Source organism: Eptesicus fuscus, chromosome 3, assembly GCF_027574615.1.
Source record: "Eptesicus fuscus isolate TK198812 chromosome 3, DD_ASM_mEF_20220401, whole genome shotgun sequence".
In the NCBI taxonomy this organism is placed as follows: domain Eukaryota; kingdom Metazoa; phylum Chordata; class Mammalia; order Chiroptera; family Vespertilionidae; genus Eptesicus; species Eptesicus fuscus.
The window spans coordinates 59,572,173-59,716,351 of record NC_072475.1 but is presented as its reverse complement, the minus strand read 5'-3'; the positions used below and the strand labels follow the sequence as shown (position 1 = coordinate 59,716,351).

General features: G+C 43.2%; 2 protein-coding genes and 1 long non-coding RNA gene across 3 annotated transcripts; 1 reads left to right on the top strand and 2 right to left on the bottom strand.

Annotated features, from left to right (window-relative positions):
- Window positions 1-13,964: 13,964 nt before the first annotated feature.
- LRRC58 (leucine rich repeat containing 58) lies at window positions 13,965-33,262 on the bottom strand. Its single transcript, XM_008146645.3, has 4 exons — window positions 32,646-33,262; window positions 25,627-25,755; window positions 24,450-24,727; window positions 13,965-19,815 (listed from the first exon to the last, which is right to left on the bottom strand). Exons 1-4 carry the CDS (start codon window positions 33,143-33,145, stop codon window positions 19,622-19,624), a joined length of 1,101 nt encoding a protein of 366 aa, XP_008144867.1. The 5' UTR covers window positions 33,146-33,262; the 3' UTR covers window positions 13,965-19,621.
- Window positions 33,263-54,398: 21,136 nt separating this feature from the next.
- On the bottom strand, window positions 54,399-112,258 carry FSTL1 (follistatin like 1). The gene is made up of 11 exons (XM_008146646.3): window positions 112,144-112,258; window positions 111,960-112,016; window positions 74,378-74,482; window positions 71,772-71,901; window positions 70,896-70,928; window positions 69,122-69,252; window positions 65,307-65,425; window positions 63,361-63,473; window positions 62,942-63,052; window positions 60,316-60,392; window positions 54,399-57,101 (listed from the first exon to the last, which is right to left on the bottom strand). Exons 1-11 carry the CDS (start codon window positions 112,144-112,146, stop codon window positions 57,057-57,059), a joined length of 924 nt encoding a protein of 307 aa, XP_008144868.2. The 5' UTR covers window positions 112,147-112,258; the 3' UTR covers window positions 54,399-57,056.
- LOC129148587 (uncharacterized) lies at window positions 72,514-82,517 on the top strand. Its single transcript, XR_008555579.1, has 2 exons — window positions 72,514-72,595; window positions 82,405-82,517. It is a non-coding gene; the product is annotated as an uncharacterized LOC129148587 (long non-coding RNA).
- Window positions 112,259-144,179: the final 31,921 nt, after the last annotated feature.

Sequence of the window (144,179 nt, the reverse complement as noted above, 5' to 3'; positions counted from 1 at the left end):
AAGCGCAGACAGATTTATTAGGTAGTGTGACCAGTTTTCTACCTGAGTAACCCAGGGTTTGACTTGCACAAAATCCTATACAAAACCCGGGCTGGATTCTTAGTGGATGACTCATGGACCCCATTCTATCAGAGCAGAAAAGGACATTGAGTATGCGCTCCTTTTACTTGAGGACATTGAGACCCAGGAGTGACAGATGCTAAGGGACTGAATTAGGAGTGTAATTCAGGTCTATGGGCATCTGGGATCAAGTACTGTTTTTCTAAAAAGGTGACACCAGACTATTTTAGTAATGGCTTGACTATCTTCATTCAATTTTTCTTCCTGTAATTTGCCCAACTGAGCCTCAGAATTGAAGGTCTGGTGTTTGGTCATGATTTTTTCCTGATACATTGCCAGATTGTGCTTGCTAACACACTATCTAGAATGTTTGCTAACACACTATCTAGAGTCTAGATAATAAAAGGTTAATATGCAAATTGACCGAACAGTGGGACAACCAGTTGCTATGACGTGCACTGACCACCAGGGGACAGATGCTCAATGCAGGAGCTTCCCCCTGGTGGTCAGTGCACTCCCACAAGGGGAGCACTGTTCAGCCAGAAGCCGGGCTCACAGTCTGGCAAGCACAGCAGCAGTGCTGGGAGCCTCTCCCTCCTCTGTGGTAGCACTAAGACCCCTTGGGGGGATGTCCGCCTGCTGGCTTAGGCCCGCTAAGGCGGACATCCCCCCAAGGAGTCCCGGACTGCTTGAGGGTGCAGGCTGGACTGAGGGACACCGCCCACACACACACACAGTGCACGAATGTTGTGCACTGGGCCTCTAGCATTTCTTATGTGAGATTAGGCTATAGTTTTCTGTTTTTGTACTACTATTTTTCACCAATTCGGTGATACCTAATTTTTCATGTTTCAGTATCTTTTCAATCATGATGCAGCTGACAATTGCTGTCAGCCAGGCCTGAGTAGCACTGTAGCTGTCGTAGCCTGTGCCTGTTAAACTTGTCTGAAACCTTCCACTGACACCTGCAGAAGAGCAAGGAAGCTATGGCATCAAAATTTACTGTGTGAATGTCAGCGGTTTGGATAAAAAAATAACACACCCCTACAGACAATAATAGACCCTGCTTTCAGGAAAAGCAGTATTCTTAATGCTTTTGTGGCATATGAATGCACAAGAGTAATAGAAGATAATCTTTTAAAATAAGCCTTTGCAGGAAGGAATGAAATATTGGCCAGTTTATGCCCTCAAGTTTTCGGGGTGTATCTAGTAGAGCTTGCTGTGGCCATGTACTGGCTGGTGGGATTCAAAGGACTGATGCTACAAGAACAGGAGTCAGAGGTGAATCTGATCTTTTATTGGTTGGGGATCCTGGCACAGGGAAATCTCAATTCCTCAAATATGCAGCAAAGATTACACCAAGATCTGTGCTCACCACAGGAATTGGATCTACTTGTGCAGGTATTTTACATGACAATTTCATTTAATGTCACTACAGAAACTAATACAATTATTATTTTCTTTTTTTAATTATTTTATCTTTAAAAAAATATATTTTATTGATTTTTACGGAGAGGAAGGGAGAGAGATAGTTAGAAACATCAATGAGAGAGAAACATTGATCAGCTGCCTCCTGCACACCCCCTCCTGGGGATGTACCCACAACCAAGGTACATGTCCTTGACCAGAATCGAACCTGGGACCCTTCAGTCTGCAGGCTGACGCTCTATCCACTGAGCCAAACCAGTTAGGGCAATTGTTTTTTTCTTATTAAAAAGTACCTACAATATGATAAATTTTCAAGCTAATTTCTGAGTTACTGCCAAAAATGGAAGGAAATAACATTTCTTTTGTAGCTCTTAAGAAAATATTTTAAAACTCCATCACTTATTTTCCAAAAACTTATTCTATATATCTTTTTGCATCTCAGTTTTGATGATGCTATTCACTTTTCTCATTATCTAGTGATTACCTTCATACATAGTTATGCATGAAAAAGTATCTATTACCTGGCATTGTTTGAGGACCCAGTGAGAACATTGAAATAAATTAAGTAGGAGGGTAATAAAAATAAAATCAATGGGGAAAAATATCCTTGGATAAGGATTAAAAAATAAAATAAAAATAAAGTAACATCAGAATTAACTAAAGATCAACTAACACTAGCTGTGAACCCAAGTCATCCTGAGATCTTTTCCCATGCAAGGTTTTTAAGTACCATTCCGAGTTTCTTATACATTGGTCTATTCCTATTTTTCTTATTTCAGGATCCATTTTTGAAAATTGTATTTTTACTAGGAAATCACCCATTTTCTTTAGAATTCTAATTTCTTGCTATATATTCCTCTATCCTTTTAATTTCTACTTGCAGGTTTCTACAGAATCCATAATTATTTTCACTTTTGCTCAGTTTTTTCTTAATCAAGCCAGATTTTATTAATCTTTTTCAAAGGAGGGCATATATTTATTTGTACTTTTTGCTTCTTTTCTATTACATTCATTTTAGCTTTCATCTTAATCTCCTCTTCCTAATTTCTTTCAGTTTGTTACTTTTTTCTAACTTCTCAAGGTTAAAAACTAACTTTATTTTTGACATTATCTTCGTTAGTAATGAAAACATTTAAGTTATATACTTCCTTCTGAGTACAGTTTCCTCTGTGAAATTTGGGTTTTGGTAAAAAGTGTGTTTTTTTTCCATTGCTTTATAGATATTTTATAATTTTGTTTTGGTTTCCTTCTGTTTATGGTTTATGGTCTCCTTTACATTATTTTTAACTTTATTGGATTAAGATAGGAGAATGTGGCTTTTACAATCTGTTAAGGTTTATTCTCAGTGGTCAAATATGACTGATTTTTGTAAATATTCTATGGGTACCAAAAAATGTTTTATTATTATTATTTGTTTGAGAGATATTAGATTCTACTAGTATACATAGCTATTACATCAGTTTATTTATTGTATCATTTAACTCCTATGTCATCCCATATTTGTTATATACCAGATTTGTCCTATTCTGAAATAAAATATTAGTCTTCCACTATAATTGCATTTTATCAAATTTTTTTTATACTTACAATCTTTGCCTTAATATTTAACTGTTACATTGTTTTGGTATATATACTTACACATTCTCAGTGTATAATTATCTATCTTGTTATATTTTATCTGTAGATCTTTGTCCTTATATTGATCTATTTACTCTAAGTTTTATCGCTCACTACCAATTCCTTCCTTCTTTATCATATCACACTCTCTATTATAGTTAAGCTGTTGTTGGGCTAGAGCCTCTTCTGAAGTATTTTCTTTAATCGAAAAACAAAGGTGTTAGTGTCTGACTTCTTACAAATCTGCAAGTATCTTGCTTTTCTCATGACAACTGAATAATGTCTCAGCTGGTCACAGAACTCTTGTGTAGCAGTCCTTTTCTATCAGAGTCTGAAAAGACCATATGCTTTCACTTATATGTGGAATCTAATGAACAAACAAAATAGAAACAAACTTGTAGATTCAGAGAACAAACTGATGGGTGCCAGATGGGAGGGGGGTTGGAGGACTGGGTGAAAAAGGTGAAGGGGTTAAGAAGTACAGATTGCCAGTTATAAAAACAATCACCGCGATGTAAAGTACAACATAGGGAATATAGTCAATATTGTAATGACTATGCATGGTGTCAGATGGATACTAGACTTATCAGGGTGATCACTCTGTTAGTTATATAAATGTCTAATCAATATGTAGTACACCTGCTGGATGTTGGGCGCGATTTAACGCCAGTGGTCTTGATCTGGCATCTAGAAGGGTTCAGGAATCTGGACAAAAGGGCTGTGTGTAGATTAAATAAGAGTCCAAGATGAAACATAATTTTGAAAGGCATTTGGGGGGGCAGAGGAGCTTGGCTGAAGAAACCAAGTTCTCCTTGTCTCAGGACCTCTTGCTTTTTATTTTTTTTATTTTTTTAAATATATTTTATTGATTTTTTACAGAGAGGAAGGAGAGGGATAGAGAGTTAGAAACATCGATGAGAGAGAAATATCGATCAGCTGCCTCTTGCACACTCCCTACTGGGGATGTGCCCGAAACCAAGATACATGCCCTTGACCGGAATTGAACCCGGGACCCTTGAGTCCGCAGGCTGATGCTCTATCCACTGAGCCAAACCAGTTAGGGCGGACCTCTTGATTTTTATTAACACAAATTGTCCTAAGGCATGGTGGAGATATACACTTCAAAGGGTAGGGTTTCATACAGAAGCATTGTCAGATTGGGGAATTGCCTGTGGCTGTTCAGGTGTTTGGCCAAACAAAGAAGAGGAATCTGCAGATCTCTCCAAGCTCCTGCTGGGTGGCCTCAGGCAGAGGCTAAATTAGCACCTCCTTGGAGGCAATAACATGTAGATTAAGATGCCCTGAGCTGTCTCGCAGCAAACAATCAATTTAATGCATCCTTTTCAGGTTTGAGGAAATGCCTTTAGCCATTCCAGCAGATGATAACATACGTGACTCAGCCCTTGTTGAATCCCCAAGTTCCATCAACCTTTTGATGAAACTCTTGCAATTATGACATGCTGGAACTGGCTTCTGGCATACACCTGAAATGAATGTACTATTGTATATCAACTGTAATTGAAAAACAAAAAGTCTGCAGTTGTTATTCTACTAACTTCTAGCTGCTGGTGATGCAGATAAGAGGTCTGATTCTGTTTGTTTGTTTGTTTGTTTGTTTTAATAAAAATGCAACTATTCGAGGAGAAACCAAGATGGCGGCATAGGTAAACACCTAAACTGATGCCTTGCACAACAATTACAAAACTATAACTAAAAGACAAAACGGACATCATCCAGAACCACAGGAAGGCTGGCTGAGTGGAAATTCTACAACTAGAAGGAAAGAGAAAAGCACACTGAGACTCACAGGAGCTACGGAAGGCAGAGGTATGGAGGCACGCACGCAGAGAGAGCTGGCAACTGAGTATGCGGTTGGCTTTCTCAATCAGGAGGGAGACAAAAGCTCCTGACTGTTCTGAACTCCAGTTCTGGGCAAGACTCTGGGGACCCAGACTCATACAGGGAGAAACTGGACTGTCTCGCAGAGGGCGAAACTCGAGGGCGGCTTTCTCTCAGAGGTGCTTGCAGCAATTACCAAGGGACACTGAGACCCAGGAGCCTCTTAGGGCAGGGATGACGGGAAGCCATTGCTGTTTGCTTCGCCCTGAGATCCCACCCCACGAAGCTACTGCTGTTAAACCCAAACAAAGAAGAGGAATCTGCAGATCTCTCTGTAGCTCCTGCTGGCTGGCCTCAAGCAGAGGCCAAATTAGCACTTCCTTGGAGATTCAAGAGCCAGTGTACCCAGGGGTCAGAGTGGGACCATCCAGATTACAACTCCTCAGATCCATAGGGACACACTCAGGGGGCAGACTCAGTGAGCACCAAAGCCCCACTGAAGCAAGTATTATCTCATAAGGGTGTCTCCAGCACAGAAGTTCTCCCAGTGTAGACACAGCTGATCCTCACAGCCAATTGGCCTGGAGGTCAATTCCTCCCAGTGATACCAACAACAATCAAGGCTTAACTACAACAAGACTGTGCACACAGCCCACAAAGGAGTGCACCAAGAGTGTCTACCTCAGGTAACTGGGGAGGCTGAGCCACTGGGCCCTATAGGACACCAAGTACACAAAACCACTCTATCAACTCAGGGAAGCAACCAAAATGCAAAGACAAAGAAACAGGTCACAAGTGAAAGAAACGGAAGAAAGCAAATGACTGGATATAGAGTTCAAAACCACAGATATAAGGTTTTTCAAGAATTTTCTAGAAAAGGTCGATAAATTTAGTGAGACCCTTGAGGATATGAAAAAGGACCAACTAGAAATTAAGCATACAGTGACTGAAATAAAATATATTATACAGAGATCCAACAGCAGACTAGAGGATCGCAAGAATCAAGTCAAAGATTTGAAATACAAAGAAGCAAAAACACCCAACCGGAAAAGCAAAAAGAAAAAAGAATCCAAAAATATGAAGATAGAGTGTAAGGAGCCTCTGGGACAACTTCAAGGGTACCAACATCCGAATTATGGGGGTGCCAGAAGAAGAGAGAGGGCAAGATACTGAAAACCTATTTGAAGAAATAATGACTGAAAACTTCCCCCACCTGGTGAAAGAAATAGACTTACAAGTCAGGAAGCACACAGAACCCCAAACAAAAGAAATCCAAAGAGGACCACACCAAGACACATCATAATTAAAATGCCAAGGTCAAAAGACAAAGAGAGAATCATAAAAGCAGCAAGAGAAAAACAGTTAGTTACCTAGCACCCATACGACTGTCAGCTGATTTCTCAACAGAAACTATGCAGGCCAGATGGAAGTGGCAAGAAATATTCAAAGTGATGAATAGCAAGAACCTACAACCAAGATTACCCAGCAAAGCTATCATTCAGAATTGAAGGTCAGATAAAGAGCTTCACAGATAAGAAAAAGCTAAAGGAGTTCATCACCACCAAACCAGGATTATATGAAATGCTGAAGGATATTCTTTAAGAAGAGGGAGAAGAAGAAAAAGGTAAAGATAAAAATTATGAACAACAAATACATATCTATCAACAAGTGAATCTAAAAATCAAGTGAATAAAAAGTCTGATGAACAGAATAAACTGGTGAATATAATAGAATCAGGGGCATAGAAAGGGAGTGGACTGACAACCCTCGGGGAAAAAGGAGTGTGGGGGGTTCAGGAAGAGATTGGACAAAAATCGTACACCTATGGATGAGGACAGTGGGGGAGGGTAAGGGCAGAGGGTGGGGTGGGAACCAGAACCGGGTGGAGGGGTGCTATGTGGGGGGAAAAGAGGAACAATTGTAATAATCTGAACAATAAAGATTTATTTATTAAAAAGAGAGAGAGAGAGAGAGAGAGAAATAAAAAGATTTAAAAAAATGCAACTATTCGCCTGGCTGGCATGGCTCAGTGGTTGAGCATAGACCTATGAACCAGGAGGTCACGATTCGATTCCCAGTCAGGGCACATGCATGGGTTGTAGGCTCAATCCCCAGTGTGGGGCATGCAGGAGGCAACCGATCAATGATTCTTTCTCATCACTGATGTTTCTATCTATCTCTCCCTCGCCCTTCCTCTCTGATATCAAGGGGAATACATTTTTTTTTTAAATGCAATTATTCTTTCCATATGGAAACCTATAAATTTATTTTTCCTTAGAGTCCAGGACTCTTAATATGGTATGCTAACCCTCTTGGATCTATCTTCAAGTATCTTGTCCTTTCTTTTTTTTAATTTTCATGATTTCAATAGCTTTGTATCTTCGCTGTGTGCTTTGAGATAGTTTCTCCATTTGATCTTCAAGCCCACTAATTTAGGTTTCAACCATGATCATTCTCTCTTTTTGTTCATGCACAGAAATTAAATTGGAAAATCTTTTTCCCCCTTCTTTTCCTTCCCTTGCTCCCTTTCTTCCATTCTTTTTTCTTAGCTCCAGAGGTCTTTCTGTTTTCCCTGCACTTTTATCTATTCTTGGCATATGTTTTATCTATTCTGATTGACCTTCCTTTCTGCTTCTGAGCCCATTTGGATATGTGATTTCCTTTGTTGACTCAGTGGGGCTTGTGGAGTATCCTAGAGGCAGTAGTCATAGACATGGTGGAAGACAAGATGATCTCTTCTTTGGGCTCATTGTATGAAGATAAGCTGTCCACAAGACTTCTTTTGAAGCAGGGAGAAAGATACCCTGCTCCCCGGTTTTTGTAGATTCTCTCAGCCTCAGAGGCAGGGAGAACACAACCCACCATTCAGTTCCTTTCTGTCTTCTTGGGACCAGAGAAACACCACATTCAAGGAGGGTTGAAATCAACCTTTATTCTTAGCTCCCACAAGTTCCCTGAAAGCCAAGTTTTCCCTGAGTTTTTTGGTTTGTTCTTGCCCAGGGCATTTCCAATAATGCTTTCTCTTGTAGTCTTTGGTAGGGGGATCCTGGCACCCTTTCTATTCTCTAGGTCGTGTACAGAGCCCACAGTCTCACTTTCTTTCTTTTTTTAAAAATATATATTTTATTGATTTTTTACAGAGAGGAAGAGAGGGAGAGAGAGTTAGAAACATCGATGAGAGAGAAACATCGATCAGCTGCCTCCTGCACACCCTCTACTGGGGATGTGCCTGCAACCAAGGTACATGACCTTGACCTGAATCAAACCTGGGACCTTTCAGTCCGCAGGCCGACACTCTAGCCACTGAGCCAAACCAGTTAGGGCCATAGTCTCACTTTCATTCATATACACATAGGCTTTAGCTCCCATTTGACAAAAGTTTGGAGTTGCTAGTTGGAGAGGAGGCAACTGAATTCAAATTGCCATCTTCAGTGTTGTAGTTCACAACTACCTTACTAAGCCCTTGGGAGGTATGACTGACTACCCCTTTGTCCTCCATATCTAATCCTGTGACCTACACATCATTATTATAGTGAAGACTAAGAAAAAGAAGGAAGGGCCCTAGCTGGTTTGGCTCAGTGGATAGAGCATCGGCCCCCAGACTGAAGGGTCCCAGGTTCGATTCTGGTCAAGGGCATATGCCCAGGTTGCAGGCTCCAGTGTGGGGTGTGCAGGAGGAAGCCGATCAATGATTCTCGCTCATCATTGATGTTTCTATCTTTCTCTTCCTCTCTGAAATCAATAAAAATATGTTAAAAAAAGAAAAGAAACAGAAGGAAGGGAAAGAAAAAGAGAAAGGAGGGTGAGGAGAGTAAGAGAATTAGGAAGAAAAGGAAGGAAAGCAGGACACCGGTGCCAACAATCTTCAGTGAAACAGCTGTCCTTTGAAGATTAGTTCTTAGTACCAAGGAATTTCCTTAAATCAGCATCTGCATCTAACATGACCTTCTCACTTTCCCAACTGCCTACTTTTACAAGGGTGTGCACCCATGGGGCCTGTATTTCTAGATCTGTTAGTATATGAATGGTTGCCTAATTTTGTTTTAGTGCTCATGATTGCACAAAGAAAAGAGATTAGATGCTGGCTACCTGGGGCTGAAGGACACATATAGAAAAACCAGCTCTATCCCCATTTGGCTCAGTGGATAGAGCGCCAGCCTGCAGACTGAAGGGTCCCAGGTTTGATTCTGGTCAAGGGTGCATGCCCTGGATGTGGGCTCGATCCCCGGTAGGGGGCGTGCAGGAGGCAGCCAATCAATGATTCTCTCTCATCATTGATGTTTCTATCTCTCTCTCTTTCTCCCTTCCTCTCTGAAATCAATAAAAATATATTTTTAAAAAAAGAAAAACCACCCTCACTAGGGCAATAGGCTCATTAATGATAAGCAGATCCTTCCAAATCTTGTTTTAAAATATATTTTTATTGATTTCAGAGATGAAGGGAGAGAGAAAAAGAGATAGAAACACCAATGATGAGAGAGAATCATTGGTCGGCTGCTTCCTGCATGCTCCACAGTGGGGATTGAGTCCGCAACCCGGGCATGTGCCCTGACTGGGAATCGAACCACAACCTCCTGGTTCATAGGTTGACACTCAACCACTGAACCATGCCGGTTGGAGAAATCCTTCCAAATATTAATTTGAGAAATGAGACCTCTGCTTTATGTCAGATCAGCTACTTGACCTTTGCTCTAAGATGGCTTTGGCACTATATTTCTCAAAGCAGAAAAAATCCATCCAATAACAGAGCCTAGCTCTGCCTGCAGTGTCACTTAGCAGCTCATTTATTCCTCTCTGGGCCACATGCTCAGGTGAGAGTGACAGGCACAGTCTGCTCTCTGTACTCAATGATCAGGCTTGAACCTTTGGGTGTGCATAAGTGTATACTTGCATGGGGTATCTGTGTGTATATATGTATGTGGGATTGCATAAGGATTTGGGCTTGTGTGAATGTAAATATTTGACCCAGTTCAAGTTCCTTTCCTTAATAGTACCCTGAAGAGATTATGTTGCCTGAGAGTTCATAAGGATAACCAAAAGTAAGTAAAAGAGTGAATCTTCTCTTTGGGAGAAATTTACAACAATTAACATGTACATACATGTATGTGGAAATGTACAAATAATGTGCATATATAACTGCACGGTGGTTCAGGTATCAATTGCCAATCTCCTCACTGGGGCATCCATGAAACACTCAGCCAAGAGTGGCTGGGAAGCATCTTGTCCTTCTTTCCTCCTCCTGGACACATCAACTCCTGTATCTATACCAGTCTGTCTGCTTATTCGTGATAAATTTGAAAGCCTCACTGTCAAGAATTCTCTTTTCTCAGCTTATCACATCTTGAATTCCACTTCTTATATTATTTGATTTGTGTCTCAACTGTATAGAGCTGTGACCATATTGTTCTCTCATTTTTCTCTTCCTAATAGGTGTGGCACAAACACAAGGTAGAAACTGTGACTCCCGTGTGTATTGACTTTTATAGTGGCATAAGTTTGGGGTTGGGAGAAAGGACAAAGTACTGAGAGGAAGGGAGCAGTAACACTTTGAAGCCAAAGGTACAAAAACCATATAATGGGTAATGCATACGTGCATGTGTGTGTGTGCACATGCACACACATGCACTCTCTTACTAGTGTCACTGTGCCTCTGCTAACATCAATAATCTAAAAGTTGCCTCCATATCCAATCTGTCTAGCAAAATCACAAGAACCTTAAGAACTATTCTCTCTAGTGGCAATTGGTAAATTTCAGAATTGCTAAAGAAGTGAAAAATCTTCTTTGACGTATTTGAAAATAGAATAGGCCTCACCAATGGTTGAGTTGTCCTGTTACATAAAGTGGTGTGGTAATGACTTCTCAAACCCTTGCTGCTAAATATTTGATTCTGAGATCACTTAGAACCAGAGAAAAATCCCAACAGCAGGCCAGGGTGAAAATGTAATTATAGTTACACCACAGCAAAAGTCACAGGCATCTAGTAATCATCTGAGTCATTCTTATTCATTGGTCAATTACACACATGCCTTTCTTTTATGAGACGCTGTCCTCAGCAGAAATAAAAAGCAGATTGTTTCAAAGCCGCCATTGACGTGTCATCCACTATAACAAACCCTGGGAAGGATGTAAAGGGTAGAATTTTAATTGCAGATTTAGGGGCAAAGTTCTCACTCTTCCACTAACTCCGCCCCTGGCTGCACGTGCGTTAGCTTTGGAGGAATGATTAAAACATCTAAACAGAGTCTGCAGGAAGCCACCCATTGTCTTCACTATCAGAGAAGTGTAAACAAGGATCCCTGAACCCTGGTGACCCTTGAACCCCTGGCAAGAGCCAGAGCTATGCACCGACTGTTTAGTGCAGACAATGGGGGCTCAAGCTATTTCCTGACCAAATAGTCTCAGAGTAAATCTTTCTAATATTTACTGATCTTTAAGACAGTCTGTCTGTTACCACAAGTACCTGCCTAAGAGCTAGATGTGTATCCAAAATTGAATAAAAGTTTGGCGAGGCCTGGGCACCAGGGAAGTCCTTCCCCTTAAGTTGGGCTTGCCCACCTGGCCCCCAATATTTCCAAATGATTATTTCTTGTCTCGTCTCTTTCATTTGCATATGGCCCCTTCTCCAGATCCCGAACCCTGAACCACGCTGGACGTGGGTCATTCACAAGAGTTGACTAAAAAGGGTGTGGTGAGTGATGCAAGAACTTAGAAATATTTTAGAGCTACAAAAATAGAAAGGAGTTTTAAGCACAGATAATTGTAGACTCTTAACATTAGGAAGAGCTTTGGAAGTCATTGTCAAGGTTACAAAGCTTAAAATTAACAATAAGGATAAAAATTTAAAATTGTAGAAGCGTTCTAGCTGTAACATAAGCTTACTTTCCCAGAAGTTAAACTTATTTCACATATCTTTAGTTTAGCTTTTAAAACATTTGACAGAGCCATCCTTTCATGAATATTTCTGGTCAAATTGATCTGTTTGCTGCTTTTGTGTTCCATGATTCAGCAGATACACTTAGTTGCAATTGGCTTCAATATGGACAATCAGCTTGAATATATCATCTTACATCCTCAAAACACTTTCAGTTCAGAAAAAAAGTGACTGACAGGGAGATCACAAAGAACATTGAATTAGCAATCAGTGCCTGGTCTAAAGTAGGCATTCAATTAAAAACATTATTTTTTAAGTAGATGAATGGATTCTAACCCTAGCTCTGTCACTATGTATCTCAGAGAACTTGGGCAAGTCGTTTCATCCATCACTTTGGGCCCATTTCCTTACCTGTTAAAACCTTAGTCCACTGACTTCAAGTTACTGAGACCTTCCTTAAAGAATTATCACCCTTGTTGGGCAACTGTAGGGGGGAGCTTCTACAATTACTGGTGCTGACTCCACTTCTAGAGATCAGGTTTCAATTGGTCTGGGGATGGGGCCCAGGCATTTGAATATTTTCGAAGTTCCCATGGTGATTCTATTGCAGTAGGGTTGAGAACAGTTGTCCAGAAGTAACCTTTCTAGTCTCTTTTTCCTCCCTGTGAAAGACTAATTCATCTGCTTAGGTGGCTAAAATCTGATCATTGCTCCAGGTTTCTCTATTGGGCAATGCTCCAGGGTTTAAGATTTGACTTCACTTCCATTGGATCTGTAGTGCATCCTGGTCAGCCTTGTGGAATGCTTATTTAGAGGTACACAGCCTCTGCAGGGGAGTCTGTGACTTGGTTGGTTACATTCAATTTAAGAAGATAAGCAGCTCAATTCTGAAATGATAAAGCTGATATTTAGATTCCTTTCTCTAGTCTGTCAATTTCTTAATCGATTTCAAATTCAGAGGAGGAAAGAGTATGATAAACTACACCAACAAACTACTAAATCTAGTCCTGCCTCAGTGTCATGAGGATTAAATAAGGTAGGTTTTTTAATGTGCTTTGAAACAGTATTAAGCCCCCAACTTCAAAAATTTTTAATACACTGAGATGTATGCAGACAGCATCACTTTGATGCCAGTTGACCTATTATATCGCAGTACCAATACTGTTCCTGATTTCCTGTAACAGGACAGGAGTAAAGAAAGGGGCATACTATCATGCAAACAGCATTGAAGTAGGAATCCAGAGGCTTGGATTTAAGATTCAGCCATGTGAAGTCTTGGACAAGTCTCCTTGGGCTTAAATTTTTTCATCTCACAAACGAGTGACTCAATTTCAGACCTTTAAAGTTTATTTTAGCTCTAACATTATAGGGAATGCTGGCAGTGACTGATGTGATGGGACACACCCAAGTCTCACATATCCCCTGGAAAGTGTGGCTTCCTACGGAATTAGACAAGGCATTAAAGAAAAACATGTTCTTCTGACACTTGTTCTAAAGAGAACATCCCCAACTGGACAGAGTAGAGCAGTTTTATCCTCAAGAAAGCAAGGAGATCAGTTACACCCAATGTTTTTCTCTCTTGTGCCCTCAAATTTCTGGGCCTATCTTCACTAAGAAGCCTTCCTATACACTAACCAGGGAAGTGTTGAGCTTTATCCACTTCAGCAAATTTAAAACATTAGCTGTTTTTTGCAAAGAGTATGTCTTTCCTACCTACTCTCTTTTACCTCAACTCATAATCAATCACAAAATAGTCTTTCAAATTTTGTAATCCAGAAAAATGTCAGGTTTCCATAGTCACTAAATTAATGGCACTAAAGAACAATACTAAATACTATAATATTAACGCTGTTCAGTTGGTACTACACTACTTTGTATTAAAATTGTTGGATTCTGGACTAAATGCAAGAAGGTACTGGCCTTAGTTAGCAAAAGGACCACATTTCTAATTAGAGCATGCATCCCTAAATCTGTTAAGACTGTGGAAGCAGAAGGAACTTGAGTAGAAAGAGATCTGGTATAATTCATCTTTTATCCCTTGCATCTAGCATAGAGTAAATGTTACTATACACTTAAGGTATGTATTCGTGTACTGAGACAATTCAATAAACAGATGACCAATGATATAGCAAGTAATCCAGGCAAATACCAACATTATAAGGATTTTAGTTTTTTAAAAAAATAAATGCTTGTCAATTAAAACTAAAATACAATTACTTTCCCAAAAGTATAGAATCAAATTCCAACAACACACTTTGATACAATACAGCAAAATGTTTGATATGGCAAATTCACACAGAGGGTTAGTTAATGTAAGATCACATTCTTTTGTGTGTCCTGGGGGAATAAAGGAGGTAAAGAATTTAAGTAGCTTAAAATATTCTCTTTAGAGCATTTACCATTACAAGGTAATATAGAAATTTGATGCAATAAACTGTATCTTGTTCTGAAAATAAATTGTAATTATTGAATCATGTTGCTAAATTACATTTATTATCATTCAGTTTTTAATATCTATATATACCTATATAGATATTCCTAATTCACAAGATTTCAAATACAGAAAATTTAAAAATCAGATAAAAAGTAATGTGACTAAAAGTACATGAATTTTCAACATCCTTTGTTTATACGTTAAAGTCCCAAACTTTATAAAAAGTTAAAATACTGATTATTTAAAATATTTCTCCCATTGTTTTTGTTTCTCACGAATACAAAGTGGGCTTAGAAATACACCACCAATTGTAGGCACACAGGTCTCTCCATCATTGCTGTAAAGTGATTGCTGAGTTTAATATTCCTTTCCAATAATACATCAATGTCAACCATTTAAGTTAGTGAAAAGATTCTCTTAAAACATCAGTTACAGACAGAAATACTAACCAATTTAGTAATGTTTTTATAGTACTAGCAATAGAGATGTCAATCATATCCTATTTTCTTCCCTGGAGATTTGGATTAAAACAATTTTATCCAATTTATTCTCAACCAAAGGAAGAAATAAGTTCTGTTGAATGCAATTTCTCCAGGAACCATTTTCTGGTATGACAATATATAAAAAACTTCCATTAAACTAAATACATTTTAATATTTACAGAATTGAATACTATCTCTTGTGATAAAGTGAGACAGAGCAATACTAGGTAAGTCTAGTAGCACCCAAATCAGTATTACCCTGAAAATGTTCAATAATGTGTAACATGTGTTATTAGTGAACGGTTATTTTCTACATCATTCTTGGCAAATATGGACCAAGGACAGAAAAAAAGAAAGAAGATATATACATGCAAAAATATTAAAACATATACCCCCTCACCTTCAATCTAGTAGTATAGATAAGCCACTCACAAAATATAGTAGGCCTCACAGCAATAATATCTCTACATATTATTAATATGAAGTTGGTTAGGAACTGCTATCACCCCTTAGTGGTAGCAGATAAATTTTCTTTATAAAATAATATAAAAGAGAACATACCTTTGCACTGATTTTATTTATGGCTTTGACCTCCTGAGAGGATGCATGCCTGGGATTACCTCTCCAGAAGCCCTAGACTCATAGACATTAGGCCCTGTTTAGCGAAAGGAATCCCTCAGGATCACAGTTTTTCTCCCTCAAGTCAAGTGCAAAGGGTGACAAGACTATCATAAACAACTTATTAAATGACATAGTTCCCCCCAAAATTTGGATGTAGACTGGAGGATTTAAGGCACATACTTTTCTGAGCTGAAGACACTGCTACCTTTAAAAAGATCATGACTAATGAAAAAGCAAAATTGGCTGCTATTAAATTCATCACATTAATGTTACAGAGTATAGTGTTTAATACAGACAGTGAAGGTCAAGTGCTTCTTTACTATACAGAGGAAAGCAGAATCATGTATTGCAGATCATGCTGCCTAAAAACCTATACAGTAGCTTTTACTGTTGTTGAACTCTCAGCTCACTCTTAAAAGCTCACTATTTTGAACTAAATGGGTAGTAATAGTTAAATTACTATATATACAATTAAATGTTTTGGATAAGAAGGGGGTCATTAAAAATTAGGTATTTCTAAATGCAGCTTAATTTTATATACTCATACTATAATTGACATAGGTTAGCCTACAAAAGGTCTTATTTAGAATAACTTTTTATGTAAAATGCTTTAAAAGATCAAACTTTATTTGCAGAAATTATCTGTTTTGTGGGTGTTTTTTCCATAGTCCAAAGGTAAACATTAACCAAGACTGTACCACAAATTCCAGGTTAATGAGGTATTACTCCCTTTGGAAAGAGCAAGGTTGGCTATAGGAAAATCTTATTACTTGCTGGCCCTTCAATATGGAGGGATGTGGGCAATATCCCAATAGCAGAAACTAAAGAAATCAATGAGAAAGGCTTTCAGATGGTAGTCTGGCAACTTAATTTTAAAACAATTCACTATTAAAGAACTTTCTTTGCTCAGGGATATCCCTGGTAACTTCTATTTCCCTGCCCTTTATTGCTTTAAAAGATTTCTTTCATTTCACACTCCAGCAATGAGCTTTTTCCCTCTCTTTCTTGTTTAAAACCGATATTCACAATGTTTGTGTGGAATTGGTCTGCAGTGTTATACTGCACTAGTGTGAACTGTCTTTAACTTTTATTTACATCAATACAAAAATTTCTCAAATTTGAGTTACAATTTACAATGCAAGTCTTTTCTTTCAAATTTCATAGCCTAAAGTTCCAGGTATCAAGAATTTTAGAATAAGAGACTCCTCTGGCACACATTTAGAAGTAAAATATGAACGGTAACCCCCAGACCTATTTCCCCTAGTCAAATACAGGGAATACTGACAACCCTGACTAGCTTGTCCTTAGGTCAGCCATTCTCTGGCACCATGAAAGCAAAATATAGTATTAGCTAATTTTCCTAGTTCCTAAAATCCTAAGACTATTTCACCTCTCAGTTTCATAACACTGAGAACTGGATTCTAAGGATAGAGACTACTAAGAATGATCAATGTATCCATTTCAATTTTAAATATTAGCACTGAAGAATTTCATTCCAAACACTTAAATGCTTTGGCTAAATAGTTTTATCCATGTAAGTTTTGGTCACTAAAATTGTCCAAGTAAGAGATAAACATACTTATTTCATTATGAAAATTAGTGCATATTCTATACATCTCAAAAGATACAGTTAAAGTTTATTAACTATAGTTTAAACACAAATATGTGACTTAACTAAAGAGATATAGGCTATCATTTTAAATACAGAGTGAGCTATATGATTCGGGAGCTGATTATCTGGTTTCTAGAATATCAAGTCCCTTATATCTCACCTTCTGGTTTAATTTCTAGTCACCGAGAAAGGGAAGGTAGGGGGAAAAAACAGAAGGAAAATCTTGGGAATTATTAGCAGCTCTTATAAAAGGTTAAAAGGTAAAAAGCTCTTGTAAAAGATGTTTTAAAAAGATAAAACAACTATAATGTAGATTTCAGTAAAAGTCACCAAAGACAGCTGGACACTGATCTTAGGTTTTCAAATGCACATATAGAGAACCACAGCGAACATTTTGTTGATAGTATGCTGTATACATCTACATTAGACAGCAAGAGCTAGAAACTGGTTCTGGTTAGACCTATTTACGCATCTGTAAAAGCTCAATCAGTGCATCTTCTTTCTGGGAAGCTGGAAAGAGGTATGTTAGGTTGAACACCATATTTACATACCTATCCATTTTTTTCTTTTAACAAAGATTAACTCTTAGAAGATTACCCAAGCTGTTGCTCAGGTGAAGCTGGTAATGAATTTGAAAGTAAAGTGAGGCATTTAAGCCAGAAAAATTTGGTCCTATTCATTTGAGGATGTTACTATGAATACATTATTTATTTTCTATGAAAATATTTTCTATATCTAAACTAAGTCACTTACAAAACATTTTGAGCTTGCCACTTAGGTACTACCTAAGTCATCTTTACTATTCATAAGTTTATAGTATATAACTTGCTGTGGTTCAAGTGGAGAAGTAAACAAGACTTATTACTTCCATTGTAAGATATAATCACCCATGTATACTTTGCTAGGCAGTAGAAATATACTAGATCATGTCCACAGACATAGAAAGTTTCTGAATCGAAAGGAAAAAACAATCTTACTACATTATAACAAGGGGAAGGGATTTACTTTATAGCAGCGTTTCACAACTGCAGTCATGAAACTTTCATGTTGTTTCATGAATTAACATATAATAAACAGACAAACCCTAAACTATCCTACAGTATATTTTCTTCTAAAGTAAAAAAAATACTACATGTGACAAAAACCTAATACATATACATATCATTACTGTAAAACAATCTACTTTAAGAAATGATGTGCCCATTCATGAATGCCAGCCAAGTCAGAAGGGAGGCCACCTCCTGTTTGCAATGCATTTCTGATCACTTCTGATCTGTGTATTACTGTATAGGTAACATTTACCAAACATGCTATTATAGATTAATGACCTAAGATTGCTAGTATGTGTTGTGTATCTTATTTTATAATACCAACTTGTTACTGAACTGTTACTCAATTTTTATTGCATATTAAGCTGATTAATAAAAATTTGATCATTTCTAATAGCAAGTAATCTGTAAAAGCATTTTTCTTCTATACTTTAAGTTTTATCTAATACTTTTCTATCAATATAAAAAATATTAAAAAAATATTCCATGGTTAAACTGGTTTTGACAATTTTTCTATTGTGTACAAACATGACTGCTGCCCAAATTTTATTTGGTTTGTTGTGATGTTTTTCTAGTGCCTTTTTAAAAATCTAGAGAAAGTTATAGTTCAGTACACACAGGCAATAGTCATAACTGTTAAAATTTTTAAGTCATTTTCCCACTCCTTTATGCAAGATATAAAGAAGCTTACGTAAATCTCTATTCTGTCCAAAGAAATCTGAGAGATTTTTTTCAATCAAAAACTGAATGATCAAGAGAGTGGCCTCCCATTAAGTGTAAAAGTGATTTGCGAGGGGTTTACTTCATGTTTAAGCATAAAATGAAGGTAAAGTGGTCATGAGCTCAGGTGTCAGGTATATAATTGTTTACCTAGTTCTGTTAAAGCATATTTCAGCATTCTGCATAGTATGGCAGGCTATAGGCTACTCTGGCATCATCTCTTGCATAAACTTCCAAATCCTAGCTAGGATTTAAGGCACTAGAATAGTCATTGCTGGATTACCTAAGGGTAATAATAATAATATAAAATAAAGGAGCAGAACTGAAGAGTTTTAAAATTCCACATAAGGTTATATCCCTTACTTTACCAGATAGTGGGTCAGAAAGGTTTAGGGTCTATGTAACCATCTGTGAGCTTATCTGAATAGCTCTGTAATTTAGACATATGGGCAATATATGAAAAGAGTGGTAATTCTATTATTGTATAGTGTTCAACCTAAACCCAAGGACAACTCTGGTAATAATTACAGCTTTGATCATTTCTGTCTTCATCTCAATTGTTAACACTGATGGTTTATTATAGCACTGCTCTTCAGAATGTCCTAGTCTGCTGTGGGAGTTATACAAAACTTGAGTGAAGATTACAAACAATCAGCCAAATACAAAACGGCTATTCAGAGTGAATTACATTTAAAAAATCCAAACATGAAAATGGACTCATTCCTGCTAAATGGGTAGATGATACATAAAATCTTTTATTTATATCACCTCTGACTCTTTCATGGACATTCAAGATGAAGATAATGTTTCTAGTGAACCTCAAAGTCTACTTCCTTTTCTAACAACCTTTTCTCAGTCTTTTAGTGTTTCACTCCACTCTGCACTCTTCAACCAAGAAGAACTTTCTGCATTCTGTGTGCAGCAACACTAGCTTCGTCCTCCGAGTCAGATTCGCTCTGGGATGTGGAACTGCAAGGTGAAGAGCATTCTGGTGAACACAAGTAGTGCATCAGGGGGAGGCGGTACTTCCCACAGAAGTCCACAAATTTTATCTGTCTGACACAGCAGTCAAAGTAGACTCCTGCAGAGAAGGAGGAGAAAGTATAAAGTAATCATTACAAAGCAAAGAATTACAGTTTCTTTTGCAACCATTTCTCCAGCATTCTGAAGCAATGTCATGTACAGTCTTCTGTTTTGAATTTTAAGCAGAACTAGTAGATGTTTCTATAGCTGTTTATAGCTATTTATAGTAATTTGGCTGCAAAGGGGCAGCCAGAGTTACCTAAAAGGGAGATGGTATTAAAAGGACACTGTTTATTAAGCTTGTTTTCTCTGGGTGATTTGGTAGGCAATGCCTGATAGTACTACCCTACTGTCAAGAAACTTAAAAAGCTCACAAAACTTCAAAATTTGCAAAAGGAGACAACTTTTGGTATCCTTGTTCTTATGTTTTGAGAAGCAAAATGAAAAACAAAATGATACCTTACATTTCCACAGGTTTTAAATCTACACACTTCAAAGCTATTTCATGAATAGTCTCACAAGGTTTTCACACAATTATATATTGTTAGGTAGACTGAAACCAGTACTTTTTAATCCTCATCTAAGAATATTTTTCCATTTATTTTTAGAGTGGAAGAGAGAGGGAAAAACAGAGCGAAACACCAAAATTTGTTGCCTCCTGCACGGGCCCTGACCAGGGCCCAGGCTGGGAAGGAGCATGCCCTTGACCAGAATCAAACCTGGGAGCCTTTGGTCCGCAGGCCAACACTCTATCCACGGAGGCAAACTGGCTAGGGTTATTTAGCTCTTTTGATTCCTAATTTTGATTTCACAGTGCTCTTGAACTGTGGCCCTTCAACTAAGTAAAAATACATTTAGAGCTGAGAGAAAAGCAGAGGTTGCTGTATCTCAGGGTTCTAGCCACTCCTTGAAGATACCGCACATGTCTAACCCAGGCTATCACAATGATTGCAGTAAAACTGGAACATCTAAAACTCTGGGTCAAATTGCCTCTCTAGAGAGGACTCTCAACCTCTATAGCTTACCTAAATCTCCTCTGGCACCAACAACTCTGTGTGTGCCACATAAAGAACCAAAATAACAAGATGTGGTCCAAACAAAGAAATAAATTTCTATTTATTTTTCCTTAACACTCACCCATTAACTTCCTAATTTTTTTTTTATCCTATAGTAAGTATAACTCATCCTATATAATAAAAGGCTAATATACAAATCGACCAAACAGTTGGAACAACCGGTTGCTATGACATGCACCAACCACCAGGGGGCAGACGATCAACGCAGGAGCTGCCCCCTGGTGGTCGGTGCACTTCCACAGATGGAGGGCCACTCAGTCAGAAGCCAGGCGCAGCGGTGGTGGCAGGAGGCTCTCCCGTCTCTGCGGCAGCGCTAAGGACCCCGAGGTGTCCTGGACTGCGAGAGGGCACAGGCCGGGCTGAGGGACCCCCTTCCTCCAGTGCACAACTGTTGTGCACCAAGCCTCTAGTAGTTTAATAAAGGAAATTCAAGGTATATTACTTTGAACAATTTAGGAAAGTAGATATATGCAATAAACTGGTCAATCAGTATTTACATACCCACAAAATATGTTAGCTTCCTAAGGAAGTAACAAAATAAAGCATTATAGATTTACCATGAGCTAAATAATACAATATTATCTTGTCATTCATAAGATCTCAGACTACACAGATAAAATGTCTCATAAAATATACAATTACTTTTGCTTAGAGTTCAATAACTAATGAGTCTGAGAGGGGAAAATGTCAATGGTTCATTTTATATATTATCTCAAATTTTAAACTAATAATTTAAAATGCATTTTTGTTAAGTAGCAAATCAGTATACTGAAGAAGTAATTCAGAAACAAGAGAAAAAGTGAATTCTTATAGAGGTCCATTTCCAGAAAAGGATAGATTTAAAGAAGAGATTAGATAGAGACTACTGAGTCTGAAGGCCTGGTGTGAATGTTGTCCCTTGTCATTGTTAAAGCCAACTTAGGAAAGAGAACCAGAGAAAAGCGTAAGCACTTCTAATTTGGCACAGCACAGCAATCTATATACTTCTACCAGGTGTACCAGCTAATAATGCGGATTTTGTAATCTAAGAAAACACGATAATTTCAAGAGAAACATCAAAGGTGCTTTATTCAAAGTAATGTCCATCGCTAGCTACACATTTCCTCATCTTTCAGGTAATTTGTGGATACCATCCCAATAGAACTTTTCTTGTTTTGAGGCAAACCATTCCACTACTTCATACATTTTGAAGTGCTTCTCAGAAAGTGTGTGTGCCATGGATTGGAACAAGTGATAATCTGAAGGAGCAAGGTCTGGTGAATACAGCGGGTGGGTTAATACTTCCCAGGCAAGATCTTTTAATGTGTCTTTAACTGGTTTTGAAGTGTGTGATGGTGCATCATCATGAAGCAAAATTACTTTGCTGTGTCTTCTGTCCCATTCTGGTTCTTTCAAGATCAAAGCGTGGTTCAAATTGATTATTTGTTGTCGGTAGTGGTCAGTATTAACAGTTGCACCTGGTTTTAGAAGCTCAGAATACACACCTTCCTGATCCCACCAAACACAGAGCATTATCTTATTTACAAAGCAATTTGCAGTCAATGTTGATGGTTGACCTGGATCAACCCATGATTTTGTGCATTTGGGATTCTCAAAATAAATCCACTTTTCATCGCGTCACAATCCGATGCAAAAAAGATTTTCTTTCGTGCCGTTGCAGCAACATTTTACTGATGACTTTTCGGTTTTCCATTTGTCTTTCATTCAGTTGATGTGGCACCCATTTTCCTTCCTTTAAAATCTTTCCCATTGCTTGTATATGATCAGAAATTGTTTGCTGAACAACGTTTAATCTTTCTGCAAGTTGTTTGTGAGTTTGACACACATCTTCATCCAATAATGCTTGTAATTGTTGGTCTTCAAACTTTTTCGGTTGACCTGGACGTTCTTTGTCTTTCACATAGAAACTATCACTTTGAAAGCGTTTAAACCAGCATTCACAAGTATCTTGAGATGGAGTATGTTCACCATAAGCTTCCCGAAGTATACGATAACTTTCAGCAGCACTTTTCTTCAAAATAAAGAATTAAAACTTCCCGCAAATGCTTTTTTTGGCATCAAATTTGACATTTTTAAGTGTAAAAATATCTATGATGGTAACACCTTCAGAAAATTTGACATATGAAGTTTTGAAGCTTGCTGTTAATACAACAAAATAGCACACATATCAAATCGCATATATATCGACATATGTGTAACTCCATCTATTGAAAAAAATCCGCATTAGTAACTGGTACACCTAGTAAGAGTGGCTAGAAAGGCCCGAATATTGTTCTTTTTGAACCAATAGTGTCTTTTTTTCTCTTGATATTCTTTGAGGAACTTAAATGATTTTCTCCTATTTAATAAACCTTATAATGGTTTCAAGACATGATGGGACTTCCTAGAAAAATCTCTGATCATAATTATATATCATTTCCTCAGCACCTATATTTATCCGACAACAGTAGAAACCTTTCTGTACCCCCAACAAATTGAATTTTTTAAGTAGTAGTCTTTTATGAGGGAGCCAAAATAAAATGACCTGGTATCAGTCACCAACTCCCACCCACACCCCCTGGCACTCCACACCCTTCATAAACTGCTCTCAATGAATCTTTTATAAACTGTTTTCTCTCATTATTCCCCTAATTGTACAACTGAGCCAAATTATTACTCATTCAACATTCTGCTCCCTACTGATGTTTTATCTCCAATTTTATTCTTTCCTTCTGAAAAGTTTCTTATCCTCAATCTTACCCTATCAAAATCCAACTCATACGTCAAGAATCATCTCATCTTTTCCAGATGTAGTTAAATGTACTCTCTTTCTCTTTTGATTTCCAATACTACATTGAATTCCTACTTCACTCTGCCTTACATTATAGCATTTGTTTCTCTCCATATACTCTAAACCAAAGAAATTTTGAACCATAGATTTAAAAGAATATAAAATTCCAAGGTACATTCTGAAATTGGCACACGTTCTGCCCATTCATATATCTTGGATCATACTCTATAAAGGTACCTGATACTCAGAATGGTGATTCTAAGTAGCTAAACATTTTAGAGATTCTTTCTAGGCAATTAGGATTGTTATGCTTCTTTTTAAAAATATATATATATTTTTATTATTGATTTCAGAGAGGAAGAGAGAGGGTGAGATAAAACATCAATGATGAGAGAGAATCACTGATCGGCTGCCTCTTGCACAACCCCTACTGAGGATCAAGCCCGCAACCCGGGCACGTGCCCTTGGCCGGAATGGAACCTGGGACCCTTAAGTCCGCAGACCAATGCTCTATCCACCGAATCAAACTGACTTGGGCTATTATGCTCCTTTTATGTTTCCTCTCATTGTACAAATCTTATGACAGTTCCAAAACAGGATAAGACTTTCTGGGTATTTTCCTTGTGTATGAATCATAAAGGACTATGAAAAGAATAGAAAGAAAGGAAAGAAAAGAATCAAATCCAGAGAGGGTCTTAGTTTCTGGTAAAAGGGTGAAAGGATGAGGGAAACAGAAACAGAGACTAATTGCCTTTCTCTGAAAGAAGACAGCTAATGAAAACACTGAGATCATCAATTTTAAAAATAGCTAAATGAATGGAAAACAAGGACACTAAATTAGCTTACCTCCACACTTTGGGTTTGGGCAATTGCTGGCTAAACTCAAGTATCTAAGAAGATTCCCAGGAAGATCACAGGGAGTGTAGGAAATATTTCGAATTTTAATAGTCCGAGCAGCTAATTCCAGGAGAGTTGGAGGATCATAGGTTAAATCTCTAACAAAACGAACAACCAACGGATTTCCTCGCAAACTCAATTCTTCCAAATGAATAAGGTTGAGGATCTCTCGAGGCAGGTATGTCAGCAAGTTATTGTGAAGACTGAGGGATCGAAGCGAATGCAACCTGGAATGAGTGCAGTACAAAAATCAATGACAGTAAGCAAGATAACTACCAAGAAAGTTAAGTTCTTCACTTAACCTGATTTCCCCATAAGAATGTGCGATTAAGATTAGGTCAATGGAAATAAAACTTAAAAGTGCTGAAACTAGATCAGAGTATAGATTTGTAAATGTCACGATGGGCTTTTGCCCATGGACTCTCAGACAGTACAGAATACTTAAGAGAATATTCTGATGTACTAGATGAAATATAAATGCTAGATTTAAACATTTTGGGGGGATGTTTTATCATCCAGATAACCAAAAAAGGGAAAGATTCTAAATGCAGCAGGAATCAAGACCCTCCACATTATCCATTAGGATAGGAATGCTTCATATCAAATATAAAATTAACAAACTCCCTTAAAAACCTAGGAAATCTCTGTCAAATGAACACTCTATTTTTTATTACAATATACAAATATCGTTAGAAATAAACCACAGCCTTTAAAAAAAGTAACATTAAAAATAAGCAACCCCATTCACAGCAAACATTAACGGTGATTCTCATGTAACATCTAGTTCTTTCTACCTATAAAACATGTGGGTGAATGCCAAAACAGTAATTCCTAAGCATGTATCTCTATCTATAATAAAAGCCTAATACGCTAATTAGACCGGACAGCCGAATGACCTTCCGGACATCCTTCCAGACAAAGCCACGGTGGCGGGGGCCGAGACAGAGGCAGTTAGGGGCGATGAGCAGTTAGGGCGATGAGGCAGGCAGGCTAGTGGTTAGGAGCCAGCGGTCCCGGATTGCGAGAGGGTGCAGGCCGGACTGAAGCACCCCATCCCCCACCCCCTGTGCATGAATTTCATGCACCAGGCCTCTAGTGTATACATAAACTGCTTGAAACTACTCACTGTGAAAGCTGAGGAGGTACACTTTGGATTCTGTTGTCACATAATACTAAGTAATTTAGAGAAGGCAGATTTGCTAATTCTGGCGGGATTTCTTTGATGAAGTTTCCTCCAAGATATAAACACTCTAAACTGCAAAGATAAACAAAAATAAAAAGTAAATAAACCAAAGCTAGATAAGATACTCCATTTCCTTTATTACAATGAACACATTTCATTTATTCATTCAGCAAGTTTTACTTAGGATCTGCTATATGCCACACAGTCTCTAGAGAAGTAATGCAATCTTCAGGGAACTTATAAGTAAGCAGACAAGACACACCAATATTAGGCAATATTATCAATACTACCTACTGGTTTTATTTTTGTTTGCATTTATTTCATTGAATCCCAGCTCTACCACTTACCAGTGCAAGAATTTGGGCCAGTTATTTAATCTTGTTATGCTCCAGTTTCTTCTTTAAAATGGAATAATGTTATTATATATCATGTTAAGTGCCTAGCCAACAAATATGAACTAGACATCTACCATGCACCATTCTAGGGAATTTAGTGAAAATAAGACAAATTACTTGACCTTAAGTAGCTTACATTCTAGTGAGAAAGACAATAAATCAATGAATTTGTATATATTTTGTCAGATAGCTTTAAGTACTCTAAAGAAAAAGGGAGGTAACCAGATGTTGATGAGAGTGATCTTCTAGAGAGGGGGGTCATAAAGGGTTTCCTGTAGGAGATGACATTTGAACAAAGATCTGAATGAAACGACTGAGTAGAAATCCCTGAGGTAGAAAAACGCTTGTGTTATAAAAGAAGAACACAGCCAGTGTGGGTAGATCAGGGAGCCAAAGGTGGGGCAGTGACAGTCACAGAGGTCAGAGAAGTAGTCTAGGAAGGGCAGATCAGGTCCTTCAGACCTCAGTAAGGACTCTGAATTGTATGAAGTTGTGCTCTTTACAAGAGCTATGCTTACAATAGAAATACCTCAATATATAAAAAGTGAAGGGATGTACAAAGCAAATCTCTACCATTTCACATCTGGACTACTACAATAGCTTCCAGTCGTGTGCTTCCATTCTTCCCATGACACCCCCTTCTCACTTCAGCACCTATTTTCCACACAACAGCCAAGTTATCCTTCTAGAGCAGCAATTTCCAACGGGTCTGCTACAAGAATTTTAGAAACATGCAAAACCTGACCATTTTGTCAGGGGCACTGACCTCTTTTCCCTTAGACTGTCAAATAAAAAAATGACAACAGCCAACACAACAGTTGCCATCCCGTGTGAATGAATCAAAATTATAACTTTTTTTTTGTCAGAGTGGCAAGAAATATATTTTTTGGTGTGCTGCAAAATTTTAGTAATTAGTTTATATATGCCATGAGATAAAAAAGGTTGAAACTCACTGTTTTTGAGTAGAATTCAAGTACATCCTTTAGAAATTCTTTCAGCAAGAGCCCACCTTAGTTTTTATCTTTGAGTCTTTAGTCTCTGACATTTTTATCTCCCTCCCTCCTTGTTAAGTAATAAATAGGTTGGCTGGGCATTAAATTCTAGGTTGATAGTGACTTTTATTAGCACTAGAAAGTTATTGCTCCAATATCTAATTTTAGCCAGTATTAGTATATTGCTCCTTTGTAGGTAATCTGGTGTTCTTTTTTAATTAGGAGCTTTTAGAATCTTTTTTATTTAACCTGATTGTTCTGAAGTTTTATCATGATCAGTTTGAAGTACTCTTTTTAATTGTGGGAAATTTTAAACCAGTATTATTTCAAACATTCCTTTCCTACATGCTCTCTATTCTCTTTCTAGAATTTCTAGTAAATAGCAGGGGAACTTCAGAATCAATTCTCCATGTTTCTTAACATTTCCTTCATACTTTTGTGCTACAAGCTATCTTTCAGCCTATTAAGTTCATAATTACATTTTTTCATTTCTAGGAGTTCTAACTAGGATTTTCATAACTGTCAATTTTTAAACTTCTTATTCTTGCTTCATTGATGAAGTTCCCTCCTTTACCTCTCTGACATTAGAAATCACGCTTATTGTAAAGTCTTTTGTAGGTAGCCTTATTACATGTATTTTCTAGGTTTAATTTCTTCCATTTGTTGAATTTCTTATCTTTACTTCATTATCTCGCCTTCCTTAATGTGTGGTGATTCAAAATTTTGTCATTTTAAAAACATATTAATGATACTCTTTTTCTATTTCTGACTGTGTAAATCTCTTAGATTTATAATGCTTAAAAACAAACAAGTTTAATTCCAATGTTATTTTTTTGTCTTTCAAATATTGTCTGTATCAAAAATCAATTGTCTGTATACAAGACTAAATTCTCCTACATGTAAATGTTGAAGCACTGGTTTAAAAACTTCCTAGGCAAGATTTTTTGGGCTTAACAAAAATGGTCTAAGTTAATTAATGTTCAGTTATTCAGAAATCTCTGTTTTTCAATGATTAGAGCGAAGAGAACAGAAAAATTAGAATCAGAATAGAATATTTGGATTGCCCCCCCCTCAAACAGAAACTACACTGGAAAAATAATTACTTTAATGAGAAAACTATCTGGGAAAAATATTTGCTAACTTGGAAGTTTTTTTTAATATAAAGGATTAAACAGTTAAATAACAACTTGCATTATAGTCTACTGAAGGAGAAAAGAAAATGAAAAAAGGGGAGAGTGAATGAGAGCAAATTTAAATATTGTCTTTTCAATTTAAGTCAGGAAGCTAGAAAAATTAGTGTCTGGTGTCAGTTACTACTCAATGACTTTTTCTCTCAATATTTTGGAGTGGGTTGGGAGGCATACAGACAAAGGGTGCCAAACCTTAGTAGTTACTGTGACTTGACAGAGAAGGATCTGGTGTTCTAAAATACAACCATGCCAATGATTTCAAGATTATATCAATTCTCTTTTGCAACTGATGGGTGTCATTAATCAGATTACACAATCAGCATATTAAATGTACACTTTGAGGCTTATTTCTCACTTTGAAACTCAAATAATTCCCAAAGTTCTAGGGACATGAAGCCTTTAAATTACTTGTAAAATTAAATTTCCAAAACACACTCTATTGTTTCCAAACCTACTTTTCTGTAAAAACGAAGGAAAACTATTGTTGAATTTAAAACAAAACTGTAGTATTTAAAAGTTCTTATGTTCGTCAGCATTGCACCTCTGTTGATCAGGCTTGGAACAATTCTATTTTTTCAGTGTTGGACAGATACAGAAGACAGGAAAATCATTCACAAAATTTATAGAATTCTTCCTTTCCTTTCTGTTGACCATTAACAGATCATCCTTAGATTTGTTTCTTGAAAAGTATCCCAGTTCTCCAATCCTTAGTAATACTGAAGCAGGTGGCTTTTCTCTATCAAAGGCCAATGACCCATTGAAAAAAATATAGTAGGGTCCGTTAGTGCCAATCAACTTTAACCACAGATATAAGTAGAAAATGCTTTTCTTCTCCATCCAAATAAAAGCGACATTACTAGTAAATATAACGAAAGTATACAATAGTTCTATAATTACTGTTAAAGGGAGATGAAATTACAGTGAACATGTTTATAGACAAAAAGGCAGAAAACAAAGTCAAAGAAAGAAAGAACCATATATGTATGGATAAAGGAAGTAATTTTCTTGAGATAGCATCCTCATATTGAATTATTTTCAAACACTATCACTGACTACAGGCTTTTAAAGTGCATTATATGTTCAAAAATAGAAGCACAAATGGAGGAATCATCCCTTGGCACTTGCCCCAAACTAAGGCAATAAAAGAAAGAAATCAGAGGGAAGAAGTTGAGAACCAGAGAAAAACTCAGTATGTGATTCTAAAGGGGAGAAAAACATTTTTATTTAAACTTTATCACTTCCTATTTATCATCTGGTCCAGTCGCTTCTTTTGTAAGATACCAATTAGCTTCAAAACACTCTAGGTCAGTGGTCGGCAAAGTCATTAGTCAACAGAGCCAAATATCAACAGTACAAGGATTGAAATTTCTTTTGAGAGCCAAATTTTTTAAACTTAAACTTTTTCTAACGCCACTTCTTCAAAATAGACTCGCCCAGGCCATGGTATTTTGTGGAAGAGTCACACTCAAGGGGCCAAAGAGCTGCATGTGGCTCGAGAGCCGCAGTTTGCCAACCACTGCTCTAATACAATGTCCTCCTTTCAAAATTCTGACCTTCAGTCCTTCTTGCCTCTGGGCTTTCACCTGTGCTGTTCCTTCTATTTGGACTGATCCCTCCCCACCCTCTTCTAGTTAATTCATACTCTTCCTTCAAAAATTCAATTCAAATATTATTTGCTCAGAAACCAAACTACATCAGGCAGGCCCCTCTGTTATTTCATTTCAAGACACTCTGTATGTCTTCACAGAACTTACAACAATTGTAATTAAATAATGAGGTTTAATGTCTCTTGTAGTATGTTAGCTCCATGAGGGCAGCAGGATCATGTTTACCACGGTACCCCCAGCACCTGACACATGGTAGGTACTAAATAAATACCCGTGATGAGATGGGTATGAAGACATATCTTGTCCAAACGCCTCATTTTACAGATTAGGAGGCTGTAGTGAGGATATATTAAGTGATTTGCCTAAGGCTGGGACATCAAGAGTCCTTATTCTCAGGCCAATGTTCTTTTCACTACATTTAGCTCTAAGGTCCCTCCCATCTCTAACATTCTGTTACCTCAGAAAATTCAAATAAAAGCTGTGAAAATATTTTCAGACGAAAGACACTTTTTTCCACTTTGGACAACCCACTTGTTCTTGCACTATTTCTTACTCTCCTGCACAGCACATTTAAGGGACTTTTGCTACCTGTGTCTCTACTTCTTCCGTGCATTTAATTCAATATACATTAACTGAATAATGAGGCAGACCTGAATCATCAGATCAACTGTCATGTACACAAGGCATTATAATCAACAGGATAAATGCAATGGTGGGATGAGTGAGGTACACAGGAAGTACAGTATAGATCATAAATTAGTTGTGGTCCATGAAGCAGTAAAGAAAACAAAGATATCACCCTCCCGATGGGTTTTGAAGGATGAATAGGAATTTACAGGCAACTTTTCAGGCAAAAGGAAAAGGATATGTACAGAGTTACTGCATTCATTCTATGCATATTTATTGTATGCCCATCGGTGCTGGTAAAATGCATGGCTCATTGAATTCCATAAGGAGTACAGTAGTTCCCTTTTATTTGCAGTTTTGTTTTCCACAGTTTCAGTTACCTGTGGTCAACTGTGGTCCAAAATTATTCAATGGAAAATTCCAGAAATAAACAATTCATAAGTTTTAAATTATGCACTGTTCTGACTAGTGTGATGAAATCTAGTATCATCCTGTTCTACCCGGCCTGGGTTGTGAATCATCCCTTTGTCCAGCATATACACGCTGTATACACTACTCACTCATCTGTCACTTAGTAGCCATCTCAGTTAATCAGATCAACTGTCACGGTATCACAGTGCTTACGCTCAAGGGACATTTACTTAATAAGGGCTCCAAAGAGCAAGAGCAGCGATGCTGGCAATTCTGGTATGTCAAAGAAAAGCTTTAGAGTACTTCCTTTAAGTAAAAAGGTGAAAGTTCTCTACTTAGAGGAAAGAAAAAAAATCGTATGCTGAGTTTGCTAAAATCTAAGGTAAGGATAAATCTTCTATCTGTGGAATTGTGAAGGAAACAGAAATTTGAGATAGTTTTTCTGTCCCATCTCAAAATGCGTTAAGTTATGACCAAGTGCTTAATTAATACGGAAAAGGCATTAAATCCGTGGGTGGAAGACGTGAGCAAAGACTACATTCACGTTTATCTCAAGTATGTAGTTATAGTTGTTCTATTTTATTATGTTACTGTTGTTCATCTCTTACTGTGCCTAATTTACAAGTTAAACTTTATCACAGATACGTGCATATTGAAAAATACATAGTATAAACAGGGCTAGGTACTATCTGAGGTTTCAAGTATCCACCAGGGACCTGAAAACACGGCCTCCTACAATGGGGGACCGTGGTATTGCTGTTACTCGAGAACAGGGAGCAGTAAATGTCCTAGAAAAGCAAGGTTCAGATCAGAGTACACGGGATGTCTGGCTAAAAGGCACAAACTTTGATCTATAGCAGCGATTTGCAACCGATGTACCGCCAGAATTTTAAAAACATGCAATACCTGACTATTTGGTCAGGGGCACTGACCTCTTTTCCCTTGTTGTCAAATAAAGTAACAGCCAACACAACAATAACCGCCTGGTGTGAATGCATCAAAATTACACGTATTTTTTCCTTGTCAGATCAGCAAAAAAAAAAAACCAATACATTTTTTGGTGTCCCGCAGAATTTTGGTCATTAGTTTATGTGTGCCAGGAGAAGAACAAGGTTGAAAACCGCTGATCCAGGGGTCCTCAAACTTTTTAAACGGGGGGCCAGTTCCCTGTCCCTCAGACCGTAGGAGGGCCGGACTATAGTTTAAAAAAAAAACTATGAACAAATTCCTATGCACACTGCATATATCTTATTTTGAAGTAAAAAAAAACAAAACGGCAACAACACCCGCATGTGGCCCGCGGGCCGTAGTTTAGGGACGCCTGCCGGCTGGTCTATAGACGGGGGATACCGCCAAGGACTACAAAGCAAGAAAGTGACAACACTTACATTTGTTTGAGTGGCTACCGTCTGACTCACTCCCTCAGATCCAAGAAAGAGAGAACAACTGCCTGGAAGATCTGCTCGGGGGAGATACAACCGACCAAAGGCGGCCACACTCGGCCTCACCAGGTTCGCTGAGCGGGCGGGGCAGTGCTCGCCGCGGTGCGTTCAAGGGACAGAGGCGGCTACGGGACCACGAAGCCGCGCCTAGAGCAGGCCCGGCGCCCGCGGACGCCGCTCCCGGCCCCGGCCCCGGCCCCGGCCCCGGCCCCGGCCCCGGCCCCGGCACCGGCCCCGGCCCCGGCCCCGGCCCCGGCCCCGGCCCCGGCCCCGGCCCCTCCGGCGGCGACCCGCTCACCTCCGCAAGTTCTCGATCTCGGCCGGGATGGTCTGCAGCTGGTTGCCCCCCAGGCTGAGGGTCTGCAGCGCGCGCAGCTCCAGCACCGAGGCGGGCACCTCCTGGAAGCAGTTCCCGCTGAGGTTGAGCACCTGGAGGCTGCGCGCGAGCGGCGACCGCGCCAGCCCCTTGGGCAGCGCGCCGGGCCCGCCGAGCCGGTTGTTCTTGGCCAGCAGCGTGCGCAGGCAGCGCAGCGCCAGCAGCTCGGGCCCCAGCGCCGTCAGCGCGTTGCCGCTCACGTCCAGCAGCTGGAGGTGCGGGAAGCCGCTGCCCAGGGCCCGCGGCAGCGACGCCAGACGGTTGTGCGGCAGCAGCAGCCGCAGCAGCGCCTCCCGCGCGCCGCGCCGCTCCTCGCCCCGCGACTCCAGCTCGGACTCCAGCGTCTCGGGGGACACGCTGAGGCGGGACAAGTTCAGCTCGGCCTCCCCGGCCGTGGTCACGGCCGCCCCGGCCTCCTCCATCCCGCCCGCCGCGGGGCGCGCGGCCCCCGGAAGCCGGAGAGCGCCGCGCGCGACCCCCCAGGCCCGGAGCTGCGCGGCCCCGGAACCTGAAACAAGAGCTTCCTCGGAAGAGGCGGGCCCGGACCTTAATCCCGCGCGTCCCCGCCTAGTCACGCGACCCGGGCGCCGGGGGCACGCCGCTCCGGGGCCGGGCTGCGTCTCACGTGGCACGCGGCGTGCGGGGGGCGGAGGCAGAGACCTGTGGGCTGCCACGTTGCTTTCTCCGCCGCCGGGCAGGGTTTGGTCAGCCGCCCTTTGTAAGGTCCCCAGAAACAGGACTGGGCAGGCAGGGTGAGGGGTGGGAGAAGGAAGAAGAGCCCTCCTGGAGGGGCCACTCCCACTTAGTCAAGAGAAAAAGGTCAAATTCTTTGGTAACTTAAAAATTTTGGAGTTCTGCTAGGTTAAATAATAAATAGTAAATATCTAGGTATTTTGAAATAACAGGATGCTGAAGCATGAATTAATCTGAGTTCCTTATTATAGAGAATCTAGAGGATGTATTTGCATCTGTTGATGAATAAGTCCTGTATTTTGTTTGAAGTATCTCTTTAAAATGTGAATGTATTGCTAATCTGAGGAATGTTAATTATTTACTCGTCAGCTAAAAATTAATGTTTCCAAGGGTTAAGAGTTCTAACTGGGAAGACATTACATGGCTTTGGTGTAATAGAAGGCATGAGGCATGGATATGCATTTTGAAGGAAAATGAAAGTGGGTTCTAACAGCGGAATGGAGTCATCTAGTAAATCCTATTTTCCTTAAACCAAGGACACTTAATAGTAAATGATTTGTATTTTTTTCTCTCTAACCAGAAGATAAACAGCTTATATCAACCTACTCAGGGAGACAGATAGCTTAGAGGAAATTGCCCAAACTATTGTTGCTCCAGGGCGCCAGCGTGGAGACTAAAAATTACCTTAGTGTTATTGTTATGGTATTAACTAGAGGCTCAGTGCACAAAATTTCTGCACTTGGGGGGGGGGGGAGTTCCCCTCAGCCCAGCCTGCACCCCTCTGGGGATGTCCGACTGACGGCTTAGGCCCAGTTGGACATCCTTAGCGCTCGCCAGCCATGAGCTGAGCTTGTGGCCAAGCGGTGCTCCCCCTGTGGGAGTGCACTGACCACCAGGGGGCAGCTCCCGTGTTGAGCATCTGCTCCCTGGTAGTCAGTGCACTTCATAGCGACCGGTCGTTCTGCCATTTGGTCGATTTGCATATTAGCCTTTTATTATATAGGATTGTTGACTGTTAACTATACTGTACCCACCTATGTAAAAGAAGCATGTATCTGTCATTTTACTTTTTATCCAATCCCAGAGGTTCCCTTCCACCCTTTGCTCTCTCCCGCTTCCTTAATCTATCACCGATGGATTTCATGTAACCCACTTACATCTCCTCCTTTGACTGTAATTTATAAAGTAAGGTGAAAACTGCCATTCTCTGGAACATTATCTCAATACCTTGAGATTCTGCTTCCCAGCAACTGTTGACAGTTTGGCTCAAATAAATTCACAAAAATTCTTTACAGGTTTGAATGTTTCTTACATTAACAGAGTTAAGATTACAAATCAGTGAAATTAAAGGGGAAAGATGGAAATAGTCTCAAAAGTAGAAAAGGAAGCTACCTGATAGAAAGTTTTGAAGAAATGTTTAAATGAATGAGAATCCCTTTATTGCTCATTATAATTACAGCCACCACATGGGTCACAATTAAGCAGCATCCCTAATACTACAGTGGCTTTGAGCCTATGCAGTCAGGCTGGAGAATTCTGAAAGAATTCTTTCACTCTGGGAGGTGAAAGAGGTGGTAGCTTGTGGACCTTCACAATGATGGGGTCTGTCTTGTGGTTTGCAGGAGGAAATACCAGAAAAGCAGTGGGGCCACTGGCGAGTGTGAACGGAAAAGGAGACAATGTAATGCATTATCTAGGGAAAGGGTTGGATTTCAAGGGTTTGGGGTAGTACATGGCATATTTGTCCACTTACCCAAACTGTAACTGGGCAATCAATGGGTCCATGCTGCCTGTCACTACTTGAGTCAATTAAGCAGAGACAGGGGTGAATCACATGTGAGCATTTATTCCAATACTGCCAGCAGTATGGGAGAGCAGCAGGTCATCCACAGAAATCTGCTCTGCACCCCACCACAAGCCAGCTGCTTCTATTGGGTAGAGGGACAAAGATTACATGGGGAAGTGGGCAAAGGGTATGCCAAATGGGCAGTTTACAGGTAATATGGGCTGGAGATTTGCAAAGGCCTGTGGGCGTCTTCAAAGGACTAGTGATATGCAAAGGGCTGGGGGGTCTTCAAAGGGCTAGCAGTTCTGGTTTCTGCAACAAGGTTGTTAAACTTTCAGCTCCCTGGTGAGGAGGATGGGTTGTAGTTCCAGGTGAGCTCCCAGCCAGGTTAGACTGTGCCTTCTTTAACAAAACAATCACAGTTAACAGAGCACGATTAATATTTCTTACAATTATAGCTGGTCCCCAATATTCTATTTCTGCCCCTATCAAAACTATACCATTCAGCAACTCATGGGTCAAACTGACGGTATTATAGGATAATGTAACATTCTCCTGACTAGAATGTTATTGAATAAAGAAGGGAGATCAAATGAAGGGCACTTTTTCCTTCAGCCACCTTGTGTAGGTTGCCTTGCAAATACTTTTTTTTTTTTTTTTTGGCCAAAAAAAAAAAAAATACAGCCATTAGAAATACCAAGTTTCATGGAGCATCTTGGTGAGCTTTTGCTGCAACACTTAGGTAATAACACTAACACCGAGCAGTCCCTAGGGACTGCCACACAACAGTCCCTTTGAAAAGATGCTTGACTCCACCTCAGTTGCTTCTCACCTGGCTGATCAGAGGGACCAGCTGTGATACAGGTAAGCTCTTTCAATAAAGAGTCCATTTATTTGGGAGAAATTGTTGGCCATGAATGTGAACTGAAAAGCCAAATGACTGATAATGTGACTGAAGTGTTTAGATATCCACCCCAACTGTATCCGGTCCCTTTACACTTACGTGTCTACATAGAGCTAGTTCATTGACTTCTCATGGTTTTCCTGTAAAATGAGACGAGAAGGGCATAAGCCCGGGAGGCAATACCAGGATGCATTACTAGAATTTTCTGTTTCAGCATAGTTGATACTCATCTTTAGTAGTGTATGAATTTATTTTTTTCTGTTTATTTTGTGTGTGTTTTTTCCTGTTAAGTAATAAAACTTTGTAAGAATATTGCACCAGATTCTATTTAATTTAGTTAATTCAATAAACACTTATTGGGTGCCTATGAAATGTTGAATACCATGATGGACATATGAAAGACAAAGAGGACCTTAGCCCTGCCCTTTGGGACATTACCGTCTAGTATGGATAATAAGATTTTGCATACAGAAACTATAAAGCTAAGTAGACCAGGTCATAAAAATATTTTTTAATATATTTTATTGATTTTTTACAGAGAGGAAGAGAGAGGGATAGAGAGTTAGAAACATCGATGAGAGAGAAACATCGATCAGCTGCCTCTTGCACACCCCCTACTGGGGATGTGCCCGCAACCAAGGTACATGCCCTTGACTGGAATCGAACCTGGGACCTTGAGTCCGCAGGCCGACGCTCTATCCACTGAGCCAAACTGGTTTCGGCCATAAAAATATTTTTAATGATGGAGAAATGCTTACAAAATAGTGTCATGAGGAAAATTAACCTGGACACTAAACAGTATATACAAATTGAGTTCTCCTAAAAAGATTGAAAGAGAATATTCCAAAATGACAACAGTTCTCTGGGGACAGACTTAAAAGTGATTATAATATTCTTCTTTATTCTTTTCTATTTTTTCAAACTTAATTTTTTAAAAATGAATCTGTGTTACTATGCATCCCCTTTGGAATAGCAACTATATCTCTACAACAATACTTTAAGGATAACATTGGATATGTATACAAAGATGTAAATACAAGATTATTTTTGAATCTCACTTTATAATATCTAGAAATAAAATACCTTCTAAAAACCCACCCAAGAAAATGAGATAGATCCATTATGGAACATATGAATGATGTAAGTCTAAATTTATTGACATAGAAAACATCCACCACCTATTGCTCAGTATGTGTAGTATGGTCTCATTTTTGTGGAGGGAGGGAGAAAGAAAATGTTTATGTAAGTGTACACATAGTAGAAACTCTGGAAGTACATACCTCAGAGCATTGGGCACCAAGGATGGGTTTGATGGGCATAGTCTTCCCTGGAAGTAGAAAATGAAAGGAGTACATGGTATATAGTATATCTATGAACAATAATAAAACCTATTAAAATCAGTCTGCTTATTACCATCTCCAGAAATTCTAAACAACAACAACAATGAAGATGGCATATAAGTCTCAGCTGCCTGAATTGTCAATGGGTCCCCTATTCTTATGAATGTACATATGTAATAAATTTGATTATTCCATCCTGTTAATCTGTGTCATGTCAATTTGATTACTAGATCAGCCAGAATAACTTAGAGTAGAAGGAGAATTATTTTTCCTTCCCCACACCTATTTTTATCCATTTGGGAAGGATCACTCCATAAGTTCCCAGATACACCTGTATATCTTCTAGTCATACCTCCTCCACTGTTGACTTTTCCCCAGCAATGCCGGGAAAGGCCCGTGACAGTTGGCTTGTGAAGTTGTCACTGACCTCTCAAATATCATCTCAGAGCAGACTCATCCTAATTAATTTAAATGTGACTCTCCTAGAGAAATAGCTTTGTATATTAGATAAATAGAATTCCAGGTTCAAACACATCTGCATAGGATCAGCCTGAGTGAACTTGACTCAGTGGACATCCCATAAGGAATGCTGAGGTGCTGGAAGTCTCTGCTAAGGGACTTAGCACCTTTGCTAAGGATGTATCTGGTGGGTGTGGAGTCTGCAGGAGGTGTCTGGGGGGCCTTCCTCAGATCTAGGGGAGGGGGGTGGAGCTGGGCTATGCTAACCCACACTCTTTTTTTGGCTGAGGCAAATTTTCTACCTTTCTTTGTGTTCCTTACAGAATGTCTTTCTTTTTGTTGACTGTCAACATACTTCTGCTTGTTTATGATGCCGCTGAGTTGCTTTTCAAAAACGACTTTGTGGATATTTCTAAGACAGCTTTGGAGATAGTGAAGAAAATAGTGATTTGGAGATTTTTTTTTTAAGCAAGTGATTTAATCTCTTTAAACATCAGTCTTTTCATTTGTTTTATGGTGAGAACAATGCTGTATTTGTTTCACGGGAAATAGTAAAGAACAGATGGGAAAATAGACACAAATTGTAAAGCATTATTGTTTACTCTAATTTCATTTTTTAATGAGAAATGTCTCCCACACCCCCAATTTGGTTTGTCCCTTTGAGGCCATATCTGGATAACTACACTTATTTACACCTATGATTTGAACTCCCCCAACTAAAAAAAAAAAAATTTAAAAAATCTAGATTTTCCCCTCATCCCTGCACTTCAGGTGACTCTGACATGTGCTGATTTATAGTATAGTATCACAGGATATTTGAAATGAAATCTGTCCTGAATAATCTGGATGGGCAGTTAACACAGGGTGTTTTTTGTTTTTTTTTATAACTCTACTCAATTCTTCAAAAATGTTGGGAAGCACAGTACATACATGTTGAAATATTAACATAATTCAGCTAACTCCAAGTATATATACAACAATTTCTTTTTAAGAAGCATGTATCCAAAATCTGCAATATAACTACTCTGAAAAGTGATGAAACACATTTAGAGTTTTCAGGCACATGCTATCTCTCAGGGACCTATAGCAGTCCTGCTGGTCTCTTAAAGCTAACAGCAGCTTGAAGGCAACCCGTCTCAGGCTCCAGAGATTTACTCAGGAGTTAGTGCAAGACCTGGTCCACCCAGGTTACTGTAACTGGGTACTGTGTGCGTGTGTGTGCGTGCGTGTGTGTGTGTGTGTGTGTGTGTGTGTGTGTGTGTGGAGGGGAGCAGCAGGTCAAAGTAAGATGATAATTCACTCATGGTCAGGAACAACCCAAACAAATAAATTAAAGGAATGGGTGTGTGTGTGGGTGAGAAAGAGAAAGGTATATTTGTTCTAATAATATCTTACATTTTATCACAACTTTTGACAGCTTAATACTATGTGCTAGGTACTATAGCAGGTGCTTCAGAAATAGTGTCTTTCTACAGTTTTTGAAGTGTTTTCCCATATTACTAGCTTTTTGTTGAGTTTTTACCTCAGCTTGTTAGGCCTTGGGAAGCTAAAGACACATGGTCTAGAAATAATACAGCCTACCCAGCATGGCTCAGTGGTTGAGCATCGACCTATGAACCAGAAGGTCACGATTTGATTCCCAGTCAGGGCACATGCCCGGGTTATGGGCTTGATCCCCAGTGTGGGGTGTGCAGGAGACAGCTGATCAATGATTCTCTCTCTTCATTGATATTTCTACCTCTCTCTCCCTCTCTCTTCCTCTCTGAAATCAGTAAAAATATATTTAAAAGAGAAGAAAGAATACAGATTGAGACAAACAGAAGAGTTATTCAGGCTCAAGTAGGACCATCTGCAGACACATCAGAAGTTAGCTTTTATATTACCGATTATATCACCAGTAGTTTGTATTCCATGATTTGCTGGCTAGAACCTTTGGATTCCTGAGTCTTGAATTAAGGACCCTTCACGAGTAAGCTACATGTTCTTATGAGAAAGATTGGGAAAAGGGGCAGCTTACTAAGGTATACATCCATTTGGTTCACTCCTCTGTCCATCTGAAAAATGACTAAGCCATGCCTCTAGGATCCCAAAGTATTTCATAACAACCTGGGGCAGGTGTTCTCATCCTAATCTACACTAATAAAAGAGAAAGATGCAAATTGACTGTACCTTTGTGATGCCCACCAGCCAATCAGGAGTGAGTATGCAAATTAACCCAACAAAGATGGCGGGTTAATTTGCATACACAGGCACCAAGTGGCCGGGGGTGGGACGCAGGCATTCCGCACTGCCCCAGCCACTCCGGGCCTCTGGGAAGTGTGGGAAGGCGGAAAGGCGGCTCTGGGCCAGAGCGAAGGCGGTGCCAGCAGCCAGGGGAAGGAAGGCCCATTCTTGCACAAATCTTCGTGCATCGGGCCTCTAGTTATATATAAGGAACCTATAACTCAAAGAGATTAATGACTTGCCCAATGTGAAATGACTTAGGCATTGGGGGAACTTAGAATTAGAACTTGAATTTACACATCTTTAGACTAAGATTTATTTATACCTATAATCTATTGCTTCTTGATTATAACCACATTAGACAAATAGCAGCAATTTGAGCAAGACTTGAACTGAAACATAGGCTCCCTCATCTTGAGCCTTCAAAGTCCGACTGGAATATACCATTGTACTCCTTTTTTTTTTTTTTTTTAAATGGCGGCCACAAAGAAGCCAATCTTTTATTTATTTATTTTTAAAATATATTTTATTGATTTTTTTACAGAGAGGAAGGGAGAGGGATAGAGAGTTAGAAACATCGATGAGAGAGAAACATCAATCAGCTGCCTCCTGCACACCCCCCACTGGGGATGTGCCCGCAACCAAGGTACATGCCCTTGACCGGAATTGAACCTGGGACCCTTGAGTCCACAGGCCGATGCTCTATCCACTGAGCCAAACTGGTTAGGGCTCCTTTTCTTTTTAAGCATACAAACATACAAAGATATATGGGGATAACCATATCACAAATTGAAGCAAAATGTCTAGCAGTAGGGATACGTTAAATGCATTCTATTTACTTCATAATTTCTCTTCTGTGTTTTTCAAGATATTTTTCTTTTTCAACCATGGTTGACATTCTGCATTAGCTTCAGATGCACAGCAAAGTGGCCAGAAATCATGCACTCTACAGAATGTTCCCCTGATGTCCCACGCACCCACCCGTCCCCATACTCAGTTATCATGACATTATTGACCATATTCCCCATGCTGCAATCCACATCTCTGTAACTACCAATTTGTACTGCTAATTCCTTCACCTTTTTCACCGAGTCCCCTAACCCCTGCCCCTCTGACAATTGTCAGCCTGTTCTCTGTTTCTATTTTGTTTGTTTATTTTGTTCTTTAGATTCCACATATAAGTGAAATCATATACCATTGAATTCTTGCATCTCCACTTTGCCCACTGCAGATCTTGGGCCTTCTCACCTCTATAATAACGTGATCTCTTTCTATAGGTTTTGTTTGTTCTATTTCTCTGGAGAATCCTAATATATCAGGTAACACTTATTAAGTGTTTTCAATGAGCTAGATTTGTTCTAAAAGCTTTTCCTGAATTAATTCATCTAATCTTTTTTCTAACACTGAGGTAGGAACTAAGGGAAGAGCATTCTGAACCTAGCATAATGTGGGGACAGACAAAACACACACATAGCAAATCTCACCTTCCATGCCCATCTTTGGGCTCATTCTTTCAGTCTTCCAATGATTTTGTAAATGCCAAATTTCCATACTAAATTTCTATCTGCTTGAAACAGTTACAGTGATTTCCTTTACCTGTTATTAAGTCCTACCTGATACAGTAGGCACTGGTCTTATTTTATTATTTTTTAATTTAAAAAAATTTTAAAGTAAATTAGAGAGAGAAACATCAATGTGACAGAGAAACATCCATTGATTGCCTCCAATACTCACCCTGACCAGGAATCAAACCTGCAACCTGGGTATGTGCACTGACTTGGAATCAAATCTGCAACCTGTGGTGTATGGAATGATGCTCCAACTAACTGAACCACGCCTGCCTGGGCAGTATTCTCTGGTCTTTATAAGTGCTTTATTAAGTTCATTGCTTCTTTAACCTTTTCAGTGATGTTACCCTCTTGTGCCATTTCTCCTTTGTGGAGGGCACAGAAAATCTTAAGTTTTCTTGGGAAAGTGAAGACATCCCAGAGGATTACGAGGTAAAAATTATAAAGAATATTTCCACTTCTTTGGGTACTATGATTTTCTTTTAAGTTTTTTCTAAGTTGGTTTACCAATTTCACAATAACACAGAGCAACTAGAGAACCAAAACTCTTTGTATGAGGGAAGATTCTTCATGGATCAGGCTGAAATTTCTGAGGGGACTCTATCACTTTTACTAAGAAATGTGGGTTTCATGGATGAAGCTATCTACAAGTGCTCAGCCATCACAGCATATGGAAGAATGGAAAGTACAATTAAGCCAATAGTAGAAGGTGAGGAAATTTATTGGATGAACTTGATTTCAAGTTCTATTGATAGGGATAAATTGTAAGTTTTATCTTTCACTAGTCTCACTTTTTCTCTTCTATTCAAATTATTATAGGCTCTTCTCATTCCTATAATGAGGGTCAGGTATTTAAACTCTCAGTTTATCTTAGCTAAAAATATTGCTCTGAACCAATGTTGCTGTATCTGTGCCTATCATTTTAATAAGCAAACAAAATATAGGCAAAGAAAAACACTGGTCTTATCCCAAACTCACCAAACAAATTTTAACACTGAAATACCAAAATGTTAAGTAACAGTACTCCTACATGAGTACTCAGATCTGATGTATGGTTCAGTGAGAAGAGCCCTGCATTGGGAATCAGGAGGCCCAAGTTCTAATTCTGGATAACTCCTTTAGTTTTTCTAGGCTTCATTTCTTCACTATTAAAATGTAGGAATGGACCGGACCAGCGATCTCCATAGTGCATCAGGGATCCTCACCTTTCTAGGGATTACTTGGAGATCTCACAGGGTCCTGGAGGGAGGCATATGGCAGAATTCCTCCAGGGTAGGAGCTGAAAGAGTGGGAAGGTGATGGCGAGAATTATTTGTTATCTTCTGTATTTCTCAGCAGAGCATATGAGGTCAGTGGAAAGTTCGAAATGAATTCCCCAAAAGGGGAAGATTCCAAAAATAAATCCGTACAGCAGTAGTACCTGAGACCCAGAGGGCAGGAGCATACATGTCTCCTGATTTTCTCTCACTGTGCCTGGATCAAAAATGTAACTACAGTGAACCTCAAGACATGTTGCCTACATAAAAGTTAATGTAAAGACTCAGGGCAAGATTTCTGCTAGCCTGATCCTCCTGGGGCTGAAATAATAGAGGAACTAATTGTTTTTGTTGTTGTTTTTTTTCAACCAGACTCTGAAATGCCCCAGGTGTATTTGATAGGATTGATGATGAGGACATGGCCATGTGCATCTCCAAGGGCTGGTACCTATTGCCCGATGTGACCTGGTTGGACTGGGCAGAGAGGGACTTGAGCAACCAGAGTACCGTGGAGGTCCTGGAGGAGCAGATGAATGGCCTCCACAGGGTGCTCTCCATCCTGAAATACCCTGTCAAGTTGAATGAGAAATATGTCTGCCCACATAACAGAGTCAGATGTGAACAACCAGCCCTTCAGAATCATCTGCAAGTACCCGAGTGAGTGAGTGAAAGCAGGTTGTATTTCACCATAGAGAAGTTATCAGTCATTGATATTTACTGAATGCCAAATGAATCAGGTACTTCTGGGCTCTTTGGAGATTTAAAGAAACATCAGGAACATAAGCTTGTAGCTTGGGGCAAGAGAAGGTGGTTAAGTGGAGTCTCTTTGGGTTTGAAAAGAGACCACACTTCAGGGACTGACAACGCTTATCCTGATGGATGTGGCAGTTACTATTGATGAGACGTCTGTTCCCCTGCTAAGGACATCAACTTTATGATGTGACAGGCCATTTATCAGCCTCTCACCACATGCCTGGCACGTTATATATTTCATTTTAAGTCCTTGCCTCCACCTTGCAAGGTAATTGTTATTGTTGTTTCCCTCCTTTATGAGGAATCCAAGAAGTTAAATAGACTAAGGACATAGCTAATAAGCACAAGAGTTAGGATTCAAACCCATTCTTTCTGAATCCAAACTTCATGCACCTTGTTTTCTTGTGCCACACAGCATTTATATACCTAAGACCACAGACTGCGTGAATGGATCTAAGTCTGGAGAAGGGGAGTCCCTGTGTGATAAGTACTCAGACCAGAAATGAAGTTGCTGCCTCATTCGTGAATCCTGGGCAGTCTTAATGTTACTATCTAGCTACATTCTGGGGACCTTCCAGCTCCTTGATAGAGTCCTTGAGAGAAAATTTAATGGATAATTTTGGGTGTGTCAGTTCTGTTACGTTCAAACTGTTTCCCGTCCCACGAGGAAGGATACAAGGACTTGAAAAAGTATGTAAGAAAAGGATCATGTATTTATTGAATATATATGGTACGTTAGCGTGGACCTAGTTACCTTCACATACCACATTTAACCCCACAGTGATCTCTGAGGTAGATATTATTACTTCATTTAGCAGTGAAGGAAACAGGGAGAGAAGGTAAAGTTCTAAAGACCACAGAGCTGAAAGTATTAGATCCTAGGATTGAACGCTGGCCTAAATGTTAACAAAGGCCTGTGTACTTTCCACAATGACATAGTTGACTCAGGGGCAATAAGTTCCTTGGTATAGCATCCAGAGCCTCAGGCAGTGTCATTGAGGTATGCTGCCACAGGGCCCCCCCTGCCTCTCCTTTCAGGAGGAAGGTGATGGTGATAATGAAACTTGCACCATAAGCCAATTCCTTCTACTTTCCCGTGCCCATGACTTAGATCCTTTCCAAGGGCTCCTTGGAGGGTTAGATCTGGCAGAGACTTTACCCATCATCTTCTACTAACCACAGCATGTAGGAGTGTAGGAGTGAGGAAACAAGTCCAGAGAGGTGAGATGGTGGTCCAAGGTTGTACAGACTCTACCTGAGAAGTTTGAAGGAAGTCTGACTTCATGCAAAGGTTGATTGGTCACCTTTCAGGTTTGGTAAATATGGGCGTGGCAGTTAATCAAGCATTCAAGACCCTTTTGAGATACTGGATCTGCCAGTAACTTGCTGTGAATATTTTACAACTGTTAAAATTATTCACTAAAATTTTTAATGACATAGGGAAAGGCTCACAACATAATGTTAAATTAAAAAAGCAAGGTGTAAGCTTGTATGTGTCATATGAGCCCAAGTTGTTTAACTGTATGCATATTAAAAAGATAGGGTGTATAATAATAATAACTATTATTATTAACGACAATCACTAGTTATATCTGCATAATTGGATTAATTTTCTTCTTCTTTTTACTTGTCTGCCTTATGCAACATTCTATAATGCATATGCATTATTTTTATAATCCAAGAGAGCTATACTTTAAAAATCTGTTTAAACACCTTTACGAAATATAATTCACATGCCATAAAATTCATCCATTTGAAGTGTGCAATTTAATTGTTTTAATATATTCACAGAGTTGTGCAATCATTATCACTCTCTAATTTTAGAACATATTTATTACCCCAAAAAGAAATCCCATATACATTAGCAGTCACTCCATTCAGTCCTAGGCAAACACTAATCTGCTTTCTGGACAATAGATTTGCCTATTTGGACCTTTTATATAAATGGAATAATACAATATGTGGTAATTGGCTTCTTTCACTCAGAATTATATTTTCAAGGTTCATGTTATAGCATGTATCAACACTTCATTTATTTTTATTGCTAAATAATACATTCCACTGTATGGATATACCACATTTTATCCATTCATCAGTTGATGGAAATTTGGATTATTTTCACTTTTTTGGCTAGACTGAATGATACTGCTCTGAATATTGGTGTATAAGTTTTTGTGTGGACATGTTTTCAGTTTTCTTAGGTATATACTTAGGAGGAGAATTGCTTGGTCATATGCTAATTCTAATTTTTTAAACTTTTGCGGAACTAACAGCTTGTTTTCCAACGTGGCTGTACCATTTTACTTTCCCACCAAGAGTGTGTGTGTTTCATTTCTCAATATTATTGTCAGCATTCATTATTATCTGCCTTTTTAAATTTTAATCATCCTAGTGGATGTGAATGGTATCTCATTGTGTTTTTGATTTGCATTTTCCTGATGGTTAATGGAGTTGAGCCTCTTTCTATGTGCTTATTAGTGATTTGTATATCTTCTTTGGAGAAATATTCATTTAAATCACTTTCCTATTTAAAAAAATGGGCTATCTATTTTTTTTATTACTGAGTTGTAAGACTTTATATATTTTGGATTCCAGTCCCTTATCTATGATGTACAAATACTCTCTCTCCTTCCGTGGGTTATATTTTCACTTCTTGATGATGTCCTTTGAAGCAGAAAAGTTTTTTATATGCCTAATCCAAGATCACAAATGTTTACTCTTATATTTTCTTCTAAGAGATTTATGATTTTAGCTCCTACATTCAGGTCTATGATCCATTTTAAGTGAATCTTTGTATCTGATATGAGATAGGGGTCCAATGTCATTCTTTTGTGTATAGATATTCAGTCTTCTTAGGATCACTTTTTGAAAAGACTATTCTTTCCCCATCGAATTCTCTTGACATCCTTCCCCCCAAAAAAATACTGACTATAAATGTAGGGTTTATTTCTGGACTCTCAATTACATTCCTTTGAACTATTTAACCTTATGCCAGTACTACACTGTCTTGATTACTGTAGTTTTTTTTAGTAAGTTTTGATACAGGGAAATGTGGATCCTCCAGCTTTATTCTTTTATTTCAGGATTGTTTTGGCTATTTTTGTTTTGATATTTCCATATAAACTTTAGGATCAGCTTATCAATTTCTTCAAAAAGGCACCTGGGATTTTGATATGGAATGTGTTCAATTTATTGATCGATTTTGAGAGTACTACCATGTTAACAACATTGTCTTCCAATCTAGGGATGTATTTCCATTTATTTAGGGCTTCTTTAATTTCTTTCACTGATGTTTTGTAGGTTTCAATGTATAAGTCTTCTACTTATTTTGTTAAATTTATTCCTAAGTATTTTATTCTTTTTATGCTTTGTAGATAAAATTGTTTGCTTAATTTTATTTTTGAAATGTTTTTAGCTAGTACAAAGAAATACAATTGATTTTTGTACACTGATTTTGTATCTTGCAACCTTGTTGAATTTGTTAATTGTAATAGTGTTTTGTGGATTCTTTAGTATTTTCCATATCAAGATCATGTTATCTATGAAAGACAGTTTTACTTCTTCCTTTCCAATCTTGATTGCTTATATTTCATTTTCATGATTAACTGCCCTGACTAGAACCTTTAGTCCAATGCTAAGAGAAGATGTGAGGTTAAACATTCTTATTTTGTTCCTGTTCTTAAGGACAAAGCATTCAGTCTTTCATTGTTAAGTATGAGGTTAGCTGTGAGTTTATTGTAGTTGGACTTTAGCAGGTTGAAAGTATTGACTTCTATTGCTAGTTTGCTGAGTGTTATTATCATGAATGAATTTAGGGTTTTGCCAAATGCTTTTTCTGAATCTATTGAAATAATCATGCAGTCTTTGTCATTTATTAATATGGTATATCACACTGATTGATTTTTATATATTGAACTGACCTTGTGTATTCCTGGAATGTATCACACTTGATCATCTATAATAATAAAAGCGTAATATTCTAATTAAACTGGACAACCGAATGACCTTCTGGGCATCCTTCCAAATGAAGCTGCGGCAGTGGGGGCCAAGGCATAGGCAGTTAGGGGTGATCAGGCAGGCAGGCGAGCAGTTAGGGGCGATCAGGAAGGCAGGCGAGTGGTTAGGGCCCATAAGGCAGGCAGGTGAGGGGTTAGGGGTGATCAGGCAGGCAGGCAGAGTGGTTAGGGGTGATCAGGCGGCAGGCGAGGGGTTAGGGGCGATTAGGCAGGCAGGCGAGTGGTTAGAGGCAATCAGGCAGGCAGGCAAGTGGTTAGGAGTGATCAAGCAGGCAGGGGAGTAGTTAGGGGTGATCAGGTGGCAGTCGAGGGGTTAGGGGCAATCAGGTAGGCAGGCAGAGGGGTTAGGGGTGATCAGGCAGGCAGGCGAGTGGTTAGGGGCTATCAGGCAGGCAGGCAGAGGCAGGTAGGGGCGATCAGTCAGGCAGGTGAATGGTTAGGAGCCAGCAGTCCTGGATTGTGAGAGGGATGTCCTAGATTGTGAGCAGGTGCAGGCCTGGCTGAGGGGACCCCCGTTGCGCCCTGTGCATGAGTTTCATGCACCAGGCCCCTAGTGGTATGTAATCCTTTTTATATGTGACTGGATTCTGTTTGCAGGTATTTTGTTGAGGACTTTTGTATGCATATTCATGAGAGATATTGTCTGTAGCTTTCTCTCTTCATTATGGCTTTATCCAGTTTTGGTATCAGGATATTACTGGCCTCATGGAATACATTGAAATGTGTTCCCTTATTTTGTAATTTTTTTTGGAAGAGTATGTGAAGGATTGGTGTTAATTCTTCAACTTTTGGATTTGTTCATTTTATCTGTTGTTTTTCTATTCTCTATTTCATTTACTTCAACTCTCGTCTTTATTATTTCCTTTTTTTTTTCCTGCTTGCTTTAGGTTTAGTTTGATTTTCTTTTTCTAGTAACTTAAGGTACAAGATTAGGTTATTGATCTGAGATCTTTTTTTCCTTCTAGTTAAACAATTATTTTATTGCTTGAGTACATAGACATTTTATGCATCCATGGCAGAAGCTGTTGAAATCTCATATTTCCAATTGGATGGGTGGGGGGCAGGGGGAGGTAGGGGGAGAACTCATTTGTTCTTCTAATTTCAAGCCAACTGTTGCATACAGCTCTCAATCAGAATTAGAAAGAATTTAACAGCCTTATCTTTTCTATTCTTCTCAAGATGCTTTTGAACAGCAATAGCTTCTTAATTAAATGGTAGAAATCCTCAATGAGATCAGGAGCAGGTCCCTTGGACTTAAGAATTCTCAAGATTTTATTTCCTGTCACAAAATGTACTTGTGCAATGCCATGTGAGTATCTCATTATCACACCAAATTGTGAGAAAGTCAGGCCCTGCTTGGCCAGTTTATAGATCTGCTCCTTCACATTGTCAGATATCAACTTTAGCTAAGTGTGGTCACTGTGGTAATAGGGCAGAGCTGATTGGGACAAGCCTTTCCTGGGAACATGCATGCTACCCATGATGGCGGCGGACAGGTAGAGATATTTTTTAATATAGGCATTTATAGCAGTGAATATTCCTCTGAGTGCTGATTTAGCTGCATCCCATAAGTTTTGTTATGTTGTGTTTTCATTTCATTCATCTCAAAGTATTTCCTAATTTCCCTTGAGATATCTTTTTTGACCCATTATTTGGAACTGTGTTGTTTAATTTTCATATATATTATATTTCCTAAATTTTATTCTGTTATTGAGTTCTAATTTCATTCCATTTTAATAACCTTTAATAAACTTTGAAGTGTGAGCATTAGAAAGACTAGTGGTTCTACAAGAAGTAACCCTAAATCAGCAACATTGGCACCACCTGGCAGCTTGCTGGAAATGCAGATTTCCATGCCCCACATTTTTTATTCAAGACATACTGTATAAAAAATTCTGGAGGTAGGCTTAATCATCTGTGTTTTAACAAGGCTTCCAGGTGATTTTGACCCACTCAAATTCAAGAGCCACTGATATAGGGTGTTGGTCCTTTGGGGTGGTAAAGACATCCCAAGAAACTCTGGCCTATCCCTTTCCTATGAGGAAGGGGTGCCATCTCCTCAAAGTTATGAACAGCAGGGGAGGAAAGCAGAGCTTCTGACTCCTTGCTTTATCCCAGTAAAATAGGATTAACTAGACAGACTACAAGATTTAAATGTCCTATTTTGAGTTGTCTTTTCCTTTAAAGGAAAGAAGAGTGGGGTTACTTATTCTCCAGACTATGAAGCCTTTCCCACACACTGAGGAGTAGTTAGAGGTCTTTGACCATTGCAGTGGGCCACAGACTCTCTTTCAAGATGCTAGGATAAGTTATTAATGAGATGAGTTCAAGGAAATCCCTGTCTTATGTCCCACTAAATTTCAACACCTGAAAAGATCCTGGAAATGCCTAAAAGGCCCATATATTTTACTTTTATTCACGTCCTTTCATGTACTTATTCGTATAAGGTCCTTTGAGATCTGACATATGCCCATTTTTCTACCCTCAAAGCTGTATTTCAACACATGGCTATTGCTCATTGTTCTCAGCTTACTAACTCCTTGTGGTTCCTAGATTATGTTTATTTTTTTCATTTTGTCAAGCCTTTTTAGACATTCTTCTTATGCTTGGGATGCATTTCTTTCCTTGAATTGCCTGATGGACTCCTGTTCATCCTTCAAGATTTGGCTCAGACTCCTAGCCCTTTTTAATTCTCTTACTCTCATTTCCATTTGTTCAATATTTCATTCACTCATGAAATATTTGTTGGGCTATAACTCTGTACCATATTCTCTTTTAGGCATTGGGGATGTGACAAGAAATAAAACAAATCCCTACCCTCGTGGAGCTTATGTGCTAGTAGTGGGAAGAAATAGACAGGAAATAAACAGATCATTAAAATATGTAGTACGTTACTGAAATGAACCCATTTAATATGAAATACAAAAACAAGCAAAATTAGTCTATGCTGTTAGAAATCAGGATATTGGTTACTTTGGAGCAGGAAGGGGATAAAGGCTAGAAGAGAGCATGAGGGGATTCCAGAGGTGTTGGTAATATTCTGTTTTTGTTTTGTTTTGTTTTTATCTGGGTGCCAGTTTCATGGCTGTGTTCAGTTTGTGAAAATTTTGAGCTGGACACTTATATGAACTTGTCTGTATATATATTATATTTTAATATAAAGTAAAACATTTATGTAGTATATCAGATGGTGAAGTTGTATAGAGAAAAATAAAGCATGGCAGGCAGATTGGAAAGAGGGGGTTGGGGGATGGAGGGTTATAATTTTAAATAGGCTGCAATTTCCAGAGAAAGCCTCACCGAGTGTTTAAATTTTAACAAAGATTTGTAGAAAGTGAGGAAGCCAGGCCTTGAGGAACAGTAAGAAGATCAGTGGCTGAAATAAAGAGACTGTATAGGAGAGTGTAAGAGACAATATAGAAAGATAACAGGAGGCTGGATTGAATGGCACTTATAGGCCATTATAAGGGTTTGGCTTTTGCTAATACTATGGGAAGAGATGGAAAGCTGTTAGAGGGTTTTTAACAGAGGAGTGAAATGATCTGACTTATATTTTAAAAATATCTTCCCAGCTACTTTTGAGAAAAGACCCAAGAGAGGCCAAGTGTGGGAACAGGTTTAGGAGATTGTTACAATAATCCAGCTAAGAGAGGATGGAGACTTGGTTCAAGGTGGTATTAGTGAAAGTGATGAGAAGAAACTGGATTATGTACATATACTAGTATTTTAAGATAGAGCAAATAGGATTTGCTGAGAGATTAGATGATGAAGTGAAAGAAGGAGAGGGTCAGTGATGACCAAGGCTTTGCTGGAGCAACTGGAAGAATGGAGTCAACATTTATTCTGATCAGAAAGTCCTAGAGTTTGGTTTGGGATGTGTTAAGTTAGAGATGCCAACGTCGGATATGTGAGGGGCAATGTAGAGTAGATAGTTGGATATGAAATTAGAGTTTAGGTGAGAGGTCCAGGCTTGAAACATAAATATGGGTGTTATCAACCTATAGATGGCAACCTCAGAGGTTCAGACACTGAGTCCTGGGACCCTCCCACATTTGTAGGCCAGGAAGGTGAAGAGAAATCAGGAGAGGGGAAAGAGAAGGAGTGGACATTTAAATGGAAGGGAAGCTAGGAAAGCACCATGACCTGGAAACCAAATGAAGAAAATGTTTCAGGGAGGAAGTTGTGTGGTGACCTGTGTCAAAAGCTGCTGCTGATGGTTGAGACTAGATCATTTCAGGGGAGGAACATGGGCTACTTGTGGAATCTGAGAATAGATTACTGGACAGTTAACACAGAGGACAGTTTCTTTTTCAAAGGGGAGCAGTAGAAAAATGTGCATTAACTGAGAAAGTTACAGGGTTTTCTTTTTCTTTTTTCCTTTTATTTAGATGGGATAAATAATAGTGTTTGAATGTTGATAATGAACCAATGGAGAGTGTAAAGTTGATGTTGGGGAGAGGGCGAAAATTACTGAGTAATGCCTTTCACTAGGCAGAGGGCATGGGGTTGATGCACAGGCAGAAGGATTTACTGTAAATAAGATTATGTAAAAGGCGGTTACACAGAGTATATGGGCACAGATGCAGAAAGGTGAGTAGTGTGGTGCTTGTGGAAATTCTTTTCTGCTTGCTTCTAATTTTCTTAGTGAAACAGGAGGCAAGTTATCAGCTGAGTGTAAGGCTGGGATGGTGATGTGGAAGATTTGAGGAGAAAGAATGAAATAGCCACCTACGAGAGTAGATGAGAATAATTAAAGAAACATAACAGGGCCCTGGTTGGTGGTTCAGTTGGTTGGAGTGTCATCCTGTACACCAAAACATGCAGGTTCGATTCCTGATCAGGGCACATACCTAGGTTGCAGGTTTGATCCTCTGTTGGGGTGCATATGGGAGGCAGCCAATCTCTCTCTCTCTCTCTCTCTCTCCCTCTCCATTCCTCTTTCTCTAAAATCAACAGACATATCCTCTGGTAAAAATTAAAAAAGAAAGAAACATAACAGGCTTCCTGGGCAGTACTAAAGGCACTTTTGAGGTTTATGGTCATGAATTTAAAATGAAACCCCTCAGCATGATTGTGTGTTTTTTCTCCAGCCACATTCAGCTGCTCATGTGTGGACAGAGAATAGGAAGAGAGTCGTGTTAACCAGATGTGGAGGTTTTGCCATGCAAGTATGACAAAGGAAGACGGATGCATGCTAGACAGTGATGAGAATAATCAATCATGGGATCTAAGCTGGGTTAGGAAGGATGAAGGATGCCAAGGGAAGAAAGGACAGTGAAAAGGTGGTAGGATTATTTGTTTTTTTATCCTGATGGCAGCCAAAAAATTTTTGGAGTTGGGTACTAGAGATAGTGAGATGGAGGATAGAAGGTAGTATTTGGAGAGTATCAATGCCTGAAATTGAGATAATTTATTTTTACTTCCTGAACACATACATACTGTAAGAGCATGAAGGTTAGGAGAGGCCAGCCAGTATTTAAAAGATAAATATCACATGATCTCACTCACATGTGGGATATAATGATCAACATAAACTGATGAACAAAAATGGATCCAGAGACAAGGTAGCACTGAGCAGACCATCCAACCTCGGGGAGAAGGCAGGGGAGAGGGGGATTAGAGATCAACCAAAGGACTTGTATGCATGCATATTAGCATGACCAATGGACACAGACACTGGGGCGGTGGGGGTTTGCTCTCAGGGGTGGGAGCGGCGGGGGAGGGTGTTAATCAGGAAAAAATGAGACATGTAATACTTTAAAAAAATAAATAAAAAAAAAAATAATGAATTGCACCACAGCCTGTTAAAAACCTGTTAGTTGAAAAAAATAATAAGAGTGGTTGTGGACAAAATACCCTTCAAATTTTGTTTAAGATTTTCTTCTGTGAATGAAAATTCGAATAATCAGACTATGATTAATGAGATCAGTAATCTATAACAATGACATAACTGAGTTAGCCTTTTAATATTTGATAAGCATTTGAGTAATACCTTAAATCCAATCAAGGTATCCTGGCTATAATTTTAGAGAAGCAAGACTTCTACACATATGACTAAAATTGAGAAAGCATAAACCTCATCAGCCATAATGAGCTCTTTCAGAAGATAGATTATTGGGGTGGGGATTACATGTCTACAATAATCACTGGGACATGGAAGAGGAAAGCAAGTGTTGGTCATGTGTCTCCAGGACAGAGTAGAACAGAGGGTCTTAACCAGCCAGCATCAACCCACTTGGGAATATTTGTTCCTATGGACAATGCGTGTGTATCAGGTAAAAGCCATTAAGGTTTTCCGGGCAGACCCTGGCATACTCCCTGTGCCACCTGCCCAGGTTTATTTGGTTCTCATCATTTCCCTGCAGCCAGCCTCACCTGATGCCATTCCAGTCTCATAAGACCCACGAGGGCGTCAGGAGTCTAGTTTAACCTCTTCTCAATACAGGAATGCTCCCTGACTTCTTATCATTTCCTATGCCAGACCGCCATCCATCCTTCTTTTAAATAAACTTGTTCTATCCCTGAGTAAATTTTCTCTCCCAGCTGCAGTTCCAAGATTTTATTCAGAGAAAACTTTTCAGGCCTCTTTTAAGGTTCCTGAAACCCAGATCCACTTACATCAGGCAAATATGTTCTCATAACTTTATTTAGGGCGGAGGGGGGAGAAAGGAAACCAATACAACTGTTATTTTAATTTCTTTATTTATCAAGAATATCCAAAAAAAAAGAATCAGGAGTTACAAAAACAAGTTAAATGCAATATGGAAGCGTACTAAATACAAATACATTTCACAAACACATAGGCAACAGAAACCTGTTTTAATTGCTTCTTGAAATTTGACTATTTAAAAACAGAAGTGTAAAGGAAAGACATTCAGACTGGTTCACATGGACTTACAGGCAGGTGGAGGAGCCCTGCTTTCCAAAATCAGTGATGGAGTCCAGAGTCATGGCCTGTGAGGTCTCCATGGACACTGGTGGGGAGTACATGAGGAGTACGGGTCTATAATAACAGATGCTGTAATTATTATGTTTATAAAACAGTATACTCAGAGAAAGCCCAAGGAAGCTTGCAGACTAAGCCTTGTGCTTTTAGAGAGCTGGAGGAACTGAACCCAACTTAATCCTGTTAATTTGCTCCGTGTAAGACTCCCCAAACTAGGCTACTTAGCAGCTTTCCATGAATGGTCATCCGATCACACGATTCTGTGGTGCAGATAATAGCTTCCCTATTTACAGGAGGAATGCAGATTGCTCTGAGGAATTCAGTGTTGTAGGGCAGGTTAAGTCTTGGATGGCAACCATTGTCCTAACTGTAACAGGTGAGAAGACACTCTGGTTTCTTGCTTTGAACAAACTGGTATTCCTGCTCTCATTCCCATAGTGTCCCAGTGTTGGCGAAGTCGATCAAGCAGTGCTGCCGGGGTTCTCCAAAGCACTTGGGCAGGGAGGTGCCTTTCAGACTGCACAGGTGGGGTTCCGAGGGAGCTTTTAAGTGGGATGTAGATAAATGCTCACAATTCGAAACCAAGTGGAATGTTCTCCTTTCAAAGGAGAATAAGGACATTGTTTAGAAGAAATTCCATTTTCAGTACAACTTCCTCAGAGTTGCCTGTGCAGTACTATCTACATAATTTCCCTCTCATTGTCTGAAAATGAGATCTTATGTCAAGTTTTAAGTCTTTGTTATTCCAAATCCTTGTTAGGCATGGTATTGAGTGGGGTTACGAAGGCCACAGGCCAAAAGAGACAGGAAAGACTGACTGCCCACCAATAACGACGTTAACATTAAATTCCCACTTTTCCTCTCTGGAAATGTGGACCTCCCTTTTGTCCTCATCTCTAAATGGAAAGCCATTTCTGTTTTCAAGAAGGTTCAAGAGGAAGTGCAAAAGCGAAGACCAAGCGCACTGGTTCCCTCCCCACTCTTTTCCAGGGCAGGGTTTACCCCAGGGGGCTCTGCGTCACACACAGCACAACCTGTGGGGCCAGCCACTGAGGTCAAACTCAGTCAGCTTGTTGTTGGCTATCTGAATCTTCTTCTTATAACGGTACGTTTTCATTGGTCCTAAGAAGAAGGAAAATCACAGGAACCTGTCTCCTCCGGGCCAATGACCAGAACCACAGACTTCACAACTTAGGAAATCGAAAGGTTAATGCATTCCAACCTGCTCACTGAGGAAACTGAGGCCCAGAAATAGGAAGAGCCAGGGCCAAGGTCACTCTCCTCGTTAGTGATGGATCAACGAGCATATTGATAGGCTGGGATATCTAAGCCTTGCTTTGGCTGCACTTGTCTCCATCCTTTGAAATACTGATTTGCATGAACTTAGAATAATCGAAAACAAAGGAGCTGTTGGATCTTGAAAGCCTGTATGGAGGCGCTTCTCTTCCCCTGGCTTCTGGCTGAGGCGGCCACTGCTCCTGGGGCAGGCTGCTGACCCCCTGGGGGCCAGGGGGCGGTCTCTAGGCTACAGCTAGTATGCGGCAGCGTGGGAAGTCTGGGTTATAGCAGTCCCTGCACCAGAAAGAACCCAAACTCCCCCACCTCTGAAATGGTAGGACTACTGAAAAATAATTACAAAAGCTTAAGTTCTAGTCAAGAAAACAAAATATAAAAGAACAACAATAATATAATGATAATAACTGAAAAATGAAGTCAACTTGCCAAAAAAAGCTTTACAGAAAAATAGCACCTTTGGTAAAAAGTATTTTTGAAATTTGGTTGGGTCTCTAAGGGGCTGAAAGTCCACAAGTATCTGCATCATTTGGGTGCACCCTCCCATAAACGCCATCAAGTGTGAGGGACACTGGGTAACTAGCCAAATGGCTGTGTATCTAGAGGCGGTGGTTGGGGCCAGGAGAAGCAAAGACGCTGGAGTCCCATGCCGACGGGAAAGGGCTGGAAGCAGAATGCGTTCTTCTCCACTGAGCTTCCCAAGTCTCTCCTCTAGGGGTGGTCTGCTAAGTTCTCGCTGGCACTGCTTGCCTCCCTGCTGCATGTTTATGGCTGTGGTAGACTCAGAAGTGGTTCCGATCTGGGTCCGCTCCTCTCCCAACCCTGATGCAGTTTCCTTACTTGCCCCCAGCCCCGAGCCCCATTTATACCGTTTCTCTTCAATCACTCCTAGAAACGAAGGCTATGGCCCTTCCCCTCCTAGCCAGCCACCCCCGTTTCCTTTATTGCAAAACAAACAGACGAAATAAAACTTGTTGCTATACAAGCAAATACTGGTGATTTGGCGATTGTAGCAGACACGTGTGTATACTGGACTCAGCGCTGAAGTGGAGGAGAAGGTGCCGGGCTCTGGACACCCTTCCCAGGTGCCTCCTCACTAGATCTCTTTGGTGCTCACTCTCTTGGTCTTTTCAGCTGTTTCCTTTGAGAAGCAAGAGAAAAAACAAATGTTATTTTTAAAAAAATCAGTGGCATTTATCTCGTCCTCAGTACTTTATCTGGCATTGACAGTTACATGCTTATGCTGAATTTTAGTTCTGGTGACTGGTCTGTCTCCTGCATGGATGGCAAACAACTTGAGGTCAAGGAGCATGTTTTATTCACAATATGGTCATGTAGGGGCTGTCACGGAATTAAGAGCTGACCTTATTTGAATTCCTATGAAACCATCGGGTCAAAAATTATGATGTCTGTCTTAAAAATGTAAGTGCTACAAGACGTCCTGAGTCCAAGTCCTGAGAGGTGTGAAGAGCGACAGGCCCTGGAGGCACAATACTTGGGCTTCAATCGCGGCTGTGCTACTTTCTGGGAGATTTGGGGCATACTATGAAGCTTTCCATGCCTCAATGTCTTCAACTACAAAATGAGGGTAATAAAGTACCATCTCTTACAGCAGGGATACATTTCTTCAAAGGAGATATTTTTCTTAGAGCCAATAAGTGCATGAGGAGACATTCAATGTCAATCATTAGGGAAATGCAAATCAAAAAAATTACAATGAGATGCCACTACACAGGGATGGCTAAAATAAAAAATAACAGACAATGACAAATGTTGGCAAATTTGTGAAGAAATTGAAACAGCCTGGCACTCCCTCAAAAGATTAACAGGATTACCATATGATCTAGCAATTCCATTTCTAACTATATACACAAGAGAACTAAAACACAAAACTTTTATAAGAATGTTCATAACAGCATTATTCATCATAGCCAAAAAGCGAAAACCTAAATACACACCAGCCTATGAATGGATACACAATATGTGGTATATTCATATCATGGAATGTTATCTGTACATGTAAAAGCCTAAGCGACCAGCTGACCTGCTGACGGCTATGATGCACAATGACCACCAGGGGGCAGACGCTTAACGCAGGAGCTACTGAGCGATAGCAACTTTGCAGAGTGCCCTCTTGCACTCGGAGACCTCAGGGGATGTCAGACTGCTGGTTTCAGCCCAAATCCTGCACGCCATGCCGAAGGACCCCACTTGCCAGAGGGACCCCGCTCACTCTGCAGACGCCCTTTGAGCCCTGGTGCCGCCCCAGGTGCGGCAGGCCGGGGAGGGGCCCCGGGAGGTTGGCTCCAGGGTGCGTCTGGCCCGTCTAGCCCAGTCCGGCCCCTCTGGCTACCTTCTAATTAATTTCCTTTCAATCTGTGCACTGGGGCTCTTAGACATAAAAAAGAATAAAGCATATATTTCAACAGTAATTGAAAAATTTTTAGTAAAAAAAAGAATGAAGCACTGATTCATGCTATAACAAGGATAAACCTTGAAAACATTATGCTAAATGAAAAAAGACAAACAGAAAACACTATGTTTTATATAATTCCATTTATATATGTCCAGAACAGGAAAATCTATAGAGTTATAAAATAGGTTAATGATTGCCAGGGAAGAGCGAATGTAGAGTGCCTTCTAATGGGTATGAGGTTTCTTTTGGGGATGATGAAAACGTCTGGATACATAGTGATGGTGGCTGACAATCTTGTGAATATACTAAAAACCCTTGGATTGCACACTTTAAAGGTGTGAATTTTGTATGTGAATTATATCTCAACAAAAAACTTAATAGGAAATAAAAACAACAGTGACTGGTATCTAACAGACACACTGTTGGTGCCCTGTCCATAACCCCGGTCTTTAGCCTCTCAGTTCTCTGACATGGCTTCTGACTGCCAGTTCCTGCACCTCTTTCTCTCGTTGGCAGGCCAGAAATGCCAGGTAATTTATGTTTGCTGGAGGGAACCTTGCCAGTGGCTGACAGGAGTTCCGGTAGGAATACCCTCAGGCATGGAAACTCTGCTCCCAGAGTTCCTCACGAGGATTAAGCTCCACTTGCCTACAGTGATAACTGTTGGATACACTCTGTTGCTTCCTTCCCATCCTGAGCTCATTTCCCAATTTCCCTTCTGGTGTTGCCTGGGATTGCCTCCCAAATAAACTATTTGTACTTGAGTCCATGCCTTAGCATCTGCTCCTGAGGGAACTCACGTAGACAGAGACACTTAAAAATGAGAGCTATTCTAATTCACTCCCCACTCTCTACCCTGATCATCTCTCCATCCTAAATGCAAGGAATTCCTATGGACTTCTTTTTTTCTTTTATGGAGTTGTACTCCTCTGGAAACTCAAGACTGCTGAAATATGGAAAAAAAGAAGATGGGAGATTCTGCATTGGCTCAAAAAACTGACATGAGGTTTCTACACTATTAGTGATAATGACAAAATGCATATAAAATCAATAAATATGAACAATTACTATTAATATGAACAATTCTTTATTTTCAAGTCAAATATTTCATCTCAATAGTTTAGCAGTTCTTATGACATCTATATTCCTTAAAAACTTCTACAAGAGAGAGGGCTTGAATGACCAGACTCAGTCTACAGACAGGTGGTCTAAGGTGTAATATCCTTTGTTAAGACTATGGTAAATGAGTGGAAGACAGGCCCGGGAGTCCAGCACACCCATGTTTTCTCCCTAGGTCCTTAGCAAAATATGTCAGTGGATCACAATTCTGCTAAGAACCCTTTACCCAAGAAGGCCTTCAACTTGACATAGAACCTGAACAGCATTCTTATCATCTCAAGTCTCCAGGAAGCAGAACCTCAAAGTTTCCTGTGTTTGTCACCCCAGGCTGTTTTCTAGGCAGCTTAACACTTAACTTAAATCCTTTCTGTTGCAGTCCAAACCCACTAATTTCATGCTCACTGAGAGCCAACTATATACCAAGCCCTGTGCTAATACAGGGCTGCAATGATGAGCAAGCTATAGAGCCTGGCCTTCAAGAATCTATGGTCTTCGGGTCTGGGCACTGGTTGTGACAGAAAACAGTTAACTTATTTAGCCCATGCTCATTTGCAAACCACTTGCAAATCACCAACTGGCTGAATCTTACTGATTAAGCAATTTGCCAAGTTGTAATCTCTATCTGCTAGGACCTGCGGGACCCTGCGAGGACCCCATCAGGGAACTGTATCAGTCTGATACTATAGGTGTATCATTCAGGACCTACTGTGTTAAACAGAGTGCACCTTCTTGGTCTCCCGGGACATTAGGCAACAGCTGCGTGGTGGAAGGGCCTGGTGGCGGCAGAGATACCCGAATCAGCACAGAGGCTGCAACTCACCTGGTGCTTTTGGAGCTCTTGGACATATCTGGTCATCTCCTCCTCTGTCTGGGTCTGGGCCCTCTTCTGATTCTTTCCTGCAAGAAGAACCAAGGCTCAGAGGTGGCTGAGGGAAGCCAGTTTGGGGGTCCCACTGGTATCTACTTTCTAGGTTCTTAATTTCATCTCCCGTTTAATCAGTAGAAGAGGTGAATTATCCACATTCCTCTGACACCTCCAAATTAACACACTGCAAATAAAGCAACCTACCGCCTCCCTTCTCTGGCCTCTGTCCCTAGTGACTTTAACTGCTCTGGTCCATCCATCCCAGGAGCTGGCCTTGCAGACAGAACTATGGAGAAAATCTGGACCCTGACTCAGGAATTCTTCTGGGGCAGTGATTCCCTACCTTTCACAGGCCCTGGAGAACATTTCAAATACAAATGCTCAGACTGCACCTCCAGAGACTCTGATTTAATTGTCATGAGGCAGGGCCTGGGCACAGGGTTCTGTAAAGCTCTCAGGGTGGTTCTGATGTGCAGCCAGGGTTGATCCCACCACACCTACAGTGTCTACCAAACTTGCACAGTAAAAAAAATAAAAATAAAAAATCACAGAATACATCTTAAGTACACAGGTTTCCAAGCTGCTCTTTTGTAGATTCTGATTCAGTAGGTTTGGGATGGAGCCCAGGAATCTGTACCTTTATCGAGAATAGCACTGCTGTTAGGAAATACCGCTCCACCACCGCTTCCAGACTTCAGCATCAAGCTGCCCCCCATGGCCACTTCCCTCGGCTCTGGCTCCAGCTGGCTTCAAGTCTCAGTGTCCCTTCCTTTCTACGCCATTGGGATTTAGGATCTAACTTTCAGGTATTGATCTGAAAATGCCTTGGATGCCGTCTCTACCATGTCCTCTCAGGTCCATGGCCTGCACACCAAGATGGGCACGGCCATGGAGAGCGCTCTTTATACATAACCGCATAGGGCTCTGAACATGGGCCAGCAGAGAGGATAAACAGCCTCGTTGCTGTGGAAATGGGCATGGTCCCAGGATTTAGTTTCTGTCTAATGCATGTGATGGGGCTCATTATCCAGATGATCGTAAACCAGCTGTTCACCAACTGCCTGCATCTTAGAAAGGGATGGCTACCTTTACTAAGCCAGACCAGGAGCAGTTAGGTGTGAAAAACTATTCTGGGAAGTTTTGGGAAGATGAGTAGAGTACAGGAGGCTTCCTGGTTGAGGCAGGCTGGGTATTGTTTTGAAATGTTCTCTCTTGGCGTCAGTAACTACTGTATACTTGGCCTGGCTACCATGGCTTTAATTTGGCCTCCAGCAACTTCTAGGCATTTCTACCTCTAAACAGCCTCTTCCTGCTTTTTTCACTTGTCTCTGGAGTTAGGTAGGCATCCAGCCCTCCCACACTGAAAAGAGACTTGCTCCTGGGGAGTGGGAGACGAGGGATCCCCTGGGGAGTACTGAGCTCCATTTGTATTATTGGTGTCTTGGCTTTTAATCTAGAAGAAGCTCTGCCTGGGTCTGTGACCTCTGTCTCCAATTACCAGATTACCTCACCTTGAACATGATCCTAGGACCAGCCTGCTTTTTCTTGTCTCAGTTTGCTTTTTTTTTTTTTAAAAAAAATACGTTTTTATTGATTTCAGAGAGGAAGGGAAAGGGAGAGAGTGATAGAAACATCAATGATGAGGGAGAATCATTGATGGGCTGCCTCCTGCACACCCCTCTTTAGGGATTGGGCCCACATCCTGGACATGTGCCCTGACCTGGAATAGAACCGTGACCTCCTGGTTCATAGATCAACGATCAACCACTGAACCAAATCGGCCAGGTTCAGTTGGCTTTTTAAGATATAATTTTAGGTTCACTCCATCTGGTGTAAATTTTGGGCTTGATTCCTTCCATCTGATCTTTCTTCCCAGAGCATCTGTGACCTGGCTTCACCCTTGTCTGTCTTGCCTCCACTCTGAATGGTGCCTAGTTTTCCCCAGGGCTTGGCTTTAATCTTTGGCATCACTGTAGTCCAAGATCCTAATGGGACCCTAGTGGTTCTGCACCGGCCTCCCAAACGCTCTCTGACATCTCTATATCCCAACTCACCCTGCCCATGTCTCAAAAAGAAATATCTAATTCTGTTAGTTCACAGAAGGTCTGCATTCTTCCTTTTTCTGCTGAGAATGGGTGGTGAGGAGGAATCGTTTTATCTTCCAAACACCCAAATCTTTTACATATAGGATTTTCTAAGCTATCATAAGGATTAAGTGGGTTAATATGTAAAGTGCCTGGCACATTGTTCTCACTAAATAAGTGTTCGCTTTCATTATTATTATCACCATTCCAATCTCATATCAACATTTGTTCTTGCCCTGGGTCTTGAACCTCTTTTGTTCCAAGCCTCTGGAGTGATTTTCAAACTTTCTGCGTCTGGGATAAGTGCTTTGTCCTTAATGCTGCCTTCTGGGAGCTCCAATATGACAAGTGTGAGTCTGTCGCTTGCTGCCCAGGTTCCTTGCTCCCAGCTACCACCGTCCTCTTTTCCGTCATCCCCACCCTGACTTCTCTCATGGTGACTTCATGAAGGGAGCTCTGTCCCTGTTGTTCCTTCTTCTGCCTGAGGCACAGCTCACCGTCACAGGTCATGGCTGTGCAGACCCAGTTTCCGCAGGCACAGACGCAGCGGTTACAGTCCACCTCGGTCTCAGCTCCATCGGCGTACATTTCATCTTCCAGGGCACACTCTGTTGGGACCAAAAATAAGGGACAATAGTTTAGGGTGAAGGTGGAACACAGAGTCCTGACTACACTCCGTGCACCTTACCCTTTCCCCAGACAAGACCTGCCTGTCCCTCAGAGGCACTCTATCTGAGCAAATGCTATCATCAGCCAAAGGTTTTGGACCTGAACATCACTATGGAGATGATGGGCTGGAGCCCACCTAGAATCGTGGAAGGGTATTTTTTAAGCAAACTCTGGAGAGGGCCATCAATTTTAGTCCCTCAAAATGCTCCCACTCCCCCTCACTCCCTGTTTCTTAGGTGAAGCATACTCTTCTCTGGAGGGTTGAAGGACGGATTGAGGCACTTGAGGAACTCTTGGAAGCTGAGTTTCCAGTCAGCATTTTCATCAGACAGCTCAATGAGAGCATCAACACAGAGTCCTCTGAAACAAAACACAGGAGAAATGTGTCAGCCACACCTCAGCTTCCCTCCTGAAGAAAGAAAATAGGACCACACACACCTGGGGCCTCGGAGGAGGCCAAGGTGACTGTTAATTGATAAAGTTTCTACACTGACCTCCCACAACCATCAACCATCCTGACTCCTGTAAGCACCCAATCTTCAGTCTGTTACACCGAATGTCAGATCACTCAAATGTTCCTCCCCAGACAACTAAAACTTCCTGTATGGTTTTGTCCAATTTGGATTGACAAATGTTTCACTACCTGCACACCTTCCACCAGTAATTGCCTTTCCCTATGGTCTAAGTGTCAAGTCGACCAAACAAGGAAAATCAAAACACAAATGAGAAAAATCTATACTAATAAAAGGATAATATGCTAATTAGACCAGGAGACCTCAGGGAGACCTTCTGGACATCCTTTCAGACAAAGCCATTGTGGTGGGGCCAAGGCAAAGGCGGTTAGGGGCAATTAAGCCAGGAGGGGAGGGCAGTTAGGGGCGAGCAGGCTGGCAGGGAGGGCCAGTTGGGGGTGAGCAGGCCAGCAGCGGTGGGAAGTTTGAGGTGATCAGGCTGGCAGGGGGGGCAGTTGGAGGCAAGCATGCCAGCAAGGGGGGTCAGCTGGGGGCGGGCAGGCTGGCAGGGGAGGCAGTTAGGGGTGAGCAGGCCGGCAGGCAGAGTGGTTAGGGGCAATCAGGCAGATAGGCAGGTGAGCGGTTAGCAGTCAACGGTCCCGGATTGTGAGAGGGATGTCCGACTGCCACAGGGATCGGGCCCAAACTGGCAGTCGGACATCCCCCGAGGGGTCCCAGATTGGAGAGGATGCAGGCCGGGCTGAGGGACACCCCCACCCATGCATGAATTTCATGCACCGGACCACTAGTAGACAATATGAAAGCAATGTGTGATTTGAAAGAATGTGGAGTTCAAGCAAGCATCACCATTCTAGAACAAGACCTTCCAGAAGTTTCACAGAATCTCAGCTCTCTTACTCTCCCCGTGGCCTGGATTTGAGCCCTGGCTCAATCACTTACTGCCCAAATGGCCTTGAGCTAGTTATTCAACCTTTCTGTTTTCTCATCTGTAAAATGGAGACAGGATTCCTCCTTCACTGAGATGGTACGAGGATCAAACGTTGAACTTGTAAAATATTGCCTAATTTTAGTTTATCAAAATATGAAGGCTTTTCAGATATTATACTTAGACCATGGACTATTATTAAGAAGGAATCTTTCTAGAGTCTGGGCTTTCATGCTTGTACTTCTTTAGAACAAAGTGGTGCTTACACTATTCTTAATTCTTACCAATGTCCTGGAACCACACCAGAGGTTTCTTAGGGATTCATTTTTATTGCCATTTGCTTTGGAATGATACCAGAAAAGGAGAGGGACATACTCACATTTGTAACCATTAGAGTTCTCTACATGAAATAGCACCGATTATCATAAAAATCAGATCTAAGCTACAGTTATGTAATGCATGAAAGTAATTCCTTCAGAAAATTAACCATTAAAACATTACCCACAACACTCAGAAACAACTTTGTTCTGATGCAACCTTGATCATTTACTTAAAATTACATGCTCCTATTCCTTGCAAGTTCTAGCCAAAAACAATAACCGTTTGATCAGATACTAGTGGTGCTCAGTATATTAGTTCATAATGTTCACAGATTAGACCTGGACAGAATTCCTATTTAGCTTTTTACTTCACATTAACACTGGTGGCTCCTTTGTAGTAGGAAGGAGTTCAAATCCCCTCTCCTATCCAGCCTTCCTCTCATGGACCCCTCCCTGCCACTCTCACTCCACTCACCTAAGCAGCTTGTTGTTCTCCTGGTCTGCATAGGTGGTGATGTTGATGGCGGTTTCATTCTGCTCCACAAATTTCAGGAACTCACTGGAGTCCAAGCGAGCGTCGCCATTATCAAAATTCTAGAAAGGGGATGAAGAGATCTTTCAGCAACAGTTTGTAGAACCCAGTTCCAGTATTCCCCCACTGGGCTGGACCCACCTCTGGTTTATCTTGTTCTTGACATGTTCCAACCAACCCTGCCCTGGCTTAGCCTCAGAGAGCTACAGCACCAAAGGCTCGGATCCCTGGGCACCCAGAGAAGGCGTCTGAGCCTCGAGACGAGAGAGTGAAAGTGCCTGGGCAGAGGCCACCGAGGGCCTTTCAAACCCAGACCCTGCCTGGGAGGGCAGCCCGAGCGTGGCCCGCGGAACCCAGGAAGCCTAGGGGGCTTCAGGGACTCTGCGGACAGCCTCGATGGCAGCCCTGAGTTCAGGCCAGCCACCACACCACATCCTTAAACCCTAACAAACATGGGATAACAACTCTGTGAGCCAGAATTTCTGTGGCAGAGCCCAGGAAGTGTATTTCTAACACGCTACTTGGGAACAATGACACAGATGGCACTCAGAGCTCACAGGACCATTTCTTAATGCTTGATTTCCAGCTTCCCTGGCCTGCTCAGTGCTTAACTTTCACACTGGTACCCTTCATCTGCGAGGAGTCAGACGCAAAGGGCTTGCATTGAGAACCTGCAGGCAGAGGTGGTGCAAAGTCCCCCACCCTTGCCCTGTGTGTGGGCCCCACTACAGACATGAGCACAGGTCCTCAGCTGTCCAGGCTGTCCTCACGGCCCAGCTGACATCCCATGAGCACAGGGTGAGGGTGTATCGAGCTCAGGCATTGTCCCCACTTTGTCAAGATGCCAGACCAAGACCTTGTACTCAGGCCCTAGCTGCAGGAAGAGGTTGTCAGTTTCAGGGCTTGGTTTAAATTCCAAGCTGGACACTTGTTTTCCTAAATAGTTCCAATGGAAAAAATTTTGTCTTTCAAAATTCTTCCCTTAGGTGGCCTCATACTGCTGCCCTGGGAGTAATCAGCACCCTCATGTTACCTTCAAGGTGGATTCCCTGATGGTGTAAGGAATTCTGGAAGAAAAGTCTGTCTAGGTTTCTAGGTGGAACGTAAAAGTCTGTCCTTCCATAACTGTCACGGTTGCGTGTATGCCACTCTAAGGCTGTAAACCTCTCCAGGGTATGTATGACAGCATGGTATGAGACAACTATGACGGCCCTTGTTTAGTACCTGTTCATCATTCTTGTCCTAATTCCTAAGAAGAGGTCTCAGATGTTCTGTAGCCACCATATGTTCACCCGAGGAACCTTCCCTAAGTGTTCACCTTGTGAGGTCTTGATTAATTAACACAGAGAAATAAAGTGAGGTTGGCCAGGTTCCATTCTTAGCAGCCTAGGACTTTCCGGAGTCCAAATGCTGCAAGTGCTGGACAGACCGGAGCAGCTTTCACAGACCCAACCCCACCAGGGCCTGAGTACAGACTGAGTGTGGGGAGAGGAACAGTCCAGCAATGGCTGTGGACCCAGAGGGCACTAGGGGCACCCGGAGCCTGGCAACTACAGCCCAGGCAGCTCTCAAAGGGCAGTGCTGAGTGCACTCCCGGCACATTCAGTGGGGCCAGAGTCCAGGCCTGAAGCTGAGGGAGGGGCCAACCTGCCTGCACTCATCTCATGAGGACCCAACCAGCCTACTCCAGGCCAGGTCTGTATGTGGCAGCCACAGGAAAACAGAGGTTTGAAACCAGCCCTGAAACAGCCTGGAAACCTGAAATCCCTAGGGGGCCTACAGGGGTAGGAGGGAGGTCTGGTCAAGACTTGGACCAAGAACCTACCTAATTCACTGTGTCTCTGTTCAACCAACCAGTTACAAAGGCTCGGTACTTCTTTACACCAGCATTTCCCAGATCTACACTCGAGATAACAGCCCTTTTCTTCTATGTAACCATAGGGTTGTGCAAGGCAGGAAAGTGTGCTCTGAGACCCATGGTTGGGCTTATTGCAAGTTTGGAGATTGTTGAAAGGAGATGGGCTCGGCCAGGCACTCTGTCACGTACAGCAGCTGGGCTGATGGGAAATGTCATACTGGGGTAAGGGAGATCGGAAGGCTGGATCCAGTTTCAGCCTGGCCACCAGGAGTCTGCCACCCAGAGTCCGGCTTGTGTGTGTGACATGGCCATGAAAGCCTCTTTCTTTACCTCTTCTCACGCTTTCACCTAAGAAAGAGTGACTGAATCCCCAGCTGAGGTGAGAGCCTGATTTTGGTCTTTTCTGCATTCTGATTAGATTTGCTTTTCAACTAATTTTTCTATAAGGAATGCCAGCTGGGCTAAGGGCGATTCATTGGTTCAGACACAGTCTCTGTGAGATATCAGATCGCTTAGAAACGAGCAGCTGTTTGCCTAGTGGGCGGGCGTCTCCCTTTGAAGACTCCACAGACTAGTACAGGTCTCAGATAATCATCAAAAAGCAGATGCTGAAGGACAGATAAAGAGCTTCCCCAGGGCTCCACAGTGTGGGAGAGGTTGAGACAGAGGACACAGTGAGAAGGGCTGTGCTTTAACATCCAGGTGTGATCTCAAACACTTGGAATCCAGAGAGATATACTTGTTCTGCCACAGAAGAGAGAACTCGCTATCTAAAGACAGTAACACAAGCAGACTCTTAAATGACCAGATATCCTATTTCAAGCCAACGCAGTACGTAGGGTCCAGAATGTCAGTGAGCAAGAGGAATCCATAGACGGGGCTGGTGCTGACCGCATCTGGTGACCGCAGAGCTGGCAAGAAGTTCCTCGTGTGTCTGGAGTTGCTCCTGAGTCCTGCCTGGTTAGGTTCTGGGACAGAAGGCCCTGAGGCACGTGAGGGCGTGTATGTCTGGGGAATGAGCGTTCCAGGGCATCTGCCCAGAGATGCGTGTCTGTAAGTGAAGGGGCTTTTGTGAGCATGTGGGAATGTGGGTAACTGAGTGCGTGTGTCTGTGGGTAGGATGTGTCTCTGTGTGGCGTGTGCATCTCTGTAAGTGGGGTGTGTGTTGCTGTGCGCACACGCACTTGCTTTTGCATGTAGTTCGTTTATCTCTAACAGGGACGTACATTTATGTGCGTCTGTGTTCTTGTCCATCAGCTGGAAGAGCACCCTTAACTGCTTCTTCCAACAACTATCTCAAGCTCCCAGAAAGATCTCCTTGACATGGTGGCCTTGCTCATTGCTAAGTACTATTTCTACCCTCATTTCCCTTTTTGAAGTAGCATCTCTCCTGTTCCCAATGGGAATAATCTTTCTCTTTAAGAGTAGCAACATCTAGGTTCATGAAGGATCCTGGACCCATGAAATGCCAATCCATCGACACTTCTCAGATGAGAGTTGCTCTATGGGCCATGGGTAGTCAGTTAATGACTTAGAGAAATATCAAACGAGGTGGGAAAGAGGCTGAGGAGGCCTGGGTCCGAGTGAGATCAGAAGGTATTTTTGTATCCGCAGCCAGTTCTATAAGGTGTCATACGGGGCGGGGGCATGGAGCCATAGTTTTCATACATAAGCTTTCCGACACCTTTGTTGGTTTAACTGCACAAACAGAGCAACACATATGAGTTAGATCATAAAGACCGTACTGCTGGGCTCCCTCTGATCAAGCTGGTCAGAAGGCAACTGCTGCTGCTGCATGGAATGATCTATGGTGAGGAAACACTCAAGGACTCCCCGCGGGTTGGTATTTCCTCGTGGTCTGGCCATGGGCGACCAGTCTTTGACCCCAACTTTGGATTACCTTGAAGTACTTGTCCAGGATTTCACTGTAGTTGCTGCCTTTAGAGAACCAGCCGTCTGGAATGATCTCGGCTTCCAGCCACTGGATGATGCGGTGCCGGAGCTCATCGCGGTTGGACTGATAGCAAACGACTGCAGGAAAGGGGGGAGGTCAACTGACGGTGAGGACCCCAGTGTCACCCAGCGCCCACTATGTGAGTGCGTCATCTCACTGCGGTCCCACAGCACGCAGGGAGACAGGATGGCCACGCACATGCTCCGGAGGAGTCAACCCAGGGCCATACTGGAAAGTGTCGAACCCAGGATTCAAGCTCGTGTCTCTAAAAAATTCATAAAGATCAAGAATATTGAAACAGAAAGCCTATGTTGCATAGGTGAGGGGGGGGGGGGGGAAGTAGAGCAGCAAAATAAAGGACATTTTCATTAACTTTAGGAAGCTGAGGGGGTGGGAGAAATCAATCAATCAACAGAACAGCTCTCTTGGCCCAAAGAAAAAGTAAAATAATAAACGAATAAAGGAGAGCATTGCATTTCTTTATGGCACTGGATTTCTGATTCTCTCTGTATAGCTTTCCCTTCTCTCACCAACTGGGTCTATCAAAACTTTCTTCCACCTGCATTTTACACTGCCTGCATTATACTTTATTATACACGACAGAAAATGAGGCCAACAAAGTGCCACGTTGAAGCCAGGCTCTGGACAGCTGTGTAAGCCACATGGGAACAACAGGTGGGGCTGAGAGTTGGGTGGATGGGGAAGCAGGAAGGGAAAAGACTTGGCAAAAGGGGATTCCTGGAAGATAATACATGTTAGGATGTGTAAGAGGCACTGAGCCAGTGAATGAAAATCTGGGCACCTCTCCCCACTCTGCCACTTTTTAGCTGTGGGATTCAGGGAAGTTCACCTGGCCTCTCTGAGCCTCAGTCTCCTCATCTGTAACGTAATTACAATAAAACCTACCTCACAAGGTTATTGTGAAGATTTAAGGAAACGTATATGCTAAAGGGGTCTGTATTTATAAATGACGATGAAATTTTACTTTTTATTCGTAGAAAATCACAGAAGAAATCCTACTGGCATTACAGATTACCCCCCCTTTTCTTAAAAAGTTGTGCCTCTGATTCTGCTCGTCCCCTGACAACAGGATATCTTGTAGATCACTGAAGGAAAGGACTCAGTGACTTCCTCGTCCTTGCGGTCAGTCATTACTCAGCAAAAATGCAAAACGCAGTCAACATTCTGACCCAACCCGATGCTTCAAATGACAAACACACACACAAAAAAATGCAGTTTTGCAGCTTTTCTGAGCGACGCTGAAGAGCGACCAGCTGTGGGTGACAGGACTGACACAGAGCTCTGGAGGTCTTCAGCGGGGATTGTAGAACACGAGATTTCCATCATGAAAAGAGTTTCCTCCCTACGATGCACACTGCATGGATGGACCTTGAGAACATTATGTTGAGTGAAATAAGTCAGAAAAAGCTAAGGACCATATGATTTCACTCATAGGTGGGCTATAAAACTGAAACTCCTGAACACAAACAATAGTGTGGTAGTTGCCAGAGGGAGGGTGCTCGGGAGTCAAGGAGGTCCCAATATATGGTGACAGGAGAAGATCTGACTTCGGGTGGTGGGCACACAATGCAATATACAGATCTTGTAACATAGAAACCCACACCTGAAACCTATACGTTCATGTTGACCAATGTCACCCCAACCAATTTAATAAAAACTTTTTAAAAAAGATGCACACTGTGGAAAAACAGGCACTCACCTGGGCTGGCAGATGGACTTACAGATTTCTTTTCTGAAAGACAAAAGAAGTCAAGAAAAAAATAAAATTTCTATGTACTACTGGGATTAAAATGGCCCCACAGTAAGTGGCCACTTGTAACCTTTGCATCATTTTGTCTTAAGTCCTGCCTCCTTTCCTTCTTCCAAGACCCAAGTTTGGGGATCTTTTCTTTCCTGCTTTGTTTGACATTTTGGGGCCACTGAGTTCCCTCCTGATCTCACACCTTGTCCTGCTAGATTGAGGGGTGGGGGAGGTCACTGGGACTTTGAGAACTCACATGGAATCACCATGGAAACAGAGGGGAGACCAACATGTGGGCAACGGCTTCTTGTTTCTTCAGGGAAGTTCGAGGCCGAGACAGGTTAGGCAGGGCAGCCGTTAGGCAGGGAGCGAATGTCTAATTAGCAACAAGCATGGGACCCCTTCCCTTTTATCCTTATGATAATGGTTTGAGTATCGGTAAAATAGAGGAAACATAATACTAGCAGGGCTGAGAGGTACCCACATTTTAAAAGCATGGGAAAAGTGAAATTTACCAGCTTTTTAAAAAGATACAGAATTCATTTAAACACTTCCTTATTATTATTGATTACTGATGTGATTGCCTATCCACTATTCAGCTGCAGACAGAGCTGGCAGCCCTTGGGGTCTGATACAGGAAACCCTGGGCAGAAACCTAGGCCATCCAGGAGGAACCCAGCAGGCTCATGGGCGCCAAGAGGCTAGGCCTCCAAGAACCTGGGTGGTCGCCACGGCTTCGGGTGCCGGGGGTCCGGATGGAAAGGACTCCGGGTATCCCTGCCACACTGCTCTGCCTTCCTGGCTCCTCATGGCTGCAGTGAGGGCATGCCTTACCTTTGCAGTGTCCATCGTAGTCGACCTGGATTTTGGATCCAGTGAGGCAGGCATCTCGATGCAGCTCACAGTGGTTGAGGTAGGTCTTGCCGTTGCTGCCACACACAGGCCTCTTGTGAGGTTTGCATTGCTGAAACAGAGTTGGATGTTGGTGCAATCAAGGGTGCCGGCACACACACAGAGCATGCACACACCAGCACACAGAGCCATCTCCTGAGGACTCCCCACCAGCGCGATGGCCTCAGCAGTGGGAGCCTCAGCCCTGGCATCTGTGACCGGACCCCACTTAGTGTTGGAGGCACCTTATCACCTTGCAGCCCCATATGACTCTGTGCTGATCCTGGGTCAGGGTCCTCTCTGCTATTCAGTGAAGAGACAGACCCCCCCCTCCCTGCCACACCCCTCTCTGCCACACCCCTCCCTGCCATACTCCTCCCTGCCACACCCCTCCCTGCCACATCCCTCCCTGCCACACCCCTCCCTACCACATCCCTCCCTGCCACACCCCTCCCTGCCATACTCCTCCCTGCCACACCCCTCTCTGCCACACCCCTCCCTGCCACACTCCTCTCTGCCACACTCCTCCCTGCCACACCCCTCTCTGCCACACCCCTCCCTGCCACACCCCTCCCTGCCACACCCCTCTCTGCCACACCCCTCCCTGCCACACTCCTCTCTGCCACACCCCTCTCTGCCACATCCCTCCCTGCCACACCCTTTCCTGCCACATCCCTCCCTGCCATACCCCTCCCTACCAAACGAGCCAAAAGGGCATTTTATTAGAAGTCAGGAGTTTGGAATTTTCATCACTTCATCATTTTGTAGTAAGTTACTCAATGTCTTTGGCTGATCTAAGATCCCTTAAACTTCCAGCATTCTATGACACAAAACAGCCAGAGCTGAGAGCTGGAAATGTGGAGACTGAAGGCAGGTAAACTCCGCCCCTCTTCAACTCTTCTGGGCTGAACCTTAAGGATCTTTGCTCTCTCACTTTGTTTGTCCTGTGGGGACATTTTGTTTTCCTCCCAATCTTACAGTGCCTGTTGTGAGGCTGGGGGTTGGGGTGCCTGGATCTTTGTGAAGTATTACAGAGAATCATTATGAATAAGGAAGTGGACTAAAGTTCACTTGGCAACTCGGCTCTACTTTGGCTATTTAAAGTGCCATGGTCACAGGCAAGCTGTTTCTTAAGACTTTTGTGATTTCTGAAAGGAGAGAGGGGGAAGCAAGTTCAGCTCAGACGTAATAAAGGCGCCAAAGCAAGGAAGAGCAGATGCAGTGAAAAGAAACACAGGACACTGGAGCTGGGAGGTAGCCCAAACGTTCCAATTTACAGACAAGAATACCAAAGCCAGAAAGACAAACTGCACTTAACCAATACTTATTGCTGAGTTCTTCCATGTGCTGGGCACTGGGCAAAGCCAAATACAGTCTCTGTCTTCATGGTATCCTGTGGCACTAGCTTGCTCAAAATCACACAATTGTATGTGGCCGGGCTGAGACTAGACGCCAGGTTGCCGAACCTTACGTCTGGGCGTAAGCCACCACACAGTGGCCAGCGCCCCTCCAGTGAGGCCCTGCCAGGTCTCCAGCATATCTGTTTTCCTGATTTCTAACCTGGAGGACTTCCCTTCTGGAGCAATGGGTCAGGATCCTTCCTCTGGGGCCTAAGTTGGGTGTGTTTATTTGCACAAAGACAGATGCACTTCAGGCTTGGGTTGATTTGACAGAAAGGGGGAAAAGGGCACACATTCAGGGTTGTTTGCCTGAAGAGTGAGAACTGATCAGAATCCTGCTTATGAAAGGAGTATTTCTCGAAAGCTCACTTTGCTTTTTATGGTTCATTCAAAACCAAAGCAAACCTGAAAAACCTGCATTCTGTCTATTTTTTTACAATTTGCATATCCTAGTGGAAATCAATCCTACAGAAATAAAGGCAGCAGCATGTAGGGCTATTTGCACAAGGGTGTTGTTGTTCCGTGGGAAGTGTCCATCTATAGGGAAATGATTGTGTAAATCTGGTGCTTTTATACCACTAAAGATCATGCATCTGTTAGAAAGTGAGTTACAACTATACATCCTGACCTGCAGGGCTTTCCATGATATATGCATGAGTACAAAACGCAAATTGTGTATATACATATCTATAACTATGTGTTATGATTCCATTTTTGTATAAAATAGAAGGAATCTCTCTACATGTTTATAGTAGCAAAGGCAAAAAAAAAAAAAAGTGAAACAAATATATGCCAATCTGTTAACCTGGATTTTGGATTAACTCAGACTGGTTAACTCAGACTAATGGGACTTGAAGGTTATGCGGAAGATTAATTTTATGTTTGCATAAATACCTGTACTTATTTGACTTACATAAAGCAATTATTCATTTTGTAATTTAAAAATCTTATAAAGCTAAACTTAAAAAAAAAAAAAATCCCTGTGTTCACAGATTTCTGATTTTTAACTCCTGGGATGAAAATTCCACTCTTTTCAGATAGACCAGGTGTGCTTTCATAAAGATGATGACATTGTTGGCACTGCTGTGCCGACTGGCAGCTCCAACGAGGCAGCCACCCTGTCCTCTGGCTCCTGACCTCAGGACTTACCTCAATGCAGAGGCAGGTGGGCTCTCCCTTCTCTGTGACTGCACATTCCCGGCCAGCTCCGCAAAACACATTGGCACAGATCTTGGATTTGCTCCTTAGTTCTTCCTAAAACACAAAATCATAAAAGAACACCATGTCACTGAAACGAGCCCATGATGGGTTGAACCGATGGTGGTGATTATAGTTCAAGCCCAGGGCTTGGTCTGGAGTCACGGGTTGAAGGGTCCTGATTAGCCACAAGCTGTCCCCAGTAGCCAGCACCAGCCTTGCCAGCACTGCTCCAGCCCAGGCCACCTATGAGTCCTAAAGATTGTTTCTTAAAGAACAAGAGCTCCTTTCTTGCATGCTCCCATTCTTCTACGAACGTTTATTGGTTAGTATAATATTATCCATTATATGCCAACACTACACTAAGGAATGGAGATATAAAGGCACAGTCCCTGACCTCAAGATGCTCTGTAACTCTCTGAGGAAATACAAATCAAGAGATCTTTAGAAAGCGATATGGAAGCACTAGGGAGCTAGAGGAGAGATGGAGGGCAAGAATCAAATGAGACACTCTGAAATAGGAGGCCTTCACTGATTTCTAAAGGATGAGAAGAATAGACTGGGCAGAAATGGAAACTTTTAAAATATATATTTTTATTTATTTCAGAGAGAGGAAGGGAGAAGATATAGATAGAAACATCAATGATGAGAGAGAATCATTGATCAGCTGCCCCCCTGCACGCCCCCTACTGGGGATCGAGCCGGCAACCTGGGCATGTGCCCTTCACTGGAATCGAACCTGGGACCCTTCAGTCTGCAGGCCGACACTCTATCCATTGAGCCAAACCAGCTAGGGCATAAATGGAAACATTTGAGAGCAATATGGCTATCTGAAAGACCAAAATCTCACTGGGTAGTGTTCAAAGCAAAAGAAGAATAGCCAAGCTATTGAAACATGGATCTGCTGTTATTTTATTTGGTCTAATTCAGCCCCTGTCCACATCTGCCTCTGGCTTTAAGACCAAGAGGGCCAAACCATCTGATAAGCAGTAGAACTAGCCTCAAAACACGTATGGTCAGATATTCCTGTACAGACATATGCACTAGAACTGAAAAGGCAGGGAATGGCTCCAAATCTATGCCTCTGAAAATGTGGGTGCTTGTAGTTATTCATCTGTCAGAGACACACTCGTTCTCTCGTGTTAATTGGCGACTAAAAGCCAGCCCCACCTCATTTGCCACTCAGGCCAGCAGTAGTGGTGGTTGAATGAAGGAGAATGGGATTCCTCCAGCCACTCTTCCTGCAGGCAGTCTCACCACAGGCCTCCGGCCTGCCCACGAGGGTGGCATGGGCTGTGCTAAAACCAACAAAGATGGCAGGAGTTGTGCTGGGGTCATGCGACTGGCCCTAGTAAGGGTGGGGATGGAACCTGAGATTCTGCCCTTCAGGCCATGTCTACTGTGTCATGCAGAGAACTCACACTCACAGACTCACTTCTCACAGTAAATTCTTACAGCTGGTGTTTTATACCCAAGAACAGGTCAGAGAAAGCAAAAAACAAAGCAGATATTGAGAGCTGAGGGGCTGTGTCCAAAACAGCCGGTCTGCTGCCACCCGGAGGCAGCTTTGCAAACTTCAGGTTATTGTTTTCTCTCCTGAGCCAGCCGGCGTGTCATACAAGGCTCCCATTGGTCTGGAAACCCTCGCCATGGTCACATCTCATTGGCTCACGGGCTGTTGCCACACCCATTCTTTTCTGGATGTTGCTAAGGCGAATTCAATAAAGCTGGCAGGCAGGGAAGAAAAGAGGAAGTAATTCCCAGAAGGCTGGGAGGACTAGCGGTTGTTTCCCAAACCAGGAATAGCGATAACATCAAACATATTCTCCAGGCAGACCAGCCCTCTTGGAAACTGTGTCTGGGAATAGAAAGCAGCTCTAAACAAGAAGAGGAAAAGGCTATCGCTGAGCAGTATATATATAAAAAAAACTCAGATAAGACTATTTTCTCCTTTCCCTTTCAGGAAACAACCAGCTAACATACAATCCTCTGTGTGTGTGTCACACGAGGTACAGACATACAAGTGCATAAAAAGCATGCTCAGACATATGCCTACACTTAAAGGCACACTAACACACAGCTCCATGGCAGACACCCACAACCGTTAGCAATTATTAGCTGTGTTGTAACTAGTCACTTTAATACTTTGAGCCTCAGTTTTTCCCTCTCTATCATAGGGATAAATACCAATCCTGGCCTGTGAAGATGAAATGAAATAACACATTTGGAAGTGCATCACAAACTGTAAAACGAATTGCCTATGAAAAGTGTTATTAATGTTAATGCTTATAGAGTTTACTGCAGAATAATAGCCTGTGGCCTTTATGGAGCCTCTTTTTTATCTTATGTTGTTGTTTTTAGTGAGTATTAAAAAAAAAAAAAGCTTTTAGTTATAGGTTTAATTCAACCCAAGTCATTCATCAGAAATAGATCTCAAAAATCCAGGTAAAGAAACAGATACTTTTTACTTAAAATATAGATTAATACTTGAATAATACAATTAAAATTTACAGTGTTTACATACATAAGATTTCATCTTACTTTGTGAACAGCCCTGCAAGAACATGTATGTTATTAACCCCATTTTATAGACGAGAAAACTAAAGATCAGAAAGGTCAAGTAACTTCCCCAAGGCCCCAAAACAAAAAATGAGAGGAATTAGGATTCTAATCCACATCCACAGACAAGAGATGATTAAGCTCCCATTTATAAATAGCTGGTACCCTGCTATGAGATTTTTGTTATACATTATCTTAGTTAAGCTCTCTGACAATGCCATAAGTTTGACACCATAATCATCCCTATTTTACAGATGAGGGGTCTGAGCCTGATCGGTTAAATAACTTGAAAGTGGCATATTCTACCCAACCTAAAGGAAAAGTTCTTTTACATTCATTTTCCTACCCAGAAGAGTCAAGGTTAAGGAAATTATAATGAGGGTGTGACTTACATAATTAGTAAATGTCAGGAGAAAGTGCTTAACGCTGCAGCGTCAGAGTTAGATTTGAATGCCTAGGTTCCACTTCTGCTCCTCAGTTGCCCTGGTGGCGCCTCTGCCCAGTGATAACACTGATCCCTGTGAGGGCTGTGTGAGACTAAACCACATGCACCACATGCGGCAGAGCCTGCCACACAACTGAACGTGGCCATCGTGACAGTGCAAAGCCGATGTTCAGGCAATTTCCCTCAGAGATGCTGTTACCACTTTGGGCTGCCACATCCCCACCCAGCCTCCCTTACACTGGAATGACAATCCTGAGAGGGAGGACCACCTAAATGGAAAAATCAAACCCTGTGGCCCTGTTTGAAGACCATAGAGAAATGCAGGTGGCGCATCTATCAATAGGTGGCAATCTCTCTCTGTGTCTCACGGAGCCAAGAGCCGCAATGCAGAGTGCAGTCTTGGCTCCTGCCGCTCCTCCCAGCTCTTCCCTGCCAGATGTGGTGAGGAGGTGGCAGATTGGGGTTCATGCCCTGCAGGCCCAGGCAGCAGGAACCAAGAACTGGGGGGGAAATGTCTTACCTGAAGCCCTCAGGGTCCTCCTCAATTCCCCCCCATTCACAGGCACGCTTTCATGCAGAAATCAACAATGAAGACAAGCCCTATCTTCTCTGGGAGCAGGGTTGTCGAGGGCATTCCCAAAGCTTCTAGAAAGTTCCTTAGGGTGGTAGGTGGTTTTACCCATCTGCTGAGTGACTGATTCTAAGTGAGGGAGAACACCTTGAGATGTTCATGGCAGGAACACGCTCATGGGTAGAGAGGAGCGTGGCGAGGAAGAGAGAGATGAGGTAGGGCGGCAGGTCTCGCCAGCTGACCTGGTGGGCAGTGAGGACCTTGGGAAGTTTGGAATGGGGCCAGTGACATGATGATGTGGTGTTTTGGAATACTGTGTCTGGTCCCTTCCAACCTGGGAATTCTGACTCCCAAGTGCGGGGCAGCCTGGATGGAGAGAGGCTGGGGGCAGGGAAACCTGCCAGGTATAAAGCAGAGCTCTTGTGAGGGTGACAATGGACGAGGGCCCGATGCTAATATTCAACAGAGCACCTACACCCGAGTGAGGGTCTTTACAGATGTCTCTGTCCTCGCAACGTCTGTGCAGGTTTCCATATAACAGATGGGGAGGAAAGTAAGGTTCAGAAAAGCTCTGTGATGTACAGAGACCATATGACTAGTGAGAGCGGAGTCAGGCTTAGAACACAGGTCAGCCTGACCCCAGAGCCCTGATATTCTTTTACCAAGAGCAGTCAAGGGAGTGAGCCTTGGAGAGAGGGTACAGCTCCAAGGGCAGGCGCAGGGAGAGGACATGGATACACACACCCGTCGGTCTGAATACACTTGTGAGAGTATAATTGATTAGGGAGAGGGGGCGTATTCTGGAAGTGTAGACACCCTGATATATTGAAAAAATCAGTAAGTACTTGTTTCCAATTCCTCCCATTCACAGGCATGCGAAACATCAGATTTCTAGCTTTCTCCATCCGCATCATCTCCCCGACTGGCTCTAGGTTGTTTTCATTAAGTGTTGCAAGCCATGCCCTGGGGATTTGGTCCCATGGGTAAGTTTCACAGGGCAGACTTCTCTTGGTAAAGGCTGACAGGGAAGACTGCTGACTTTTACAGGGAAAAACCTCCCCTCTGAGCATCTGTCAGCCGCTGCATGGGAATAAATGATACTTTATATTTGCACCGTAATATTGATTAGTCTGTCATTTTGACTATCATTTTTTATTCTCAAAACCTTCGAGGATAGGCAGGCAGGGGTTATCTCTTTTCGGCCCTTCCAGATGTAACATCCTATGATGAAGAAGAAACCGAGACTTGTGGACGGCTATATGTGATTGGTCCAAGACCTCATGAGGCTCCACGTGAGGTCTCCAGACTTTAATCCAGCTCTTTCCTCTACACCACTTTGCCTCTTTACAAATCAAACCTAGACTGGATCCACGGTGTGAATAAACAGGAATTATTTTTGCAACTAAAAAAGCAAGTTATTTGCTAAACCACCACTAGAGGTGCTAGTGTGTCTGAGTCTCTGGGCCCACCACAGCAGTAAGTCTGAACATGAAATACACTTTGAATGTTTAAAAAAAGTCTTCTGAAGTAAAACAATTTCTGGAAGAACAATGTGTTTTGGTAAGGGAGGGAGCTTATAAGCAAAGGCATAAAACTACATCTTAATATACCATCAATCACGGACGTAAACTGGGTCAGCTCTGTGCCTTCCATCCTTTTCCTCCTTCCTAACTTTTCTTTTTGAAAAAAATAAAAACAGCCCTTACGTATGCCAAGGTGGAATTTTGGCTCCACTTGCCACTATTCTGTGACAGAGCGGCTTTGTTGACGTGAGGAAGGCTCCCCTTGCTTTGCCAGAATTAGTCATGGAAACTTCACAGGAACACCAGGGCTCCTCGGGTTCGCACAGCATCATGGAGTTGGGGACAAAGGAACTCACAGAACTGGGGAGAACAGGAGAGTGAGGTGGGGGTAGGGTGGGGTGCTGGCTGCCCCCGGGAGGCCCTTCTGGAATGGAACCTAGTAGCCCGGACCTGAGAAAGCCAAGGAGAAAGCAAAACCGCTTTAGGACCTTACAGTCTACCTGGAGCACCAGGGGGCCTTGCTCAAGTCCCCTAATTCCTTTCCCTGAAAAGAATGTGTTGGCGCATGCCACATATTCCAGGTAAAGAGGAAGGAGTGGTGATTTCTAGCAGATGTCCTGATGCACTTGGCAGCAGGCACTGCATTTGCAGGGCCTCGTCCCCCTATGTGTTCACAACCCATCCCTCAATCTCAAGTTTACGCACAGAGCCAGAGCCAGGTTTTGTGGGGTCTGAAGCTTACAAAATTTGAGGGGCTCTCCTTAAAAAAAAAGAATGCTTGCCCTAGCCCTAGTTGGTTTGGCTCAGTGGATTGAGCGTCGATCTGTGGACTGAAGGGTCCCAGGTTTGATTCCTGGTCAGGCACATGCCCAGGCTGCAGGCTCGATCCCCATTAGGGGGCGTGCTGGAGGCAGCCAATCAATGATTCTCTCTTATCATTGATGTTTCTATCTCTCTCTCTCTCCCTTCCTCTCTGAAATCAATAAAAATATATTTAAAAAACCAAAACACAAACAAACAAACAAAAGCAAAAGAATGCTTAACAATGACTGCAAAATTGGGCACAGGGCCGTGGGTGGGCCTTGTAAGTAACAGGTCTGAAACTGAAGCTAAATTAGCTTCATGGTAAATCAGACTGTCCACCTACCCTACATTTTCTTCCTAAACGAGAAAGCTCTGCACCTGTAGCCCATTAGTCGGAGCCTTGTTTAATATTTTATGCACATATAGCTTATCTCAAGCAGACTAAGCGCTTGCACATTTTGGCTTCCCACAGACCAACCACATTGTCCTGCCTGAGAGAATGCTTAATGAACGTTTCCTACATTAAATGTCATTTGGGGTCCGTTCAGATTAGTGTCAGTGTCAGTGGCCAGTGACAATGGCATTTGGGATGTTTGGACTGAAGGTGTGGGCTTCATGACATCAAAATAAAGGATGCATTACCCCAGAGGATTCGCTTTAAGATAAAAATATCTATTATGGACTTGTCACTCAAGAATTATCAAATTCTCCTTTCTGTTGATGTTTGCATTCAGCCTCTATTACAGTTTATGGGATAACATGCTCCTCACTCTTTTTCTCATGTTATAATATATGGTGTGCCTGAAAATTGCTATCAAATTTCAAATGGGACAAAGCTGCTTACCTTAATCACTGTCTTTATGATTTGACAGATTCTGTCGCATTTTCTTTTTTTTTAAAACATATTTTTATTGATTTCAGAGAGGAAGGGAGAAGGAGAGAGAGAAACATCAATGATGAGAGAGAATCATGAATCGGCTGCCTCCTGCACACCCCCCACCACGGACTGAGACCACAGCTTGGTCATGTGCCCTTGACTGGAATCAAACCTGAGACCCTTCAGTCTGTAGGCCGACGCTCTATCCCCTGAGCCAAACCAGCTAGGGCTGTCACATTTTCTAAGTGTCTGCCTGAAGCACCTTGTCAGACTGAAGCACCTAAACTACCACCTCCACAGAGAAGCCCTTTCTCTGCAATCCCGCTCCTCCACAGATTAGGTCTTCCTTGAGGTGGCCCAGACCCAGCACAGCAACCTGGGTGCTTGGCTTCTCCATAGCGCTAAGTTCAGTTGTCTGTAATGGTCTTGTCCAGTCCTAGCAGACGTATACAGCAGCATTTAGTAAGCACTTACAGAGTTAGAAGTATGCTAGGCACTTCATACAGGACTGAAAACCATCTCACAAGGGTCTGGGACAGTGGTTCTCAGCCTTCCTAATGCCGCGACCCATTAATACAGTTCCTCATGTTGTGGTGACCCCCAACCATAAAATTATTTTCGTTGCTACTTCATAACTGTAATTTTGCTACTGTTATGAATTGTAATGTAAATATCTTATATGCAGGATGTCTTAGGCGACTCCTGTGAAAGGGTTGTTCGACCCCCAAAGGGGTCGTGACCCACAGGTTGAGAACCGCTGGTCTAGGAGGTCGGAGGATGCATCCCTATTGGCATGGAGAAGACTGTGGCTCTGGATCATCTCCAGCACCTGAGGAGGGTGTCTCTGCTCTCATGCCTTCAAGTCCTGGACCTCAATGATGAGCTGGGGTGTCTCCCCAGGAGTGCCATGCCGTTTCCTCAACTCAGGCACATCCAGTGACTTCACTTTTACTGAACGGTTCCCCAAGATCTGTCTATTGTCCTAAGAGTTATCCCTGGGAGTGCCCGAGATATTCCACTAGTCTTCCTAAAGACTGCTTTTTACAAGTCCCCCAGTTTTGCAAATTCACCCCCTAGTTTTTCCAGAACACCTGGTTGGTGGCGTGGGGGCGGAGAGGGCGGGGGCTTTTAGGTCAGACCACTTTCTGTCCTGAATTAGCCTGTTAGGTCTGAGCATAGTATTCATTTTCCGTTCTCCAGCTGTCTGCCTAAGATGTGCCCACTATGAAGGACAAAGTAGGGCTAGAGAGAGTCCTCCAGTCTTCAGGAAAGGACAAGGCAGGTAATTTAACCCATCAGAAGGCATGCTTGTGGTGAGTGCCCATAACAACAAAACAAGAATAATAAGTCTGTGAGCAGCATGGTGCAAAGCTCTATGGCATACACTTGAAAGGAGTGGTCTCTGCCTTGGCAAAAGTTTCTAACCTCGTCAGGGCGATGGCATTAACAGGCCAACGCAGTCCTGAAGGAGATGGGGCTGACTCCAGGAGGTGGGGCTTCATGGACAAAATGGGACTTGAGCTGAGCCCCGACGAATGGTAGGATTGGGATGGAAAGAAACCCTGTAGGTTTTGAGCAGGAGGGTTTTAAGAATAGTCTGGCAGGGGTACATGGGAAGAAATGGGCAAGGAGGAATTAATTGGAGGCACAAGGAAATCAGCTAGAAAGAGCCTGGGGATGAGAATCTCATGTAGGGTGTGGCAGAGAAGGAAGGAATCCAAGAGAAAATTCTAAAGAACAAGATCTGGCAACCTACCAGACAGAAGTGGGGAAGGAGAGAATGGGGGAATCTGCCAAGATCTCTGGCTTCCAGGGCCTGGAAGGTTGTTGCTGTATCTCAGAGATGGAGCCCTGGGAAGGGCCACGGTGGGGGGGGGGGGGGGGGGAGAGAGGAGGGGCAAGCAATGATGCATCAGTAATGGGCATGTGTCTCCGGGGATGTAAAATATTCCACTGACAGTTCAAAATAAAGGACTAGAGATACACATCTGGACATCATCCGTGTCAGAGTGAGAAATGCAGCCAAGAGAACAAAATGAGCTCAGGAGGGAAGGGTGGGAATGGAGGGATGAGGGCAGCTGAGGAGAGGAAGGGACAGGATGTGCACAGAGAGGAGCAAGGAGAGCAGACTGCCACCAGCCCTCTTGGGGTCTCCTCTGGGCAGATGCAGCACCTGGCCAGGTTACAGAGCTTGGCAAGCAGCGTGCAGGTTGGAATTCAGCCTCCCTCACCTTCTCATGTAGTGAACAGCCTACAAAACCGTATGAGGGCTCTGGAGGTGAAGCAGCCAAGAAAGCAGAGTAGGCACATTCAGAAAACTGGGAGCAAAACCAGGAAATCTAGAGAGCTCCAGGAAATGTATGATGAATGCCATTATATGAGAAATGATTTGGCAAATGATGTTGGGATGAGACCCTTCCTCCTCCCTGCAAAAAGCCTTTAAACTTCTGCTAAAACCTGAACCGGTAACCCAGAGGACAGACCAGACAGAGGCAGTGAGATTCCATGTAAAGAGAACTGGTGCAGAAACCTAGAGACAGGCCCTGACATATAACTGCCTGTAACACACTGTGTGGCTTAGGGCAAGATGCTTGACCTCTCTGGTCCTCAGTTTCCCCATCCATAAAAAAAAAGGGGGGGGTGGGGTGGTGTAGATGATGTCAAAGTCCTTTACACTGTTAGGATTCTCTTAACTAGAAAGCACAGGAATTTACCATTTCAGATGTTCTTGAATATCAAACTTTATTTTCCCAAGGAAGCTAACCGAAATGCCCAAACTAAAGAGACTGTTTACATATAGAGCCTCGTGAGGGTATTTCAGGGGTTTTGCTGAGTTTGGGTTGAGGAATTAAAACTGGCTTTCATAGTCAAAGAATTTTCATAAGAAATGCCTTTTCATTCCCTCCTGGATCGTGGCAGAGGAAGTCAGGGAGCAGTAATGGGACCCCAATTGAGTGGCCTTATTTCACTAACCAGTTAACTGCTTGGAACCCTCTACTCCCCTGGAATGCCATTAATAACCTTTTTATTCTACTTGTGTTTGCCTTGCAAGAAAAAAGGAAAGAGAAGAAGGGAGAGAATGGTTAAAGGAAATTCACATGAGATTCACAGTTCTTCATTCCTGCCAAGAAGCTGTCACTGAAGTATGTCTGGGACTGCCAGGGCTCACATTTACTCAGCATTCATGATCTAATTATTTCCACATGTAGTTCAAGGAGAATGGTTGATTAAAAGTAAAAAAAAAAAAAAAAAAAGAGAGAGAGAGAGAGAGAGAGAGAGAGAAACCCCCACCCCTAAATCCCAATACCCTCAACTAAAGGAGGGAGACAGCCCCGGGGCAGCTGTGGGAGAGTGTCCCCTGCAGTGCCCGCCACATCTGGACCAACATTCCTGCAAGCCAACCTTCCATTTCCCCAAGCTTCCCCAGCCCAGAAACAGATAGGATTCACATTCATGGGCCTCTGAATAGAATATATTTACTCCCCTGCTTCGGTGGGAAGCAGGTGAGATACGGGTATAGCCTAAGAGCTACGAGTTCTCTCCACCCTTTTGTCCCAGGGGTCAACTGAATTTAGGTGGCCCCTAGGCAGTTCCTGATACACATACCTACTAGGGAATAAACCCACTGATTTAGTAACACTGAGTACCTTGAGTACCTTCTCTAATCGGGGAATAGTCCCCCCACCTCTGTGGCTCCTTTCCATCATCCCAATTTGTGCATGGCTCCCCCTAAAACTGAAGGCTAAGCTACCGCTTCTCCAAGGTGATTCACATGAGCTGGCACTGATTCCAATGCCTGACACCGTCCCCTACTGGTATCGTCTGGGCCACATTTAACAAGGTCTTCGGCATGAAGCTCAGTCTTCTCTCCCCTGGGTAACTTCATTGTTAACGTGGCTTGAGATCCTTGGCCCCTTTACCTTCAGGAACTCTCCGGCTACTCGGAGCTTCAGCTGTGCAAATGGGTGGAGCAGGCAGCCACGGCATATCTAAGTCACAAGCAGACTAAAATAAAAGACATAGGACTCCCGAGGTTCTACATTTTGAAACGGGATCTCATTACCCTTTGAAAATGTCAGCACCGGTAGGGATTGTTAGATGCTCCTCTAACCTTCAGATGGGAGGAGGATGTCCTACGAGACCAGCTAAAAAGATGTCACCACCTGGAAAGTCTGATTTTTTTTTGTCTGGGTTGCACAAATCCTTCCTGTCCTTCAAGGCTTAGCTCCAGTTACACCACTCCATCCTCTGTGACCTTGCCTTTTGGTTGATAGGAATTCCTTCTTCCTTCCTGGAATTCTCACTCCACTTTGTCTGAACTCATTTTAATCACTTTTTAAGATTTTAATTGATTGTACAGATTTTGTCTTCCCAGCTGAACTCTAAGTTCCTAGAGGACAGGATTATATTTCAGAGTTCTTCCACGGGTCCCAGCATAGCACCCTGTGCCGTTCATCAACCTTCGTTGAAAGCGTGAAAGGGCTGCTGAGTCGCACTGCCCTGAGGACCTGAAGTAGGGGCTGAAAGACAGATCCTGTGCCATCTCCTCTTCCGGGGCTGCCCCCTTCCAGGACCAGTCTTTTGGGGGGGAAATACCCTACAGACCCCACCCTTCTCCACCAGGCCATAAATAGTCAGCTTGAATATTCACTAATTAGAGGTTGTCTCAGACCCATAGAAAGACATTGGTGTGTGTGTGTGTGTGTGTGTGTGTGTGTGTGTGTGTGTGTGTACACGTGCGCACGTTGGTAAAATGGACACGAGAGCAGTGGGGGTACTGAAATGGCTTCCAGTCATTTCTTTTGTCCATCATCAATGCAACACCCAGCTGACCCGCTGAGCGAATGAGAAATTGGTGGAGGGAAAGGGGGTAGAAGATGAGGTGATGTGGGAATGTGCAAACTGGGTGACACTTTGGAGTGTAGGGGGTGGCCTAGACAGGGAGAAGTGGAAATAAAGAGCCAAGTGAGAGGAGGCCAAGAGAAATCATGAAATGGGCTTGTTATCCAAGGCAGCTGCTTTGTGTTAACTCTTCCCAGGAACCCCACCCCTACACTGTCCTATGAGGTAGAAGGGAGGCCAGTTGGTCAGTCTCCCGGGACCAGAAAAACAAGCTTCTTCCCTTGTTCTACCCCTCCCCACCCCTAGAATGTCCCGGGGTCTCCAACCACTCCCCTCTGGCTCACCCTTGCAGTGGATTGCCAGGGAAGGGTGAGGCTTCAGTTGTGTCCAAGTGGTTTATTTCCTCTGGGGCTGGACACCTCGAAAGGAGCTGTGATGTCCCACCAAGAGCTAAGATAATTTGACAGATGAAAGGGTCAAGATGGTTGGGTGAGGCTAGCATGGAGGTCAGGGGAGATTGGAACACAATGGAGCAGAGAGACCCAGAGACCCAGCACAGCCGAGCAGCAGCGTGAGTCCCCACTCTAAAAACAGGGACAAAGCCCTGGGAACCTTTGGGGCCAGTGTGGCTGCAAAGCAGCCATCAAGTTTCTAGCAACTTGGCAATTATTTCCCGGCCTGAGGAATGCAGAAGGGGTTAAAACCCAGCAAGAACTCCAGCCTAAATGAAGTCTCCATATGTGTGTCTCGGTATGGTTCTAGGAGAAGCAGACAGATGCAATTAGAAGTTCTCAGACACTGTGTTGCCATGGCAACTGCTGGCCAGGAGAAAAGTGGGGAAAACCAGGAGGAGTCCGAGGAACACAGTTTTCCAAAGAAATGCCAGAGGCAGGTGGTGTTCATCACCCTCAGGCTCCACAGGGAGGGCTTGTGCCTCCAGGGACTCAAGGACCCTCCCAATTTCCCCGCATCTCCCCCCCCCCCCCCCCCCCCCCCGCAGATACACACCCAGAACAATGCCAAATGCAAATGAAGGGCTCCCTTCAGATGAAGGAGTGTGTACCTGTGCTGTTGCTCTCTGGGTGGCCTCTGGTCCCAGGGGCTTTCTAGATCTGAGTCTGAGGATCAGTGAAGGAAACTGCAAGCTTATTTTACATGTCACCATGGGACCCAGTTTCTCCAGGTGGGGGGATGCTAGATCGGTGCTGCAGGGCAAACAGGGGTTTGTGAGCTTGAGCGGGAGAAGATCTGAGCATATATTTTATCAGCCAAACTGGGACTTTTTCCAGACTAAAGGGGAACCTTTTAAATAAACTTGGACAACAGGCAAACTGTGACACATGGCCACCTTAATTATTAGGCTGCCTGAGGGAAAGTGATTGTTTTTATTTGATAGAGCAGGAATTCTAACCTGGTGTCTATGCGCTCCCAGAAACATAGTGATCGATTCTGGAACTCGATTTTTCTAGGCCAGTGGTCGGCAAACCGCGGCTCGAGAGCCACATGCGGCTCTTTGGCCCCTTGAGTGTGGCTCTTCCACAAAATACCACTTGCGGGCGCGCACGTACAGTGCGATTGAAACTTCGTGGCCCATGTGCAGAAGTCGGTTTGCGGCCTGGGCGAGTCTATTTTGAAGAAGTGGCATTAGAACACCCAAGGGGCCAAAGAGCCGCATGTGGCTCGAGAGCCGCGGTTTGCCAACCACTGTTCTAGGGAATAAGCTAGGAAAGATGAGAAATCCAATGAAAGTGCTACTCTGAGCATTTATCTTGCAGCCTTTATCTCCATTGATTCAACGACTCCATGAGGCTATGCATGCACGGGGTTCTGCTGCTGGGAAGCTGGGGAACTTGGCAGATTTTGAACCTGCTTCAAAATCTTGGTCATTACAGATCCTTCCAACTGCTTCTCTAAAGAGAGAATCATTCATTGCACGCATTGTTGACAAAGGGAGCTGGTTCTCTATGAGTTTAAGGCAATAATGTGGGCAATAGAGTGGGATGATTTCACAGCAGAGAGAGTTACTAAATCTCCCCTGAAGAAGGGGGACTTCCGGGAGTGCATTCTTGCACATTCCTGAACAACTGAACCCAAAACAGTGGCTCGGTGATCCTGTGGTCACAAAACCCAGGGAAAGGTCAGACTCTCCCAGGGAACCAGCAGAAATGACTGCATTTTAGGCATCATGTAGCCAGCCTAGAAATTATGAGCATGTGGTTCAGCCACAAGCTCAGTTACAAAATTGTAGGATGTTTAAAGGGGAAGGCCCACACAGGGTGCATCCCTAGTATTTTCTCAGGGCCTCTGGGAGTCACAGCCATTTGATAGGAATTCCTGCCCGTTACTTGGCAACCACGGCTGGCGGTGGTCTTCTACTCTCAATCCTGGTTGGCAGTCATGGGCCCACCTGACTTATTTGCCTGCACTTAAACCTGGAAAGTGGGGCACAGATCTCTGAGCTTAATGTGGAGCTTCCCCAAGATTTGGGGTTGGCAATGAGGGGCTCCTTAGAGTCTGTAATCATCAACAAACATCATTGCTCTCTGCTGGGCATGCATGTCAGGAAGTTCTGACGCCGACTTGTAGATCCCTTGGATGTTAAGAATCCATTTGAGGAATGTTAACCTTTCTGGACAAATTAAGAACCACATATAATCAGTCCCTTCGGGGGGAAAAAAGCAATACTCCAAAAACAAATCAATTTGCATTTCCTTATCATTGCCCGAAGTGGAATTGGACAAAATCTATTTCCAAGCAAGTAAGCAATAGATGGGACGATCAAGCAACAAAATACCAAACATCATGCCGAACGCCAGGCCCAGGGAGGATAAGGCACAGTGCACACTCCCAAGCTGCTGGCAGTTCAGATGGGGAAAAGGGACATAAATACATGGAATTCCAAATAACAGGACTCAACCTAATAAAAGATAACTCAAGACAATGTGTGGCTACATGCAATGTATGGTGAAGCGACAAGTGTCTAGAGCAGTTATTTTCAACCTTTTTCATCTTATGGCACCCATAAACTAATTACTAAAATTCTATGGCACACCAAAATATATATATTTGCCAATCCGACAAAAAATATGTATAATTTGGATTCATTCACGCTGGATGGCTACTGTTGTCATTTTTAAATTTGACAATCTAAGCGAAGAAAGGTCGGTGCCCCTAAGTAAATAGTTAGGTATTTCATGTTTTAAACATTCTTATGGCACACAGGCTGAAAATCGCTGGTCTAGAGCAGCACGGTCCAGTAGGAATATATCAGTCTACAGATAATTTAAAAATTTTCTAGTAGTCACATTTTAAAAAGTTAAAAGAAACAGATAAATTACTTTAGTAATTTATTTTAAACATAGCCAAAATATTACCATTTCAGTATATAATCGATATTATTAATGAGACATTTTACACATTTTTCCATAATAAGTATTTGAAATTGGCATGTATTTTACACTTACAACATGTTTTAATGGGACCAACTACATTTCAAGAGCCCAACAGCCACTTGTGGCTAGTGGCTTTTCCTACCAAGTAGCACAGCTCTAAACAGCAAGTTTAAGTAGTTTTGAGAAATCACTGAGAGCTAAAGAGGAGAATTTTTAGGTAGAAAGAGTAAGATGTTAACTTGGAATATTTTAGAAGTTGTGTATATAATTGAAGTCAACAGATATTATCTGAACATGTGAGTGAGGCACCATCTGGGCTGTATCTGGGACCAGGATACACAGTCCTCTAAAAATGGGCAGATGTCACTCAAGCCTAATTCTGGCTCTGCTTTCAATGCTCGTGGACACTATAAGGAATGTCTCCTCTGGTCTTCTGTAAGGAAGGCAAAATGTTTGCCACCTCTTGTCATTAAGACTCTATATGGCTTCTCTCAGCAAACAATGAGAAGGGGTTAATGAGACTACATATTTGGAGCCTTGTCTTAACTATTAAAATATACCTTTTTTCCCCTTTGCACAAAAGTTCATGGACAAATTTGGCAGATACACTCTGTTGCTGCCAGCCACACACACAGACACACACACTTTTAGTGTCTTGAGATGAAAGTCAATGAAAACACGCACATTCTATTCTTCTTGAGACATTCCTCCCTTGCATTCTTTCCTTGGAGCAGTTAGGAAGTCACAGCTGGGGGGAAGAAGCTGTAAAACCAACTTGTGCTGGCCAATCAGGCTGTAGCTGGCAGGAGGCCCCCCAATGAGAGGCTGCCAGGTATTCTGCTCCATCACAGAGATGAAAATCCTGTGAGACCCTCAAACTATACCAACAATGCACAATGACCTCCTTTTCTGTTCACTTTGTTTTTCCCCCAGGGCTGTATTAGAAACCCTACACAAAAACCTACCAGCTTAGTGGTGAGTAGTCTGTAACAGATTATGTTATCATTCAGGGTGAAAACACTCCCAAGTATTATGTAGCAGTATGGTTCTCAGGGCTCTATTCTTCACTTTAAACTGACTAAACACTGGAGAAACGCCACATGGTTAGCTGGTTTAGGTTACCCAGACTCCACTAAAAAATGGAGCAACAGGATACGTACGTCAGAAAACTTGGTCTGTGAGTCAACTGAAAGAGAGAGGGCTGCAGGCAAGTGGGAGACTGGGTCCCTGGGACTCCACCCACTGCTGATCACTGTGTAAATGCAGCGACACTGTTTTACCCATACTGGGGACATCACGGTTGCCATTCAAATGAAATAAGAGAGAGAGCAGAAAGGGTCCCCAAAAGTAAAGGTCTCAGCAAATGGTAAGGTCAGAAGACAAAGTGACCAGAAACTTTGGGGCAAAGACTCACCAACAACAGAATTGAATGCTTTATTTTATGTTCTTTGGGATATGAGCTTATTCTGGAAATAATGGTCAGTGAAATCATAATGGCAGATCATGGAAGGAAAGAATAAAAATATTTACTATTCTGCTAGCCTCTGCTTAAATTTCTACTTCACCTGGAGCTGAGAGAATCAAAATCCAGGTGGCAGACAAAGCTAAATCAGCACTAATATCATGTCAAGGTTAAGTAAAGTGCTGATGGGCAAGTGCTGTTAACTATCTTCCCAGGTGCACATATACCTGCAGAATCCAGCACAGGGATGATTGGAGTACAGAGATTATAGGCAGGATATTATACATTTTCTCATCACATAGGAAACATGTGGATTCATTAATCGACCATTCAGCCAGTGAATTATTTCAACAAATATTTACTGAGCACCTGCTATATGCTAAGCTCATTTCCAGGCGACAGGGATTCACTGGTAAACGAGACAGAGAAGGACTCTGTCGTGAAGGAATACATACCAAAAAGGGACGACGGTGGATAAACACAAATAATAAGATCATTTCAGATTGTGATGAACATTTAGAAGATAAGTTTGCCAGCACGTGTTTGACAGAGACATCAGGGTGAAAGGGCATCACTGACACTGAGTGGTGAGGAAACCTCTCTTGAGCTTAGACCTGAAGAATGAAATGAGCAATTCAGATAGAGAAGGGGAAAAAAAGTGCCATGTTCTGAAGCAAGATGGAATTTATTATGTTCCTGGAACAGAAAAACTTGTGGCTGCAACACAGGGTCCAGCAGGGAGAGCGGTGAGAGGTAAGCTGGGAAGAGTAGGCCCCAGGCTGGAGCATGCAAGGCCTGGTAGGCACTGATGAACACTGATGAAAAATTTGTATTTTATTCTCAAATACACAGGGACCACTGGCGGGTTTTACATAGGAGAGTGAGGTGACTAGATGTACTCTTTAAAAAGAGTACTACTCGGGCTGTTTGGTAGAGAAGTAGATGGAAAGAGGTAAGGAGGAAAAAGGGGAGAGAAGCGAGGATGCTACTGCAAGGCTTGGACTAGAGTGGTGTAATGGAGACCAAGAAAAGTCAATAAAGACATGATATATTCTGAGAGTTGAGAATGAATAATTAAGAAGATTCCTGAGTACAAGTTGAAAACAAAACAAAAAAAACAAAAAAAAGAAATCCAGCTAGTTCTAGGCAACATATGGTCATAGCCATGTCAGTGGTCCAGTATGGAGTCATTCCCAGAAGGATCTACAACTGGACTAGCCCTGGGGTCCGGGTAAGTCCCATACCTTCTTGATGGAAATGGAATCAGTTTAGGTAAGTGAGTTCACTCACCTAAAGCCCATTAAGACCTGGGGTCAGATGTAAATAGTCTCTGCTTATGGAAATATGTCCAGAACTGACCCATGTTTCCAAACTGCTCCATGGAATACTAGCCTTGACATATTTATGGTATTTTTTGAAATGGTGCTCTGTGGTGGAATGTCTGGGAAACACTGCTTATACTACTATCCTCCTAGAGAGGAAAATGCCTAATGCATGAACACTGTAAAGCTCTGAAAAGTCCTGCAACTAAAAATCCATTTAACCAAACACATATACTGATATCATTCATACAGCTTGAGAAATGCGGATCTAGGTTCTGAATGTCTCTCTCTGTAATTCTGCTGTTCCCTGGAATTAAAGCGAATAGAAGAAGAATAGCAACCACTATTAATTGAGTACTTACCTTGTCTAAGGTGCTTTAGGTCATTATCTCCCTTGCTTACACACTATATACAGGTAATGCTTTAATTTACAGCTTTAACATTATTGTTTGTTCTTGTGAGTTTTAATTACAGACCATCTATTCACTTAGAAAAAGCAGACATACATCTTTTCTGTTCCTATATATCAGTAGTGTTCACTCATAGTATTTCCTCATGAAGCTGTAAGATAAAGACCAGAAACTCTTCACTTTATCACCTCATCTTCATTTACTGTACTTACCCTATGACAATTAACAGTGACAATTTCCTACCCCCACCACTGCCTCTCTTCTCTTCCTCCAGTCCTTCTCATCACTATTTTCCTTCTTCCTATTTAATCCATTCATTTCTCAACAAGAACCATTTTGGGGTGGTTCACAGGCTTTGAACTCCCCTGGATTTAGAATCCCTAATTTTTGTTTCTCCCTCAAAAAAAAAAAGTCATGACTTTCTGAATATGGCTGTTGTCACATCTAAACCCACCGATTGGTAACCTAGAGCCCACAATAACCCTCAGCTATCTGAACACACACACACACACACACACACACACACACACACACACACACACATTCATCAACCTGGGCAAAGCGAACACTTTTTCCTGGAGTTAAACAACAGATCCCTGGGGAATGAGGAGGTCTTCATGTTCCAGGACACTGTAATATGAGTGATTATGGTCACTAAATGACAATGCTATTTACACTAGGCAAAATAATGATAGCATTTCCTAGAAAAATAACCCAATCACCAGCTGAAATATAGCCACTGGGGAGGAACCCAGCTTGCTCACTAATCCATGCAGCAATTCACTGAAGCAACTTAAGCAGGAAACGAAGAGCCTTCTATTTGATCAAATGTGTAAAGAGAATTTAGAGGGGAAATTCATTTAACTACGCTGTAAAATGGCCAACACCATGGGGTTAATAATCCTCAAGCATTGGTTGTTCTTATAGGATTTTATATCATCTTCATGGTTTCTTTATTTTTGTCTTAAAAAAAAAAAGTGCCTAAATAGGTCATGTAACAAACACCCACAAAAATAAGTTCTATAGTTTCTTATCATCATCCAGGTTGTATTATACATGTTCTCCTATAGGAAACAAGGAAAAACACAAGAATTCTTTTCCAATTGTATCTCCCAGAGATAAACCTGTTAACTTGGTAACTGCCCTTTAAACAACATGGCCCACAAGTACCTTAGGAAATTTTATTAAGAAAAAAAGTCTGCAGTGAGTACTGAATTTATTATACCCAACATTTAGCAAAGACTTGAATGTCTGGCCTCGACTCAAAACACTTCCCAATCTCTTTCTCCCTTCTAGTCTTGTCCCTCAAGAAAGGAAATTGAGAAACCCTAAAAGAACTCACACCTGAAGAGGGAGTCCTTGTGCTGGGGTTTTCTTTGATCATGAGCCAGCCCTTGGTGCCATGAAGAAAATTACTCTTCTGTTGAACATGACGCAGGCAGCAATTAATGCATAAAGTGAGAGCATTAACCCTAAAGTAAGTAGCTAAGTCAGGAAGTCTGCTTCTCTGTGTGTGGCTGTTGGCAAGGCCAAGGCCACACAGGATAAGAGAGGAAAGAAAAGAAAAACGCCAAGGATAGAAGACAAGAGGAAGGGCACGGGAACAAAACAGAAATGGACATACTCCTGAAAGATGTTAGAACTCTAAGGAGAAGCCAAGTGACTTTTCTGCTTCTGATGTACTCCTACGCCGGGGCCCCATTAATTGTAGTATCATAATAATAACACATAGCGAAGACCCAAGGATGGGGATGCTCGTGGAGACGAAAAGCTGAGTGTTCTGAGCATTTGTGAATTCTGCCTCCATCCCAAAGGCAGGTTTTTGTGAGCTGGACTGGGCCCTCCTGATAGGGACCCTAAGAGTGAAGGGAACTCAAGTATGTGCGAGTTTGCTCAGTTCAACAGCTTTTAGCTGCTTTAACAGAAATTTCACACACACCAAGTTCACACTTAAGTTTAGATGAGCCAGGAGACAGTCACCAGAAATTTCTCTGACCTGTTTTTTGAGTTCTTCATACTTTTTTTTTTTTTTTTTGGTTGCAAATGTTATGCCACAAACTTGGGTCCTTCTCCATAACTGCAAATTGGTTTAGTTGGTCTGATGCTAACAGAGAAGCTGGTGGGACATGCTAGCCCTGGGATTTGAGAGGAAAAGTATACCTCTGGTTTTTGGAATGAGGTAGGAAATGAATGAATGGAAGAAGGAATGAATAACATACATTAAGTTAATGTTCATTAGCAAGCAAACCTCACAACCACAAAAAAAATAAGCACTCCTCATCATTATTTTCTATATGCCCAGGCTCAGAAAGGAATCAGGACAGCATAACACCAGTCAAACACTGAACTAAGCAGCCAAATTAAGGGAAATTTAATAATATATATACTTCTCTCCATTAGTTCCCATAGAAACTTGTTTTTGTGAGGGGGGAGAGGGCATGCATTTGAGCTATAGGCAGATAGTCATGTTCTCCAAGCAGTGAAATTTAAGTCAATTAAGGAGTGAAATTTATGTTTGTGTCTGTGCATGTAATCTACCTTGGAGCACAGCCAATTTTAATTCAATTCTGACACTGTACCAAGCAACATTGGGCGGGCCCCTACTTAGGACCAACAGTTTGCACAATTTAGCATACTGGGATTATCTAGTGGGATTCGGGAACTCGAATGCAGTTAAGGTAGCAAGCATTTAAGCAGGATGAAAACATCTGCTCTGGCCTCTGTTTCCTTACTGCCTTCACCCCAGTAAGTCACTTAATTTAACCCATGAGGTCAAGGCCGAAGAGCAGTGTTCTCAGCTGTAACAAAAGCCCTGGACTGATTTAGAGAGAAGGGCATGGGGATTAGAGGAGCAACTTCATCAATACCCGCTCAGAAAACCCAGGATCCTGGGCAGGTAACATGGTGGGAAAGCAATAAGGGCTCCAGAAATTAAAATTAGGGGTCAGGCAACATTTTAAAAAGAAAGTGTGAATATTTTAAAAGGTCAAAAGAAAGTCATATAAAAGCTGAAGTTGCAAACTTTGGAATTTTGGGCTGTCTTCTTTAAAAAAAAAAAAAAAATTCCTTGCTCAACCCCAAGGGGACCCAGCATTCTTCATGTCTCGCCCAGTGTTGTTGAACAGCTGGTTTCTGAGGTGGAAAATCAAGCAACTCCTTTCTACAGAGCCAACAGCATTTGAACTTCCTGGGCACGAGGACTGTTTGGTGCCACAAACTGAACTGTTTATATTACACTCAATGCAGGCGGGAGGCAGTAAGGGACACAAAATGCCTCCTGCTTTTACTCATTCTCTTTTTCCATTCCTGCACCAGCTTCTCTTTCAAACTGCCCCTCCCAGACAAGAGTTAATCAAATATCCTAACTGCATTAAGTAGGATATTTTGATAATCCAACCTAAATTGTCGGCCTGCTTTTGTATGGCTAGGACTGCAGAGCTGCTGGGTTTTAGAGCTCCCCTACTCTAACCCCCATGTTTTGCAGATGAGGGGTCCAGTGACTTGCCCAAGTTCACACTTCCCATGGAAGGCAGGAGGCTCATCACCTGGGTGCCGCGGTCTCCCCGGGTCGTGCCCTCCAGCCCATCTCCGCCCGGCCAATCCATGGAGGCTTGTCTGAGGCCAGCTCCCATCAGGGCTCTCTGTACACTCAGCCCCAGCGTCAGGCAGCACTGCTGGTATCTTCCCAACTCTGAACCTCTCAAGACCATGGAATCCTGACAGCCTCATAAATTTACTCACCTGCTTCTTATACGTGGGGTCAGGCCAGTCCCCGAGACAAGTTTAAGGTTAAGAAAACTGGGGAAACGAGTGAAGAGAGGAACCCAAGTCAGCGCTGCAGAGCTGTGCAGACTGTGCCGAGAAGGCTCAGTGCCAAGCAGACACCGTCTAGACGTTCACTAGCCTCTCCAGGGGGGTGCGGGGAGGAGGGGGAACAGGCCGGAAAGCCCGCTTGCTTTTTGTTCAGCTAATGCAACACATGACACAACCTCTGACAGGCTCCGGGCTGGGAGTTCACTGCCTAAGACATTTTTTCTTCGGGGCTGGAATTCCGCTGTGGGCTGAGGGAATTTGTGCTAATCCAGCAATCAGAGGGAAGCTGGGAATACTTTTCTTAATTCCTGGGGAATCACAGTTCCCAAACTAGACTGAGTTGGGCAACAGCTAAAAGTAGCACATTGATGGGTGCAAAAAAAAAAAAAAAAAAGCAGATTTTTAAAAAATTATATTTTTATTGATTTCAGAGAGGAAGGGAGAGGGAGAGACAGATAGAAACATCAGAATCAGATGAGAGAGAATCCTTAATCGGCTGCTTCCTGCTCGCCTTTCACTAGGGATTGAGCCCACAACCTTGGCACGTGCCCTGACTGGGAATTGCACCATGACCTCCTGGTTCATAGGTCGATGCTCAACCACCGAGCCACGCCAGCCGGGCAAAAGCAGATTTTTAAAAAATTTCAACGTGTATCACCTTAATGAATCCATGAGGAAAATTGGCAAAAAATACAAAACTGCTTTTGATGGAGGCCTGGAATGAAATGATGTCAATTTATAAAATGTACAGATGGAGAAATGGCCCAGCATAGTCCAAAAAGCATCATCTATCTGAGAGAAAATGTTGAGTTTGGGAGCTTTGCACATCAGTTAGAAAAAAAGTGTCTCTTCTAGTTGGGCACACAAGCCCCATGCCAGGGTGAACAGCCTGGCAAGCAGAGTGCAGGATGGAGTCGGCCTCCATTGCCCCCCGAGGCAGCTGCACTGGTGCGGCAGACGGTCTGAACAACCTCACCCAGCAACTCCGCGGAGTCTCAGACAGGTCTGCAATTTGGTCCTCTTCAATGTGGGGGAGTTGTGAATATATCGGAAGGGCAAAGGGACTGCCTTAAAACATCGCCTGAGCCCCTGACCATTATGCAACAAGGGCTCTGATGGCATAACTGCGCTTCGTGGGGGTCAGAGAAGCAGCTGCCTGAACCAGGTCGGGACTAGACTATGCCCGTGTCTATGTGGCCAGAATGGCCAGCCTGAAGTGTTGATCGAGGCGCTTAGCTGACACACACACACACACTGGAAGAGGACTGTACAGTGTGTGTGTGTGTGTGTGTGTGTGTGTGTGTGTGTGTGTGTTTGAGTCCCTGTTACCTAGAAAAAAACATTTTGGTTTGCTTTCAAAGTCACTTTCAGAAGTTAAGACACAGAGGGTCTAGAACAGGGCATTTGCCGTGACAGTCGAAGTACCCTGGCTTTACCATGTACTGGGGAGCTGATTTTGAGTCACTAACTGAATCCGCTGAGTCACAGTTTCTTCATGGATAAAATTAAGATGATAATCACGTCATTATCAGGTTGTGAGAATTTAATTAGATAAGGCTTTTCCCTCTCCTCCGGAGGTTGTCCTGCTAACCAGCACTCGGCTTGTGGGGCACCCCCTCTTGGAAGACTCGCTGCTGCCCGGTCCGAGCACTTACCACACTGGATGGACCTGAGCCTGACCCTGACGGCCGCCCCCAAGGACTGCAAGCACCTTGGGAACAGGGTCTTCGTCCTCGTCACCAGCACTAACTCAGTGCCTGACAGAGAACAGGCTTGTGATGCTTTTTACTTTCCTTTCTTGAGTTACTTTAAAAAGTTGACTTTGTTCCAGAAGTGTGAAGCACAATAATGCATCAATACTCCGTGCTGCTTTCTCTCTGCATTAAATGTGAGCCCGGTGCCTGAGATGTTCCGACAGCTCCTACTGCAGCCCACACACCCCAGGGTGACCTCTCTGTAATGGTGGAGGAGGAAGATGAGATAGAGAAGGAGACGTGAGAAGGAAGTGGGGAGCATGAACAGGAGAGCAGACAGCCACACAGGCAGCAATGGAGACCCGGCTCTGGGGCCTGGGAATGGGTGGTCACGTGAGGCTGCAGTGAGGGCTGGCCGCCAGATACAGCAGTGCCGCGACCCAAGGTTTGTGTGCAAAACACCCGAGGCGTTGCCGTGGCTCCCAAAGGGACAAATCCAGCCTGCTCCAGGAATACTTCCTACCCTGTCTTGAGAGGAGGTTATTTATTTTTCAAACAATGAAAGCAGAAGGTTCTGCCAAAACCGGGTTGGCTCAGTGGATAGAGCGTCGGCCTGCAGACTGAAAGGTCCCAGGTTCGATTCCGGTCAAGGGCATGTACCTTGGTTGCGGACACATCCCCAGTAGGGGGTGTGCAGGAGGCAGCTGATCAATGTTTCTCTCTCATCGATGTTTCTAACTCTCTATCTCTCTCCCTTCCTCTCTGTAAAAAATCAATAAAATATATTGAAAGAAAGAAAGAAAGAAAGAAAGAAAGAAAGAAAGAAAGAAAGAAAGAAAGAAAGAGGTTCTATTCCTTTGCCTGATCAAATTTTTCCAAACCCCAAATTTAGGATTTGTGGCCCAGTAATAGATATACTAAGGGGACTACAGCAAGAAAATGTGAAAATGAGCATTCCACAAAAAATCCAAGATATCTCGTGGCTTCCTCCATATTTAAAGAGGGACATAAAAGAGAGAAAAGCTAAATGTGGAAAAATTCCCGACCAGTTTGATTATCTCTCTTCTGTGCTTTTTCTCACTCTGCTTCCCTTTCCAAGTCTCTCCCTTGTTCTGTCTCTAGGAAGAACCTATGCTGGCTTGCACCGATCACTGCCTGTGCACGGGAGGTGCTCAATGAGGACTTAATTCTTCCCCTGGAGGAATGATAGGGCTCTGGCTTCACAGAGGAAACACTATCTAGCAATGTGAAGGCAAGATTGGCTCAGTAGAAGCAAGGGTTCTGATATGAATTCTGGGCGTTAAAGCATCCACTGAAATAAATACCCTAGTTGCATTTTTAAAAGAAGGTGATCACTAATCTCTAGAGAGAGTAAAAGAGGCAAGAGGAGTTCTGCAAGCCATGAGCACACACACACGTGCACACACACACACACACACACACACACACACACACACACCATGGCTTTGGAGCTCTTCCAATAGATAGGGATGCTACAAGAATGATAATAATAGCTAACGCTCACTGCACTCTATGTGCCAAACCACTTTCCTAATTGCTTTACATGTAATAAATAGCTTGTTTAATTTTCACAAGCAACCTATGGGTGAAATACGCTGTGGTAAGCCCATTTTATAGATGAGGAAATAGGCCCAGAGAGGCTAACTAACTTCCCCAAGATCACAGGGCTATAAGGGCAGTGCGTTAAATTTGGGTAATCTAGCTTCAAGGCCTGAGTGTCATACCATTATGCATACTTTCCCTCAAGGATAAATCATAAACAGAGTAACAACCTGAGCCAGCACACAGGTCAGACAAATACAGACAATACCAAGTAAATGCTAACGTGTAACTTGAGAATTCTCTTGCTGAAATCATGACAAAGTCAACAATATTGTCAGGCCTGTTAGGGAATGGTGAGAGGCACTTCATCTCTTGCAGATGTTTAGTGTTGAGTAAAAGCCATGAGTAGAATTGGATAAACAGGCAGAGAGATAGCCATTATTCCCATTTCACAGATGAGGAAAGTGAACTCGGGGAGATTAAGTAACTCACACAAGGTCTCACAGCCAGATGACACCAGAATTGTAACCTGCTCCATTACCCCTTGCTCTTAACTGAGGCCGCATCGAGGCATCCGGTGGCTTTAGAAAGGTAACATCAGCAAGAAAGAAGTAGAGCAGGCTTCCTAAGTCAAGGACTCTTTCATTATTTTAAAATGTCCCGCTTAAAAATGAGAAGGTTCTGTAACAGGGTCCATGTCAAAGATGAAAGTTGGAAACACCCAGATATGAGACTGAGAGAAGAAAATGAAGGAAGGAACTCAGTGGGAGGCTGAGTGACATGAACATGGGCGATCAGAGAACAGCACCAGCACTCCGGGGACAGACACAATTTCAGATGAAGTTCCACACACAAAAAACTGCCACCTACTGGCCAGACTGGCCAAGTGGTAGTGGAGCCTCTCAAATTCTGAGAAGGCGTCCATCCACTGCCACATTTCGTTTTCCCAGCCAGCAGTAGGAGGTGAGGAAGAGTATGGAAATTTCTTCAAAGCACCATAGAGTTGGCCCCTTGACAGCCAGGTCCATTCGAGCTGCACAGTAGGTATGGTGGTAGCAGCTCCTTCAGAACAGGGACCTATGTGGTGTGCCTTCCAGTCCCACACTACTCTTCAGAGCAGCATTGGTGCAAAGTAACTAGCATTTAACGGCTGGCACGTTCGTGGGACATTAATAAATTACACTCATTTACTATGGTTGGAGGATAGAAGGAAAGACTGTGGGGAAAAAGACAAACTCCGCTTCAGACACAGGGTTTTAAATCTTGATCACAGTAACAAGTCAAGACAAGGAGGCATTTTCCCTACATCAATTCAAGCCAATATCCCATGACACACACATATATAAATCTGGGCCTGCAACACGTCATGGCTTTTGACATGTGTCACATGACTTGTTTTGACAGCAGTTTAGTTGGTCACAAATAGTATCCAGGATTATGTAGGGGACATTTTGACATTATTTAAGTTTGACATTCAAACTTAACCCTGGGAATAGCTCATAGGTGATGGCTTCTAAATGAGCATATAAAATGTCTGTGAAGAGATTACATGGCCATCCTCCAACCACAGCAGAAAATGCTGATTTATAGAATCCATTTTGTACTCCAACTACCCAAAGAGCTTTCTATTAGCAGGTTATTGCCAGGCGGCTGCTAATGCAGAAGCTGTTATCTATGACAGCAGCAGCTCTCAGAGCCTCAGCGAAAGCCACGCTTTACCCCATCAGAACAGCCAAGGAAGTTATCATTATCATATTTTTGTTGATGGCTAACATTAGAGGGTTTGCCTTCCTTTAAGGTGTTCGAATCAAAATCATTTAAAGAACTTAGAAGCTTGGGCCAAGAACAAAGTGCTGTTTTATTAACGTTTTCATCCATTTGCTACTCTGGTCCTAAACACCTATTACCCCAGGTCACATAGTCCCAAACTCTGCCTTCTAAGCACCTTCATTTTGGCTAAAGATATAGCAAGATTGTCAAATTGGATTGACTTTTCTAGCAGGGATGGCAAATATATGTGTACAGATGCAGATGTGAACAAAACCAACTCCATCTCTGTGTCCCGAATTTCATTTCAGTTTTAAGTTTCATACTGTGACCTTTGAACAACATCACGATCTTTAACAAGCATATTAAAGGTTTCTAGTTGATGATTATGTGTTCCTTAAAAATGTAGTCATGAATATTTTTGTTAGTAACAGCCAGAATGGCATGACATTCAAGATAAATATAAAACTGACAGTAGTATGGATTATAAACAATCATCTATCACAAGACCACAAGGAGGTAGGGGCCCTGGTGTCCCTTTGTCTTATTAAGTGGAGAATAATCTACAGATTGCTGGATCGTCTTTTCTGCTCCGACCCAATCTTCCCATAAGTAAATTACCCTTTAATAAATGTGGTCATAATCTATGGTGTTGCCTGCTTCATTTTTTGGTCTAAAGATACCTTCTCATTGTGGTGGCCATTAAACCTTTTCTCTCACATACAGGCTAACTGATGTGAGATAAAACTTGCTAATGGCTACTTAGATTAGTGCTGAGAAAGAATTTCAAACCTCCTCTAGGCTCATATGGACAGAGTTCTATGATTGATTAACAATGTCTGTCAGGGGAAAGGGAGAGGGTAGTAGTGGCATGCTTGTCATGTTTGTATTATCTCTGTAGGCCACCCTATCTAGAGAGGAGGAGGCTTGGGTTTTCCTGGCAATGGAGGAAGCCAAGCTTTCCGCCTGCCCTGGCCTGACTTGGCCTCTGCTTAAGGCTACAAAGTTTCAATAATAGAAGATAAATAAATCCCAACAAAAATGTCTGCGGCCACGGAGCGAGCAGGAGGCTTGGCTCCGCTCAAGGCTACAAAGTTTCAATTATAGAAGACAAATAAATCCCAGATACCAGGGCCTCTGCTTGGGTTGCCGGGGGGCGTGACCAGCCTGCAAACAACCACAGGCCCCTTGCCCAGGCTGCCCCACACCCCAAGGGAACCCCCACCCTGATCCGGGACACCCTTCAGGGCAAACCAGCCGGCCCCCACCTGTGCACCAGGCCTCTATCCTATCTAATAAAAGAATAATATGCAAATTGACCGTCACTCCAACACAGAAGATGGCTGCCCCCATGTGGTCAAGGATCCTGCCCCCATGTGGACACAAGATGGCCACCACAAGATGGCCACAAGCATGGCCAGCAGGGGAGGGCAGTTAGGCATCAATCAGGCTTGAAGAGGAGTGGTTAGGGGGTGATCAGGCTGGGAGGCAGAAGCGGTTAGGGGCAATCAGGAAGGCAGGCAGGCGAGCAGTTGGGAGCCAGCAGTCCTGGATTGTTAGAGGGATGTCCCAGATTGGAGAGGGTGCAGGCTAGGCTGAGGGACACCCTCCCCCATGCACAAATTTCATGCACCAGGCCTCTAGTTTATCTCATAGTATTAGGAGGTACTTATTTGTATTGCCTACAGTGTCTAGTAGGCACATCACATACATCTGCTGATTGATTTTGATAATTTCTCAGAAAGGAAGGATGAAGAACTGGTTTATCTGTAGGTGGTGGAATTCTGGGTAACTTTATTCTTTGCTCTAGTTTTTTTCTATATTCTCTAAGCTTTTATGAACATACTAGAGGCCTGGTGCATGAATTCCTGCATGGATGGGGTGTGGCCAGCCAGGCCTGATAGGGGTTGGGGGGGGGGGGCAATTGAGGACGGGGCCAACCGTGGGGAGAAGCTGCAGGCGGTTGGCCAGCTGACCCTGCCCCCTGGTCGAACTCCCGGTTGAGGGGGCAATTTGCATTTGCATATTAGCCATTTATTACATAGGATTTTATTTTCCTACTAGAGGCCCAGTGCATGAAATTTGTGCACTGGGGGGGAGAGGGTGTCCCTCAGCCCAGCCTGCATCCTCTCCAATCAGGGACCCCACAGGGATTGGGCCTAAACCGGTAGTCAGACATCCCTCTCACAATCCAGGACTGCTGGCTCCCAACTGCTCGCCTGCCTGCCAGCCTGATAACCCCCTAACTACTCCCCTGCCAGCCTGATCAATGCCTAACGTCTCCCCTGCCAGCCAGATTGCCCCCAACTGCCCTTCTTTGCTGGCCCGGTCGCCCCCAACTGCCTTCCCCTTGCAGGCCTGGTCACCCTAACTGCCCTCTCCTGCAGGCCCAGTCCTCCCAACTGCCCTCCCCTGCAGGTCTGGTCACACCTAACTGCCCTTCTCTGCCAGCCCAGTTGCCCCCAACTGCCCTTCCCTGCAGGCCCAGTCCCCCCAACTTCCCTTCCCTGTAGGCCTGGTACCCCCCAACTGCCCTCCCCTGCAGGCCTGGTCCCCCCTAACTGCCCTCCCCTGCTGGCCCTGCAGGCCTGGTCGCCCCCTACTGCCCTCCCCTGCCGACCTGGTTGCCCCCAACTGCCCTCTCCTGCTGGCCCAGTTGCCACTAACTGCCCTCCCCTGCCAGCCTAGTCGCCCCTAACTGCCCTCCCCTGCCAGCCTAGTCACCCCTAACTACCCTCCCCTGCCAGCCTGGTCACCCCTAACTGCCCTCCCCTGCCGGCCTGGTCACCCCTAACTGCCCTCCCCTGCAGGCCTGGTCCCTCCCAACTGCCCTCCCCTGCTGGCCTGATTGCCCACAGCTGCCCTCCCCTGCTGGTCATCTTGTGTCCACATGGGGATGGTCATCTTGTGTGTTGGAGTGATGGTCAATTTGCACATTACCTCTTTATTATATAGGATTTTGTCAGAAAAATAACACATTGACTTTTATTTAAATAAAACAGCATATATTAGGAGGGTAAATGCCTCCGGAAAAAGGAGAGGGGTCCCATGAATCTTCATGCCCTAGTTGGTTTGGCTCGGTGGATAGTGCATCAGCCTGGGGACTGAAGGGTCCCGGGTTCAATTCTGGTCAAGGGTACATGCCCGGGTTGCAGGCTTGATATCCCCAGTAGGGGTTGTGCAGGGGGTAGCCGATCAATGGTTCTCTCTCATCATTGATGTTTCTATCTCTCTCTTTCTCTCCCTTGTTCTCTGAAATCAATAAAAATACGTGTTAAAAAAAAAAAAAAAGAATCTTCATGATGGAGTTTAAGAATTTTCTAACACTTCTCCATAAATTTTTACATAGTTGTGAGGATAACACATTGGTGTAAGGGGTGTACTGCTTTTTTAATGAAATCATAATCATGCCAGAGCCTTAAAAATTTTTGTAAATGTAACTTTTAGTGGCACATATTATGTTAACTCTTAAATTGCATGTGTAATAGGTTTTAAGTTCTTCGCTATCATAAACACTGTGACAGGCATCTTATATAGCATCCTTTTAAAAGTAATAATGACCAGGACAGAGTAGTCAAATCTAATTGTTTTAGATTCTTTCTTTGATTTAGTTTCTCAGTATAGATTAGAGTTTTGAAATATCCCCCTGCAAAGCAGTAAAGTCAGCTCCCCCAAAGCTGATTCAAAGTTTGCTAAAATGAATTCATGTCAATGAAGACTATATTAACTAAATTTACTATATGTCTTGTAGCTAACAAGAAAAACAACTTTGTAGTGCAAGCAGTTAAGTACATATTAAAATGCTTACAATAACATCCAAATTACAAGTCTCATTATCAATAGGATTAATTTACCTTTTCATTAATTATTAAAGGTTTATAACATGAATTAAACAAATGATACTAGGGCCAGACATCAAGAGACTGGACTAATTAAACCATAATGATCCTTGAGTGATGAAATGTAACCTTGATCATATCTACTCACTTTTTTCACTGTAACTGTTTCTACACACCTGGATTCCCTCAGTCTTGGTTGGGTGGTGGCTACATGGGTGTATCCATATGTATAAGTTCATTAAGATATACATTACAAATTTGTGCATTGTACTAATGTAAAAGAACTCTAAAAAGCAAGAGAAGCCTTATGTTGATGTAAAGAAGCAAAAATAATACTACTCGCAAAGATATTTGTACAACATCTAGTTGTAATAATACTAGGGGCCCAGTGCATAAATTCATGCACCTTGAAGGAACTGTGGGCCGAGAGGCTGCAGTGGGCACAGGGACGGGTCTCAGCCCATCCTCCGCGCTTCTGCCTGGTCCCTCCCGCCATGCCCCCCCTCCCCCCCCCGACCCCCTGTCTGCCAGCAGCCCCTCTCCCACCTCAGCCACTCCACATGCTGACGGCACTGGCCCCACTCGCACCCACTGAAGGCGTGGAGCGATTGGGGCCGGTGCCAGCAGTGGGTGCAAGCGAGGCTGGTGCCGTCAGCGGGTGCAAGTGGTGGCTGCTGCCCCGATCACCCCTCAGGAGCAGGGGGAGGTGGAGAAGCCCTCAGGGGCGATTGGGGCCAGCAGCTGCCACTCACACCTGCTGATAGCGTTGAGCGATCGGGACCAGCACCAGGTGCCAGAAGCAGATGCGAGCAGCGGCTCCAACCCCGGCAGTAGGTGCGAGCAGGGCCGGCGCCAGCAGTGGGTGTAGAGGTGGCTGCCAGCCCTGATTGCCCCTTAGGAGCAGGGGGAGGTGGAAACGCCCTGAGGGGCAATTGGGGCTGGCAGCCACTGCTTGCACCTGCTGAAGGCGCCAAGTGATCGGGGCCGGTTCCAGGTGCCAGCAGCAGGTGTGAGCGGGGCTGGTGCTGGCAGCAGGTATGAGTGCCCGGCGGAACCGCAGCACGCAGGAGTAAAGAGTTTTCAGTAATCACCAGAGGCTCACCCCAATGACAGTGACCGGCGCCCCGTCTTGGTCTGGTGCCCCCGCTCACCTGCTCCACCATCCCGCCGCAGCTGATGCCTGCCATGTTCCGCGCTCTGCCGCCTGCGGCCGACACCCACCATGTTCTGTGCACGCCCCCTGGTGGTCAGCGCACGTCATAGTGACCGGTTGTTCCATTGTTCCATCGTTTGGTCTATTTGCATATTAGGGTTTTATATAGAGACTAGAGGCCCAGTGCATGATTGAATCATGCCTCCAGCGGGGCGGAGGCTTCTGAAAGGCCTGGTGCCTGAGCGGACAGGCACCCAGCTCCCACGCTTTTGCTTTTGATCACTGGTGCACCAGGCCTTTCAGAAGCCTCCAGCGCGGCGAAGGCTTCTGAAAGGCCTGGTGCCTGAGTGGACAGGCACCCAGCTCCCACGCTTTTGCTTTTGATCTCGGGGGAGCTGGGTGCCTGTCCGCTGGTGCACCAGGTCTTTCAGAAGCCTCCGCCCAGCCAGAGGCTTATGAAAGGCCTGGTGCCTGAGTGGACAGGCACCCAGCTCCCCCGCTTTTGATGGTTCGCGGTGGGACGTGAGCTCGCTGCCCCAGAGGTCCCTTCTATGCCATAGCACAGCCATGGCGCAGACGCTGAGCTCGAGCCGCCGCTGGCGACATGAGCTCAGCGTCCCGCCAGCCCAATCGGCTACCCCGGCCACCCCGAGTCCCGCCCTCCCACGCCTCCTGGCCAATCGCGGGCATAGCGAAGGTACGGTCAATTTGCATATTTGTCTATTATTAGGTAGGATATGTTGGATCTGCCACTTTAAAGCACCTGGCCCACCATTAGGTTGTAAGCAACCTGAGAGCAGAGACCAAGTCTTCTACTTCATCCATGACTCTGTGTGTAGGGTTTGCTCTACCTGCAGAGGGAATACCGACTGATTGATGGCTATTGAAGGGAAGGCCCATGCTGTTAATGACTCACCCCCAAAGAAAGGACCCAGCATCAGTCACAGATGTCAGAATATAGCACTTTAGAGAAAAGTATACATTTGACCTGCAGGACCTACCTAAGTGCAGTAAGTATTTTTTCACTCCTGTAATATCTGGTGTCGTTAAGCTAACACTTTTTGTGGCTGCTAGAAATTTTATGTCCAAATGTCCAACTATTTGAAGAGGGCTGGGGAAAAGCCATGGTGACATTTCCAATTCTCCATGTGTAACCCCTGGTATTTACAGCTCATCCTTTACTTTCTCCATTCTTCTGGAAACACATCTTTCTGCCTCACTGACTTTATTTCCTTCTTCAAGACATTACATCCACTGCAGCCCATGCCTCCCAATCTTCACCTCACAGCTCCTCCCCAACTCATTCCTCTAAGCCTGGGATCCAACTCCAGCTTTCCAGCACCCAATCCAGAGACTTCTATGGGAACTGTAGCATGTTGCCTTTCTAAAGACATTTTCAAGGGCCAGGGCTTCAATGTGCAGGGCACTTTGCCCATCTGTTTTGGCTATTCAGCAGAGTCCCTGCTGTTTTAACATCCCAATTTCCAACAATGGTCTTTGAAATCACTGCAAGTAGTTTATTTGCCAAAGGATAAACAAACAAGAGATTATTTTAGCAGTTAATGTACAAGATGGATATTAAAATCCTAGTTTTGCTACAGCTCCAAAAAGTCAGAGGTGGTGGGTTAGACTCTAAGCCTGCCTGAATCCACCATTAGAATAATCCTAAAGAATATGGAGGAGTTCCCACATCAGCCAATAAAACTGAGACTCCTGGGCAAATGTGCTTTCCCAGCCTCTCAGTCAACTGCAGTCATTCTCAGTGGGAGGGAGAAAGATAAGGGAGAGTGAGCAGGCCCACACAGCCCCCTCCTAACAGAATCTAGAAGAGGGGTAGCTGTGCAATTGTTAGTTGAAGCACTCCCTCTGCTGTTGCCGCCCCCATTCTTCACCCATATGTGATGCTAATATATGCTCATCCAGAGATGTGCCCCACCCCAACACCCCTTTCAAGCTGAGCAGACTCTCAAGAGTGCCTGGGTGGGAGCTCAGGTGGCTGGGGCAGAATGTTGATGGAGGCTGCCAGAAGGAACACATTGGTGGTACCGAGTGAAGACAAAGATAATGCAAGAAAGAGGAAGCAATCAAACAAGCAACCCTGAGGTGCCAAGCAAGTATCAATTTCCTTAATGAGATTTGCTAATAGATTCTTGAATCTAACCAAACAGGACTTACATAGCCTGGCATTAAGAATGATGACAGCCGAAACCGGTTTGGCTCTGTGGATAGAGCATCGGTCTGCGGACTGAAGGGTCACAGGTTCGATTCCGGTCAAGGGCATGTACATTGGTTGCGGGCACATCCCCGGTAGGGGGCGTGCAGGAGGCAGCTGGTCGATGTTTCTCTCTCATCGATGTTTCTAGCTTTCTATCCCTCTCCCTTCCTCTCTGTAAAAAATCAATAAAATATATATTAAAAAAAAAAAAAAAAAAAGAATGATGACAACCACCTTTCCCCAAGCTTGGGACACCTCTACTTTTCCAAAGGCTTGACTTCTTCAAATAGCAATGTAATTTGTCAAGCAATCATATTTATTTATTTATTTATCCTCCCTCCAGGATATGTTTTTATTGATTTTGAGAGAAAGAGAAGCATCGATGTGAGAAACATCGATCAGTGCCTCCCATATGCACCCCAAACTGGGAATGAACCCTCAACCTAGGTATATGCCCCAACCAAGGATCGAACCCGAAACCTTTTGGTGTACAGGGCAACGCTCCAACCAACTGAGCCAGAGCATGGCAATCACATTTTTAAAAATTATGTTGAATTGAGTCCTTGTGCTTGTATTCAACCAAAAGGCACCAAGAAAACTTGAGCTTGTTTTCTAAATTTCAGTTTTAAAAGGTTCAACCATATTTGTACAATTTGAACCCTAACGTCTACTAAAGTGGAGTCATGTCAATGAAGACTGCAAATATCATCACTTGGCTTTGTTTATGTTGTTATAGCTAACAAAGAAAAAAATTTCTACTGCAAGCACTGTTAACTGCATGATAAAATGCTTAAAATAACACCCAAATTGCTAGAGTTAATTTAGCTTTGTATTAATAATTAAGGTATATTAATAAAACATGGATTTAAAAATTGCTGAATGTTACTAAGGCCAGACACCAAGAGATTGGATTGGGCCTAAGCCAGCTTGACTATGTGGATAGAGCATTAGCCTTGGGACTGAAGGGTCCTAGGTTCGATTCCGATCAAGGGCACATGCCTGGGTTATGGGCTTGATTCCCGGTACGGGCCGTGCAGGGGGCAGCCAATCAATGATTCTCTCTCATCAATGATGTTTCTATCTCTCTCACTCTCCCTTCCTCTCTGAAATCAATAAAAATAAATAAATAATATATATATATAAATATATATATAAAAAAGAGACTGGATTGGTTAAAAGGTAATCCTAGATCAAATCTACTCCTCATTCCTCACATACCCTGAATTCACAGCCTCCTCTGTACATCAACTTCCTCCGTTTTCATATCTCAGCACTTCTTGATTTTACCTTATTCCCCATGGATTTTCTCTGGGAATTCTGTGAGAGTGCTCTCTGCTCTTCTACCTGAAGCAGGAAATTGCTGCTGGGGGAACTTCCTATGACAACTAAGCTTTTCCCAGCAATGCCCTGGGGGGAGGGGGTGTAACACAGGCTGCCTAGAATAGATCCTGGACCCTGGGCCACACAGCCTTATGGAAAGAGAGCCCACAGTTTCCTCACACCTCATACTAACATTCCAGTTCACAGAGCGATTTCACACACTAGCTGGCAATTCCTAAGCCTGCTGTAAAACCAACCAGGGATCCACCTCATCCATCAAAGGGCTGCGGCTGCCTTTTGAGGGCCCAGCAAGGGTGTTCCTTGGCCAGGCCTAAGTCAGCCAGTGAAGAGGGATCTTCCCTCAGATTCAAACCCTGGAAAGCAATGCACCAGAAGCTGATTTGGAGTTCAGGATGGATTCCAAAGGTGGAAGGAGCTGTGTTCAGATCCTTCTTCAGAACTAACTAGCTGTGTGACCTTGGGCAGGTTACCTGATCTCCCCAAATCTGTTTCTCCCTCTGTAAAACGGGATAACAAAACAGCCCTTACAAGGTTGGAGAAGTTTTAACAGAGAGGATGCACGCAGCCCAACGTCCGCAGTACAAGTACACGGCAGTTAGGAGGTCCTTATATAGGGTAGTGGTTAAGAGCATGGGGTGTGATGCGAGACTGTTTGGGTACAAATCCTACCCCTACCACCTTAGAGCACCGGATACATTGTGTAACCTCTAGGACTCAGTTTCCTCATCATTAAAATGGAGTTGTATTACAACACAGAGTAGATAGCCAATAAACATTAGCTATTTTTTAATTCTTTGTTCAAATAGCCTGCTTTTAGCTCAACCAAGACTGTAGTAGTGATTTACATGAGAGTTCAATATAATGTGTGTGTGTGTGTGTGTGTGTGTGTTTTAATGGTAAAGACCTTGCATGCTTTTATGATTTTTTTCTGGGCAGAGTCCAGTGGTGGTGTGAAGGGTGGGGCTAAACTGTAATATGAAGAAAAAAAAACTCGAAGAGGGAGAATAACCACCCACCAGGGAGCTGTTCCTTTTGTAATGTACATTCCATTTCTTCTCCCTCATGCTTTTTAATTCCTTCCACATTTCCTGCCATAATTATCAAATGTTTGGTTTCTGACCTCACTTTTCTGGAGACTAGAGCCCAGGGAATTTAGAATTGTTTATTTTCTGTCCATAAACCTTTGAGTTAATGGAAGGGCTGGTGAGTGAAGGGTTTGTTGGTCTGTTTGTAGTGTCTCAGGAAGGTCACTGGAGTTGAAAAAAAAAAAACACACATTACCAAAAAAGTGCTGGAATACTTTGGAAAAACCGAGCTCTCCAAGAGCTGAGCAATGGATGGCTCACACTTGCGCAATGCTAGTTTAAGGGAAAACTTGAGATTTTCAGAGGCCGTTATACGGTCCTGACCTGACAATAACACAAAATCCGAGGACACTTCACAAAGGAAGAAAAAAAAAAATCAGAGAATTATAAACTTACTTTATAAAAGAGAAAAAAAATTATTCCGCCCCAAAAGAAGAATCTCTTGGGATTTTGTGGGAGTTTCTGTTATCCCCTCCCCCCGCCCCCCCAGGAGACAGACTAGAAAGGACAAATCCCCGTCTTCTCAAATTCCTCTTAAGTGAAGGAAAGAACTCAAGGCGCCTTTTTGAACTCGGCTGCTGCTCCGGTCGCCGCCTCCGTCCCAAACCACCATCCCGTCCCCTCTCCCCCTCCCCACTCTCCCTCCATATTCGCCTCGGTGCGGCTCCCGCTGCTGGCCCGAACTTCTCCTCCCGATTTTGAGGTTTAAGTTTCGTAGCAGCATTCCTGACCCGAGCGCCCCTCTCCCCACGTTCAGAGACGCCCCGTCCCACCCGGGAGGGCATCCCCGGGGCGCACCGCCCACCCCGCGCGCAGACCCCCGCGGCCCGGCGGGGACCCCTTCGCCTCTCACCTACCTCGGCGCGGACCCAGGAGACCGCCACCAGCGCGAGCGCGAGCCAGCGAGTCCACATCTGCGGGAGAGACAGACCGAGACTGAAGGCGCCGGGCCCGCGCCCACCCCGGAAACTTCCTCGGGTCCCGTGGGCTCGCCCACGCCGCCCCGCCACCCGCGGCGGCCCCGCCGCGCCGGGCTCTCACCATGGTCCCGTCCCGGTCTCCGGAGGCGCGGGGCAGGGCGGCTGCGGCGGGCTCTGGGTGGGAGCTTTGCCGATTGCCAGCCTAGAAGGAAATCCGACCTGGGCTGGCCGCCCCTTAAGACCCCTCCTTCCCCGCCGCCTGCCCCCCAGCTCCTCCCCATTCTCCTCCCCTTCTGCAGCGGCGGCCCCCGCGGCTCCGGCTCCGCTCACCCCTCCCCGCCCCTGGCTCCCCGGAGCCGCGTGCGTCCTGGCGCCGCCCGAACCTCATCCCCCCGCGCCCGGCCTCCCGGGCCCCCCAAGACCTGGAGGCGGAGGCAGGGAGGGGGTGTCCCAGGGGACACTGCAACAAAAGCGGAGGGTGTGTGTGTGTGTGTGTGTGTGTGTGTGTGTGTAATGTGTGTGTGTGTGTAATGGGGGGAGGGCGAAACCCCACCCCCGGGAGGGGCCTGGCTCGCTGCAGCTCCGGCGGGCTGCCGGCTCAGGGTGCGGTGGTGCCCAGGTGGGCGGTGCTGCTCGGGGGGGCCCCGGCCGGGGTGGGATGGGAACCTAAAGGAAAAGGCTCCCTGCAGCCCAGGGAGCCGCCGGCGCCCCCCACGGGTGAGAGAGAGACAGCTGAAGGCGCCCGGGGACACCCACAGCCCGGGGTCGCTGCAGCCAGGACTCCAGGAAGTGGGCGCAGGGCCCTGGAAGATGGGTCCGAGTGGGAAGGTTGCTTTGGGTTCAACTGTGGGTTTCCTAGGGGAAAAGTGGCGGCAGCCCTGCTCTGCTGGAGAGACCCTAACTCCAGCGTTTGCTACCAGCCTCACCCCGTCTCTCCTTCCCTCCAACCCAGGAACTGTGCCCCCTCCTCTCTTCCGCCCACCCCTCACATGTGCCCCTGTGTTCCTAATCCTGTCATCCCAGGGACCCTCCACATTCTTGCTTTCCATCTCCCCCAGCTTCCTTCCAGCGGCCTTCAAATTGTGCTGCCTCTTTGTATTGACTCCCCAAACTCCCAGCTGCGGCCTCGTTCCCAAGAGAACAAATCCACTTGGCACCTTCGAGTTGACACGCCCAAGGCTGAGCCCCGCTTCCCACCAGCTCCGAGGCCTGCTCCGCTGCCTCTTTCCGAGTAGAGCCACGAAAAGGCTCTCCACTTCCCAGACCTGGGTTGTCACCATATCCTGGCAACTTCCCCTTTGACCTCCCCTGTGCATCTCTTCACCAGCTTTCGAATTTCCACTTCCCTAGGCCAGACCTTCATCTGCTCTCACTCTGGGCGTTCTGGAAACCACCTCTTGGTTGCCTGCCTTGCAGCTCCAGGCTCTCCTCCCCTAGTCTCCACCGCAACTCATTGCCATAATCTTACTACCTGATTTAAACACTTTCTCATGCATTTGCCCTGCTGGGAAACTTTCAGCATTCTTCTTCCCAATCAAATCCCAACTTTCTGCCTTACTTGTTAAGTCTTCTATTACTGGGCCCACCATCTAACCTTATTTCAGCTACTTAACCTGCTCGCCATGCTCACATCAGGCCAGTCTTCTCATTGTCCTCCAAACCTGTCATGTTCACTCTACTACCATGGTTTGCTGAGTGCCTAATGTTGTGGTTTTAGGGGCTTCAAATAACACCCATGCGTGTTCACAAGCCATTGAAATAGCCACCAGAGTCAGACTGCTGGAGAGGAAAATGTCAGCTTTGTCACTGGTAAAAGCTGGAATGGTGACCATGGCTTTAGATTTGCAGGGACAATGGACCTGCTCATCCTTCACCCCAGAATCGAATAAAATAAAACATGTTGAATGACTCCCTTAGTACCTGGCTGTCACATGCAAAGTTGGAAAATCTGCATGTGTAAAATTGCGGAGCTGGAGCCACCCAGGGCTGATAGAGAGAGGGTTGGAGGTGCAGAAGGACCCATTTTGTGTAAAATTGCAGTTTTACAGTTTCTGGAAAGGCAGAAAATACAAGCTTCCTAGGGCAGGCTCGCTCCCCAAACCTCAGGGGTCAGCATGACATATGCTTTCCAACTCACCAGTCAGATAACTCACTCCTGCTTCTTTGATATGAAAATAAAAGAAGTGGGCCCTAACCGGTTTAGCTCAGTGGATAGAGCGTCGGCCTGTGGACTGAAGGGTCCCAGGCTCCAAACTGGTCAAGGGCATGTACCTTGGTTGCGGGCACATCCCCAGTAGGGGGTGTGCAGGAGGCAGCTGATCGATGTTTCTCTCTCATCGATGTTTCTAACTCTCTCTCCCTCTCCCTTCCTCTCTGTAAAAAATCAATAAAATGCATTTTTTAAAAAAGACTCAAGACAAAGGATACAAGGCCCACTCTGCTAGAGCAAGCCCACACTTTGTATAAAAAATTTAAAAAAAGAAGAAGTGGAAATAACTGTCCCTCACCTCTATGCCAGGACCGAGGTCAGCTGTGATGCACAGGGTTTGCTTCGGCCCTCTAATAATTTACAATACTTTGCATCCCTTACACATGCACTGTAACCCCCTACCCCCTGCCCCCAGAATCTGGCATGATCTTTTTTCTCTTCCTCCTTCTGTCTATTCAAATTCTGCCTCTTTTTTTGTTTGTTTGTTTTTTCAGGACTCAAGTAAAGTTTTATTGCTTCTCTAGCACCTTTTCTGACAATAACTTGACATAGTGAAAAGCACATGAGGGCCTGGCGTGGCTCAGTGGTTGAACATCAACCTATGAACCAGGAGGTCACGGTTGGATTCCGGTCAGGGCACATGCCGGGATTGCAGGCTCGATTCCCAGTGTGGGGTGTGCAGGAGGCAGCCAATCAATGATTCTCTCTCATCATTGATGTTTCTATCTCTCTCTCTTCCTCTCTGAAATTAATAAAAATGTATATTTTTAAAAAGCACATGAGGTTTGAAGCCAAACAAATCTGGCTTTTAATTCTATCACTTTAAATAATTTGAAAGTTCATAAAATTATTTAAACTCTCTGAAAACGGGTTTCTGCATCTGACAATTAGTAGAGATAATGCCTTGCAGTGGGCTGTGAAATTTAAGTATGGTATATTATAGAAAGTATCTGGTGGGTGGTAGACCTCCATACATGGAAGCCATTGCTATTTCATTGATCTGCATTGCAAATGAATTACAGCGGGTACCATGTGCCAAGTACTACAGAGCCAATCAAACTGTCTTATTTATTTAATTATCACAGTAAACTGAAAGGTATTTTTTATTGTTTCCATTTTCAAAATAAGGAAACTGAACCTCCGAAAAATGTGGATACTTTTCCAAGGTTAACAGTTGGTTATACAGCCTTACAATTTGGCATTTATTGCATACCGTTCTGGTACAAACTTTAATACTGTTCGCATAGTTGTTGTTCTTGATTCTCCAGCTAGATTTTAAAGTTGCTTAGGGCAGTGGTCGGCAAACTGCGGCTCGAGAGCCACATGCGGCCCTTTGGCCCCTTGAGTGTGCCTCTTCCACAAAATACCACGGCCTGGACGAGTGTATTTTGAAGAAGTGGCGTTAGAAGAAGTTTAAGTGTAAAAAATTTGGCTCTCCAAAGAAATTTCAATGGTTGTACTGTTGATATTTGGCTCTGTTGACTAATGAGTTTGCCGACCACTGCCCTAGGGTATAAACAATGTTTTTGTATTTTTATTCTCTCTACATCTGGGGGGCACAATTGATGGATTTGACCACATTACAATTGAAGATACATGCTCAAACAAGGGCGCCATAGTAAAAAAAAAATAAAAAAATAAAAAAATGATAGATTAGAAGGAGAGAATCAACATCTAAAACTAATAAGGAACTCATAAATATGATATACATATATGTGACTCTTGCAAATCAGTAAGAAGAAGACAGAAAGCCCAATAGAAAAATGTTCCCCAAATGGCCAACAAGTAAAGATGCTCAAAGTCACTGGTATGATTTAAACTACACAAAAACCCTGTGAAATCGGTATTATTTTATCATTTCTATTTTACAGTTAAAGAAACTGAGATTTTAGTAATTTGTCTAAGATTTATACAATAAGTGACAAATATTACTTTACACTCATCATGGTGGCAAAAATTAGACAATTGGACAATGCCGAACGTTAGTATGTAAGTGGTGCAGTGTTTCTGGTGTACTCTAGTGATTAGGAACGTTAGCTTAGGAGCCAGAAGCCGGTTCCAATGTGCCTTGGGAGTAAATCGTGGCTTTACTACTTATTGTGTAACCTTGGGCAAGTTACTTAAGCTCTGGGTGTCTCAGTTCCCTTGTTTGCAAAATGGGGATAATAATAGTACTGATTCCATAGCATTATTGTGCAGATTAAATGGGTTAATATAAGTAAGTTACTTAGAACAGTGCCTGGAACATAAGCTCATAATTAATGTGTGCTAGTTAAGAAATAATTCAATAGAAGGATCTTGCAGATACTGATGATGATTCTGTGCTATAGAGTATGGTTAACTTTAACTCTACAATAAATGAAAAACAAGCAAACAACAATAACAACAAAACAAATTGCATGAGGGAGTTGACAGTTATATCAGTGAGGACTTTTTTGGTTGTAGGTGATAGGGAAGCTAACTTAGATAATGGGTTGTGCAGTTACATGGAATTTATTGGCCTATACATTAACTGTATATATACAGCCAAGAGATCCATAGGTCTGGCTTCAGGAAAGACTTCATCCAGGGGCTCAAATAAGGTCACCAAGGATCCAATTTCATGCCATCTCTTGCCTTTATCTTTAGCGATCTTATTTCATTCCTGGGTTCCACAGGGTGGCTCCTGGGAATTCTTGTCTATGCTCCCGGGATGGCAAACTGACTGCAGTGATGGGCTCATTGTGCCCTTGGACGACACCATCTTGGTGAGGGAGAGAGCCTCTTTCCAGAGCTGCTACATAACGCCCAGAATTCACTTTTCTAAAAGCCTAAATTGAGTTTCTTGATACCCCCATTTCCCTATGCTCGTCACCGGGAAAGAGGGAGGGTGGCGCAGGAGTGAGGGGTGGAATGGGAGGAAATCAGGCTCGCTAATGATGGGCAGGGAAAGCAGGGAGTGAATGCTGAGACTGGCCATTGTCCACTGCAGCAACGAATCACCAGCCTTCACTGTGAAACCAGTGCTCTCCAAAGGCCGGTGCAGGTCCCAGAGGTTATGGGGAAAATAATACATATTTTTACTTATTTCCAACCTAAAAATAAGAAATCAACTTTGCAAATGTGTAGATAGATAGACTGTGGTGCCCATATTTCGTCCATATGTCAGTCATGAGTTGCACCCCATTGCCAGGTACCATGCGGAGAGAGTGGGCGCTCTCCCACATAGAGGGGCTGACAGCAGCTAGTTCCCTTTAACACATTGTGATGCACAGAAGTGTACCCACTTAAATGGATTACATATCCATTTAATTTTAACTAAACTAGGTAAAAAAAACAACAACACTTCGGTTATGAAACCAAAAAAAATGAGGATAAAGCTTTTTTTTTTCTATTGATAAGAAAAGGGCAGAGCTGACATATTTCCTACTTCTGTAGAGCGCTCACTGTCTGCCACATTAGCAAGGCAAAAACAATGACTCAATCAGGCCTGACAATAAGTCAAGTCAACAAATTCAAAGGTAACAAAAAGCTGTTTGAAATATGGATTCACATTCATTATTATTAGTGATATCCTCATCCCAAGTATGCTTTTAGGTATCAGTTAAAAATACTTAGGATTTGCAAGAATTTTAGAAACCAGGCATGCAGAACATAAACAAGGTATGCAGAACTACTTTTCTCTCTCTCTCTCTCTCTCTCTCTCTCTCTTTCATTTTGGTGATGCTTGAAAATGCACAATATTCAATTCAGTACTTTGGAAAATTGCACTCAATTTAGATTAAATGTTTAGAGACTTTCTTTTAGATTTCTTACTTAATGGCAAATGACATACCTTTAGGGGAAACAATTGTCTTCCTGCTCTAATCAGGAATAGTAGAAGTAGTACATAGAAAACAATATGATGACAAGCTAAAATGCATTCTTTGGTCAGAATACCCCATTTAAATTGGCCATATATATATGATTAGCAGGAAAAACAAGTATTAGAGCAAATTACACCATGCTGATTGTCTGTATAGGGAATGAAAATATGGGTGTTTCAAATGTTTCTCAACCTCAACTTATTTTATTGGCTGGATTCTGTTTCAGTAATGACATAAAGAGGTACTTTGTTTGTGAGCAACTAAGAAAAGCTATACTGGAAAATAATAAATTACGTCTTTAATGAAATATTTTCTGGAAGAACTGTGTAAGTGAAGCCACAGAGGAATGGCTGCTTTGAATGGAGCAGAAGGAGGATTCAGGGTAAGGTCCCACAGCCACCCTCACACGTGGAATCCTTGGCTGCCCATTCACAGATGAGCCACTGCAGCAAAGACGTTGAGGCCAGAGGTACACAGCATGGTACAGAAAGTCACTGATGTTGTTAAATTTATAAGTTAACATATAGCAGAATATTTGTAACACTTAGTAATGGTATGGAAAGTGACTTAGGACAGAGGCTACTGAAGTCAAATTTAGTATTTGTTTGACATAAAGACAGTTCCAAATTTGTTGACTTTTTATGTGAAAACAAGTAGAATGCTACTTATCAGTTCTAAAAAATCCACACACAATCTACCACTTTAAGGAAAATTTGTGATGCTAGTAGTGAATGAGAATGTAATTGATTAAAAATACATGCTATGGTGCTGGCCAGTGTGACTCAGTTGGTTGAGTGTCATCCCATGCACTGAAAGTTTGCCAGTTTGATTCCCAGTCAGGGCACATACCGAGGTTGTTGGTTCAATCTCTGGTCAGGGTGTGTGTGTGAGGCAACTGATCAATATTATCACATTGATGTATGTGTGTGTGTTTTTCTCTCTCTCCCCCTCTCCCTTCCTTTCTCTTGAAAATCAATAAAAACATATTTTATGTACTATGGAGGAAATATTTTAAAATTGGATATTTGGAAATGTTCATCATTAGGTGATTTTGTTGTCCAAAACAATAAAGGTGTGGTACCTATCAAAACTCTCATATATACACATTGTAAAACATCAACAAAATTTTCTAAACTGTTTAAAAATTTTCCAATCAAGAGTTCCAATGATTTATTTACTCATTAGTGAAAAATATAAAAATGCAACAACTTTCAATTAATTTAAAGAACAAATAGTTTCTAGAGCAGATGGAAATTTACTAGCTAAATTTTGACCCAAACTTTTGCATGATTAGTTCATACCATTAAAAATGAGTGTTGTAATTTTGTGAGTGAGTCAATGATGCACATCTTCCATTTAGATCTACGTATTTTTGGAGTGTAATAGTCTGCTAGGGCTGCCAAAGCAGAATACCACAGACTGGGTGGCTTACACACCAGCATTTTATTTTCCCATGGTTCTGGAAGCTGAAAGTCCAAGATCAAGGTGCTGGCAGGGTTGGTTTCTGGTGAGGTCTCTCTCCTTGGCTTCCAAATGGCCACCTCCTCCCTGTGTCCTCACACAGCCTTTTCTCTCTTTCTTTTCTTATAAGGACACAAGTCCAATCAAATTAAGACTCTATTCTTCTGACCGAATTTAACCTTATTTACTTTCTTAAAGGCCCTATTTCCAAAAATAGCCACATTTCGGGTTAGGGCTTCAACATGAATTTGGGAGAAACATAATTCAATCTATAACAGTGAGTTATCTTTTTTTACTTCTGACAGTCATAAGACCAAATATCAAAATAAACTAGACTTAGAATCAGATCTTCAACCCTCCCTCTCACAAAAATGTTAAGCAAATATTTTCTAAATGAAATAAAATCATCACTCTGGTTAACAAATAAAGTGTTTTTAAAATGTTACTTATTTTATATTGTTACTTTATATCTTGTATGTGTTTTATAATGTACATAATATACCAGCCCAGTTTTTGGTGGAGGTATCTAATCTAATAATAGACAAATATGCAAATTGACCATACCTCCGACACACCCACAAGCCACGCCCACCATCCAATCAGAGCGAGTATGCAAATTAACCCAAACCAAGATGGCTACAGCCACAGAGAGCAAGGTTTCCTAGGTAACAGAGGAAGCTAAGCTTTCTGCCAGCCGTTGCAGGCCTAAGCCTCCACTCAAGCTACAAAGTTTCAATTATAGAAGGTAAACAAATTCAAACAAATGGCGGCAGAATGGAGCTTGAGAGAGCAGGCCAGGGTTGCCGCCGGCAACAGGGGAAGCAAAGCTTTCCACACACCCTGGCCAGGCCCACCCGCTTAAGGCAACAAAGTTTCAATTATAACCCCAACACAAATGGCTTCGGGCCTCGGAGGGAGCCCCAGGCTTGGCTCTGCTCCAGACTACAAAGTTTCAATTGTAGAAGGTAAATAAATTCCAGATACCAGGGCCTCCACTTGCATTGCCAGGGGGCGTGGCCGGCCTGCAAACCACCACAGGCCCCTCACTCAGGCCGCCGCACGCCCCAAGGGTACCCCACCCTGATCAGGGACACCCTTCAGGGCAAACCAGCTGGCCCCCACCCCTGTACCAGGCCTCTATCCTATCTAATAAAAGAGTAATCTTCAGATTGATCATCACTGCAACACACAATATAGCTGCCCCCATGTGGTCAAAGATCCTGCCCCCATGTGGACACAAGATGGCCTCTGCAAGATGGCCAGCAGGAGAGGGCAGTTGGGAGGCACCCTGCCTGCAAGGAAGGGCAGTTGAGAAGGACCAGGCCTGCAAGGGAGGGCAGTTGGAGGTGATCAACCCTGCAGGAGAGGGCAGTTAGGGGTGACCAGGCCGGCAGAGGAGGGAAGTTGGGGGCAAACAGGCTGGCAGCAGAGTGGTTAGGGGGTGATCAGGCTGGCAGGCAGAAGCAGTTAGGGGCAATCAGGAAGGCAGGCAGGCAAGCAGTTGGGAGCCAGCAGTCCTGGATTGTGAGAGGGACTTCCGACTGCCCGTTTAAACGGGCAGTCAGACATCCCTTCAGGGGTCCCAGGTTGGATAGGGTACAGGCTGGGCTGAGGGACAACCCCCCTCTGTGCACGAATTTTGTGCACCAGGCCTCTAGTGTCACTATAAAGTTTGAAGCCCACCACTATAGAAGAGCAAATTTCACACTTAGGCAAAAAAAAACAAAAAACACACTTCTAGAATTGAGTACAATATTTATTATCGTTAATCAAATTTATTGTGACATTTTGTTTAATCATTGAGAGCATCGGTGACAAGATGCTTTCATCAGCAACTTTGGGGAAATAACAAGTATCTATTAAATATTCATGTGGTTATTGACTTACACAGAGCAACATATAATTTAAATGCATGCCTATGAGGCCCTATCTAAAGATGCTAGCTTCACACAATCTCCTCAGTGAATTTCTGAAAATTCTGTAAATCAGTAGTATAAATTTTCATATTATATTCACAGAACTATGATTTGTGATAATCATCTACTATCACAAACTTGGCAGGCCTATTAATATGTATAAATAAAGGAATTTTATATCATGAAATCCTCACGATATTCAGCCTATTCCTTTTGCAGCCAGCACGCTTTCACTCCATTTCTGTAACCATATCTACTCTCCCTCTAGAATATGACTCCTCTTTCACTCATCTGTGCGTTCTGCTCCACTCTAGAAGTAGCAATGATCTAGGGTAAGACAATCAGTGCATTTCATTCCTCTGGCCACATTTCAGGAGTAGCCATCTGACAGAAGTCAGGCCAATAGGGCAATGAGATCCAAGTCCAAGATTTTTTGTTCTACCCATTAGGGAAACCCACCCTTTCTTCCACTGGCCTGGGTATAAGATAATTTAGTAAGTCAGAGGCTGCAGGGGGCACCTCCTGGGGCCTGAGTTACTGCCAACTCTACAGAGCCAAGAGGTGGAGCCCAATAATATCATCAGAGCCTCAAACTGAGCTGACTCTGGTTAGCCCCAGACTTTTTAAAAAAATTTATCTTTATTGTTGAAAGTATTACAGATGTTCCCCCTTTTTTCCCCATTGACCTTTCCACCCCACACCCACCCCTCCCAGGCCTTCACCACACCATTGTTGGTGTCCATGGGCTATGTGTATAAGTTCCCTAGTTAGCCCTGGACTTTTTATTTTTATTTATTATTTTTTTCCTTCACACTTTAGCCCTGGACTTTTTAGCTTTGCTGTTGCTCAAAACTCTTAGGTTGCCCTTTTTTTTTTTTTGTCACAATTGAAAAAAATTCCAACTGATAATCTGGCCATCACTATAATTTCAGAGTGCTTAAAACAATAAAATAGTTAGCATAAATAAATGCAACAATTCTTTAAGCCTAATATTTGTAAGAGCTATGAAACATCAAAGCTGGAAAGAGGAAATGATTTTCTCAAACACTTGCAGACGAGCAGATGTTCTGCCCACTGCACCAGGCTGCCTCCTGCATTTCCCAGCCTGCTGCAGACTTGGGGGTGTGTATTATTTAAAGACACCTTTAATGCACGCGATTGAACTGGACTCACACTACCCTAAGGCAAGAGGGGACTTATTGGCTGGTGAGGGTATGTGGGGTTGAAGGAAGAGCTGCAGGAACTAAGGTCTCAGGAATCTGAATGGGACTGTATGTAGTAGGCCAAAAAATATGCTCCCTCCATCCCTGCCAAGATTCACTCACATCTTAATCTCTGGAATATGCAAATGTTACCTTATATGCAAAAGAGTGAATATTATCTCATATGGCAAAGATGTGTCAGCTAAGGATCTTGAGAGGAGGAGCCTATCCTGGATTATCCAGGTGAGCCCTCGATGTAATCATGTGCATCCTTATAAGAGAGGCCGAGGGGTGTTAGACATAGAGGAGAAGAGAAACATGCAGAGAAGTCAACATGAAGATGGATGCAGAGATTGGAATGGTGCAGCCACAAGCCAAGGGACTCCAGGGAATACTGGCAGCCACCAGAGCAGGAAGAGGCAAGGAACAGATCCTCCCCCCAGCCCCTCAGCCTCTGGAGGGAGCACTTCCTTGCTGACATCTTGATTTCAGTCTTCCGGCCTGCAGAACTGGGAGAGAATACATTTCTGTGGTTGTAAGTCACCAAGATCATGGTAATATTTTTTTAATCCTCTCCCAAGAATTTTTCCTCCCATTGATTTCCAGAGAGAGCGGAAGGGAGGGAGGAGGGGGAGAGAGACACATAGGCTCGTTGCCTCCCTCACGAACCCTTACCGAGGCTGGAGAACATACAACTGAGGTACGTGCTCTTGACTGGAAATCGAACCCGCGGCCCTTTTGTCCACGGGCCAATGCTCTAACCACTGAGCACTGCCCAGGGCAAGATGGTTATAATTTTTTATGGCAGCCCCAGTGGCTTCATGATGTTAATTGGCAGCATCAGATTGTTGATGGATTGGGGCTCCCCTGGGGATAGAGGTTTTCATGGCCAGAGCCAAGGCTCAAGAGAGTCTTTCTTCATTCTGTGGCTATTTCTCCTTCCCTCTCCCTCTCTCCTGTTTTAGTCTCCCTCCCTCCAGGGCCCTCCCTTTGTCTTCTTTCTCTCTTCTTCTCTCCAGACACCCACCTTGGAAGAAGATGCAGGATGCTGACGCACCACTCTCGTGGGCTTTGCAGGAAGCAGGTGATGCTTTTCCCTTTGCTGAAGAGACAATGCCTTCCCCTGCCTAGCTTTGGTGGAACACTCTGTTATCAGCATAATCACTGGCATTTATCATAAACCTCAGTGACGAGATTCTCCCAGGGCCTGGGCTACTTCCTGGGAGAAAATCAGGCAATTCTGAGCAATGACAGGGCTTCTTTCAGACCCTAAGCTATTATTTTGAATGCAGCAGCAAAATTTAAAAATGGAAGTGAATAAATACAGCTGGTTAAAGGGACTGACCTGCACAGGAAAGTCATGCAGTAGAAGAATTTGGCTCATTAAGAATGTGTGAACATGGCAGGAAATGCTCATTTTTACTGGCTTTTCGCAGTAAATAGAAATGCTGCCGTTCGCCTGCGGGATACCACTCAGAGGGAGCCTGTCAGAGGTGCCACTTGGAAGCCCCTCCAGCTGGCTCTGCCCCTTGATGTCTCCTCTTTGCCCTCATTAAATCTGTAGTCGCTTATGGCTACTTCCAAAGAAAGCTGACTCTTTCAAGTTATGGCTTTAAATAGCTGTAATGGATGTGTGATGGAGGGAGTTGTAATATCTCTGCAAAAAAAGAGACTTACAGCTTCTTTTTTTTTAATGTGAGGAAGTGGTGCTACTAAACATGAATTTCCATTTATATGGACCAGATTGACTCTGTGTTGGGGGGTCTCCAAGACCATTTTCAGGTTCCACATTTAGCTAGGAGGATGCATAAGACTGGGCACCGAGTTGAGCTCACAACAGTGATTTATTACAGTGAGAGGATACAAAGCAAAATCAGCAAAGGAAAAGGCACATGGGGCAAAGACCAGAGGAAACCAGGTACAAGCTTCCAAGAGTCACACAGGATGCACTCAATTCTTCCAGCCACAAGCTGGGACATCTGTGGGATGATGTCCACCAGGGAAGCTCATTAGAGACTCAAAGCCTTGGGTTTTTGTTGGGGCCTGGCCATGCAGGCACTCTCTGCCTGGTACATACCAGAATTTCAGATTCTTAGAAGGAAAGCAAGTGCTCAGCATAAGCCATACTGTTTGCATAGGTTAGGTGCAGTTAGCCACTCTCATCATTTCTGGAATGGCGGGAACTCTCCTGGAATCTAAGCTTCCTGATGCCAGCTGTGGACCAACATTGCAATCAGGGCTTTCTAAGGATAGCAATCTCAGGGCTGCAATGGTAACTCTTTCATCTCTACAACTTACCGGTGGCCAGGCCATTTCCTGCATTAAGGAAAACTTGAAGTTATAAAACAGAACTTAGTAAATATAAACTAGGAGCTACACCATGAAGTCACCAATGTCTGTCATACTTCAAGTAGTACGTAGATGCCATGTGCTTATCCTGTTATCCTGGCCATTAATAATGGAACAAGGTATGGTTGGACATGACTGAGACCAAGAGTCACAGAGTCGGACCAATAAGGGTAGCTCAATAGAGGAGGTGAGTGTCAAACTGATCGAATCTACTGTCTTGGGAAGAATAAATGCTAGATGGAGAAAGGGAAAGTGAGTGACTGGGGCTCAGACTAAGTGAGAACAATGCTGAGGTATTGTTCCAGGTCTCCATGAATCCTGGTGTGCTCCTCAGTCTTGGAAGTCTATGGTCAAGATAAAGATGATGCCTCCTAGCTCACATTGCGCATCCTTGCAATGAACACATTACTCTCACTATTAGAGGTGTGTCTTTTCCAAGTAGCCTGAAAGAGCCCAGCTAACCACAGGGATTTGGCAACTGAAATGAGAATGGTTGTGCTAGAGGACAACCGAGGAAACTTGAAAGGGTATAGTTTAGGTCAATGACAGAAAGTAGCACCTTACACTGCAAAATGGAAGTTCCAGAACACATTCCACTTCCTCAAAACAATAACAACAACATAAGTAGGCTTAAGAAAAGCTTTAAATATTATCTGCATGGTTGAGTCATAAGGAGTTCAATTTGTTGGGACTATTTCCTTGCCGATGAGACAAAAGCCAGGAAAGAGAGTGATGATCTCCTGTGACATAACTCTGGTGTCCTTGACATATACAGGCAGTCCTCGGGTTACGTCGGACTCGACGTACGTCGTCATCTCCCATTTATTTATTTAAAAAAAAGTTATGTCATTTCGACATATGTTCATATGTGCTTTATGTTTTTTATTATTTATTTGCCACAAGTAAAGGTCAGGAATTGTTATCTTTCTTTTATTTATTTTTTTTACCGTTTCACTTCATTACTGCTGTGTATGTGCTCCATGTGAGTGACGTAGGTGCTTATGTAGGTGGGTTCCGACTTACAGTGAAAATCGCATTACGTCAGGACGTAATCTGAGGACCTACTGTACAGTCCAGGCAGGAGGAACCCAGGATGGTCTGGAGCAAGGGTTCCCTTTGATGAGGCTGCCAGCAGGGGCTGTGATGATGATAATAGCCTCTAAGGATTTGAGCCCCAGAATCCCCAAACCAGACTTGAACAGTGAGCTGAAGCATCCTGATGGACTCAGTGGGAGGCAATTATTCAACCTCTGCATCCCAAGCAGGCTCAGGGGCATGAGTATAGTGTATTTATCAACTTGTCTGTGGATTAAATATATCACGAGAGTCAAGGTTTTGGGACTCTGCAAGGATGAGGCTAATCAGAAATGTGCTCCATGGGCACTGTTAGCCCAGGATGTCCTTGTGAAAGGCCCCTCAGACACACAGTTAGTGTGGGGGGACACACCACCTGCCATCTGGCTAAGCACCTCAGAGACTCCCATTGACATGTCCTTGGTTGAGGCAGGACTGTGATTAGAAAGGGTGGTTTCATTTCACCACCATCACCTTCTAAAGGAAAGGATAACCTCTTTTTATCTGGCATGTGACCTTTTAGTTGAACTTGAAGTATTTGGGGCTGTTCAGAGATAGTGCTAAATGGCACAAGAATACTTACTCTGTGCTGATTGTTCCCTAGCAAGCTTCCTGAAGTAAAAGAGATAAGGGTTGTCAGAGACTATCCGGTTTTAGTATTGGGGCATTTCCATCCTTTGTTATTTAAAATGGGCTCGGAGCTTTCTTTCTCTATAGGGGGAGGGGAAACTGAAAAGCTTTCTTAAGCATTGGGGCTTGGTTATGCTTTGAATACAGAGTAGTGTGGTTAAGACTACAGGTTCTGAAGTGTTAGAGTCCTGCAAGTTAGCTGCTTGGGCCAGTTACCTAAACTTTTTGCTCCTTTGTTTCTTGTGTAAATGTGAATAATAATAACAATATCACACACGGTTTTTTTTTATGAGAATGAGATTGGATAATGCATGTAAAACATTTAGCATAGCACCCAGCACAGAGTGAACACTCAGTTACTACTAGCTATTTATTTAAACTATTTTATTTTTTCACAAGTACTGAATTCTGCATATGATTACTTTATTCCTGAACCTTCAGATCAGAATTCCATTCCTGGAAATGGTCAAGAGCAGAACAAGGGTAGATTTACTGTCAAAGGCAGTAGACCTTTGGATTTCAGTTTTGTGGTTTCTGCTATTCTTAGACAACCTCAAGGGTCTATGACATGGTATATTCTATTTACATAGATGTCACCTTAATCTAAAAGAGATAAAAAAGTAGTCAGGATAAAGGAGAATCATTTTGAGTACCCACCCAGCCCTGTCCTTCCATGAGAACTTTCCTTCCCCCCCACCCAACCTTAAAGAGAGATGGACCCTAAAGTTGGTATTGTATCTCATGACCCCTGACCACAACTGATTATACACTTGATGAGCAAGAGCCACGTTGGGGTTTGAATCAACCCAATTTTCAGTACACACACGAAGGAGAAATTGGGGATCACATCTCAGGATAGCTACAAGGTATGCTCAAATGGTTCAGAAGAAAAAGTGTCTATAATACACACAGAGAGTGAAAGCAAACATCACAGAATCATAACAATTGGTAAATATAACTAAAGGGCATACAAGTGCTCATTGTCTCCATTCTTTCCATTCTTATTTGGTCTAAAATTTTTAAAGTTGGAAAAAGGTTTTGATGGGAAATACAAATCCCCTTGAAAAGATTAAACAATAGGATACTCCTTGAGTTAGAAAATAGTTCCAGGGTCTCTAGCCATCTCTGCTAGGCCTTGAGCTGAGAGATTGCATGTTAATCTTGGGTGAAGGAACCAAGCACACACAGGAGAGAAAGCTATACTTGGGGAGAGACTAGAGAAGCAGAGGTGTAGAAACACGCAGAAGGGAGAGAGCCTGACATTCCTGGGATATGGGGAATGTAGGCTGTATTCCTGACATCCCCGTTCTGGCCCCAGAGGCCTAGTTCTGGTGCAAGGCCTGGGAGATAGGGTATGCAGCGAAACAGCTGCAATTGATAAAAGCTACAGGAACTGCTAACAAAAAGTAAGACTACCCCACACTGGATTTGTGGCTTAAAACTGGCAGAGACAAGATCGATCCAACATGGTGACTAATTTCACCAACAGTAACCCCTAGCCTCATCATACGGTCATTGTAACACATTAGCATGCTGAGCAAATGGAAAACCCATATAAGGACACACAATGGCCTCGAAGCTCCTCTGAGAAATCTCCACCCCTTTCTTGGGAAGATCCTGAATATTTCTCCCCCTTATTGAAAACTCTATTCCCCGATGAAATGAACCTCAATAAAGGAAGCACATCCTGCTAAGGGGGGCTGCTCTGTCTGGAATAGCCCACTCTCTTTCTCACTGCTTCACTAATAAACTCACTTTCCCAGTAAACTCTATGCTGGCTCATGTTTGAATTCTTTCTCACACAACTCCAAGAACCCATAGTGAATGGTGAACTCTTGGGTCCCAGGACTCTTGGAATGTTTGCATCTTTCTTTCTACCCCTGAGATCCATGAGTTACCCTGATATCCTTCCAATAAATTATTTAAAAATGTTTTTGCTTATGATAGCTTTAGTGGTTCTGGTCTTTGTGAACAAGTGGGCTCTGATCAAGTCCCCTGGCAGGCCTGTGGTAACAGGTGCACTAAGACATATATGGGACTCTTCCTCTGAGCTGGTGGGTGGGATAACTGGCTCAGCTAGAAATTGTGCCTTGCAGACTGCTAGCATCTGCATCTCAATGGACTGTGTAGGATAGGCAATCTAAGTATTAACTGGAAGTATAACTTTCCATTATACTTTACAGCTTTTGGGGGAGGGGATAAATCATATGTGTAGTGGGAACATATTCTTCAGGACACAAACTCAGGAGTGGGGTGGGGGTTGGGGAAGTAACTTCTTTCCCTTTTCTATGCTGAGCTTAAATCCTATCTGCAGCCTCCTTCTACATAGTAGCAGAGTCTGAGTTTGTTCACTGGGTTCAGTGTTTTCCCTATTATTCCCTGGGGGAGTATGTTGGGGAGGATGGGCTATAATGCTGGGTCATCACCATTGATGCACACCTGGCATCTCCAAAGATGTCCCCCTCACCCGCTTATCCTCCCCACCCTCACTGTGGGGCATCTCCTGGCTCACCTGCTCTTGGGGTCCAGACCTGCAGCCTGGCTACACAGGGACTCTCGGAGGCAGCTTCTGGCCTCTTGGCCTACACCTTCTCTAGGGACAGACCATTCATTCAACTACCCCCTGCCTCACTGGGGTGGAGTCTTACCACTCTCTGGACTCAGATCTCCCCAACCGATTCTGTTTACCTTCCTCTCTAGCTTCTAGAAGGGCACAGAGTCTTTCTCAAGTCACCTAGCTGACATCTCTCTCTTCCTTCCTGGGATGGAGGACTGGATTATAGACCCCCCTGGAATTCTTCTTAGTCTACTGTTTATATTGAATTTTCTTTCAAAGCTTAGTGTTTGATTTTTACTACAGTAGGTGCACAAAAATGGCATATTTTGTTATTTTCTTTCATTACAAATAACCAGAACTAACAAAGAGAGACTTTCTGTGTTACTCTTTCAGAAACATGGAATTCACAATTTAATATATAATCTGGCATAATTTTATGCCCTGAATCATTTTGGGTATTAGCTTTTGATATTTAAAGACAAAGCTTTTGGATCACAAAATCCTTTTTTCTTGCAAAGCCTATTTTGAAATCCAAATGTTAAGAACTGACTTCTTTGTTATTTGCATTTTGTTATAACAAACTTACCCTGAGGCAATGACAACTTCCATTCTAGGTCAAATGGAGACTGGTCAACGGATAGAAGAAAGTGAGGGGGTGGGCAGGAGGAGAACACATCAGGTTATATCCACTCCATATGTCAATGTAGTATTCATAAATTTGGGGATTTAAATAGATTGCATAAGTTATCCTTGCCAATGTCAAGGTTTTCCTCTGTTGAAAGGTACAAGATTTTTTCTTGCTAAGATTATACTATATGGGAACATCTCGTGGACCTGAAACTTGAGTTGGATGGGGCAACTTCAACAATCTAAACACAGCTGGGGATAGGAGGTAGCAAAATCTGTAAGTCACTAAAACAGGTTTCATTGAAGTCACACATCAAAGAATTCATCCATAGGCAAGGCCCTTAAAAGAAAAAGTCGATTTATCTTTATTTATATATTCACTAGGGCTGGATGCATGAAATTCGTGCAAGAGTAGGCCTTCCTTCCCCTGGCTGCTGGCAACGGCTTCCCTCTGGCACCCGGGATGCAGGCTTCCCTCTCAGCCCTGCTTCGTCTGGAAGGAGGACTGATCTAATTAGCATATTATACTTTTATTATTATAGATACTCAGTTATCAAGTTTCTAAGGTTGGATTGGGGTTAGTAAGAGACAGAAAGATAATATTGTATATTGCAAACAGCAAGAAAAACTGTTGATCACGTTAGATAACAATGGAGGAGTCAGCACAACAACAAATATAACAGGTATAAGCATTTAAAACATCAAGGCTGTCTAGGAACTTTAGTGTAAAGATAACATGTCTTAAATTTCACATTTGTTCCTATAACCAGTACTGTAATTGATCAACACCTTAGAAGAAATGCAGAGAAATCTAATCCAAGTAAGATATATTGGATTCATAATCTTATATAATAAAGAGGTAATATGCAAATTGACCAACACACAAGATGGCCACTCCCATGTGGACACAAGATGGCCGCCACAAGATGGCCGGCAGGGGAGGGCAGTTGTGGGTGATCAGGCCAGCAGGGGAGGGCAGTTGGGAGGGTCCAAGCCTGAAAGGGAGGGCAGTTGGAGGCAATCATGCCTGCAGAGGAGGGCAGTTGGGGGCAACCAGACCTGCAGGGGAGGGCAGTTGGGAGAGACCAGACCTGCAGGGGAAGGCAGTTGGGGGAAACCAGGCCTGCAGGGGAGGGCAGTTTGGGGGAACCAGGCCTGCAGGAGAGGGTAGTTGGGGGGAACTAGGCCTGCAGGGGAGGGCAGTTGGGGGCAACCAGGTTGGCAGGGGAGGACAGTTGGGGGACCAGGCCAGCAGGAGAGGGCAGTTGGAGGCAACCAGGCCTACAGGGGAGGGCAGTTGGGGGGACCAGGCCTGCAGGGGAGGGCAGTTTGGGGTGACCAGGCTGGCAGGGGAGGGTAGTTAAGGGCAATAGGGCCGGCAGGGGAGCAGTTAGGCATCAATCAGGCTGGCAGGGGAGTGGTTAGGGGGTGCTCAGCTTGGCAGGCAGAAGCATTTAGGGGCAATCAGGCAGACAGGCAGGCAAGCAATTGGGAGCCAGCAGTCCTGGATTGTGAGAGGGATGTCCGACTGCCAGTTTAGGCCTGATCACACCAGTGGGTTCATGCCTAAACGGGCAGTCGGACATCCCTTGAGGGGTCCCAGATTGGAGAGGGTGCAGGCTGGGCTGAGGGACACACACATACATACTCCCCCTCCCCCTGTGCACGAATTTTGTGCACTGGGCCTCTAGTTTAATAATAAAACATAATAACAATAGTGTGACATGATTTTATGCCCTTAGTCTTTTGTGGGCATTGGCTTTTGATAACTAAAAGCCAAGTTTTTAGATTTCAAAACTGTTATTTTTAACAAAGATTATTATGGGCTAACTTGTGCACTCCCCTGCCAAACTCATATGCTGAAGCCCTCAGAACTTTTAAAAAATGTATTTTATTTTTTTCTGATTTTCCAAAATGTCTAAAATGACTGTGTATTAACTTTAAACCAAGAAAAAACATCATAAAATCTACCAGGTGGTTAGGTAAGAGAGTGCACAATGAATTCAGTCATTTTGTCATTCTGACTATAATGGAAGGTGTTTAAAAGAGTGAGAGTGACAGATGCCAGAGTGCAAGGGTGGAGGAGTGACTGGAGAGTGAGGAAGTAAAGACACAGGTGATGTGAGTGTGAAAATGGAACTGGGTTTGGAGAAAGCTTTTTTTTAGGTGGAGGAACACTTGGATGTATTTATAGGTGGAGGAAGTAGCTCTAGGAGAGGGAGAGGTTATACAAATATAGAAAGAGAGAAAGGCCTGGAGGAAGCTAGAAGGATTGGGTTTGAGGCCACACAGTAAGGAGGTTAGCCTGGGACAGGTAGGAAGGAGGAAAGTTAGGATCCTGATGGGTAAGGTTAGAGGAAGGGGGAAGAGAGGTTGATGGCTTCCTGTCTGACAGCCCATTTTCTTTGTGATAAATGATCTCAGTTGTTTAGATTGAGGGGGATAGGCTGGAGAAGGGGCTCATGGAGAGTGTGTGTTATCAACACAGAGGATGAGAAAGGGCATTTAATAGGCACAAGGAAAATCATTGCTGGTCAGGGATGAAGGCCTGGTCAGGGTTGAGGGCCTGGTCAGGGTTGAGAGAAAATAGGGTTATAGAGACAACTGTGAGTTACTAAAGGAGAGGAATGATATGGTAACAAATATATTTCAGGAAATTTTTGACGTGCTGGTATACCAGATGGTGAAAGTGAACTTGGCCAAATTTTAGGGTGACTGGTAATGAGGTCAAAGAAGGGATGGTGAGCAGAGTCCTTTTGAAGGGAGATCATCTAGACTCTTAAAATAAGGGAGATATCATCAGACCACATTTCTCCTTGGCCAGTTAGCTCCCTATGACAGGACAATTGGGGATGCTATAGAGACTGGATGCCTGGAAGAGATTCTTGGAACTATTTTGCTTTCTGTTCCTCTCAGTGTCACCCCAGAAAAGGTTCTTTTCACCCTTTGGAAGACAACTGGCTCTGGTTTCCATACTTGTACGGCACCTCATAGCATCCCCTCGGAGGTGCCGGCCCCAGCCAGCCGGCCTCCTCTCCTCAGAGATCTGAGTCCCAGTTTGAGTCCCTTCTCTGAGCTCCCAGAGACACCAGCACAGACAGGCAGCCTCCAGGCCTGGGCCCCAGCTCAGCAGGGCCTCTTCTCTGAGCTTCCAGATTTTGATAACTGAACCTCTTCCCTTTTCCTCCAGCCCTGAGATGGTAGCTGCTTCCTGCAATTCTGCTACCTCAGTGTTCCCCCTTTGCCTGTCAGCCCCCAATTCCTGCTTAACCAGTTTCTGCAGTTAAACTCTTTTTGTGGAAAATCACTTGAGTGGTTTTTGTTTTCTTGATTAAATCCTTATTATAAGAGTCACGTTATTAGTTGGCTAGGGTTGCTATAACAAATAACCCAAAACTGGGTGGTTTAAACAATAAAGGTTTGTTTCACAGTTCTGCAGGAGGTGAGAAGTCTGCAATCAAAGTGTTGGCAGGGTTGGTTCCTTCTGAGAGCCACGAGGGAAAGTCATAAATGGTCTCTTTACACTGTCTTCCCTCTATGTGTATCTGTCGTCAAATTTCTCCTTTTTATAAGGACACTAGTCATAACGGATCTGAGCCCATCCTAATGACTTCACCTTAACCTGATTATCTCTGTAAAGATCCTCTCTCCAAATAAGGTCACAGTCTGAGGTACAGGGGGGTTAGGACATCAACATATGAATATGGCAGGGATGGTAGAAGACACAATTCAACCTATAACAGTCGCCTTCAGCATAACAAACAGCAATTAGAGAAAAGTGTGTGTTTAAGTTTTGGTTAGTCCACTTCTAGTTTTATGTCCTTGGGCAAGTAGCTTCATCTCTCAAAAGTTCAATTTTTATACTATGTGAAATAGTTCTTACTGCAAAATTTAAATTAGATAATAGAATAAAAAGAAATTCCAATTCTCCTCTTTCTTTCTTTGTTCTCTGTATTTTCTGGAAGATAAACATGTTGCTCTTTATTCTATTGCTAATTCTATTATTCTTATCCTGCTTAGATTTTAAAAAAAAGAAAGAAAGGGAAAGAAAAGAAGAGAAAAGAAAAGGAAAGAAAAGAAAGGAGTTTGTTCACAACCGGCTCTGAGACTTGACTGACAAGGGCTGTGCTGACCACTGGAAATTCACCCTCCACTAACAGGTCTGCAAACCTCACCCAAGTGGTGTGAGTAGGGCTTCCGCCCAGCCTCCCTTCGCTCTCTAACTCATTTCTCTGCTTCCTTTGGCAAGGACTGGGTGTGCCTCTGTTAGAGACCCCACTTTCCCAAATAAGTCTTGGCCAAGTTTCTGGCTGCTAACCACACCCCTGCCTCTCAGGGGAGAGTGCTTTTCCACACAAGACTTTGTTTAAAAATCCTTGTCCTGGAAGCTAACAAGCTATAAGTTGCTTAAAAATTAGTGGTTACCTATGAACAGCACAGCTAAATATAGTCGTGCAAAATGCAGTATTTTCAAACAGAAGAGCGTTGTTTAAAAAAGAATTTGAATAGTTTTCTTCCTTGAAGGGATACAATGAGAGACCTCAGCAAAGCCTGTATTATGTACTATTTTAAAAAGAAATGGAGTTTTTAGAGTGGTGTGATGGTTAATTGTATATATCAACTTGACTGGGTCACAGGGTGCCCAGATATTTGGTCACACATTATTCTGGGTGTTTCTGTAAGAGTGCGATTGGCATCTAGGAAATAGAGTTTAGGAATGCTGCTAAACCTTCTACAATGCCCAGGACAGCCCCCACCGAGAATTATCCGGCCCTGAGTGCCGATAATGCCTTGGTCTAGACACTTTGACGTAGTCACCTCATTTCTGTTCATGGCATCAACCACCTTCCCTAACTCCAGCCCAGAACAACCACCTGAGTGTCTGCCTTAGACAACCAACATCTTAGCAGGTATCTTTACCTAGAGGTCTCAAAGGCCCAACATGTCAAAAACTCACCTTCATTCCCAATCATTCAGCAAACATAAACAAACACTATGTGATGGGCACTGTACTGGTGATGAAGATATAGGCGTAAAGAAGACAGAGTCTCTGCCATCTTAAAAACTGATTTGTGGTGGATCCAAGCAGCCAAACAGGCAACTACAATATTGAGTGGGAAGTGGGCACAGAAGACAGGGTTTCAGAACACGCGACTAGAAATACGCCATAGGAACGGAACCCTTCTTTGTATCAATTAGCCGATGGTAAAACTGGTTTCCTTCTATGTCCTTTCACTTAAAGTCGAAGTTTCCAAGAACCTGTTGATGACGTTAAGTGAGATCTTACTGTACATGTATGTGTCCATTGCATATGTGATCAGGTGTTGTCACACTGTCATTTCAGGGCCAGCCTGAACTTTCCTGCAGGGCTAGTAGCAAGTGCTCTGAGGGAATACACATGTAGAGTTGGGCAGTATGGTTCATTTCCATGCAAAAAACAAAAGTATCATCCCATCAAAGGAGGAGAAGGAATTCACAAATAATTGATGCTTATTAGAGGTGAGCAAGAGCTTAGCTGCTCTGTCAGAGCATAAATGGGTAAATGCTAGCCTCAAGGGACATTGCCTCCTCCATGTCACCTATCCAAATTTTTTCTCCAGCTCTCCATGCCCATGATCTCACTGGCCCATTAAGAGACCTGGGTTCAGTACTCTGAGCCTCACCCTGTAACTGCCTTCCCTGTAGCACCCCTGCTCCCTCACACCTACCAAGGTCAGCTGTCCACTCCTTGTGATCCTCCCATTTCCCACACCTGGGACTCCTAATAGTATTCCATCAAATTTCAGAGCCAGAGGGAGCTTGCAGAGCATAATATCCAACTTCATTTTACAGCTGAGGAAACACAATTTACCGTGGAGAGCTGATGGAGGAAGCCATTATCTGCTACGTGGCCTGAGTAACAGAGAAAGCCTGGCTGCACTCAGAGAGGTCATGAAGCACAGGGATGCTCAGAAAAGAGCAGGGATCAGAGACTGCAAAAGAGGATCCCCAGGTTGCCTGGTTTTATCTGTTCTTGGGGTTCATCTGTATTCCCACCTTCATGCTCCACCAGTCTTCCCTGGACCCTAATTACAATTTCCCTTTTCTGCTGATGGTAGCTAAAGTCAGTTTCCAATATATATGTGGCTCTTGCTTCACACACATAATAAATCAGAATTCACACATGCAAATTCACAGTGTTGGAGGAGAGCTCTACGAATACCCTGGGCCCCCAGAAAGACAAACAAGTGGGTCTCAGAACAAATGAAGCGTGAAACATTTCCTGAAGCAAAAATGACAAAACTGAAACTGTCTTACTTAGGGCACATGGTGAGAAGGCAGGGTTCTTTGGAAAAGCCAACAATGCTGGGATAAAATAGAAGGCAGCAGGAAAAGAGAAAGAACAAATATGGATTGACTCCATAAAAGAAGCCATAGGCACCATGGTATGCTAGCTTAGTTGGTTGAAGTGTCATCCTGTACACCAAAAGTTTGCGGGTTCGATTCCCCATCAGGCCACATATTTAGATTGTGCGTTTATTCCCTGGTTGGGGCACATACAGGAGGCAACTATTGATGTTTTTCTCTCACATCAATGTTTCTCTCTCCTTCCTCTCTCTCTAAAATCAATAAAAAACATATAATCGGGTGAGGACTTAAAAAAAAAAAAAGCCATAGGCCTGAATCTATAGGAGCTGAACAGGATAGTTGAGGACAGAGCAGTGGACATCGCTCCTTCAGATAGTCTCCAGAGCTGGAGCTGACTCAACGGTATGCAACACACACAAAACCACCTGGAATAGAAAGGGTGACTCTCCAGCTGAAACTGTAAGTCCTGGTCTATGCATTTCTCAGGGCTGCTGTGAAAAATGACCACAAACGTGGTGGCTTAAAACAACAGACATTTATTGTCTCACTGTTCCGGAGGCCAGAAGTCTAAAATCAGTATCACCGGGCGGAAATCAAGGTGTCAGCAGGCCATGCTCCTTCCAGAGGCCCTAGGAGAGAATCTGTCTCTTGTCTCTTCCTCTCCTCATGGCTGCATCATTCCTTGGTTTCAGGTCACTGCAATCTCTGCCCTTGGTGTCATGTAGCCTTCTCATCTTCTGCCTGTGCCCCCAATCTCCCTACTCTTATAAGGACACTTGTGATTATATTGAAGGCCTGCCAGTTAATCCAGGATAATAGCCCATCTCAAGATATCCTACCTAATAATAGACAAATATGCAAATTGACCATACCTTCGCTATGCCCGCCATTGGCCAGGAGGCGTGGGGGGGCGGGACTCTGGGTGGCCGGGGTGGCCGATTGGGTCGGTGGGACGCTGAGCTTGCATCGCCAGCGGCGGCTCGAGCTCAGCATCTGCGCCATGGCTGTGCTGCGGCACAGAAGGGGCCTCTGGGGCAGCGAGCTCACGTCCCACCGGGGACCATCAAAAGCGGGGGAGCTGGGTGCCTGTCCGCTCAGGCACCAGGCCTTTCAGAAGCCTCTGCCGCGCTGGAGGCTTCTGAAAGGCCTGGTGCACCAGCGGACAGGCACCCAGCTCCCCTGTGATCGAAAGCAAAAGCGTGTAGGGAACCCTACACGTGCATGATTCAATCATGCTCTGGGCCTCTAGTTTAATATAATCCTGTCTGCAAAGACTCCTTGCTATATAAGCTACCATTCACAGATTCCAGGGATTAGGATGTAAATAGCTTTCAGGGGTGGGGGAAGGAGAGAGCTGATTGAGCCTACCACATTTGGGATAAACAAAATGCCAATTTAAAAGGGTATTAGCTGGCAATGAAATGGTAAAGAAGGGTAGAGCCAATGAGTTTTTGCAACACCGCGTTGAATAAGAGTCATCTAGACCCAAAGAACACCAGATCTGGCTCTCACAGTTGGCATATTCCTATGTTATTGTGGTTCATCCCTTGTTCTGGATGCAGAGTGATCATAAGAAATTTTTCTGATAATTTGGCTGCTTATGTAGATTAACTTACAGTGACAGAATACGCTGATTTGCACACCAAAGTATTTGGTTTGTTGGATCATTACATTCTCATCGTAAATGTAAAAATCAGAATTCTGTTTTATTGTCCATTAGTTTTTATGAGTTTAGGTAACACATCAGGCTCTGAAATGAGGTCTGTCCATTTTACAAGCTCAGATATATAATTTGCCAGCACAGTAATAGTGAATCCATCCATGAAGGGGCAATCAAACTGAGTTATGATCTCTTGGTCCTAATTTCAAACTCTAAAGGAAGGAATGTAATTAGTTAAACTGGAGTCAATTTCCCACCCTGGAGCAATGGACTGTGGCCAGGGAATGAGTCCCCTTTGAATGTGCGGTGCTTGTTTTATATTCATTTGGGAGGGATAGGTCAGTGTTCTCACAAGATGGAGAATATGGCAAACAAAGGACATAATGTTAAGTGCAGGCTGTGTTGTCCTTAATTCCCAGAAGACATTCTATTTCCAAACATCCCCTGTGCTACCTACTACATCTTCATAATTTTTTTTTGTGTGTGTAGTTTCAGGAATCACAGTAAAACTACAGTTTCTCCTTCCTCCAATGCATTCTTCTCACTCCTACCAAATTGATCTCTATAACATACCTTTGATTTATTATCTATCATGACTATTACTCATATACTAACTCTGTGTTTTTAGCCTTACTTCCGTATCTCCCGCATTTTATTAATTAATATATTTTAAGTCAATTCTCTCTATAATTAAATACACTAATTAAAAAAATAAACTCTTTATCCTATAAAAAAACACTGATATCACTTTCCTTAAATAGAATATAATTATTCAGATAAATGTAGCAGGATATTAGAGTGTGGTTTCCAACCATGGTTTTGACTGAGGCTCCAAATACAATATACAAGATACACTATGCAATATGCCTATAACAGAAGCTAGTGTACAAATGGACTCCTCACATGCAAGTTCACAAAGCAAATTGTGGAGAACTGGTTCCATGGTGCTTGCACCCCTTAGCCAGATCAATGATATTTACAATGAGTCAGCGTGTGGAGGGAGGGGATTCATGGAGGGTCTCTTAGGAGGGATCTGATGATATTCCAGAGGCCCAAGGGAGGCCTCAGACCCATGTGACAAGCTTCCTTGGGATCACATGGAGAGCTAAGGAAAGTGTTCCCTGCAGTTAGGGGATAGAGGGGATATGCAATGGCAAGTGACTCCCACCTAAGAAAGGGTGGAAGTGGCTGTGTTAGGATTGGACTACATACCAAGAGTTTTGGGGGGAAGGAGGGGTGACTATTTCCTGTAGGCCAGATGTAGGCCACTTGGGAGAAAGGGAACTGGCTTGTGGTCAGAGCATCTTGGGTCCTTCCAATTGAGTGGCTGAGGAACTCCAGCAGGAAGCTACAGGGGACTGCTGGCTTCCTAAGGGCTGTGGAAGAGTCGTCAGTTGCCCTTCCACAGGGAGTGATTGAAATCTTCATGAGAGTGCCCAGGCACAAGGGAGTCAAGTTTGACCTATTGGTCCACAAGGATCTCAGCCACCAACCAGGAAATACTGTCCTTACACCTTTACTTCTCTCCTTTTCTCACCCTGGAAAGAAGTAAAATAACAGCTAACAAGTGAAGGAGAATGTGAGTGGAGAGATCAGGAGCCAACCACACTCCCTCTCTGGAAGGCAGGCAGTGATCAAGCAGAGGCCTTGCCCAGGAGAGGACGGGGATATTGAAGGGGGGGACTAGTATCTAATACTTGACATTCAAATGACCAAACTATGACTGTGTGCAAGGCACTAACACAGCAAATGTTGATTGATTGATTGATTGATTGATTGGTGTGGGTAGTGAAGTCAAATTTAAAACCCCTGGATTCCAGACCTAATGCACAATAATTTGCTGTGTGACTCTGAGCAAGCCACTCCCTCTCTGGGCCTTATAGATACTGATAATTGAATAAAAACAATAAGGGCTGGAAGGGTGTAAGAGCTGTTGGTGTATTTATTTTTAAAATTTATTTTTCAATTAGAGTTGACATACAATATCATATTAGTTTCAGGTGTATAACATAGGGATTAGACATTTATATACCTTATGAAGTGATCACCCTGATAAGTCTAGCACCAATCTGACACCATATATAGTTATTACAATGTTATTGACTATATTCTCTATGCTGTTCTTTATAGTCCTGTGACTATTTTTGTAACTGCTAATTTGTACTTCTTAATTCCTTCACCTTTCCACCCATCTTTCAATGCCCTCCCAACTGGCAATCATCAATTTGTTCTCTGTTTGTTTTGTTTATTCATTTATTTTACTTTTTAGATTTCATATATAAGTGAATTCGTATGGTATTTGTCCTTCTTTGTCTTTCCCTTAGCATAATACCCTCTAAGTCCACCCATGTTGTCACAAATGGTAAGATTTTGTTCTTTTTTAGGGCTGAGTATACGTACCACATATACTTTATCCAGTTGTCTATTGATGGACACCTTGGTTACCTCCATATCTTGGCTGTTGTGAATAACACTGCAATGAACATAGGGGTGCATATATATATTCGAATGAGAGTTTTGTATTTCTCCTGATAAATTCCCAGAAGTGGAATCGCTGGGTCATTAGGCAGTTCCATTTTTACTTTCTTAATATATATTTTTATTGATTTCAGAGAGGAAGGGAGAGGGAGAGATAGAAACATTAATGATGAGAGAAAACCATTGATCAGCTGCTTCCTGCCCATGCCACACTGGGAATTGAGTCAACAACCTGGGCATGTGCCCTGATGGGGAATTGAATTGAACTGTGTCCTCCTGGTTCATAGGTCAACACTCAATCACTGAGCCACACTGGCTGGGCAAGTTCTTTATATGTTTTGAAAGTTAACCCTTGAAGAACCAAGATGGCGGCAAAGGTAAACAACTAAACTGCCGCCTCGCACAACAATTTCAAAACTACAACTAAAAGACAAAACGTCTACCACCCAGAACAATGGGAAAGCTGGCTGAATGGAAGTTTTACAACTAAGAAGAAAATAGAAGGGAGCACAAATGCTGAAAAGCTGAGGTACGGAGGCGCGCGAATCGGGCTGGTGGCGGGCGACTGGGTGCGCGGCTTTTTTTCAACCCAAAGGGAGACAAGCTCCTGATCACTCTGAAATCCAGTTTCTGGGGACACGCAGGGGACCCAGATGCCTACGGGGAGAAGCTGGACTCTCGGCCATCAGGTCGGAAAGTGAGAGTGACTTTTTTGCGGAGGTGCGCCCAGCAATCATTGTTTACTGCATTGGAGCACGGGACACAGGGACTTGGAAACGCGGAAAGGCAGAGAAGGCTGACAGCAGCCATCGCCATTTGCCATGCCCTAGCCTAGTGACCCCCTGAGACCCCTCCCCGCACATTCTACAAACCCGCCCAGGCTCCACACAGCGACTTTTGCATATAAATGGCCTGTTCTGTGGAAGCTTAACCAAATAAACTGCAGCTCCAGTCAGACTGCTCCAAAACCGCCAAAGCCCAAGCAAAAAGGAGAAAACTGTAGTTCTTGCAGTAGCTCCTGCTGGCTGGCCTCAGACAGTAGCTGACCTGCACCCCATTGGAGATCCAGACACTAGTGTATCTAGTGGTCGGTGTGAGATGACACCAGATTTCAACCACTCTCATAAGGGACACACTCAAGAGGCAGACTCAGTGAGCACCAAAGCCCTACTGGAACAAGTCCTGCCCCATAAATGTGTCTCCAGCACAGCAATTCTTCCGTTATAGACACAGTGGGTCCTCACAGCCAATTGTCCTGGAGGTCAATTCCTCCCAGTGACACCAACAACAATCAAGACTTAACTACAACAAGGCTGTACACACAGTCTACAAAGGGGTGCACCAAGAGTGTACACCTCAGGTAACTGGGAGGCTGACCCGTTGAACCAATAGGACACCTAGTACACAAAGCTACCCTACCAACTCAGGGAAGCAGCGAAAATGAGGAGATAAGGAAACATGTCACAAATGAAAGAAATGTAGGCGAACAAACGAATGGACATAGAGTTCAAAACCACGGTTATAAGGTTTTTCAAGAATTTCATGGAAAAGGCCGATAAAGTTAATGAGACCCTCGAGGATATGAAAAAGGACCAACTAGAAATTAAACATACACTGACTGAAATAAAAAATATTATACAGAGACCCAACAGCAGACTAGAGGAACGCAAGAATCAACTCAAAGATTTGGAATACAAAGAGGCCAAGGACACTCCTCCAGAGAAGCAAGAAGAGAAGAGAATTCAGAAAGTTGAAGATAGTGTAAGAAGCCTCTGGGACAACTTCAAGCAAACCAACATCAGAATTATGGGGGTGCCAGAAGAAGAGAGAGTGCAAGACACTGAAAACCTATTTGAAGAAATAATGACAGAAAACTTCCCCCACCTAGTGAAAGAAATAGACTTACAAGTCCAGGAAGCACACAGAACCCAAAACAAAAGGAATCCAAAGAGGACCACACCAAGACACATCATAATTAAAATGCCAAGGGCAAAAGACAAAGAGAGAATCTTACAAGCAACAAGAGAAAAACAGTTAGTTATCTACAAGGGAGCACCCATACGATTATCAGCTGATTTCTCAACAGAAACTATGCAGGCCAGATGGGAGTGGCAAGAAATACTCAAAGTGATGAATAGCAAGAACCTACAACCATGATTACTCTACCCAGAAAAGTTATCTTTCAGAATTGAAGGGCAGATAAAGAGCTTCACAGATAAGAAAAAGCTAAAGGAGTTCATCACCACCAAACCAGTATTATATGAAATGCTGAAAGGTATTCTTTAAAAAGAGGAAAAAGAAGAAAAAAGTAAAGATAAAAATTATGAACAACAAATACATATCTATCAACAAGTGAATCTAAAAATCAAGTGAATTAAAAATCTGAGGAACAGAATAAACTGATGAACATAATAGAATCAGGAGCATAGAATGGGAGTGGATTGATAATTCTCAGGGGGAAAGGGGTGTCTGTGTGGGGGGTACAGGAAGAGACTGGACAAAAATCATACACCTATGGATGAGGACAGCGGGGGTGAGGTAAGGGGAGGGGGGCGGACCGGGTGGAGGGGAGATATGTGGGGAAAAAAGGAAAAACAATTGTAATAATCTGAACAATAAAGATTTTTTTTTTAAAAAGGAAGTTAACCCTTTATTGGATGTATCACTAGAGACATTTATGATTGCTATCTCCTCCTGGAGGATTGACTCTTATTATTATACTAGAGGCCCAGTGCACAAATTTGTGCAGGGGTGGGGTCCCTTGGCCTGGCCACCAATCGGGGCCTATTGGGGCGTCTTGCCCAGTCCCGATCAGGCCACAGGAGGTTCCAATCAGGGTGATTGGGACTGGTGGGGGGGGGAGGGGAGGGGAGGGGCTACGGGAGGTTCTGATGGGGCAATCAGGGCTGGCCAGCCGGGGGGAGGGGCTGCGGGAAGTTGGCTGGTGGGAACGCACTGTCCACCGGGGCAGCTCCTGCATTGAGCGTCTGCCTCCTAGTGGTCAGTGTGTGTCATAGCAACTGGTCGACCGGTTGTTCCAATTATTCCAGTCATTCAGTCGTAACAGTTGTTTAGGCTTTTATGTATATAGATAATGTTCCTCTCTGTCTCTGGAAGTTTCTTTGCTCTGACATCTTCTTTTTTTGTTATTAATATAGTAATTCCTGCTTTCCTTTGTTTAATATTTGCTTGAGATATCTTTTTCTACACTTTTACTTTCAACCTGCCCATATCATCATATTAGAAGTGAGTTTCTTATAGACACCATAGATCACTGGGTCATGTTTTTCAATTCAACCTACCAATTTCCCGCTTTTAGTTGTTGTATTTTGGCCATTTGCATTTAATGTAGTTATCAATATATTAGGGCCTAAGTCTTCCTTTTAACTTTAATTTTTTGTTAATGATAATAAGTATTATTATATCAAGTAATAAATACATACAAAGATAAAAGTTTTAGTCATTTTTTCCAGATGTTTTGATTGACTTATAAGTAAACACAGAACTAAAATCTATATAGTCTTAGAACAAAAATTTCTATTTGGTTGGTTGTTCTTCTGTATTTATAACCTGTGCCTTTTACTTATTTATTTATTTTTACTTTATTTTTATTGTTGACACTATTACAGATGTCCCCATTCCCCCCGACACACACACTTTGCCCACCTCTACCCAGCCCCCCTTCCTTCTGGCCATCACCACACTGTGTCTATAGGTTATGAATATATGTTCTTTGGCTGATCCCTTCACCTTCTTTCAATAACTTGTGCCTTTTTAAATGGACATCAAAGCATTAATAGT

What these genes read in the sequence shown, in the direction of transcription:
- LRRC58 (XM_008146645.3), bottom strand. Translation starts at nt 33,145, where the DNA reads ATGGAGGAGGCCGGGGCGGCCGTGACCACGGCCGGGGAGGCCGAGCTG. An exon ending in GTACCTCCTCAGCTTTCACA is followed by an intron (nt 24,728 to 25,626) that starts GTGAGTAGTTTC and finishes CACTCATTCCAG; the next exon opens with GTTGCATTCGCTTCGATCCC. An exon ending in CCCAAACCCAAAGTGTGGAG is followed by an intron (nt 19,816 to 24,449) that starts GTAAGCTAATTT and finishes CCTTCTCTGCAG; the next exon opens with GAGTCTACTTTGACTGCTGT.
- FSTL1 (XM_008146646.3), bottom strand. An exon ending in CCACCTGCCTCTGCATTGAG is followed by an intron (nt 71,902 to 74,377) that starts GTAAGTCCTGAG and finishes ACTCTGTTTCAG; the next exon opens with CAATGCAAACCTCACAAGAG. An exon ending in CTACGATGGACACTGCAAAG is followed by an intron (nt 70,929 to 71,771) that starts GTAAGGCATGCC and finishes TTTGTCTTTCAG; the next exon opens with AAAAGAAATCTGTAAGTCCA.